This window comes from Falco biarmicus, chromosome 19 (genome assembly GCF_023638135.1).
Source record: "Falco biarmicus isolate bFalBia1 chromosome 19, bFalBia1.pri, whole genome shotgun sequence".
Lineage (NCBI taxonomy): Eukaryota > Metazoa > Chordata > Aves > Falconiformes > Falconidae > Falco > Falco biarmicus.
Window position 1 is genome coordinate 5,875,303 of NC_079306.1, and position 136,019 is coordinate 6,011,321.

Here is a 136,019-nt window from a genome sequence, read left to right on the forward strand (position 1 = left end):
TTTTGTAGTTGATTGTGGTTTCTGTAGCTCCAGATAGGTTAGGTTCTACGGGAGCAAATTGCAAAGGCAGCTGGCCCAGAGCATGACATGATCCTTCTGCTCTGGGCGGGGGGAGCATCACATGCGGAGCCATGCTGCAGATGTGAGCTCACGCTGCAGGCAGTGATGGCTCCCAGTGTTTCCAGTGTGGAAACACGGGGCTTGAGCACTGTTGGATGTTTTATCTCATACCCGAGAGCAGCCATTCTGAGGTGCCTGTGTCCGAGTGCCAGGAGGCTGAGCCGTTGGGGTGAACAACAGCCATGTGCTGCGAGAGGAGCCCCCTCTGTGGGTCCTCGGGGCAGATGGTGGCCAGCCAGCAGTGCTGCCAGTGCTCGTTATCTGCTTGTTAAGCACCTGCCCTCAGATGAGATCTTGGAGCATGGGGCTTGTAGCTGGCTGAGCCCTGCTCGCTCACGGAGATGCTGTTGGGCGAAGGGAGCAGCCATAAGCGGCTGCTGGTTCAGAGCGTCGTGAGTTGAATGCGTGCTGAAGTCTCTGACTGCACGTATATAACAGGATGCCAATTAAACTGTCTGAGCAGGAAACCTGCGGCGTTGGCCCTCAGCTGCACGCGGCAGCACAACCTGTTGATGACAGAAGGGCAGTCAGCAGGGAGCAAGTTTGTTTTAGTGCCTCTGCCCCAGGTGCTTCATGCTTAGAGCCCTGGGGGCTTGTTGGCAGGCTGGGAGGAGGTGTGCATCCCCCAGGCTGCCCTCAGCCACCCCACTTTCACTTGGCCAGTCAGGTGGGAGGTCCAAACCCGCCTACGATACCTGGGAACCAAGGACACCCAGCTCCAGAGTGCTGTTCCAGCATCCCTCCCTGCCATCCGGGCTCAGTCTGGGCTCCACGGCTCACAGTGTACCCAGGCCCATATGCAGAGGTGTTGGGGGGCTGAGGCTCATCCCCACCCGCTCGGATGTTAGCACTGCCTTAGATCTGCAGCTCGCGCCGTGCTTTATAACCTATTTCTGTCAGCAGGAGAGAAGCAAGAGGAGAGCAGCTGCCACTTTTGAAGTGAACATGGTGTGCTGTGGCTGCTGGGGATTAAGGAGAGCTCATGGGTGGCTTTCCTGATAGATGCTGGGGTTTGGTAGCGAGAAAGCTTCATCTGGCACAGTGCACACATGCCTGCACCCAGGGAGACCCATGCCCGCCTGTTGACCCGCAGCAACGGATGCTTGTAGTTCCCTTCAGTCTGTACCTGGTGATCTAATGGCTGGTTTTAGGGTAGTCTCGCATGCGTCTGACACATCCCCATCAGGGACCGTCCCAGCCCTCTTGAAATTAACCCTGCTGTGTCTCTTCTCTCCTGCAGGCATGGGACATGGGGAAGGGGTTCAAGATCCCCCAGGTCAACCAGTCTGGGGTGCTGGTCCTGATCTTGACCCTGCTCTCCTCTGCGGGCCTCGCGGCGATGTGAAGGTACCTCCCCGTTGATGGCCTCCCTGTTTTTTGGAAGATTTGCTCCATCCTGGCCCACCTCAAGATGTGTGTGGAGAGGGAGGCGGGAGGACAGGTTCTCTAGTAACTACAAATCTTTGGGGAAGGTGGTGCTTCCCCTCCTCACAAATCTCATGGATGATCAAGAGCTGCTTTACATTAGCCCGGGTGATGTGCTAACCTCTGAGTGGTGGGGGGACAGGCTGGGCTGTCTCCTGCCATGCCAACATGCCCCAGCAGCCACAGAAAGCCAGGCACAAATTAACAGCCGATCCTGGCATGTTCAGTTGCTCGCAGAGAGCTGCCTGGCTTCTTCCAGGCAAACTCCAGGGCATTTCTTTTCTCTGCTCTGTCCCCAGGCTTGAGACAATGCTGAATCTGTGTCCCTGCAGGTCCGAGTGGGCTTGGGGATGGCTGGTTGTGTATGTGTAGGCCCAGCGCAGGACAAGCATCTCCATTGAGGCAGCCTGTGCCAGGGCAGGGAGAGCAGGCGGTGCTGCCAACGCTGGCACCCATGAGGGGAATGGGTGATTGGTGCCCTCCAAGTGCCACACTGGCCGCAGGACTCTGCACTTTCTGAGCCCAGCAGTAAGCAACCAGCTGGGGTGGGGTGCTCAGACCTGCAGAGGTTCAATCTCTACTCGTTATCCTTGAAGATGATGACAGTCAGCTTTGGGGCCCTGGAGCCCCTGCCAGTGAAAAACATCCGATTTTCCCGTTAGGCAGTTGCTCTGTCCCTGGGGCAATGGGAGGGACGTGGTTTTCTAGTCGCATGTTGCCACCAGCTCATTGCAGCACTTGCCACTTGTCCACCTTTGCAATAAAGCAGCCTTCATCCTTCACACTGAGCCACTGAGTTTGGCGTCTGTGCTCAATGCATCACCGAGGCGAGGTCGGCCAGGAAGGGGTGTTTTGCTCTGAGATCCAGGGAGCTGCCACTTCCCAGAGTATCCCAGCAATGGAAAAACAAACTGTTTCCAGCCTTTAGAGGCAGGTGTAGTGCCTGACCTTTGGAGCTAGCAGGTATGGGGTTGACTTCTCTGAAATGCTGCCAGCCTGGCAGAAAGGCATTTCCTACCTGGAGTGTGATTGGTTGTGCTGGTACAAACACCTGAGCGAGGTCCAGGAGTTTTTTGCTCCAATTGGCCAATTTTTTGCATTTGCCACTGGGAGCAAAGCTTTGCAAGAGGATGCTCCCCGTCAGGAGCTTTGTCCTGCATTTCCGTCCCAGCAAAGGTCTTGGCTCTGTTTCAGGAAAGATCCTCCTTCCCATTCATATCACCAACCAGCAAAATGTCGGCTTTATGGGGAACGTCTGCTCTCCTCATCAGGCTTTGATGGAGACCCGAAGTGACAGGAGGGGAGCCAGTCCAATTACATGCTCCAAGCTCCCTTGCACAGGCCAGGCTTGTTTCCATGCGACTGCTTTTACTTCCACCACCAATCTGAGCCCCATCCCTCCTGCTCGCTCAGCTCCTCTCCCTGCCTGCTGTACCTAGCAAATCTGCCACTCCTTTAATTAGCAGAAGGCATCACAACCCTGAGGGGACATGCAACCTCAGAGATGAGAAATCATGAAGGAGGAAAAACTGTCTGCTGTCAGCGTGGCAGAGGGAGACGACTTACTGCTGAATCCTGTTCGGTGCAGCCGCATGCCCCAGCAGGATTGAGCTGCTCCTGGGCGAAAAAAAATACGTTTTAGCTTTAAACCAATTACTTCCTACAGTTGCTAAAATGGCTTTTATTTAGAACCCACTTCTGCTTGCTAATGAGCTATTCTGTTGTGTGTGCCAGCTGCTAACGAAGTTAGACTTCACTGCGTCTCTTGGCTGCGCTTTGCAGACTTTACTGCTTATCTCTACGTGGCTCACCTTCTGTGAGCCAGCAGCATGGCCCTGTGGCTGGGGCAGATGGGGCGCGAAGCCAGGACTGCTGCTCTTCCCCTGATGACAGCGGTTAAGGAATGGATGAGACCAGCCCGTAGCGGTGGGCTTTCTGCTGCTCAGCGCGGGGGGAGGCCCGCTGAGCTGTGAGCAGCTCCAGGCCTGTGGCTGGTCCCACATTTCCAGCACGAGACCCTGCTAAACAGGGTGGGCTGAGATACAAGCCAGGGAGGGCACCGTGCCTGACACTGAAGCACCGCCCCGCCCGGACCTACCTGGGGCTCTGCCCTGATCTCCTGAAACCAAACACCGGGATTGATTTTTGTTTATTATTTTTTATTTTTAAGCCTGTATTTTTCCAGTTGCCATGAAAACACAAGCATGGGCCACAGGGTGCTGTCCCACTCTTGGCCTCACTCTGGGGTCTTTCACGTGTTCCCCTTCCTGACCCTTAGGGGTGAAAACCTGCAGTGCTTCCTCTGGGACCAGCTTCTCCCCATCCTGCAGGAGGTGATGCCCTGAGCCTGGGGGATCTGCCCCGCTCCCCCCCGGGCTCAGCAGAGCCCCCCTGCCGGCAGCGGAGCCCTGCGGTGGGGTGGCTTGCCGAGGACTAGCCTCCCTTGGAGCAGGGTGGATCAAGGCTGGGATTTTGGGCGAGCTGGCATCCCTGCATCAGAGGTCTGTCACAGCAAGCTGGTGGGAACACGGGGTTTGTCCCTCAGGCTTGGCCTGCTGGCAGCAAGGCTACCACACAGCTTGGGGCTCCAGGGACATGTCCGTCTTCAGCCAGACCTCTGTGCAGCCGGGAGAGCGGTGCCGTGGCTCCTGCTCCAGGGCCAGACAGCTCCTGCGGTGTCCAAAGAGGCCCAGCAGGCTGGACGCCCAGCCTCCCTTGGGAGTGCTCCTTGGCGGTTCGCTTGCCTGACCGAGGCTCTTGGGGCTGCGCAAGGCAGAAGTGTGCTGTGCTCGTGGTGCAAAGAAGGGGACGGGGGGCAGTGGGGGAAGGGGGGCGAACGGACCGGGCAGAAATGCTGGATCAGGGCGGGGGGGGGTGGTGTGTCTGGAGCAGCCCCCTCTGCTGTGGAGGGGTTTGCTGCAGGGCTGGGCTTTGTGCTGGGCTCACCGCAGCACTTGGGGCTGGTCACCCTGGGGACGAGGCACCGTTGCTGCAGACCCTAGGGAAAAGCAGGGAGTGGAAAAGGGGTGTTGGGGCGTCCGGGAATCCCTCTGCATCAGGACAGCCCGTGTTCTGGGATGCTTTTCTCTGGGAGTGGCGGCTTGTGAGCTCCTCCTGCCGGCACGGCGGCGGTGGCCCCGGCACCTTCCCGCAGCAGGGGGACGAGCCCGGGTATGGGGGGAAGCGGGGGGGTCCCGTCCCGAGAACAAGGGCAAACGGCGGCCCAAGCACTGGACGCTGCCTCTTTGTACAAAACACCCCCGAAATCTGCACATGGCCGGTCCCCAGCCCTGGAAACCCTCTCCCAGCGTTTGCTTCCTGCAGCGCAGGGACCACCGTGACTTGCTTGTGACAGACCCCACCGGGGGTGGGCATAGGAGCCCCAGTGGGCACCATGCCAGTCCCCCGGGAAGGGGCACCTACCTGCTCCCGTGATCTCCGTCCCGATGCTGCTGCGGCGCAGTCAGGGCCGTGGGTCCTGGAGCTGCTGTAGCCGAGTGGGAGGTCAGGTCAGCCTGGCCGGGGAGGCCTCGGTGGCACGTCCCAGGTGCCCACGATGTGCCCCACGGGGAGGCCTGGGAGGAAGAGGAGGGGCAGAGTGGGCCCTGGTGAGGGTGTTGGGGCCTCCAGGGAGCCCCCACTGCTACCCCCGTAGCACCTCTCCACCTGAGAGCGGGGCACGGGGGGGAGCAGGTGCCCCTGGTCATCGGTGACAGCGCGGAGCCCTCCCACAGCAAGGGCGGCTGGGGAGGGTGGGGTGGGTGTATGGCCGGGTGTCCTGGGGAGGGGTCTAGGCCACAGCTGAGGGGGGTCCCAGGGGGTGACGGAGGTGCAGGCTGGGGTTGGGGGGGTCCCAGGGGTCCCGGGTGGTTGGGGCCAGGGCTGAGGGGTGGTCGCAGGGGGTCTCAGGCGTGCAGGCTGGAGTTGGGGGGGGTCCCGGTGGCCCAAGCCAGGGCTGAGGGGGGTCCCTGGTGGTCGGGGCTGGGGCTGAGCGGGGTCCCAGGGGGTCCCGGAGGTGCAGGCTGGGGTTGGAGGGGTCCCAGGGGCCGGGCCCGGGGCGGGCAGCCCGGGGGTCTCCGCCGGCTGGGCTGGGCCGGGCCCGCCACGGTTCCGCAGGGGGAGGGGCCGCCGCGGGCCGCGCGCGCCGTCTCATGGCAACCCCAACTCGTGACCTGGGGCCGCGCGCGCCCCCTGGCGGCCGCGACGGGCGCTGCCGGGGCCCGGGCCCGGGGGCGGGACCCGTGACGTCACGGCACCTGCCCTGCGGCGGGTGCCGGTGCCGGTGCCGGTGCCGGTGCACGGCGGGCGGGAGGGGCCCGGGCTGGGGCCGGAGGGGCGGCGGGGCCAGGGCAGGGGCCGGTCAGGGGGCTCAGGCCGCGCCGGCTCTGGCCGAGGTGGGGCTGGGGTCGGGCTTAGGGGTCAAGGTCAGAGACGGGGGTTGGAGCTGTGGCGGGCCAGGACTGCCGGCGGGGCAGAGGACCAGGCTCGGCCAGGGCAGCCCCCCGCCCACGGGCCCTCCCCCACTAGCAGCTCTGGGGCAGGTGTGGGGGTCGAGTCAGCGGTAGCGATGGGGGCGAGCACCCGCGGGAGGGTTACCATGGGGGTCAGAACTGACGCGAGGCTTGGGGTCATCGCTAGGTAAGGTGAGGGTTAGTGTGGGGTGTCGGGGTCACTGTGGAGGTCGCGGCAGCCTCTGGGTGAGTCAGGCTGGGGTCAGGTTCAGGCTTATGGGCTGCACTGGCACAGGGTCAGGGTTAAGGCTGGGGTGCAGGCACCCTGGTATGGGCACCTGTGCTGTTTGGGACCACCCTCGCCCCCTGCTCGAAGCTCTGACCCCCACCTGCTGGGGGGGGCCGGGGGCTGCGGCAGCTGCATCCTGGCTCCTGCCAGACCTGCCAGCAGCCATGGCTCCCCAGCATGTACCAGCTTGTCCGGCATGGGGCACTCGTGGCCACGTGGCAGCGTGCCCTGGCAGCAGCCCCAGAAAGCACCCATGGGTGCTGCGGGGTTGTGTCAGCAGCATCCGCACAGGGACACCAGGATAGGTACTGCTGGGAACGTGCCAGGTGCCACCACTGTGGCGTTACAGGACCCATCCCGGGATGAGCTTCCCTCCGTCACGCCGGTGAATCGGTGCTGACGATTCCCTCGGACCTTCCCCAAACATGATGCTGGTGCCAGCAGCTGCCTCCTCCCCGGGCTGCCCAGCTGGGGATGGGTGAGACATGACAGGACAGCACTGTATTCACTTTAATTTATTTCTTTTCGTTTTTTCTTGTTCCAAACTGCAAATCCTGGTGCCAATGGCATCTCATCTCGAATAACACCCAATTGCTGAAGCCAATGTGGGGGCGCTGGCAGCGCCGGGCCAGAGGCAGGAGGCTGCTGGGCAGCCAGTTTGGGCGATTCGGGGCTGCCGCGTCCCTGCTTGACACCGAGGGGACGGGCTGGAGAGAAATAAATATTGCTGCGCTAGCAAGGGATGCCTCCGGGAGCAGGGCTGGGAGCTGCCCTGAAAGCCGGGCTGTGGCTGGTGGGGGTGGGGGACACATACAAAAAAAGGGGCCAAAAAAAAAAAAGAAAACCAACAAGACTGATGAACCCAAACGAAGTTTGCTTGAAGCCGGGGCTGTTTCAGGGGGGGAGGAGAGAGCTGGATTCCTGACTTCAATTTGCACGGCGAGCCCTGGCGGCACAGCCCTGCGCCGCTTGGTGCCGGACCCCGGCGGTGCTGCTGGCTCTGGGCTGGTGGTCGCTCCCCCAGTGGAGCCGAATCGGGGGTGGACACGGGGCCGGTGTGGGGGTTACAATGCTGGGCAGGTGACTTGGTGCCGCATGCCTTCATTGCACATGAGAGCGGCCGCCCGCTCATCACCGTCGCTGTGCTGGCACTGCATGTAGCTGATGCCATGGGGCGAGTAGCTGTGGTGAGTGCAGACGTTGCAGGCGCGGGTCATGGTGCCACCTGTGCTGCTCCTGCAGGCAGAGGGGAACCCCAGCAGCTCCCATCAGTGCTCAGCAGTGCCTGGTGGCACCCCTCGGTGCTCATGGATGCTCAGCAGTGCCCCATTGTCACCCTGCTGGTTTCTATCACTGCCATCCAGTGCCTGGTGGCACTCACCAGCATCTGTTGGTGCCCATCAGCTCCCTATGGCACCCATCAGTACCTGATGGCACCTACCAGTGCTCACTGGGTCCATGAGTACCTTGCAGTTCCTAGTGGTACCTATCAGCACCCAGTGCCGCCCATTGGTGCCCATCCGTGCCTGTTAGTTCCCAGCATTTTCTGGTGGTACCCATAGGTGACCCGCAGTGGCCATTAGCGCCAGCAGTGCCCACAGGTGCCCATAGGTCCCCAGTAATGCCCAGTGATGCCCATCAGTGGCCCATGGCACCCACCAGTGCCCACTGGCCCTGTGTCCATCCTGTGCCCCTCACCTGCAGTCACTGCAGGTCCGCTGGCACTCCTTCCGACGGTAGCGGCAGATCAGCGCCCAGATGAGGAGCCCAAGCAGGCTGAGGAGCAGGAGGGAACCCAGGATGGAGCCCACGATGATGCCTGCCTGCCTTCCTCCTGCCGCGGGAGCACAGCCTGTCACTGCCGGCTTCCCTGCCGGCTGCCCACTGGTCACCATGCCCCTGGTGGCACCCTGGCATGCAAAGCCAGTCCCCAGTGGCACCCTGGCACGCAGAGCCAGCCCCTGCCTGTGCAGACCCCCTCAGCTGTGGCACTTACTTGGTGAAGGGCTGAGGTTGAGCTGGCACACAGAGTAGCCCACACGGTTGGTGACGCGGCACTGGTAGATGCCGGCATGCACCTCCGACAGGCTGCGGATTAACAGGTCGCCAGGAGCTCGTCCTGCAGCATGGAGAGACAGCCCGGTCAGCCCAACCCTATCGGCACCCGCACTCTGGACACGGGTGCACAGCGACATGGGTGCGTACAGACATGGACACCCACCAACACATGCACTCACACCTCACCCAGGAGCATCCCCCACACCCAGCAGAGCCCCCCCCCCCCCAGGTAAGCACCAGCACCCACCTTGGATGGTGCCTGAGGGCAGGCGTCCCCCGCCGTAGCCATCAGCCAGCTTGGCCCACTGGTAGGCAAGCGGGGAGGTGCCCCCCCGGCTGTAGCACCGCAGCAGGATGCTGCTCCCTTCTATCAGCTCCCCCTCGGTCCAGCACTGTGGGGTGACTGGCTTCTCTGCAGGGAGAGGGACATCTTCACTGCTAGGGCCACTGGGGGGGGGTCACCTGGGGTGCCCAGAAGGGGGCACATGGGAGCAGGGTGGGTGGGTGGCGGGGGGGACTCACCTTGCACAGTGACGATGACCTCGTGCACAGCCACGGTGTTTTTCTTCACCCGGCACTGGTAGGTGCCAGTGTCGGAGACCTGCAGGTCAGCCAGGCGGATGGAGGCGTCGTACTGGCTGGGGTCATTTTGCACAAAAGCCACCCGGTCCTGGAGCCCCGAGCCACTGCCGTAGTTGACGTGGTGGTCCTGGTAGGACAGGAACTGGGGGGGGCAAGCAGAGAGACTGGGCAGGGCTGGTCCGGGCGGGGGGACCCGGGGCTGTCAGCTTGGGAGGGAAATGCACCGCCCGGCACCCGCCTCTGCCTGTTCCTTCCCTGCCCTACCAGACCCTGCTTAGTCCTTCCCTGACCCGCCTGGTCCTTCCCAGCCCAGCACGCCCAGACCCTGCTGGCTCTGCCTGCCCTGCCCAGACCTTCCCCTCCCCTGCCAGACTTTGCCTGTCCTGCCTGCTCTGCTGGGCTTTGGTCCTTCCAAACCCTGGCTGCTCTGCCAGCTCCTTCCTTGCCCTGCCAGACCTTGCCTGTCCTGCCTGCTCAGCTGGGCTCCATCTGGTCCATCCCAGCCATGCCTGCCCTGCCTGCATGGTGGGACAGCAGTTGCTGGGGCAAGTGACACTCACCACATTCTCGGGGCCAGTCCGCTCGGGTGTGATCTGGATCCACTCGATGCCCACACCCTGGGGACCGTTGTCTTCAGGCTCGAGGACATAGGGGCAGCCCAGTTTCACTGAGTCGCCCTTGGCCAGGTACAGCACCTCCCGGCCCTTGCTGTTGATCCTGACGGCCAGGAGCAGAGCTGGGGAGAGAACAGCACCCATTGCACCAGCTAGGGAGCACACAGGCACCCCAAACCTGTGCCCCAGTGCACCCTGACCCCACACCTGACAGCACCCAGCCTGTGGGGAGCAGGAATAGGGCAGGGACCTGTCTGTCAGGATCAGGCACCCACAGGGGCTGGGCATCCTGGTGGGCTTGAGCACCCATCAGGGCTGGCACCGTCTGGGTCCTGTGAAGCTGTGTTGGGGACAAAGGGACATGGCAGGGTCAATGCCACCTGCCTGGCTCTGGCCAACAGGGGTGGGTGTTGGGGCAGGAGCAGTCCTGGCTGCAGGTGCTCTGCTGACCATGGGGTGCATCCAGCACCCTGGGGTGCCCCGTGGCTGGGCAGGGACTCCCTCCATCCTCGGTGACATTGCTGCAGGAGTGGGTCCAAGTGCAGGGATCCATCAACGCCTACCTGGCATGAGACCCAGGAGCAGGAGCAGGCTGGCGCCGTGCCCTGCCATGACGCTGCAGCCGTGCCGTGCCAGTGAGGAGGAGCGGGAGCGGAGGCTCCGAGGCGACAAGGCAGCCAGCCCGTGCGGGGCTGCTTTTACATGCTGGGCTGGGGCGCTCCTCCCTGTGGGGTGGATGCCTTTGGGATGACTGAGTGGCTCCAAGCTGTGCGTGAGTGATGCCGCCCTGCTCCACTCCCTACCCGGTAATTAAGCATCGCCATGGTATGGGCTACCATCGAGCCAGACCCAGGCTGGGGGCCACTGCAGGCAGTGCAGGCAGGGAGCACCAGCACACCCAGGGGCATCTGGAGCAGCGATCCAGGGGGCCGTGGACACCACAGCACCCAGTGGCTGGTACGCTAGTGTGGGTACTGATGGGATGAGTGTGCCTGGTGGGACTCTGCAGTCCTGGGTGCCTGGGACTCTGCGGGAGCAGCCCAAGCATGGCTGAGCACCACAGCTACATGGAAGTGCCAGCTTCGCCCCATGCAGGTCCCAAAAAGATTTTGGTCTTGGAGCAGGACTTGGGGCATTTGGAAGAGCTTAAAGGTGTGGTTTGACCATGAGCTTAAGCTCTTGCAGATCCCTCCTCTGGTCCTGCCCCCTCAGCAAACGAGCATGTGGGAACTGCAGCACCCACCAAGCCTGTGCCGGTGGCACTGCTGAAATGCAGTGCAGAGACCTGGCTGGTGCTCCAGGCCATGGCACACTGCACAGGGACACTGTGGCATGGCAACAAGAGGGGCAGCACATCCTGGACCACGCTCAGCACAGCGCAGGGGACAAGCAGTGTGGCTGGAGGAGCCTGGGACAGACAAAGGGGAGGAACAGAGTGGCTGAAACCGGCTGGAATCTGAGGGCAAGAGTTGGGGACAGGGATGCTCAGCAGGGATGCAGGAGTTTGGGATGGGGATGTTTAGCTGTGGGTGCTGGGTGCCACACCGGGGATGCTCAGCTGGTAGACAGCCCTAGCTATGGGCACTCTTCATGCCTGCATCCATTGGAGGGGGTGAGCCCCCACACCGGGCTGCTCTGGTGCTGTGGGCCAGGTCAGGGCCCATGTCCAGCTCACCTGTGCCCTGCCCTGCAGCACTGCTTGGCCATGCTAGTGCTTTCCACACCTTTCCACACCACGACTGCCCCAGCCGGCTGGGCAACACCACCCAGCCGGTCCCAAACAGTACCCGGGGCCAAGAGCTGCTCCATTTACTGGCCCCAAGCTGAGCTCACTGCTGCCAGTTAACCCTTACTGGCCCTGTGCTGGGAACTGGGGCCGAGTCTGGCACGTGTTTTGCCGCGTCTGTGATTTCAGGGCCCCCTGTGCACGGTCTGGCCCCAGGGCAGCACCGAGGCGTTGAGGGATGCCGCCTGCCGGGGCTGCTCCCGCGTGGCAGGGTCTGTTCCTGCCATGACGGGGCTGTGGCTCACTGTGGCTCGGGGCTCCTTCCTGGCGTGGTGCTGGCTCCCCAGCCTGACTCCTGCATTCCTTGGTGCAAGGAGGTCTAACTCATGCACAAAGGGTGGGGAAGCCACTCCACCCTGGCTGGTGGCCCACCGGTGGTCACAGCGCCCTGCAGCTGGTGTGGTGGCTTTGAAACCCTCCAGGCTGAGCCTGGCCTAGAACAAGGCTGTGGCTGCCTGGCCAAGGTGGTGACCGAGAGCAGCACGGCCGGCGCGTGGCCGCTGGGGACTGGGGATGGACAGCCCAGCCTAGCAGAGAGCACTGCACATGCTTTGTGGGCCAGGCACCAGTGCCGAGGCCCCAGGGGCCCCGGAGAGCTTGGCAGCCCTGGGGGCTTCCTCAGGGTTGGGGTCAGGTCTGAGGTGGCAGATGCAGGCAGAGCCGGTGACACGATTCAGCCCCTGCCCCAGAAGGGACAGCGCAGCCCCACAGCACCTGGCTCCATCACACCACGGGGACGAGGACAAGGAAGGGATAACAAAAGGCTATGGCATTTTTTCCTCGCTATTTACCCAACCCAAGAGACTCAGTGTTCACAGCAGAGTCCTCCGAGCTGTCCCCCTCCCCTGGGCAGTCTCACCTTTGCCAGCTCTCCTTATTTTTCAGCTGCTCTGACAATTAATCAGAGCCACTCCTACAGGATCCCAGCCCTCTGAAACTGCCAGTCTCTATCCAAATGGATTTTAAATGTTTGCATCATGCTTCGGTCTCTTTGCTTTGCCCCTGAAGAAGGCCACTGCCGCAGGGCCTGGAGGTGACACCTCGGTGAGAAGGTGGCACTGCCACGGCTGATGCAGCTGTGGGCAGCCAGGGCTGTGCGTGTAGAAAAGAGCTTGCCTGGCTCATGGGGACCCCACCTGAGCCACCCCGCGCAGGCTGAGAGCACCCCTGCCGGTTCGGTGATACCAAGCTGCACTGAGGCCTGGGGATGCTCCTGGCCCCTCTAAGGACATGGGCCACCTCTGACAGCTTTCTGCCAGTGGATGTGGGGAGGTGGGCAAGGGGCAACCTCCATCCCAGGAGTGGACAGTGAGCCTTTGGGCTACTCCACTCCCAAGGGCAGCTCCTGGCCCGCAAACCTGAGACGAGAGAAGGTCGAAAGATACCATCTGCTCCACAAACATCTTTGTTCCTCTGTAGAAAATTTAGCCTAAGAAAATGGGAACCCCTAAGTTGCTGGGGAACATGAGCTCTGCTCCTTGTGGGACTGAGCCTGGCCAGGGGCTGCGCTTGCTCGGCTCAGGGCCCTTCGCTCCACCTGGGCGCAGTACTTCTCAGGGATGCCAGAGGCTCTGTGGAGGAAAAAAAATCATCAGGCACCCTGTGCTACACCGGAGCCAAGCTTTAGGACTGTGGCCCCGGAGTGGATCTTGTTTGATGAGGATGCAAAGGAACCTGTGAGGTGGGAAGTCAGGAAGGACTTTGGGACATGCAGTGAACCAGGGAAGTAAATGGCTGCTGGCAGCACATCACCTGAGCTCCCGCATCTTCTGCTGCTTGAACTGGGTGATACGCTGGCTGCGCTGGTGGGCCTCCTCCTCAAGCCGCTGGCACTCCTCAAAGGCAGCCACCCGCTCCTGTGCCAGCTGCTGCTGACGCTCCCGCATCTGGCGCTGGATATCACTAGCATAGGCAAGCTGCAGACCTGCCCTCCGTGCTTCCTCTGCCTTCTCCTTCTCCATCTGCTCCTTCTGGGCCCTGCAAGAGAGCTCAGGGCAGATGAAAGGCCCCACTCCAGCCCTGGCACGTGCCAATACCTGCCTGCAGGGCCTTGGCCAGCACCAGACCCACCGGCTGCGCTGACTTGTTGCTGGGAGCCCCCACGGCAGCCCCCCTACCGCCATGTCACCCATCCTTTGGCCCTATTTTGCAAGGCAGGGCCCAGCCGTCTCGCCAGCGAGCTCCTAGCACCATCCTCCTCACCTGAGGAACTTCTCAAACTCGTGGCGGTCCCGCTGCACGTGCATGGCCATGCTGTGCTCCCGCTGGGCAATCTGCTCCAGGCGGCTCTGCTTCAGCATCTGGTTCATCTCAGCCCTTCTCTGTGCCACCTCCTTCTCCTTGCGCCGCCACTCTCGCTCAGCAGCCTCTTGGCTGCGCTTGGCCCTCAGTGCGTCCTGCCAAAGGGGGACAGTGGTGACCCGGAGGGGTTGTGGAGGATTTAACCTCAGGGGGAGCTATGGGAGCACTTGACTGGGGTTTTGCCTCTCTCCCCTTGCCATGGCCAGCATTGCTTTAGAACCTCACCTAGCTCCAGGTGCTGGTCCAGACCTGCAACACCCCAGTAGACCTATCACATCCAGGGGAGCTTCCACTTTGCTGGGGCGGTGGCAAGTGAGCCAGCATGGGAGCACGTGGCATGTCAACAAGCCGCTCACCTGCTCTGCCTGATGGTCCCGGGCCCTCTCGTGCATGGCTCTCAATTGTGCCATCTCCTTCTCCTTCTCCCAACGGATCCTCTCCTGCTCAGCTTCAACCTCAGCCTCACGCTCCTGCAATGGACAGAGCCTTGTGGCTGCTCCCTGTGGCACCTCTGCTGCCTGATGAACCTATGCCAGTGCCACATGCACTCAATCCCATTACCATTTTCTGCCTCTGGTACTCGAGCACCCGCTTGTCTGCCATCCTCTCCAGCTCCCGCTGCTCCTCCTTGCATCTCTGGTTCTCATCGTTGATGCGTTTAATCTCAGCCTGGATCTTCTTCTGTTGCTCCTGTCTTCGCTCCAAGTCCTGAAAGAGGGTCAGAGGGTGACAGGGTAAAGCGCTGCAGCACAAAGCTCTCCCGCTGCTCCTCCCCATGTGCCTTTCTGAGGGCCCAGAAGCACACTTGGGGCAAGGGAAGGCTCAGCAGCTCAGGTCACTTTCTGAGGATGGCTTAGCTTCTGCCCCAGAGCTTTAATTCTGCCAGGTGTTGTCTCCACACACCAAGCCTGACTTAGCCAGCACTGGGTCGCCCTTCCGACAACGTGAAAACCTAACTCCAGTCTCCCCTGCTCCCTGGCACCTCGCTGGTCGCACCTGCAGGTCCTCCGTCTTCAGCTTCTCCAGGTACTCCAGCAGCTGCTGTGCCTCCTGCTCCCGTTGCTTGGCTCTCAGAGCCCGCTCCTCTGCATTCTGCTCCATCTGTTTCACAAGCTCCTGCCTCCCTCTGGAAAGAAGAAAGCAGAAGGGTTCCCTCTGGCTCTGTCACACTCCCAGAAGCAGAAATGCTGGCACAGACATCAGGTGGTGTGTCTGCTGCCTCATGCTGCCCAGTCCATCCGCAGTGACCGGGAGCTGCGGAGTGAAGCCAGCAGCCAGAGGATACCCTAGCTTTGGCACAAGGCCTGGGAAGGGGACAGATGCCTCTGCAGGGAAGAGGGGCCCTTCTGCAAACCTGACCAGCTCCTGCTTCCTCTTGCGCTCCAGTTCCTCCTGCATCTCATCAGCCTTTTTCCTCTCCACCTCCATCATCTTGGCCAGGCGCTTGTCTTCTTCCTCCAGCTCTTTTGTGATGAGCTGCTTCTCGAGGATCTGCGTGTCACGGATCATGTGGCACTTGGCACCAAGGATCAGCTGTGGGGACAGCAGGTCTCCCTGGTCTCTGAGCCAGAGCTGGCAGCAGCAGCAGGGACAGACACACAGATGAGGAGGGGGGAAAGGGGAGAAGAGGAAGACCCTGGGTAGCAGCAAGTGGAGCGGGGTTTAGGTCTAGAGTAGCTAGGTGAAGTTCACGGGGGCTCTCAGCAGTCTGTCCACACAGGCAGCTCAGGCAGGTCTTGATGCAGGCAGGAGGGCCTGTGGTGCTGGGTGATGTATGGGAGCCTCTGGTCCTACCTCATTGAACTCCTTGATCTCATCTTCCTGCTCCATGCGCATCCTGCTTGCCCGCTGCAGCAGGTGCTGGGCCCGCTCCCGTGCTGCTTCCTCCAGCTCACTCGGCTTCCCTGTCTGCTGCTGCAGGATGGCCTTCTGCTTCGCCGCACTTTTGCGTGCGCTCACCGCCTCCTGAAGGGACAGGTAGGGCTGCTGAAAGCCAGACACCCTCCTGGGGCAGCCCTGCAAGGCTGAGCCTGCCCGAGGGTGCTGTGGGGCTGTCTGACTCACGAGGGGCACACTCCAGCACTGCCAGGGTCACCATGGGCTGGGGGAACAATCAGTGTGGGACTGCTGGATGCAACCAGCGTGGGATTTCTTCCCCATCCACAGACCAGTCAAACCCAAGGGAACCTGCACGGCCATTCCTGGGCTGTGGATCAGTGGAGACCCAAGAAGCGCAGCCATGCTGCCTCCCCTGCACGCTGCCCTGGCGGCAATGGGCACACCAAAATGAGGGCAAAGAAGGGATGAAGGTGGTGGCCCCTGAGCAGAGCTCCAGGGACAGCCCCAGCTGTCGCATCTCTGACCTACAAAGTTGGCTCTACCTGGATGCATCCACCTCCACCCACAGCCCGAGACCTGTCGGCAAGCAGGGAAAGAAGGAACAGGAGGGGAAATGCCTACGAGAACGGCTTCCTTCTCCGCTTTGAGGGCTGCCAGCTTGGCCTCACGCTGCTCCGTGGTCAGGACTCGAGCTGCTGCTTTAATGCGCTGGAAATCCTCCTGACCGATAATAAGGGATGCTACTGGCTTCTCTGCAGGGATGCTGTTGGTATGGGGAAGAGGGCACAGAGAGAAAGCAGTCAGTGGCATGGAGTCTCCAACAGCTCCCTCCATTCCCTGCCCTCCCTGGGCTGCCCACACTGGGGGCAGCAGGAGCGGCTCCACAACCAGGAGTCACCTGAGAGCAATGCAGGAAGCACCTGAGCTGTGGGGACCTGACTCTCCTGGACAGAGGGGAGGAAGAAACAGAAAGTGCAGTGAAAGTGGCATTGTGCTGTGATGCAGGGGGAGAGGATCTTCAGCAGGGTAGCCAGGGACCTCCCAGGAAAACCCCAAAATATTCAGCATGGCCCTGGTCAGCCCCAATAAAAAATGCTGAAAGTATTTCAGTCCGACTTGGCCTTCCCAGCACTCATTTGGGGAAAATTCTGACCACTGCCCTCACTCCTTTTCCAGCGGGACATGATTCTCATCCCTGGCCCCCCAGACTGACTATCGCTGCTCTTGCTTGTCCAGACAAAATGTTCTGTCTGGACAGATTTTGGGGAGCAGGAGCTGCCTTTTCACTCTGTTTAATGACACTCAACTTGCTTAGGCTCCAGATCTGCACAGCACAGCTTGACTTTGGCTCTGCTGCCCCAGGAATCCACCCGGCACGAGACAATGAAACACCACACTGCCCCAAACATGGAGCACCGTCTCCCCTCCCAGCACTGGCAGGTGTCCCTCCAGCCATCACCCTGGCTTTGTGGACACTGCAGAGCCACAAACTCTGCCCGTGACTCATGCTGTGGTTTAGAGGAAATCACCAAAGCTCTTGGTGCCCCCATTTCCCCACTTGTAAAAATGTGGATAATAATACAGGGCTGTTTTCCAGAGGAGTTGTAAGGAGTTAATTACTCTTTGTATTACTCAGATACCATGGTGACGCGTGTGGTGTAGGAGCGTATATTAACAAAATGCATAGAGCACTTTGAAGATGTTCAGGGCTAAGAATTTACTCATTACTATTGTGTGTCACCTTTCATCCACCCTTGTGAATATGAACAGATACCTGCATAATGATCGTTCAAGAGCTGCATCACAGCATCGGATTCCAGGACGCTTTAAAGAATGGTTAATGGTCACAACGGCACTAGTAAATGTAATGATACAGTGGCCACTGCTTTAGTCGCCCCAGTGTTTGGGTGACCAGCCTGGGATGTCTAGGGCCTGATTTTCAGGAATTAAACCAGCATGAATGGTTTCCATCAGCTTCAGCTGGAGCTGCAGCCACGCGACACATCTGCAAATTGGCCCTCAGCTTCAGCAGCAGGGGCAAATAAGAACATGAACATATAAAACCAGGTACCAGCGTCAAAAGCCTGAACCAGTGCCGCTGTGCCATTTCACTCTCCACAAAACCCAAACTCAAGCCATCCGCAGGGCGGGTGTCACGTTTTACGGGGTGTAAGAGCATTACACAGAGGTTGAAAACAGGAAGCAAAGATGAATCTTGCACCAAACGACAACTACAAGGAAAATTTAGGGAGGTTAAAATGAAGCTAAATTGGAGCTGGCCAGGATAATGGCCCTATTGTCTATGTGCTGGAGGCTTTTAATGAAGTGTAGTAATTAGGGCCAGAGTTCTTGCAGTTCAGTCTTGTTTATAAAACTTCCCTGTAGAGAAACACACAGCTGCCAGTGTGCAGGGGCTGTGGGTGATGCTCCACTACCTTTCTCACACGGGGCTTTTGGGTAACAGGGCACAGGAGGCAGCATCTGATATGTGACGGAGGCAGGTGCCACCCTGTGGGGCTGTTCAGCCCAGAAGGAGCTTTTCTGTCTTCTGAGAAGGTTTTATTTTGCTAATTACTGGTTCTTACAATGATTCAGTGCCTCTTGTCAAATGCCTAGTGCTTGCTGGCTTCATTGCTGCCCAAGCCAGGCATATCAGAGCACTGCTGCCCGTCCCTCCTCCTCTAAGATGTCCTGGCTAGTGGCAGGACAAGCTCTGTGCACTGGGATGGTGCTGTGGCAGACACACAGGACCCCAAAATCTCTTCAGAGCTGCTACTCAGGCACAGACTTACATGAGGTCACGGATTAAGTCCTTGGTGATGAGACGGGTGGTCTCAGGCTTGTGCCCACCAGTGGGTGACACTTTTGGGGCAGTCTGCACATCCTGAAGGATCACAACAGGGCTGCTGAAGCACGGCTGCTGCAGGCTCTGCAAGAAAGGATGGCGTTTACTCTGGCTTTCCTGCCACCAGCCCATGCCTGGCTCTCTGCCCCCGGCTCCTAGACACAGAAGTGCTCTGGCACGAGAGGCCGCAGGTTCCCCTGAGCTCTGACAAAGCCTCTCACACCACCAAGACCACTGACATCAGGGCATGGGAAGGGTTTTTCCCTGGCAGCCCCAGTTCTGAAGGCCTGATGAGGACAGCAGGAAAACCAAAAATACCCCTGCAGCACTGGTTTTACTATAAAAATCTGGGTGTTAGTCTCTCACCCGGATGTGAAGCAAACATGAGCTGCCAGCTGCTTGCTCAGGGCGAGACTTCACAAATGCTCAAGCATCACCTCAGCTACCTTGAGCTGATGGCAGCTGGCCCCTGCCCCACTCCTCACCATGGCCACTGGCACCTCTGTCCTGCTGAGCCCCACGGACTCAGGAAAAACTGGGTGGAAACCAACACAGGCTGATCCAAACTCAGTGGGAGCTGGGAGGGGGGTCCTGGGGAAGGAGAAGCAGGGGCAGCTTGAGGGCTGGCCTTGCAGGACGATCAACCCACAGACAGCACTGGGCAAAAACCAGTCCTCCCAGTACAGCCTGAACTGGTTCGGGTCCCTTTGCCTGAGCCGTGGCTGCCACCTAGTGAAGTGTCACCTAGCTGTGGGGTGACTTGGGACGCTCTGCATCCCCCAGGCAGGGTGGGCACTGGCTGCCCCCAGAGGGGTGGGAGCAGGTGAGGGGTGTCCCAAACACGCATGGTGCCCCCTCCACCCCCACCCACCCCCCCCCCCCCCGCCTCTGATCAGGCCACAGAGTCTTTGATAACAGGGGCGGGCATCCTGTCCACCCCAGGGTGAAGGTGGACAACCCGAAGCGTTTCGGAGCAACTCTGCAGAACAAACCTCCAGCAGCTGAGCAGGACAGTCCCCAGCCAGGAGATGGGAGCCCAGCAGGGCAGTTTGGCTTCCCAAGCCCAGGGGCGCTTCCCCGAGCCCAACCACAGTGTAGGCGTTCCCAGCGAAATCCTCACCCGGGTCGGGGAACCACAAGAGCTAATCTAAGGTACACACAGATGTGTGGTTTCCCTTGGACTTCTATTTACTAGTTCAGCTTTAAAATCTTAAGCGACTGCTGAAACAGATCCTACAGCTGGCCAGGCACGGAGCAGCTCCCTGGGAACTTGCTGCAGGCAATATTTCCATTTCACAGGTCTGCATTATTTCTATTTTACAGGTCTGAGGGCCCTGAAGTACAGGGTCTCTCGCAGCCCAGCATGGCAGATGCTGGAGCAGCTTCTGAATCACTGTGGGCCCAAAGCGTGAGCTGTTGAATTAAAAGCTTTAGCACTGAAACACCCAAGCAAACAAAGGTGATAGTGTTACTCACTGCAGCAAGGCCACACATCCCCAAAGCCAGGAGAACTCCTTGGACTAGACTTGGATTAGGCTCAGGGAATTCAATTAACACCCAGGTGAGCGTCATGACATTTTTATCTAACTGCCTTGAAGGCCTCCAAGGAAATGGATCATAAACCTGCCCAGGGCTCCTTGGCTCGCAGGGCGTCCGAGGCACACGGACCCGGCAGTCCCAGGGCAGGCTGCTTGCTGGGAGTGCTCCCGACCGCCTGCCCCACGAGGCAAACCATCCGCACAGCCTCCAGTTGGGAGCGGAGGTAATCTTCGTTACACATTTCCTTCCTCTCCTCTGAAAAGCCAAAGGGATTTGGCAAGTCTCTTTGAACATATTTGTTTCAAGTGAACAGGCCCAGGAGAGGAAACGACAGCCACAAACGCCCCCTGCCACAGAGGAACAAGCCCCTTGAACACAGCGCGGCTCCCTCATGGCAGCCCCAGCAGAGACCCCCAGTGTTTCATCAGCCCAAGAGACAGTGAGCGTGAGATAGGCCAGAGTCCAGCGGTGTCTAACCTGGCCCGTATGTCATAACCTGTGTCAAAGACGACACGAAGGGTGGGGAGAGCCAACAGCTGGAGCCACGAACTCAGCCTGCCACAGGGAGAGCACCTGGGAGTCGATAAAGGAGGTGGAGGAAGCAGCAGCAGGGGAAAGACACACAAAACATCACCCTTCCCTGGAAAATACCATCACCCGCCTCAGTGACAGTGGCTGTGGCTCTCCTGTGGGAGCTGGGGACAGCTGAGGGACGAGCATGGAGGAAGCGAGTCTTTTCCTTACAAGACCGGAGAGGAAAGAGCTGTTGCTCTCTGTTTATCCCCTCTCTCAGTGGCCAGGGCATCCAGCCAGAAGGTCAGAGACCTGCTGCAATTCTGCCTCGTCTCCAAGGGGACTGATTTCGTAGCTCACTGATGAAAGCCTAAATATGCTGGCAATGATCTCTCTGGAAGCTTCCAGCCCCTGCTCCAAGGGCTCTCTGTCCCACATGAAATAACCACTGTCTAATGCACAGACCCCGTAAGGCCGGCTCCTCTCCTTTACCAGGGCGTCTCACCTCCCAAGCTTCTTTTGTCTCACTAATTAACTAATTGCTCCGTGAAAAGTGGATGCCTGTGGCATCAAGGAGGACAGTTACGCACAGCCCCCGGTCTGGTGGCCCTGGCACGCTCCCAGGAGGCACGGGTGGGGGTGGCACGCTCCCAGAAGGAACCGCATGTTGGGAACCCGCAGTGGGGCAAGGAATTCAGGGCGCAGAGGTGGCAGGGCCCAGGCAGGGCTGGCCAAGGGTGTGACAGCATCCCTCACCCGGCAGGTATGGAAAACAGAACATGGAGGCAACGTGGTGGAGAAGCGCCTCCAGTGAGCAAGCCAGCATGAGCTGGGGGGCTGAGGCCCTGGGAGCCCCCTGCCTGGGGCGTGCCTGGGGAGCACCGGGCAGGGCCCCAGCGCCACGGTGCGCTGGGTGGGACAGAGCTGGCTCCGGCCTGGTGAGGTCCCGGGCACCCCGACCCCCTCCGTGGCCCTGCGCAGTGCAGGGGGTCGGGCAGCCGGCGGTGGCCCCACGGTATCCCGGCCGCCTTACCTGGCGCTCCCTGAGCAGCATCCCACCCGCCGCGGTGCTCCGGGCCGTCCCGTCCCGGCGGCGCGGCTGGCTGGGGGCCCGGCGGGGCAGGGGGGCCGGGCCCGGTGCACCGGAGCTGGCCGTGCTCACCATCCCGCTCCGCTCGTCAACCGCCGCTCGTCGCCATGGCAACCGCGCCCCCCCCCCCCCCCCCGCGCTCCCCTGGAAACGGGGGCGGGGCGCTCCCGAGCGCGCGCAGGGGGCGGGGCCGAAGGCCGCGCTCGGCTGCGGAGGGGGCGCTCTATGGTGCGGGGCGCGTGCCCGGGCACGCCCCGCACGCACACCCGCGGCCTCATGCGCGTTCACGCCGGCCCCGCCCTTCCCCGCCGGCCCCGCCCCTCCCCGGGGCACGGCTGCCGCCATGCCGTGATGCAACGCAGGGGGGGTCCCCACCCCGGGGTGCCCCCTCGCCCAGAGGCCCTGTACCCTGGCGGGAGCCCCCGGCTTAGCCCAGCCCCCTCCCCGCATCAGGACCCTCCAGGCGTAGAAAGAAGAGCCGTTTATTGTGGCACGGGGGGGTGCCCCCCCCCCGGCAGCAGGGCTGGGGGGGCACCACGGCCCCAAGGCACTGGGGGTGTGTGGGTGCAGTGTCATGGGGGGGCAGCGCAGCAGCTCCCCGCCTGCACCCAGCCAAATAATAATAAAAAGAAGACTTTGGTCCCGGAAATACTGGCAGGGGGGCAAGTGCCCAGGCCAGGGGGCACCCGGCTGGTCCCCGTGGCAGGTGTTAAGGCAGTTTGGGGGCCAGCCCTGGGGTGCCCCTGGCAGGCAGGGCCCGGGGGAGCTGCGCCGGGGGCAGCTGGGGGGTCGGCGCAGGCGCTTAGAGGATCTGGCGGGGCATGCCGTAGCCCGTCATGCCGGCCTGCGAGGCGCCCCGGTTGGTGCCCATCTGCAGCCCGATGACGCTCTGCCCCTCCTTCAGCTTGTCCTCAGAGAAGACGCGACGGTTCTCCTGCGACTTCCTGCAGGCACGACAGGTGTCAGCGTCCCTGTGGGACCCCGCTGCCCAGCACACCCCCACAGCACCCATGACCTACTTGGGGAACCAGTTGGGGTCTCCCACGAAGAGCCCGTCGCCCTTGGCCACAGCCAGGCTGCCCAGGTTCATCAGGGTCCTTTGCACGCACGCCATGTTCTTCCCTGCAAGGCCCCAGGCAGGCTCAGCTCCATCCCCGTCCCGCCCCTACCCTGACCCCGCTGCGCCCACCCAACCACTCACCTTCCCAGAGGTCCACGGTCTGGAAGATGTCTGTGGCAGCAATGCCGTAGCGCTCAGCCGCCTGCAGAAACTGCGAGATCTGCTCCATCTGCTTGAAGGCCATGGCGGATGCCTGGATCTTGGCCACTGGCCCCTGGCCCCGTGGGTGCAGGCTGTTGATGAGCCGACACAGCACCTGGCCATGGGGGGAGCCGCGGGTCAGGGGGTGCAGAGCAGCCCCCTGCCCCAGCCGGCCCCGGGGGTACTCACGGTGCCGTCCTTCAGCCACTGCTGGAAGCCATCCCTGCCAGGTGCCGGCTGCGCGACATCCCCGCCACACTGCGCCACGATCCACCGCACCAGAATCTGCTCCAGCTCGGGGTCGTACTGCCGGTCGATCTTCTGCTGCACCTCCCGGCTGAGGCCGTATGATGGTCCCCGGTTTGCCATGCTGACGGTGTGCGGGGGTGTCTGCAGAGATCGGACCCCTGTCAGCAGCTCCACACTGGGGTGTCCAGCACAGGACCACAGTGTGACAGAGCCCCTCGAAACAGTGGGTTCCACCGTGTCCACAGCGGGTGACACTGTGGCTGCTCCCCAGCAGCGTGGCAAAGCCCCATCCTGCCTAGCCAGGCTGCCTGGATGTCCGGCTCACAGCCTTATCACCCGTGCCAGGCACTGCCTGGGCTCTGCCCTGCCCTGCCTGCTTCCTGCCCAGCCAGCCAGGAGCGGGCGCTGGGCCTGTGCCCACCCAAGGGTGACAGGGAAATTTGGCCCTGGACAGGGTGGGCAGAATGGTGGCTCTTCCATGCCAGGCCAGGGCCAGACCCCTGCCCCGAGCATCCCTGTCCCCTCAGGCTCAGCCCCACCAAGCGCATGTACATTTGGCAGGCACTCGGTGCCAGTCGAAGCTTGTTGCAAAGCTCACCCGTTTGCTCGGGCTGCGTGCCAGACCTGGGACTGGCTCGGGAGCACAGGGCCTGGGGTTGCCATCAGCAGCACCTCTACCCAGGCAGGAGAGCTGGACCTCGCGGGCCTGGTGGCCAGGCACTGCCCTGGGCCAAGGTACCACAGGAGCGGTGCCATCTGCACTGGGGAGGATGGGGGTTGTGCAAGGTGCCCATGTGGGGCACAAGCAGAGCAGCACTGCCCTGCCCACACAGCTGGGGTGCTCCAAGCTCTGGGGCAGTCTGGACCCCCTCTGACACGGAGGGTACACTGTGCTGCCCGGGCCGTGCATCATCTCCCGCACACAGTCCTGCACCCCCAGAGTTTGGGGGGGCACCCTGGCACGTAGAAACAGGAGCGTGTGCTGCTCGCCCCAGGGATCCAGGGGCCCTTACCAGCCACGGCTCCCGCGTCCCAGCTGGGGACATGCTGCAGCTGCTGGCCTGGGGCAGCCCAGCCCGAACCTGGGGGGACCAAGGTCAGTTTGGGACAGAGCTCAACCCTGTCACACACCTGCCTTCAAGCCCCGGGGCTCCTGTCACCGGGAACCTGGCTCACCAGGACGGGAGGAAAATCAGCCCCAAGCCCCTGGGGAAGCTGGTGGCAGCCGCTGGCAGCGGTTTGAAGCCTCAGCACCAGAGCCACCCCCCAACCGCAGGCTGTCCAGGGCCAGCCAGGCATCCCCCCCGAAAGCCGAGGGGCTCCCTGGGGCAAGGGCTAGGGTGTAGGCAGCCCCCGCAGGGCGGGAGCCGCTTCCCCGGGGTGTGGGGAGCTCCCGGCCGGGGGCCAAGCCGGTTGGGAAACAAAGAGGAGCTGAAATTGGTGCAGACAGGGCTGATTCCCCGACACAGCTGGGGCTTGCCCAGACGGGAGGGGAGGGCCGGCCCCAGCCCAGCTGTGACACTGCCAGGCTGGGGACCGAACCAGAGGGGGCCGCACGCAGCCCGGCTGAGGCACGGCCACCGCGGCCAGCCCACGGCAGCCCCGGGGACGGGACCATGCCCCGGCCAGCTGGGAGGGGATCCCAGCTGGAATGGTGCCACCCTGGTGTCCCCAGAGACAGCCTGGGGAACCATAGGTCTCCTGGGGCCAGCAGGGAGGGGGCTATAACCAGCCTAAGCTGGGACCAAGCCACCCTGGAGACCCCATAGACCCCCTCAGTGCAGCGGGGGGGGGACCCCAGCCAGCCAAGGGCCACCCTGGGGACCCCCGAGACGCTCCGAAGGCAGCAGGGAGGGGACTGTTCCCCAGGCACAGCCACTCTGGGGCCCCCATAGACCCCCGGGGCCAGCGAAGGGGGGGACCCCTGCCTGGGACACAGCTGCCCAGGGGACCCCACAACCAGCCCCGGATCAGCGGGGAGGTGACCATACAGAGACCAGGGCAACCGTGGGGACCACGCGGGCAGCGGGGGGGCAGCGGGGAGGGGACCGGACGCAGCCTGGCCGGGACGCGGCCACCCCGGGGTCAGCGAGGAGGGGACCGGGGTTCGGACGAGGCACAGCCCCGGCGCCGGGGACCGCCGCGCCAGCTCCGACGGATCCGCAGCCCCGGGACGGACGCGCCCCCAGGGCGCCGGGAGCGGCGCGGACGGAAGCCGCACCCGGATCCCGCTTCCCGGGCGCGGCCGCGTGTGCCGGTGGCTCCGCGGGCGCGGCGCCCGGCACTGCCCGGAGCCGTTACCCCGGCCTGGCGGGGCAGGGGGCACCTCGGGGGACCGGTCCCGCGCCGTGCCCCCGGGTCAGCGCGGCCTCGGCCATTTTAGTGCAGAGTGGCCGGTCCCGTCTCGGTCCCCACCCCGATCCCGATCCCCACCTGCCGCGCGTGCCCGCGGGCGCTGCCCGGTGCCCGCCGCCCGCGCCCCGCCCTACCTGCGGCGCCGATCCCGCGGTCCCGGGGCGGCAGTGGCGGATGCCGCCGCCCGCGCCCTTTTCACGGCTGATGTCAGCGCGGCCGGGGGCGGCCCGGTACCGCCCGCTCCCGGGGCGGGTCCGCTGGGCCGGGGCTAGGGCCGTGCCGCCACCGCGTCCCGGGCAGCCCCGCCCGGCAGCTCCGCGGGGAGAGGGGGGAGCGGGGCAGGGGGCTGTGTTGGAGCCAAGGCAGCGGCGGTGGCAGGGGGACACGAGGGGTTTGGTAGGCGCAAGGCTGCCGTGGTGGCAGGACAAGGGTTGTGGTGGGGCCAGGATGGCTGAGGTGAGGACAGGGTGGCTGTGGCAGGGCCAGGGTGGCTGTGGTGAGGACAGGGTGGCTGTTGTGTTTGAGGGACATGCAGGTTTTGGTGAGGATGGGGTCACTGTAGTGGCAGGGGGACATGGGCGGTGTGGTGACCATGGTGGAGACAGAGCCTGGCATGGTGGCAGCAGGGGACAAGGCTGTGATGGGGACAGGGCCCAGCTGTGGTAGCAGGGGCCCCAGTCCCCACAGTGGAAGGGGATGTGGGGGGTGTCAGGGCCTTGCTGTGGTGGTGGGGACCATCAGGGCCTGGCCATAGTGGCAGAAGGGGCTGCAGGCTCCACAGGGACGCAGCCTCCCCAGCACCCATGGCATCTCCAGTGGCGCAGGGAGGGACAATGGTGCTTGCACAAGTCCCATCTCCATGGGAAGTGCAACCAAAACAACAAACAAAAACCTCGGCCTGAAGTCACCATTCGCCTCCGGAATGGGTGGCAGAGCCACTGCTGTGGCATCCCCACAACTCCACCCACCCCTCAGCACCCAAAATCTATCCTGGGCTCAGCACATGCCCTTCTGAGCCAGCTGAGTCTTCTGGAGCTTGGCTGCAAGGACACCATCACGGTGGGGACCAGCCTTAGCGTTGTCAAACCCCGTCCCCCCCCCCCTCCCCCCCGCGGTAGCCACAGCCCCTCCTGCAGCCATGGGTGCCACGCAGCGGGTTGCGCACTGTCTGCTGCACCCCCCTCCAGGTCACAAGTGTCCTTCGGGGATTTCTAGTGGCTTCAGTGACATGGGCGCACGGCTGGGGGACACGCAGATGAGCTTGAGAGAGCGGGCGGCACATGACATGGGGAACCAGGGCAACCCATGGGACAGAGGTGACAAGCTCAGGTGGTGACATGAAGGTAGGGTTAGGATGACAGGATGAGGGTGACAGAGTGGCAAGACCTGGGATAACAGCTTTAAGAGTGACACAGAGAGGTAGGGAAATGGTGACAGGACCCTGGAGAGACTCAGCCAGGGAACATGGGGGCTGGGGGTGGGCAACAGGTTGGTTTGAGGACAGGGGCCCTGGGGGCAGCCTCAGGTGATAATGGGGGAAGGCCCCCAGGGGCGGCACAAGGCAGGACCTGGGAGGGGCACGTCTGGGGACAATACGGAGGTGAGGAGGTGGTACAGGGCAGCATGCTCGGAGGATGGAGCCAGGGCGACAGTGTGGTGGGTGACACAGGGGAGGACACGACATGTGGGACAGGGGTGGGATGGATGCAGGGGACATGGGGGACCCTGGCGACACAGGGCAGGATGAGGGGGACGCCGCAAGATCAGACCAGAGGCCACGATGTGATGTGGTGCAGGTCTGGGGGCACAGAGCCGGGGGTGACCCTAGAGGGCAGGATGGGGCAGGGGGAGGTGGCAGGACAGACCGGGGCAACACACAGGCAGGACCCGCGGGGAGATGGGCGAGGTCCGGGACACAGCCCGGGGGTGACCCGGTGTGACCCGTAACAGAGCCCCCGGTCGACCCCCGGAACACCCCGGGGCGGGGGGTGACGTAGTGCGCTTTGGGCCCCACCCCATGACGCGCTCCCTCGGCGTGACCATATAAGGGAACGAGGCGCGCAGGCCCCGCCCCGCAGGGAACCGCCGCCAGACCCCGCCCCGCCCGCGGCCCGGGGAGACGATGACACCGTGCGGGGAGGGCTGGGGCGGGCGAGGCACACACCAGGGCGACAGAGCAAGGACCGTCCGGGGGGGCCACCGGGAACGAAAGCACGAGGGCAGGGCAGACGGCGGGGGGGGGGGCAGCAGGTGGGGGGGGGAATGGAGCAGGATTAAGGGGAGATGGGACGCGGCGGGGGGGGCTCCCCCGGGGGGGTAGGGAGCACGAGGACGGGAGGAGCTGCGAGGGGAAGCTGCAGGACCCTGGAGGGGCTGGGGGCTTGGGTGCGGCGAGTCAGGGGGTGGTGGGTGCCCCGGGGTGGGAGGGATGGTGGGCACCGTCGCCCCTCCCAAACAGGAGCTGGGTGCTGCTCTCACGCGGCTTTATTCCACCCCAACATCCTTCTCTCCCGGCCCGGGTGGTCTCAGGGGGTCCCTAGAGCAGCGTGGCCAGCTCGAAGCGCTCGGCACCGCACCCTCGGGCACCCAGCTGCTGCTGTCGCTGCTGGGCCGCCTCCCTGCGACGCCGGAACGCTGCCAGCTCCTGGCACAGGGCCGTTCCATACTCCACGGGGCTGCCCGCCGACACCAGCGCCTCCGCCGACACCGAGCTCACCGGGGAGGAGCCGCCGCCAGGCTCTGCAAGGAGACAGGCACCATCCAACCCGGCTACACCACGCGCCTGCAGTGCCCAGGGAACACGGGTGCCAAAGGGCCCTGCCACCCCTCTCTCCCAGTCACCTCACCCCAGAAAGGGTAGGGGACAGCCCCACGAGCCCATGGTGGTCAGGGGGTGCCGCACTCACTCTGCCGCTCCAAGTCACGCAGAGCGATGGTGGAGACGGGCCGTGCTGGGTTCCCACCGCGGTAGAGCTGCAGTGCCTCCAGAATGTCCGACTCCAGGGCAAACTCCGCATCCCACTCGTAGTTCTCATCCACCGAGGTGTTCCTCCTGCGGGTACGGGTGTCAGGACAGCCCCCCCACTAGCATCCAGAGGGGGGAAAACAGGCAGCAGGGGCGAGGGCAGGCAGGGATGCTGTGGGGAGAGCTGGGGTGGTGGTGCCCAGGGGCAGGGACAGGGGGATCCCGTAACGGGCCAGCCCCAGGGAGAAGCAGCTGGGGCATGGCCAGGGGCCGGGAGGCAGTCAGGTGGCTCCATACTGGAACACCCTGGCCGAGCCCCATGGGACAGGCCGAGAGCTGCCCTGGCATGAGCCAGCTCGTCCCCAGCCTCCTGTCTGCAGCTCACCTCTTTCCAGCGCCGCCAAGGGCTGGATCCATCCTTGCCCTGCCCTCCTCTGGTGCTGAGCCTCCACTGTGCCAACTGCCCCTGTCCCCCATGGGGGTGCCCAGGCAGTTGCCCCCCAGCGATGGTGCCAGCGAGGGGGGCCTCAGGAAGGAGGCACTGCCCCGGCCACTGCTCTGGCTGGTCAAACTGCCCCGCACCAACTTCTCCAGGGCAGCAGTATCTGGTGGCCTGCCTGGTGCCCAGCCGGGCTCTGCAGTGCTGGCCAAGGGCATGGCCTCAGTCCTGCCACTGCCAGAGGGGAGGTGGTGAGCCAGCTGGGGCGGGGGTCGCAGGCTGGCCCCAGGGCTGGGGGAGCCAGGCCAAGCAGCAGTGCCGGGCAGCGAGGCCTTGGCAGGACCCACGGGCAGCCTAGGGGGCTGGAGGAAAGCAGTGGCTGCGGGGGAGGTGGCGTTGGCACACATGTCAGTGCAGTCCGGGCACAGTGTCTGTCTCATGTGCTGCGGGGAGCCCCCAGCCCCTGGCAGGGCAGGTGGCAGGCTGCTGGCAGGCTCCTGGGGGCTGCTGGCATGGCCAGGCTCTGCTGGCTCCTCTGGGGGCGTCCAGTCGCCATCGACGCACATTTCCTTGAAGAAGGGCAGGCTTAGGTACTGGAGGATCCCGCTCTGGGCCAGGGAGCCGGCTGACGGCTGGCTGCACCCGAGGCTGGGGGGGGCTGGGGTGTTGAGGGGCAGTCGGGGTGAACCCTCGAGGGGTAGAGAGTCCCACAGGGCGCTGGCAGTGCTCTGGCAGGGCCCGGTGCTGTCGGAGCTGTCACGCAGCTCCTCCATGGTGCTGTAAGGCAGAGTTGAGGCAGAGGCCACAGGGCTGATGTTGATGATGCACAGTGCTGCAGCCTCATCCACTGGGCTGCTGCTGCCATAGCCAAAGTAGCGGCCTTGGCGGTAGCTGGCAGCCCAGGCTCCTTGGCGGGCCTGCCCCGTGGGCCGGGGGCGCAGTGAGACCCCCTTACAGCAGATGGGCTCCTTTTCCTCCACTGTGGGCAGCTGGAGGTAGGGCTCGGGCTGTGGCCCTGCGGGGTCCTGCTGGGGGTATGGCTCTGGCTCGGCATAGGGCAGCTCCCCAATGCCACTCTCCTGTGGCTGTGCGTTGGTCTCCACCACGAAGCGCCCATCGGGGCCACGGCAAATCCGCTCCAGGGGCATGTGCTCCCTGACGTGGCTCTCATACACAGTGTACTGGGAGCCAGACCCAGCGATGCTGAGACCCAGGCTGGTGCCAGCCTTCTCACCCCACAGCAGCATCCGGTGCAGGCTCCGGTAGGATGATGAGTGCAGCTTCAGCTTCATGGTGCTGTCTGGGCTACCAGAGCCAGGAGAATTACTGTAAGGAAGAAGGGAGCTGCTGCAGTATTCCCATCCCATCTCCAGGCTTGTCCAGCTGCTCCCCGTGCCGGGAGAGCTTGTGCCAGGCATCTGGCAGCAGGTTCCATGACCCTGCACCACTGCTGTGGGCTTGACAGACCTGCTCCTGCTCCTTCTGCTCCTTTCTTCAGCCAAAACTCCCTGGAGGAAGCATGCCGGGGAGCCCCACTACACAGCACGCCCTGACCGCAGCACCCCGCTCCTAATGCCTCTCTGCAGCCAGCCCTCAGCCAGTGGCAATGGGGGATGCCCCCCAGCCTGTCCCTCCACCCCCAGCCAGCAGTGAATGAACAATGGGGAGGACAGCCAGACAGGGAGGGAGTGGGAGGGGGAAGGAGTGTGGCATGGCATGGCATGACTTACTGTGGAGGTGGAAGCTTCTTGCTGGGGGAGAAGACGAGTGGTGGATCTGGAAGGTCATGAGAACACAAGGGGATCACACAGCGAGCAACTCAAGTGATGGTGAGATGGCAGCACCCACTCAGCCCTACTACCGTCCCTGGTGAGCCCCCCAGCCCTGGGCTGGCCTGTCCCTGCCCTGGGCACTGGCTTCTGCTGCCCTGCACCCTGGCACTTTGAGCTCTCCGGGAGTCCCGGGATCCAGGCACCTGCACCCAGCCAGCTGGCTCCTACCTTGCCTTCGCTTCTGGATGCGGGCGGCACGCCGGCGGTTCATGATGCAGGCAGCCATGGTGCTGAAGATGACAGCCACGCTAAGGAAGCAGATCCCCCCGATGACCCCAGCCAGCACCGGCTGTGGCAGGAGCTCTGGCAGCTGGGTGCGAGACGGATACACCTCCATGCCTGGGTCAAACAGGAGACGCCATCAGAAGCTTGGCTACCTGCAGAGCACGCCAGCATAGGGGGCACAGCCTCTCTTGTGTCGCTGGCACCACAGGGATAAACAGCAAAGCCTCGGCTCTCCCACCCCTCAGGGCAGACCTGCCTTTGGGCAGACCCGTGCCCTCTGCTGTGCTGGGCACCAGGAGCAGGGGTGCTCCACACAGAGCTCTCCTGCTACCTGGTCCAGGAGACTGAAGTCACAGCACATCCACATGTGGAGTTGGGTGTTCCCACAGCATTAGCTTTGGGGGTCCTGCTCTGGGTTCTGCATCCCCTGATCTAGCAGCAGGGACACTTGGGAGTGGGAGCAGCATGAAGGGGTTTCCGTTCAGGAAGATCCTAGCCATGCCGAGCACTTTACCCCCCTGGTTTCTGTCCCCAGTGCAAGAAGAATGAGCAGGTAGCAGCCCAGGCCTCACCTGCTGTGGAGATGTTCACCGTGTTGCTGGGATTGCTGATGTAGCTGCCAGCAAAGGCCACCAGTCGGAACTCATAGAAGGCGTCCTGGGGGAGCAGAGGACCATTAGCCTTGATGGCAGTGGCCAGCCAAGCCTCAGCTCACACAGCTGCAGAGCTAAGTGGCTCTGCAGCATTGCAGAGTGCTCTGGCTCTGGGTAACAGGCTCACAGCCAGGGTCAGATTCTCACCTTGATAAGTCCTGGCACCAGGACCTGGGTCTTCGTGCTGGGGATGGAGCGGTCCAGCACCTCCCAGCCACCCTTGTCCTGCCGCAGCTCCAGTGCATAGCCGCTTAGCGCCACCGAGAACTGAGCCGGGGGCTCCCACTGCAGCAGGACCCCACGCACAGTCTCGTTGGCGGTCAGAGCCTGCGGCGGGGACAGGAAGACGCGCATGGTCATGGCTGGTGGGTCTGGAGGCACTGTGGTCACTGGGAAGCCTGAGGAGAAAGGGGGATGCTGGCGTGGGGGGACAGCAGGGCCAAACCAGGAGCCTCCCAGGTGCTTAAGGCCTTTGGGGGGCCAGGGCTGCTCTAGGGAGTGCACAGGCCCCCTCTCACCTCTGGGCACGGAGGTGACAATCTGGCTGAAGGGACCGCTGCCCAGCTTGTTCTGAGCCAGGACGCTGAACTGGTAGCTCATGTCTGGCTGCAGATGCTCCACCAACAGGTGCTGAGCCCCCACTGGCACTGAGAGCGACACCCAGTCATGATGAGCCCGGGGCGGATGCTTCACCCTGAGGAGATGTGGGACCCATGAGTCCAGAGCCAAGGGCCCCAGGTAGAGTGGAGGCTGTGTGGGACACCAGACTCTGCCTGTGGGCACTCACAGTGGTGTGTACCAGACGCTGAACCTCTGGAAATAGCCTCCATCAAACCCTGGCTCCCAGGAGATGTTGGCTGCCAGCAGAAGCGGGAGCACAGAGACATTGGTGACAGCATGAGGACTGGTACCTAGTGGGGGAAGCAGAGAGATGTGTCAGACTGGGTGGCTTGGACAAGTTGTGCAGGGGCATTTCCACCCCTTCCAGCACAGCAGGGGCCAGTGTTGTCCACCCCAGGGCAGCCCAGCACCTACGGACTGGCGACTCACCCAGTACATGGACAGAGGTGGCAGTGCTGACGCTGGCCACCTGGTTGGTGGCCGTGCACTCCCAGACCCCGTGCTGCTCCTTGACAAGTGGGCGGAAGACGAGGCTGTTGTTCCCATCCACCTGGGCACCACTCTTCCCCATGCTGCCCATCTGCATGGCAAAGCACCAACACACTGACAGTGGGTGACCACCCAGCCTACCCCATCGCAGGGCCAGGATGGCTGCTCTGCAGTGACCCTGCAACACCAGGGCCCTGGGAAAAATGGGACTTGATGTGATACACCACCCTGAGGCTGGTTTAGAAACCAAGGGGCAGGATTTTGCCCTGTTTTCTTAGAAGGCAAAGACAAAACAAGCAAAGTGCCCTGGGACCCTTCTCCTGCAGGAACCAGGAGAGACGTGACCCTGCAGCATCGGTGAGGGACACAGGGACTGCCCTAGGAGGGATGCCCCAGAGCTCAAAGCAGTATCTGCCTCCCAGGAGGGTGCAGCTGGTTCCCCCAAGCGGTGGATCCTACCTTCAGCCAGGTGATGGTGGGTGGGGGATCCCCATGGGCTGTACAGGGGATCACCAGCTCCCGGCCCACCTCCTGGAAGTATTCCTCCTTGGGGCGCACCGTGAAGGTGGGGGGGTCCTGGAAGACAGGGATGCACAGTGTAGGGCTTGGCAGCAGGCGGGACATGGCACAGACCCGCAGCAGGGCAGGCTGACAGGCACACAATGCAGGCAGGCTGCTCGGCATGGCAGGGTGGGAGCAGCCTGGGCTCGGGCAGCATGCACACCCCCACAGCCGCACCTTGAGCAAGACACGCATCGGCTGGGACTCGCCGGCTGTGCCGTAGCTGTTGTATGGGGTACATGTGTACACTCCCAGCACGTCGTCGTTCCCCGTTGCAATGACAATGGAGCCGTCTGATCTTGCAGACCAGCCAGGGAGCTGGGAGAAGGGGACGTGGGGTCAGGATGAGGGGCTTGAGAGGGTGGGAAGGCAGGGGCAGGTGCAAACAGCGGTACCTTGTCCAGCTCCAGTGGCTGCCCGTCCCTTGTCCAGCTGACAGAGAGCAGCGGGGGGTTGGCCCTGGTGGGGCAGCGGATCACACCCTGCATCCCCTTGGGCAAGTAGGTCTCTGGGAGCATGGTGGTCACCTGTGCTGGATCTGTGAGGACAAGCAGGGTGCCAGGGCCTGCATGGGGGCGGCTGGGAGCCCGGGTCCCTGTGGCAGCTGAAGAGGCAATCCCTTCCCACCATGGCCATCAGGGACCCCCGTGGGCTGGCCCAGCAGGGCCTTTCTGAGGTGATAGCACGGCCCAGGCTAGTGAGGGGCTGCAGGGCTCTTACACAGCACTGTGACAAAGGCTGAGGCAGAAGGCGGCTTCCACAGCCCATTGCTGGGGATGCAGGTGTATTTGCCAGCATCGTCTGGGGTCGTTTGCTGGAGCAAGAGACTCCCGTCCACCAGGATGCGGACCCGAGCCTGGAGATGACTGCAAGGGAATCAGGGGGTGGTGGTGAGTGGTGCAGCTGGGACCATCCCCACTGCCCTGAGATGAGCAAACACCCCCGCCATGCACCCAGCTGGTCCATGTGCGCCAATCCAGGCTTTGCAGGGCCACATCAGCCCTTTCCAGCCCCAGCACTGCTGGTAGGAGCCTGCAGCCGCCTCGGTGCCATCCCCATCCTTGAAGTACCTGAGGTGGAAGACGTTGCTGCTGCCCTGGAACCAGGTGTAGGTGAGGTTTCCTGGGTATGCCTCAGCCTGGCACGCCAGAAAGGCATCTTGGGAGATGTTGACGGTGATGTTCTGGGGTGGCACCACAATGACGGGTGGACCTGTGGAGCAGAGGGGATGGTGAGGGCTGGGGACAGGGGACAGCCCCCATTGCTCCCAGAGCCCATCATACCCGCACCTGCCCCAAAATCAACCTGTAATGCGGCTTCCTCCGTGTCCTGCAACACCCAGTGGGGTGGCCCACAGGGCCATGGCTGGGTGAGCACCTGCTCTTACCCTGCACAAGAACGCGGGTGGTGTGGGTGATGGTACCCTCCTTGCTGGAAGCATGGCAGGTGTAGGTGCCTGCGCTGGCGCGCTCCACAATGGCGATGCTCAGCGTCCCATTCCTTACCTGCAACAGCACCAAGCACATGGCACGGCCACCAAGGGACATGACACTCTCAGGAAATGATGCTGTGACCAGGGTTGGTGGAGGTGCCACCATGGTGGGGATGGCTGCCTGCTCTCCAGCCAAGCAGAGCTGTATCGCTCTGCATGCCTGGCTGCCCCACAAGACCTGGCCGAGGGGGGGGACACACCACAGTGGGGATAACTGGTGGTTTGCTGTCCTCACCTGCACTGTGTCCTCGCTCTGGACAGCCAGGTCGCTCCTCTTCCAGATGACAACAGGCTGGGGGTTGCCAACAGCTCTGCAGGTAAGGCTCAGTGTGTCCCGGTCCCGCACCTCCACAAATGCCGGGGGGGTCTCCAGGAAGGTGGGAGGTGCTGTAAAGACAAGGCCAGACCCTTACACCCAGGTCCAGCTCAACTGGTCTTGGAAGACCAGTGGATCTAGCACCAGCCCTGAGAGATCTTGGAGGGTGTCAGGCAGAGAGAAGCAACAGAGGGTGGGATCAACAGTACCATTGACGGTGAGATGGATCCAGGTGCCGTTCTGGAAGTCTGCGTCGGTGCTGTGCCGGTCGAGGAAGAGCACACGGCACTCATACCAGCCTTGGTCCTCGGCACGCAGGAGGTCAATGCGCAGCGAGGCGCCTTCCTCGATCCGCACACGACCTGCACACCCAGGAATGACTGTCACAGCCAGCACTGCTGGTTCAGGGAGAGCCACCCACCCCCGCAGCATCCGCCCCTGCTGTGGGCTCAGAGGCTTCCATGCGGAGCGGGGCCGACTGCCCCACTTGGCAACAGCAGGGTCTGCCTGGGCTTCTTCCACCTCAGCTGGCGCCACAGGGGGCTGAGAATGGCTGTGGGGCAAAAGCTGGGGCAGCCATGCTGTGGTGGAGCTTGGTCACACCGACATTTAGTGCTACATGCGCTGCCGCTGCTGGGGAAACAGGAGAGGAGAGACTTGGTGGCAGCCTCTGCACCTGCCCCCCATGCAGGGTGGCCTTGGCAGGGACCCCTCAGCAAGGCAGATCAGTGCACCTTGAGCATCATTCTAATCAGCTGGGCAAGAGAGCTGGTCCCACTCCTACCTCTGCCTCCCCCTGGAGCTGCCAGCCTGTCTGCAAAATCCTTCCCCCTCACCTTTCAGGGACCCTCCCCCCCCAGCCTCGGCCGCCCTTTCCCCCAGGACCTCCCCCAGCAGCCTCACCGTTAGGAGCCCTGCTAAGCCCTGGGCACCTCTGCACTGTCCCCCGTCCCTGCAGCACAGGGCAGGGGTAAGGCTGAACCCCTTGCCTGCCTCACAGGGATGAGCCTTACAGACCCCTTCGTGGGGCACGGCGGTGGGGGACTCTCCTGGGCTGTGGGGCCATCACCCCAAGCAGGCAGCAGCCCTGTGCCCCATGGCCTCTTTGATGAGGAGGAGGATAACGGCGCAAAGCCACAGTGAGCACTGCTCTTTAATCCCCTGGGCTATTATCAGAGCCATAATCGGCTCAGGCGTGCCGCAGGCAATTGGCTCAGCCCCGGTCAGGGTGCGCAGCCAGCGGCGCCCACTGCCATGGCATCCCCGGGGCTACGTGCCCCCAACCCTGTTACAGGTACTGATGGCCCAGAGAGCTGCGCCAGGCCAGAGATGTGGGATTAGCCCCAGGTGTCCCATTGCTCGGGGTGGCTTTGCTTCCAGCATGCCACAGCGCTGGCAGCACCACAGGCAGCCCTTGGCACTGCTGCAGCCCGCAACACTCCCACCGACATCCCAGAGCTCCCCGGGACCAGCAGCTTCCTGAAGCACTTCCAGCAAAGTAAGTTTTGCCAAACCTTGCCATCAGCTCTACCCAGGAGCTCAGTGCCACAGGCAGTCCCCACACGCCGCCCAACCCACTGGAGCCCAGGCCAGGCCCTGCAGAGGTGTGACTGGCAGCAGGAGGCTGCATCCTGCCGAATGAGCCTGGCAAGGAGGAAGAGCAGCAGCGACGGGACCCGGGCAGGCTGGTTTGGGCACAGAGGCTGGGCAGTTGAGGGACAGGATCACATACGATCCTGTGCAACCCTTTAAAACCCAGCATACAAACAGGTGCAAACCCTTCCCAACAATGCCCAGAGCTTCTTCCGACCACCTGCTGCATCTCCCAGCCCTCCTGCTTCTCCCCATGGCCAGCCCAGACCCACCGCATATCCTGTGGCAGGAGGTGCGGGGACGGATGGACATATCTGGGTGCCTCCAGCAACATCCCTCACTCAGAGCACAAAGCAACACTCCAGACAAACCCCCGACCACGCGGGGGGTGTGGCATGAGCAGCGACAGGGGTGGGAGCAACGGCAAAACACCCGACAAGGGGTCCTTCCACTCCTCACCCCAGAGCCAGCTCCCACGTCAAGCCCTGGGAAACCCCATCCCTGCCTGCAGCCACCAGCTCACAGCCCCAGGATCCAGAGAGGAGGAGCAGGATGCTGAACAAAGGTCCCTTTGGAAGGGATCAGAGTGCCCTGGGGACGATCCCCAGCCTCCCCCTAATCCCCTGTGCTGGCCCCAGCCCCCTCCTCCTCTTCCACCACCCTGCTGATAACAAAACCTCCACTGCCCTCCAGACCAGCATCCCTCAGTGCCTGGCAACCATCATTCAGAGGGACACAAAGGGGGCTGCAGCCCCAGTTGCTGTGCTTGTTGCCACCAGGGACATGGTGACCAAGCAGGCAGCCAGGCCAGGGACCACCAGCCCTGCTCCAGCCCAGCTGATGGCACTGGACAGCCGCCTATACCACCACAGGGAACAGTGGTATCTGGGGGAGAGCTGACCCCATTCCCCACCGAGTGACCTGAGGGCTCCCAAAGAGGCAGCTTCAGCCCACCCCATCCCCAGGATGCTCCAAATTGCCCCACAAGGGACGCCGGTGACAGTGGGGGCTCCCTGGTCCCTCTGGGTGACAGTTCATCAGCCCCACCTGGGAAGGGCTGGAAGCAGAGGCAGCCCTCACCCTTACGCTGTGCCCACAGCCCCTGCCCTTTCCTCCATCCCTTCCCAGAGGATTGTAAACAAGCCATCCTGCTGCTATGGCGACAGCCACTAGCCCCCCCTGCCCACCCACCTCAGCCTCATTACAGCAACCAGACTCCTCAGCACACCCCTTCCCCCACAGGCACTGATCCTGGAGCAGCCCATCCTGCTCCCACATCCCGGAGGGCTGTGCTGGCAGCAGGGACAAGGGGGAGGGCTGAGGGTAGTGCAGGCAGGATGCTGCCAGCCCCTTTCTGGGTCATCTGAGCTCCGGCGGCTGAGGGGCCCCAGGATGCCGGGCTCAGGTAACAAGAAAAGCAGGTGCCTTGCCATCACCGGCTGGTTTGTTGTCACCAACGGTCCCACAGAGCCAGCTCAGGGCTGGCTGCAAAGGTGTCCCCTGGGCAAGGCTGGCAGCAGGGAGAGACCCAAGTGTGCCCCAAAATCGATCTCCCCCTGCCCAGCCTGGGAGGAGGCAGCACAGCTCTGCTTGTGGCCAGGCAGTATAGGGGCTGGCTCAAACCTCAGCCTGCTGTGTGTTTTTTAGGCAAGGGCCAGTTTCAGCAGCGAGGGCAGGCATGATCCAGCACTCCAGCCATTCTCGTGCCATCCCATGGGAGGTCTGGAGGGAGGATTTCAGTGCGTTGCTGCCACAGGCTGTCAGGGCCGGGCTCAGCCCAAAATGCTGGCCAGCTGCCAGCCCTTCACCTCCGCCCTGGCTTCCTTGTCCTCGAGGAACGCTCCTGTTGTCTTCATCTCTGTGCTTGCAGGGATCCCTCTCACAGGGATCCCTCAACGTCTGCCACCGCTTCACTTTAAATATCCTGTAAAGAGGAGAATATCCCCCTCCCACGCCGCAGCCCTTCACCCAGCACAGCTTTGCTCCAATTAGCAGCTTCACCAAAATCCCCTCCCCAGGCTCAATCTTCAAGCAACCTGCATGAGCCACAGCAGTGCCTGGGTCCCTGCAGCCTCTGGCACAGGGCGCTCCACCATCACCAGCCCTGGTCCAGAACAGCAGAGCAGGCAGGAGAGCCAGGGCAGCGTGGCAGGGCAGTGTCTTGATGGCACAGCCCAGGCAGGTGGGCTCTCAGCTATCCTGTTCCCAAGCAGGTGGTGCTGCGGGAGGCCCCAGCAGCCAGAGGCCACAGTGATGGAAGTGATGGCTGGCGTGCCGGGAGCTGCCTGTCTGGGGAGCTTCTCCCACTCTCCACCACAGTAGCGATCCCTCCTGCCGTTGAGGTGGGCCAGGGGCTGTGTTTCCCCATCCCTACTGGCCCCCACTCCAGCCACGCCTGCAGGCAGCCTCCCTGGCCCCACTGCATTCCCTCCTGGCGCCTGGGGCCGGCGGGGGAGCCCTGTGCTTCCCCACTGCCCCAGGAGCGTGATTAATGCAGTCTGACAGCAGCAGCCCTCGGCTGGGGCCCGGCCAAGGAAAGCGGGGTTGGGGGACACCAGAGGGGGTGGGGGCACCAGAGCCAGCCCAGCCGGCCTCGCCCGCTGCCGCCCGCGCACCCCAGCCCCCAGTCTGGGGCCGGGGGGACCCTCGGGACCCTGCAACCACCCACCGCCGCGGGACTCACCGACGTACTCCGGGTCCACCCGCGGCGAGTAGAGCCCGAACTTGATGAAGATGGGGAGGACGAAGCCGAAGCGGACCCACTCGATCACGTAGAGCGGGGGACGGGCCGCGTGGGCGTCCAGGAGGTCGCAGCCCAGCACTGTGCTCTCCCCAACCCGCCCCACCGCGGCCCGCGACTCGCTCTGGCCGCTGCCTGCCGGGACCAAGGCGGGAGGGGTGAGCCTCGCCGGCGGGACGGAACCGCCACCGGCCCCACGTGCGCTGGCCCCGCCGCCACCCGCCCTCACGGGGACTCGGCCCCGGCCGGACCGGTCCCGCTGGCAGTGCGGCCGCCCCCGCCCCGCCTCAACCACTCCGCCGCGGGCGGCACGGCGGCCCCTTACCCTCAGAGCCGGCGCCGGCGAGCAGGCTGAGGACAGCGGCGCGCAGCCACCACCGCATAGCCCAGGTCTCCCCTCAGACGGCTCCCGCGGGACGGGGCGGGCAGGCAGCGTCGTAACCGAGCGGCGACGGGTCGCCGGGGGCCAGCCGCTGGTCACTGGCGCCTCAGGGCCCGCGAACCGGCGGGCTCCGCCGGGCTGCCCACGGCGCACCGGCCCCGGGCGGGGGGCGCTGGCGGCTCCGCGTCCCGCCGCTCCTCATGCCCGTCCCGCGGAGGCTCGGCTCGGCCCGGCTCTCCCCGGCGCTCCGTCCGCCACCGTCGGGCGGCCGCAAACAAACCCTCTGCGCCGGGAGGGGCCACCCCGGGCCACGCCCTCCGCCGCGCCCCCGCCGCGCGTTGCCACGGGAACAGCCAATCGGAAGCCCGGTGCCGGGCGCCCTGGCCGCGGCCAATGGCGGAGCGGGACCGCCGGGGCCACGGGGGCTGCTGGGAGATGTCGTTCTGGCGGGAGCGCAGGGAGGCACGAGTGGGACAGGGAGGCGGCAGGCGCGCGGGACATCGCCGCGGGGCACGGGGGCGCGATCCCCCGGGACACGGGACGTGTGCGGGACACGGGGATCTGTGACCCCAGCGTGCCCGCACACTGCCTGGCTGGGAGAATCGGAAATGAGGGGCGCCCACCCAGGGCTGCTGCAGGCTGAGCCCCGTGCCAAGCGTGCCAAGCCCGTTCCAGCCATAGCGCGCCATGTCACACCGTGCCGTGCCGAGGTGTGCGGTGCCATGCACACAGCCGTGTAGCAGGGAGGCAGCACACGTGTGGGTCTGGGGTAGCCCCGTGACTGCCGTCGTGCCAGGGCTCCCCACCTGCCCTTCCCTATCCCAGCCATCTCCTCTCTAATCCCATCCTAAATGTGTCCGTAGCACGGGGACGGCCACCGCTGTGGTGTCCCCATCCCACCAGGCTGAGCCGGAGCTGGGCTGCCCGCCAGGCTGGGGGCTCTGGAAGGCCTCCTGGGACAGAGACTGATCAGGGAGGGGACATCCCCCGCGCCCTGTTGCCATGATGGAACCTGGCATTGAGGGTCAAGTGTGGCTGTGCGGGATCATGTGTGCGGTGCTGGGCCCTGCACTGCGGCACTGCTGAGTCTCAGGAGCAGCGCTGAGCACTGGGTTGGGGATACTGGGGCAAAGCCTCCTGTTCCAGCCCCCCTTCCCTGGGGCAGGGCGATCCACAGTCCCCACCGTCAGCCCAGCCTGGCCTGGCCCGGCCCGGCCCCCTGAGCCTGCGAGACTATTAAGGACAGAGCTAAAGTAAGAGGAGTTAAAGTAAATAATTCTGTGGTTAAGCTGCTTTCCTGCATCTCATGGTCTCATGTGAGTCCTGTGGCTCCCATGGGCTTACGCACTGTGGCTGGATGGTGCTGCCCCATCTGAATCATGCCTGTGCCCCTTGTCCCTGTCCTGCCACACAGGGCTGTGCCCCCCTCAGCCACTTGTGCCCCATGCAAGGGGTACAGGTAGAGTCAAGCATCCCCAGATGGCCCTGCATCCTGACGAGGTGTCACAGCCCACTGGAGTCATGGCATCACTCATGGGACATGGGTGCTTCTTGAATCCCCACTAGGGAAGGGCCGTGAGGCACTGGGCAGAGCTGCGGGCTGCTTTCTACCCCCTGGTTTTTGGGGTGCCCTGCACTCTGGGATGAAGACGCCCCCTGGTCACCTCCTTCATCCCCACTGGTCACACCCAGGCCCTGCAGGAGAAGTCGGGTCCAGGAGAGGTGGACACTGGGGTGCTACAGCTGCCCCGAGACAGTCAGTTGCCCCCAGCCACAGCTCTGAGTGGGGCACAGCGGTTTTGCCAGCCAGTGGTGCCCAGTGCCACCACCCTGATGCTTTGTTTCCAAGGGAAGATGACAACATTTTGGTGTTTCAGAGCGGTGTTTGGGGGCTGTGGAGCTGCCTTGGCAGAAATGATAGCCCCGCCAGCCCAGGCGCTTGTGCCCAGTGAGCGCCAGGCACTGGCCATGTGCCACACACCCAGGAACAGGGACGGTGACACTTCTTGCACTTAGGATTTAAATGCCACCAAGGTTAGGAACAGCTGAGAAGAGATTTTCAGGATTGGGCTTTTGGACAGAGATGCCTAAATTCCATCTAAGCTACCCTTTAAGCATCAACGTCCCGGGCCGGCCCTCATGCACTGACACGGCTGCCACCCTCCACGTGGCATCACCGCTTTGGCGGGTGAGCAGCTCTAGGACATGCCTGCCAGCACCCAAAGTGCAGCCACTTGTGCTCCCCAAGGGCTGAGGCTGGGCAGAGACCCAAGAGCCAGGACCCCCACTCCCTGGGGTGTGGCTGCTGCTGGAGCTGGGCAGTGCAGCAGGGTCTCAGGGGGCCTGGCAGAACCGTGAGTGTGTGTGCTGACCGCTGGTTCCCCACACACAGACCTAGAGAGAAGCCACAGGAGAGTTGTTTAATGCGAGAGGGGACAGATGGCAGCACCTCAGGGCTGGGAAAGGCCCCCCACCATTTCTGAGCAACCGTCTCCATCAACGACCACCTCATCCATGCTGCCCCCAGGGAGAGAGATGGTCATGCTCACACCTTGCTGTCCTCTTCAGTGCTGTGGTGGGGCAGATGCCACAGGTAAGCTGGGCTTTGGGAGCCGCAGCTCTCCTCCCGCTCACTGCACCTGGCACACCACTGGCTGTGGCCCCAGTGCGGCACGGGGAGCCGCTCTGTGCAGGAGAGTGACATGGAGACAGGACTCCCGGCTGCAGCGCTGCACCTACCGAATGTGCTGGTAGAACTGGATCACGGCTTGCTCCTGCTCCCGCGTCTCGATGGAGCCAGGTCGCAGTCGCCGGATCTCCCGGATGGCGTCGCTGCCATTCATCTTCTGTGCCTTCACCAGGTAGCAGGCCAGCATGGTGCCCGTCCGGCCATGCCCCAGCATGCAGTGCACTGCCACAGCCTGGCCACCAGCACCGCACCATCAGGAGGGATGCAGGTGTCGCTGCTGCAGCCCCTGGCACTGCCCCTTGGCACTACAGGCACCGTCTCCCTTGGCAGTAGCCCCTTGGTGTAACCACTTCCTGGGTGCCACCTCCTCCCCGCTGCGGTGCCACCCCCCGCAGCGCTGCCTCCCTGGTGTGATGCGTCCCCACCATACCTCACGTCCCCACCATACCTCACCGCAGGCATTGGCCTCCTCCACCAGCTGCAGGAAGCTCTGGATCTGCCTGGGCGTCGGGGGGCTGAAGTCGGGCACACGGAGCCGGTGGAGCTGGATGTCAGGACAGCAGCCGTGGTGCGGGGGCGCCCGCTCTGACAGCGACACCAGGTGCCGCACGCCCTGGCCCAGCAGGAACCGGTAGTGCCCCGGCTGCCGTGGCATGGCCAGGCCTGCCAGCCGCCCCTCCGCCACCCACGAGAAGTTGGGGGGCTCGGACGCCCCCATCACCTGCGGAGACAGGCACCGTGGGCCTCTGCTGCCACATTCCCTGGGGACAGGGCGGCTCTGGGGACGCCAGCTGGGCCACGCCCCTGGCGGATCACTGCCAGGACACCGGGGACACCCGGGTCAGCTCCCCCCCACCCCCCCCCGGACCTCCCTGACCAGGCCTCTGGACCCCTCAACAGCCGCCCCCAGAAGAACGTGGCGCCCAGAACCGCCCGTTCAGGCCCCCCGAGATCCCCGGGCAGCCCTTGCAACCAGGCCCGCCCCCACCGCGGCACCAGCCAGACTCCCCCGTAAGCCGCACTGCCCGCGCCCGGCCCCCGTGGCCTGTCCCAGGCAAGGCCCCGGCCCGGCCCGGTCGAGCCCCGCAGACCGCTCGCCCCGGGCCCGCCCGCCCCGCCGTACCGGGGAGGCCGCGCGGCGGCAGCGCGGAGCGTGGCCGGGGCCGGGAAGCGGCTGCAGGGGGCGGAGGCGCGGGCGGGCGCAGAGCGTCAGACCCGAGCGGGGCTGCACCCCCGGGGGATCCGGGACACGGGGCTGCCCCTCTCGGCCCCCCAGGCCTTGCCCCTGCCCAGGCCCCCTCCCCGCAGCGGGACTGGCGGCAGCGCGTGCCCCCCAGCGCTGGGCGGCCGGGCTCTGTCCCCCGACTGTGGGCCCCAGTGTCCCCGGGACGGAGCAGGGCCCCCGTGCTGGCGGGAGCTTTCCCCTGCTCCCACTCCCCCCACCCCGGCAAGTTTCCTGCGCCCGCATTAATTACCTGAGCCATGCCGAGCTTTGGTGGGCCTCGGGCTGCCCACCATTGCTGCATTTCAAACCCATTTCTTCATTTATGTGATGCCAGGTGGCGGGGGGTGGGTGGGGGTGGTGTTTACACAGCAGGGAAGGTGGGGGGCACACAGCCCCCGTGGCAATCACGGCTCGGCCAGCGCTTGCCAGCCAGCAGGAGCGAGAGCGCGGGGAGGCACCAGCGCCGTGCCCAGTACCAGGTGCCAGGGCCTTGGGCACACCTGGCCCACGACTGCGCAGGGGAAGTGTCTCCAGCCAAAGATGGGGGTTTTGCTGGGGCCATTCTGCATGGCACCGTCACCCCTGAGGTGGGAGATTCCTGCGTTCCGTGTACACATCCTGCATTTCCCCCATGGAAGGCTGCTGGGCATCAAAGCTGCCCCTGAAGGCATCCTGCTCCTGCTCCTGCCCCAGCATGATGGCCACCGCTGTCCCCACTTCTGCAGCCCCTCACAGGTCCAGGGCCTCCCACTGAGCCAAAACCCAGCGATGCTGGTGGCTGACCCCACCAGCTGGTGCAGATATGCTCGCTCACCATGATCCCCATGGGGACACGGAAGGTAACAAACTTGCCCCCACGTAGAATTGGTACTCTTTGAGCTTGGGCTTGAGGAGGAGGATCCCGTCCTGCGCCTTGGTGGTGCAGAAGAGGCTGTAGGGCTGGGTTAGGTCGGTGTAGGACCACAGGTGCACAGTGACGTTCTGCAGCGGCTGCTTGGGCTTTGCCCTCACCAGCACGTGGGAGTCATTGGTCTCTTGGGGAAACACGAACACTTTGTGCTCCAGGTCTGGGAGAGGTGAGAAAGAAGTGGCTGCTCCTGCCATGGCAAAGGCATCTGGCCAAATCCCCCAAGGGGAAACAGGGCTGCAGCCTGCCGGTGAGGAAGCCACCACCAACCTGGAGGTGGCCTCCAGCATCACACCCAGAGGTGGATTCCACCTCCAAGACCGGCCGCGTGTGGGCTGTGATACGGTGAGGATGAGCTGCAGGAAGGAGGGGGAGAGTCCTTGTCCCCAGCCACCCCCTTGGCCCCTTCCCTAACATCTGTCCTTAGGTTGTAGGTGACCACGGCAGTGGGTCTTGTTGGAGGAGGGGAAGAGGAGGATGTTGCTGGGGCCTTTCTACAGGGAGTCATGAATTCCTTCCTTCTCCCACAGGAACACCTTGGGGCTGAGCCAGCCGGGTGTCACTCAGGTAGGTGGACACCCTGGGGCGGCCATGTCATTGGGTGGGGGGACACAGAGGAACCATGGCGCTCCCTCCCAGCCCCTTCTCCTCCCATTGCCTACGGGGCCAGAGATGCAGCAACTGCCTGTCCAATGCTGGTGCTGTGCCAGAAGCTGCAGGAGGGTGGGGAGTGCCTTACCTGGGGTCCCTGTGACCTTGCAGAAGAGCATCAGCTGCTGGTAGAGAGTGGGTGCTGACAGGTGAGCCTGGATCTAGGCAGTCACTTTTTCTGCAGCACCCAGATGAGAGTGCCAGGCTGGACAGCGGGGTCTCCCTGTTCCCACCTCTGTGGCCTGGCTGTTCCAGGCTGTGGGAGCCCCACATCCCTGCTGCCACCCCTGACACAGCTGTGCGACATTCCTCGTGGTGCCTGGCATTGTGTCCCTGCTGTCCCCCACTGCTGCCCCGACTTAGGGTGCCCCTTTTAGCCCTTTTGCTACACTGCCATCGCACCTCCTCAGCCCACCCCTATGCACCCTGCTGCACCCCCAGCACACGGTGCTGTGCTCATTGCACCCCTCTGCAGAGTTCTGGGTGCCTTCTCCATCCATGGCTACTGCATGACGCCCAGGCCTCCTCCTTGCACCTCCTGTACCCCTCACTGCACCCACTGCACCCCTCTGCAGTGCTCAGGGTGCCCCGCTGCTCCCGACTGCCACCACCACCGCGTGTCCCCCTATGCCCACTGCGCCCATTGCTCCCCACTGTACCTTCTGCTCTCCCTGTGAGACCCAGAGCGGGTCACGGCACAACCCCCCTGCACCTACCTCACAGGGTAGCAAGGTCAGAAAGCACCACAAGGGCGAGGAGGCAGAGCCATGGCTGCCCCTTCGCACTGCTGAGCCTGGCCGCTGGCCCCTCTGTGGCGAGAGGGAACTGCAGAGCCACTGTGCTGCGGCCCTGGGGCTGCCCAGCCTCTGTGCCGGTGTAAGCATGGCTATGCAATGGTGATGTTTCCCCGTGACCTTCGTCCCCAAGTGCCTGGGGACACTGACCTATGGGGCTGTTTGGCAGTCTGGTGAGGGGCTCAGAGCCAGCTCTGCCCGGGAGCCTGCAGACCTGGCAGGGAGCCTGGGGATGGTGGGTGTGCATGGGGACAGGCGTCAGGGATGGGTCCTGCATCCCCTGGGGCCTGCCCAGCCCTGATCACTTCTGCTGTTCTACGTGTGGTTGGGCAGTGCTGGAGCCAGTGGATCTGCACCCTGCCCGTGCAGGAGCCAGCCAGAGGGCAGCTCGGGGAGGGTGTGGGAAGGGAAAGGGTGCCCCAGGCATCAGTGATGGGTCAGTGGCAGCTGCTGGTACTCAGGGGGACCCTGTCAGGCTGAATGGTGTCCCCAGCCTTCCACAGCTCCATCTGACCCCAGCTCTGACCGGAACTCCATGGCTGGGGCATGCAGACGGCATCTTCTTGGCAGGCTGTAGAGGTGAAAGGTTGATGGGATGGGGAGGGGAGTGTCGGGGCTGAGGCCGCCCCAGCCCCGGATCCAGCCGGTTCTCATGGCCCCAGTGCCTCCCGGAGCCGGGGTTTCACCACCACATCGCCCTTCACTTCGTAGCTCAGGCTCCTCCAGCCTAAGATGGAGGGTGGCAGGCGCAGGGACTGGTAGGCAGCTCGCATCTTGTCTGGGGACAGCCCCACGTCCCACAAGTAGACATCGGCCAGCTCACCCGAGAAGGAGTTGTAGACGTCGAAGCCACCCCCGAAGGCATCCTGCTCCTGCCCCAGTAAGATGGCCGCCTCTGCCCCCACCGTGTAGCCCCGCTGCAGCCCCTTGCGGGGCCAGGGCTTCCCGTTGAGCCAAAACTCAGCAATGCCGGTGGCTGATTCCCAGCTGGTGCAGATGTGCTCCCAGTCCCTGTGGCCCTCGGGGACACGGAAGGTGACAAACTTGCCCCCCACGTAGAACCGGTACTCACTGGGCTTGGGCTTGAGGACGAGGATCTCATTGTCCTGTGCCTTGGTGGCGTAGGAGAAGAGGCTGTAGGGCCGGGTTAGATCGGTGTAGGACCGCAGGCACACCGTGAAGTTCTGCAGTGGCTGCCCGAGCTTGGGCCTCAGCACCACATAGGCGTCACTGGGGTCCTTCCGGAAGATGAACACCTTCCGATACAGGTCTGGGGGACGAGAGAGGGGATGCGGTGGGAGTTTGGATTGTCCTGCAGTCCCCTCTGAATGCCTCTGAGACTTCCTCCAGCCCCCCTGGGTGACCCCACCACCCTGATGTCCCCTTTGCTGACCCCAGCTTTGCTCCAGCCTCCTCCAGACCTGCTGACTGGGCTCTGGCATGGAGCAGAGGGCTTGGAGAGCTGCTGCCAGATCCTCCCCCGACCTGCCCTGCCCTGTGCCCCAGTGCTGCCCCTACCTTCCTGGGCCACGATCCCTGAGAGTCCGGCCAGGATGGCAAGCCAGAGCTGCAGCTGGCCCATGGTCCCGGGCGCTGTGGTCAGTGCCGAAAGAGATGTCGCCTTGGTGCAGGGCTGCTGCCCACTGGGTTTATGAGCTGGAGGGTGGGAGGGGAAATGCTTCCCCCCAGTCCTGTCCCTCGCAGCCTGGCATGCCTGGGAGGAGCGATTTCATGCTGTCACATGGCGGTGCCGCAAGGCCCTGGGTCACCCGCCTGCACAGGCCTCCGCTTGGGGCTGTGCCCCGGCCACGTGCCCACTCGGGCGGTGGGGGCACCCCGACCATGTGGCTTAACCTTGGTCTTCTTGTCTCACCCCCATGGGCAAATCCCTGGTGGGAGCCAGCCGGTGTGATCCTAGCTCACCCAAGAGGCACAGGGGAAGCTGTGCTGGCTCCCTCACCCCGACCCATGGCTTGGGCATGTCCCCAGGCTCTGTTCACCCAGTCCTGGGCAAAGGGATGGGGCCCTAAGCCGGAGCCGTGGGCACCAGGTGGCAGAAGAAACGGCAGCAAAGCCGAATGGCTGAGGGTCTTGCATTGCCCGTGGGTGTCTGTGCTCTGGGCATCCCCTGAGGGTGTCCATGTGTCCTGCAGGCAGATGGGGCCTCTGCACCCGTGCGCTGTGCACCCTGCCCGGGTGCAGCCTGGTTGGGAAGGAGGAGGATTTCGGCTGCTCTGCGCTCAGTGGTGATGGCACTGGGTTGGGCTGTTGGGCTGCTGGGCAAGGGGTCTGGGCTGGGGGTGTGGGGCTGTTGCAAGGATACACTGTGGGGGTCGTGGATGGCAGGGCAACAGCAGGGTGCTCTTGGCCGCAGGTGGCCACCCCCTTTTTGCGGGACAACGTGGGCTCACTCCCTACCAAGTCAGTCCCTCAGTTTTCCAGGGATGAATCCCCAGGTCCCGCAGGACTTGGCTCAGCCAGGGCAGCTCCTTGTGTGCTGCTGTGCCATGCCCTGGACCCTGCGGGTAGGCAGATTCTGGCCCGGCCGTGGGCTTGTGCCCCTACATTGCCCCCACTCCAGCTCTCCATCCACACCCATTCTGCATCACATGTGCCTTGTGACCACACGTGTCTGTTCCTCGTGGACCATGGCTCAGATGCCTCCAGCGCTGGATGTAAATTACCCCACTTCCCACTAATAGACTGCAGAGCTCTGTTATGAACTTTTCCTGTTAATTTGGAGGCCGGAGGAGCATGTGCCTCCCACTTCCCATCCCTTGGCCCATGAGAGCCTGGCCAGAGACAATGGATGTCATGCCCCATGCCCCCTGCACCTCCCAGCTCCTGCCATTAAACAAGCTTGGCAAGTGGCTCTGAGATGTATATATTGTATATAATTCCCACTGCCTGATCTTGAATGTGACGCTTCTCTTGGCTTGTCAGGAGGGAGTGAAAAATCCCCTGTTGCTTCACATTGTTGCTGATTTTCCCATCTGCTGGAATTGCCCTGTGGAGCTGGGGAGCCCAGGACTGAGCCTCGGGGATCCCCACAGGCATGCGGAAGCCTGAGTCTGCTGTCATTGTAGGAGAGGTTGCCCATGATCTCCAGCAGGCCCAGGGAGTTACTACTCCCCAGGGCACTGGGGCTCTGCAAATGAGGCAGGTGGGCATCAGGCGGTGATGCATCTGCCTGACTGCGGGTGCCTGCATCCCACGGCATCGCTTGAGACATTCCCTCTGATGGGCTGCTGCTCCCTGCCACAGAGCTGCTGCCCTGCTGGTGATTCACACACAGACTCGGTGCAGGTTGAGCAGGGCAATTTATCAGGGTGGGCCATGCTGTGGGGAGAAGGGAGGCTGCCTGCAGCTGATCCATTGGTGCAGGATTGTCCCTGGGCTGGCCCCGCTGTGCATGAAAAGCACAGATTTTCTCACAGCCTCCAAGGAGGGTTGCAGGCCCGCACTGGGTGCAAATCCCACCAAGCCACCTGCAAATGAGCCTGTGAGCTGTGGACCTGCTCACCACCCCATGGTCCTAGCCCTCACGGCCAGCAGGATGGGAAACTGCTGGGGAGAAGCAGCCAGGGAGGGGTGAGGTACTCACCACTGGGATGCAGTTGCCCGTGATGTGTGTCCCAGGATGGCACCTGCTCCTCTGTCTTTGGCGTTTCCACTAGTGCTGTGCGTGGCAGCCAATGCCCAGCCATGCATGCTCACTGCTGGGTGCTGTGCCCAGTGGTCCACGCTCTCCGATCAGTGCCACACACTGCAATGCACGCTCTCCAAGAGCTACGTTGCATGGTAGCACCCACTCCACTTGCTCTTCCTCAGGCTCTGCTCTTCCCAGTCAAAACAGAGGCGAAGGACTGCAGCAAAGTGGTAAGAGCTGCTTCATTAACAGCAGCCTTCTGGCCTGGCAACCCCCTTCACCCAAAGGAAACAAGTGGGCCACTGCTGCTGGTAAAGCCAGTGAGCTGCCCGTGCAAGCCTGCCATTTCTTGAGCAGGAAACAATCATTTCTTGGCAGAACACCTTAAATTAACGAGGAATTGTATTTACTAGCACCCCAGCTGTGTGGATGTTCCTGTTGCTGGCCCAGGCATGCGTGGCTTTTCATCCCAGGGGTGTCAGCTGTGGGCAAGCGTGGCTCCAGGGTGTGGGGTGCATGTCGTGGGTGCAGAATGTGGGCGGCCGGCAAGGGGTCCCTGCAGCAGCACAGCCTGGGCACGTGGTACTTCCCAGCTCCCACACAGCAAAGAAATCCACAGCTCTTCCTTGGGATGCCCTGTTGGAGGCCAAATCCTGTGGGGTCACCCTGCAGCACTGGGGCAGGGCCATGGGCTCCCTGGGCTGCAGCAGGCAGCAAGGCCAGCTTGGCAGGGGACTGGGGGGCTGATGTGCCTGGTGGGAGCATCCCTGGAAGGCAGTGGTGCTGAGGGACAGGGCTCAGGGGGTTTGAACTGAGTGTTACTGTTGTCATTTGGGCGGTGGTTGGGGGGAGAAGCTGGTCGTTTGGGAGGAGCGAAGGGTCAGAGGCTGGGTGTCTGTGATGGGGGTCTGGGCAGCTATGCGGCAAGGGGATTTGGGGGTGAAAGGCCTGAGAGTCTGCATGCGGGATCCAGGGACAGGTGGCTGACAGACTGTGGTTTGAGGGGCTGAGGGGGGGCAGGAGTCAAGGGTGTGAGGGGGCTGAGCTATGCCTCTGTGGGCTGCACGGTAGGCTCAGCTGCATCCCTGCCATGCTGTGCAGCAGGGCGAGCTGCATCCCACCGCCTGTCCCCTCCCCTGGCCTCAGTGCCCCTCACCCTGGCGAGGGTCACGGCCACAACATCTCCCAGGCCAAGGCAGCGCCTGGCATGTGCAGCCAGAAGCAGAGACACGCAGGCAGGTAATGTGTGTAATCCAGATATATTTATAGGATTATTTTCCGAGATTAGCACAGGATATTAGAAAGGTTATAAAGTCACATCGACGTTCGTTGTCTCCCTTTTATGTACATACAAGAACACAGCACAACAACACAGACCATCCTCTGCCCTGCCCCGCTGCCGCCCCATGGCGTCTCCAGAGCTCCCTACAAATATGGCTTTCGTGTCTATTGAGAGTTCAGTGCCAGCTGGGAAGTGGCCGGAGCCTTGCTGGGGCTGGTGAGTGGGAGTGAACGAGCCTTGCTGCAAATGAGGGCCACAGGGTCCTGGATCCTCCCTGCTCTCCCTCATGCTGGCCCTGGCTGTGTCCCAGTCTGGATGCTGCGGGCCCAGCACAGGTGACTGTGGTAGCACAGGGTGGACATGCGGGCAGGGGACCTCCAGCTCCCTGGCCAACAAGGACTGCCCTCCTGCTCTCAAAGGGGCCACCAAGGCCTCACCTCTCCTAGCCACATGGTGACACTGCCCAGCTTTGCTGGGCACCAGCAGAGAGGGACAGGAGCCTAGTGGCTGGCCCCTCTCCTCTGTGACAGCATGTCCCTCATGTCACCGCCCCAGCAGCACCACCTGTCCCACTGCTTCTTCCCTCTGCAGTGCAGCGCATCCATCATCAGCCGCAGCAGGGATGCCATGTACCCTGCTGCCTCCCCGTGTTGCTGACGGTGTAGGGTATCACCCCACGTGAACATCAAGGTGGAGCTTCTCACCCCTTCACACAACCCGCACCACCTAGTGTACTGAGGTGGGGTACCCCACCCTTCTTGACAGGCCTGACCCCGCGTACCACAGCGCTGCGCACACGTACAGCAGGACACGGCCCAGAGCCAGCACCCACGGTGTACCCAGTCACCTCCACCTCACAGCGCCCTAATGCACCTACATTGGTGCAGCTCATGACTGACACCTGCCATGTCCCTGCTCACGGCTGTGTACCTGTTCCTCTGCACACCCGTGGCATGGTGTATTCACCACCCCAAAAGGCACAACACACAGCATACCCCACCATGCTCCTGGACTCCCAAAACGTCATTTCCTACCCCACCTCACACCCATGACGTGACCTATTCGTCAGGGCCTCAAACTCACAAAGTGGTTTCTCCATCACGCTCGTGACACGGTGTGTCCCATCCCACCTTCCACTGGCAGCACAGCGGGTGCACCATCACTGCACCCTTCCCATGCTGTGACGTGCCCCATCGTAGCCTCATGGCTGTGTCCCCCATGCTCATCCCACAGCACCTCTCTCTTCACACATGTGACATGGTGCATCTGTCATGCACCTGTGCTGCATCCAAAGGTCCACGGCCCTTGTGCCCATGGCAGCAGGCCCACTGCTCCCTTGCATCTGCCCTTTGATGAGCCCTTTGGTTCTTGCTTACAGACGCAGCCTCACGTTCATGCTCCCACTGCTTCCAGGACCTGCGGCCGTAACTCAGCCTCTCATCATGGCTGCCGCAGGACAATAGGCCCCCCCAGGGTGAGACCTTGCCCATCCTTTGCTGACAGCTGCCACAGGCAACAGGTCTTGCCCTGATGCCCTGCCTGTGCCTGGTCCTCCCCATGCTGCATCCTGCCGTGTCCCATAGCATGCAGCATCTCAAAAAGGCCCAATCCAGACTTCTCTCACCAGGGCCAAGCAGCGACCACCTGCACCAGCCCCTGAAGCAGCAGTGCTGGGGAGAAACCAGCCACGGCCGTGCCCACGCTGCCTCGAAGGGGCACAAACTGCCCTGTCTGACCTCGGCTCCCACTTGCCTTTCCCTAGGGACCAGTTAATCCCCTTTCCTCCCAGACCCTGGGTCAGGGCTTTCTTTGTAATGCAGACTTACAATGAGATTAAACCGTACGTGAGAAGACATCCTTGCATTTTTATTTGAAGGAATTAAGTCTATTTGATAGTGGATGTTAAAGATCTTCAGCAAAGCATCAGGTCACACGTTCATACACGCTCAGTGTGCAGCAGAGCAGTTAACAGCACTGACATCTGCAGTGTTATCTCCGGCAGCAATGCTTGCATCCATTGAAACAAGCTCAGACCTACTGTTGGGGCTCCAGGCCAACATCCTCCTCCAAAAAGATGGGAAAGGAAGCATGACATTGAGAATACTGCAGGTTTTCTTCACCATGCATGACAAAGGCTCTTTCAAGGCGCTAACACCATGTTGCCTGCTTGCTCCTGACACCTGATTTAGCCATGGTGAACCTAGTCACATCTGTGCACATGCCACAAACGCACTGCTCGCTCACAGCCTGTGTCTGCCACCGAACCATGCCTCTTCTTCCTTGCCTGTTTGACCCCAGCCCCCTTTAGCCCTGCTCACTCTGCGATGGCTTCCCTGTGGGCATCCTCCATAGGGTTGCAGGGTCTGAACAGGAGCGACACTGCCTCTACCAGCCCCATAGGCACAGGACACAAGCTCTTCCTCTACCTCCACAATGAGCCTACCCATGCCACCAAGGGCTTTTGTTCTTTTCCGAAAGGCTCTGCTTCCTCCCAAAAGGTTCTCCTCCTCTAGACAACCCAAAATTGAAGGGGTGCCCAGATGAAGGGTGGCTCTTGCAAATCCCTTGTGTCCAGACCAAGAGATGCCGGGATCCTGGGAAGCTGAAAAACCTCATCCCAAGGGTGGCAGATGTGGCCCAGCTCCTTGCGGGGGGTGTGGGGTGTCCCACAGATGCTGAAACGCATAGCCCCCTGCACCACACCCTGTGGGTGTGTGGTTGGGGTGGGCCAAGCAGATCCTGGAGACTATTTGGGAAGCTGGGAAAAGCTTCTTGTTTTTGTCTTGGAAGAAAGAGCGAAACAGTAGGGGGTAGGGCAAGCCCCCCCAAAGCTTCTTGGTGACCCCTGAAGTACCGAGACACTAAATGCAGGCATTTGTTGGCCTGCTTGACCCCATACTTGGAGCCAAGGGAGAAATGGCCTTTTCCAAGCCCACACCTGCCCTGGGAAGGCGGACAGACAGCTCCCAGCAGTAGACCCCGGTGGAGCCCCGCTCCTTGGCCAGAGGAATCCCAGGCCTTGTTGTCGCTCTGGGCTGCTTGCACTGGGGAGGTTCTCTCCAGCTCAGCTCCCATGCTGCCACCAGCTGCATCAGCTCTGGTTGAAGCCACCCTCAGGTCTAAAACACCTTTCCAGAGGCTCCACCGGCCCCAGAGCTAGCCTGGCAAAAAGGGCAGTGGCAATGGCCACAGGGCCCACCGGTTCTCCCAGGCGCTCCTAACACAGGCGGCCTCCTGCACTGAACATCTCAATAGATGGTTTAAATCAACATTTCCAATCTGAAAATTTGTAAAGTTGGGGCTTTTTCTCTGGACTTTCCCCCAGACCTCTGCCCTCCCCCCTCCCGCTGGGGTGGGACCAGGGAGCTGCAGTGCTTGGCAGCTCCCAGTCTCTCTGGGGGCCTCAGTTGTTCCCACCCTGGAAGCTCACCCCTGCTTCACACATCTACTGTACGAGGACAGTTCTCCTCCTGACGGACACTGTTCGACAAGAACCACCAAGGATAAAATCAGGGCAGGGGCCTGGGGTCCCTCCCTGCTCGACCCCAGCTGCATGCCAAGACCTTGGAGGCAGAGATGCTGCCCACTGGCATCCTGCTCCTGTCCCACCAGCTGCACTCCCCACCCCAGCTGGAGCTGGGGCCATCACACAGCAGCCAAGGCTGAGGGGAGCAACACGAATATGGGTCCCAGCTCTCAGTGGGAGGCACAGGGCGAGCGTTCATGACAGAGGGGCCACCCAGCTGCCCCGAGCTTGCACCAGAGCCTGGAGCTGATTTTATCCTTGGATATCAAAGAAACCAAAATGGAGAGAAACAAAGGAAAGAGCTACATCAACCCCAGCCCAACATCCCAACCAAGGGCCCAAAGCAAAGAGCAGCCACAAAACCAAAGCAAAGGTCCAAAGGAAGAAGGAAAGTCGCTCACTCACTGGTTGGTCTGTGTTTTGCGCGAGCGCCGGTTGCAGGGATGGAGGTGCAAGCAAGCAAACGGGGCCGGGGCTTTTGCTGTTCATAGTAATAATGTTTTGTACAAGTTCAAGAAGAAGCATCATGTCTCAGGCCGGTCGCTCTCTGCTCTCTGTCCTGCCATCCCTCTGTCCGTCCATCTGCTCGTGCTGGGCACGAGAAAAATCTGTTGGGTTGAGTGGGGTTTGTGGTCTGGTTTCTGTTTCCATTGGGGTCTGTTAGCTCCATTTATCACTCTCTCCGATGCCCCTAGATGAAATACTCCTTCTTGTCATCGCCACCAGCTTGGCCACCCTCTGCATTGATGATGGCTGTGTCAGCGTCTGGGGCATCGTCTGACCCCTTGGCCTCGTGGGTCAGGTAGGTACCTGGGTGGGGAGAGGGGATCAGCATCACGCAGGGGTCTGCCAGCACCCTGCTCCCACACAAGCAGGGGGATTTGGCCTGCCTGGAGGGGCCCCAGTGGCAGAGCCTGAAGGCTGGCTGGAAAACACAGGTGAGGCAAGTCCTTTGGGTTTGGCCTGAAATGGAAAAGTCACTGGTTTCCCCGGGACAAGCCTTGCCTGGACTGCTGGAGGCTTTTGCAGTCATCTCTAGCCAGAGGATGAAACTGCCTCCCCCTCTGCAGGCAGCAGCCCTTGCCTGCGTTTCCAGGTACACGTCATGCCCTCCCCACTGTCGGCTCCTTCCCTCCCTGCATTCGCATCCTTGTTCCCCCCTCATAAAACTGGAGGGTTTCTCTGCAAAACTGCCATCTGCAAGGAGGCTTCAGCTCATGGCTGCCCCTGGAGCCAGCACGGCACGGGGCAGAGGCAGCAGCTCTGCTGGACTCGGAGGGCAGGGGCAGGGGGCTCTTACTCACACATCACCTTTGCTGAGTTTTGCCGATGTCTGGATGTGACCATCTCCCCGTGTCTTATGCACATACCTGTCGGGCGGATGAAAAGTCCAGGGATGGGGAGATGGAAATGGTGGAGGGCAAGGAGGAAGAGGAAGGCAGAGGGCTGGAGGGCTGGTGAGGAGGGGAGGGAAAGGGAAGAGGTGGGGTCAGGCACAGACAGGGGCAGTGGCATGGGCAATCCTGGGGCACTGGGTACCAAACCATGAAGGAGAGATGGAGATAAGGGGTAGGAGCTGCTTCCACCTGGTGCTGTCCGTCTCCAAGGACTCACAGGGACATCTCCAACGCAGGGTAGGTGCCAGCACAGCATCCCCCAACCCAAGACAGCTGACACTGGCTGCGCTGGGTTTCTCTGGACACAAAGCAGGTCTGCAGGATAGGGAGCTGCCTCTCTTCCCCATGCTACCCACTCTCTTTGGGTACACAGCCCTGCTCCCAGAGACCCACCAAGGGGGGGAGCAGACCCTGCGCTGCCTGCTCCAATACAGCACAGGGGTCTTGGCTCCATACAGGTCCCCTACCCCGTACCTTTGTGTCTGATCAGGTAGTGTCCCAAAACGATGAGAAGACTGAGCAGTAGGAAGACAATAACAGCAACCACCCCGCCAATCACCGCATGGTATGTGCTGGAGGTCGAGGGCACCGGGCTGGCATCTGCCCAGATGGCAAAAGGAGAGAAAAGAGAGAGAAGATGACACTGCAGACCCTGCTGCATGGCAGAGGCTGCCAGCTGTTCCATGGACTGCTCAGGGCTGCTGGTGGGTGCCTTGGCAGGCCTGATCCTGCTTGGCTCTGTGCAGTCAGCTTGATCCTGCTGCAGACGACAGCTGTTGAGGTGGGAGCAAGAAAAAGGCAGGCAGCAGGGCAAGCAAGGAGGGGAAAGCAACATCCATCAGTGCTGGCCCCTGGGGGGAGCAAGCTGAGAGAAGCCCCAATGGCTGTGCTGGGCACCCTGCCTAGGTGAGAAGGCAGCCAAGAAGAGCTGTGACAAGGCAAACCCATCTCTTTGCCTGGCTGCCTGTGATGTGTCCCAGGGAGCAGCACTGGCAACACGCTCTGTTGCAGCTTGCGGTACCTCTGCCTTCAGGCACAGCCACAATCCCACCACCCCATCCCTCACGGCAGGATTTTTGCCCCTGAATGGGTGGCTGAGCACACAGCACAGGCAGGCTTGGCTCACTCTTCCCCTACGCCGTGCCAGCAGGAAAGTGATGTGCAGGCTGGCATGGCCACATACTGCACCCCAAGGCCAGTCCCAAATCAGTCACATCTTGTACAGTCTGTGCTGGGATCCCACATTAGGCCTGGTACACAGGGACAAATCCTACTTCCACTCCACTCTCACTGTGCCCCATCAGCTCAGGGAGCACAGCATCAGAGAAATGTTCAGAGCAAGTGTCTAGACAGGGTGGGGAGGGAAAGACAACAGGGGAGGCAACAGGACAGTGGCGACATCTCATGTGGACACAAGGCACAGGCTGCAGCCACAGCCTGCCAGGGAGAGTTGGAAGGAGCATTATGCAGCCCAGGTTCCGGGACCTCGGCTCTTTCTGTTGCGTACCACCACTGCAAATTGCTGAGACGGCAGCTGCCGAGTCCAAACATGCCAACAAGCAGCTGCACAGGAACTGGAAACTGGCTGAGCACCTGGGGTACGCCAAGGGTGTCCCTGGCCAAGGGCTGGACCACCATCTGCCTGTGGAGCTTCTTCTGCTGGGCTGGGGAGCAGTGGGTCCATAAAGAGAGAGAAAAGGAGCTTACAGTACCTTGGATGGGAGCTGGAGTGAAGGATGAAGCGGTGGCCATGGAAGCATGAGAGATGGACTGGGAAGGGCCTGGCGGAGGGGCTGGAGTGGAGTGAACATGTGGGGTGGGGAGCTGGGAAAAATCTGGGGAGGACAACAAAAACACAGGGACACAAATCAACCCTAGGAGGTGTCAGTGAGGCATGACGTAGCCCATCGGAGGGGACCCCAGCTCCCCCCAGCCTGGTGGGATCTATTCTCAGCAGCTCCTTCCACAACTCCCTTTCCTTGGCTGTGGGCCCTCCTCCTGCCACCATCCTCTGGGACACATTGCTGTGAACATCTGCCCCCACCTCCTACCTTGCCAGCACTCCTTGTCACCCCTTCCTCTGGTGAGGGACTCCACTGGGCCCCTCCTGCTTGGGAGCCCTGGCAATGCAGTGGCCACAGCATCACCCACCGTGAGGTGCCACCTATGCTTTCTTATGCACACCCTCGAGGACTGCTCCGTCCCTGCTCTCCCCCACTGCTGAACAAAGTGGCCACTGTGGCAGACAGGCTTGAGGGATCCACCAGGCAAAACAGCTGCTCCAGTGATGGTGCCCAACACCCGAGTGGCTCCGGGGGAAAAAAAGGAGGGGGAATTTGACAAGGGGAACCAAGCCTAGATGTGGAGCTCATCTGCCAGGGGCTGTGACATTAAGCATGTGAGGGACACCGGTGTTCCGGGTGCCATGTGCTTGTGGACCGTATCAAGCACCCCAGATGCTGTTGTGAGCTTCTGGATGGGCGCTGAGCACCCTGGGGACTGCTGTGCTCCTGGATAGGTGTGGAGGGCTCTGGGTGCTGCCGTTTGCTCACTGCCAGGCTCAGAAAGCAACTCCCTGTGCAGACAGACCCCACAACCAGGTGGACAGCAGGGACAAAAGGGGTGACGAAGGAACAACTGCACAGTGGGTTAGGCATTTAGGGGCTTACCCTGGGCAGGCAGAGGGGGCCGACTCAGGGGAACAGGGTGCCCAAGGTGCCATTGCTACCATGCACTCCCTTCTACCCTCAGCCACACTGGAGGGGAAGGATGCTAAGAGTGCCCAAAACGGGAGGGCAGGGAAAGGGGATGGGGAAAGGAAGAGCTGGAGCATGAAGTGCTGGAAGATGTAAAGTCCAAGGCTGGAAGAGAAAAATGGCAAGGTATTTGGCAGAGGAGGATAACCCCAAACTGAAAGGCAAAAATGCAGGGTAAGACTCCTATGGACACAGGAAAGCTGCCAGGCAAGGGGCCGGTCGCTGAGCACAGGAGCTGGAGCAGCACCGCCACTGGGCTGGAGAAGCACTTGCAGCCCCACACCACACACAGCTCTGCTCCATGTGCGACATGGTGCTGGGACATAGCAGGGCACAAGGACAGCAAACACGCAGCAGAGCGCAGCTGGGGCAGGGAAGGCAGCGAGGGGATTGAACGATGTGGAGAGGTGGCGGGTGCTGCCCTCTCCCACACGATGATGGGTGTTGCGTGGGGATATGCTCTGAGGACACAGGATGCAACGCAAGCCCGTAGCTCCAGTGGCTCAGGGCAAGCCATGGGGCCCATCTCCAGAAGCTTGGGGCAAGGCTGCCAGGGCACCTCGTGGTTCAGAGGGGTCAGCAGCACCATCTGGAAATCCCTCTTTGGCTTGTGGTGGTGACATGCAGACACTTCCTACCTGTGGCAGGGCCAGAAGCACTGGCCTTTCCTCCAGTCCCAGCGAGTCCACCAGAGTCCTGCCTGCAGCCCCTGCAGTTCCCCCAGCATAGCCATTGGAAGCAACAGGGACTGAGCTCAGCCTGGGCCATGCCACATCCCTGCCCCAACACCCCCAAACTGCTCTTTGCGCTTCTCAGCCCAGGCAGCAGCCCTGCACAGTGTAGGGAAGGACACAAGCACTGGATGTGGCTGGAGGACCTGGGGATGCAACACTCCGTCAGTGAGTGTGCCAGGACCCAGCTGCATGCACGCACCCACCCTGCACCACAAAGCCCTCATCCCACCACAGCCCTCCCTGCACCCATGCACTTATTCACAAGGAGACACAGCTGGGCTGGAGGCAGGTTTGCCAACCAGAAGCTGCCAGGAGAAGCTAGGTGATGCTGGGTGCCCTGCAGCCCTGCTTACCGCTAACATCGAGGTTGTACTTGGCCACAACACTGCCCATGGAGCTGGTGGCTGTGCAGACGTAAGTGCCACTGTCGCTCTTGTTGAGGAAGGGGAAGATGAGGACACTGTCGGAGCTCAGCTGCAGGGGCACGTCACTGCCCTCCTTCTCCCACAGGAACTCCCGGGGGCTGCAGAGCAGGATGGTGGTGAGGTGCTGCTGCCCTGCCCAGCACCCTGGGTGGGCTGGGGCAGAGCAGAGTCTGTGGCTGGCCAGTGGAGAGGGGCAATGAAGGTGTGGGAGTATGGAGGCAGGAGGGACATACCCCATTTAGAGATAAGCTGGGATGGATATGTTGCTCCAGGGAGAGGACAGGGGCTTTATCTGCTCTCCATGGGGTGCCCAACCCTGCCTGGCATCAACACAAGGCCAGTGCCTGGCCCTGAGCCCACACAGTGCTACCTCAATGCTCTGCCCAGGCTCTGGGGAGGGCTAAGTGGTGGTTTTGGGAGCGTGGCAACAGGAGGACAAGTTAGCCAGGGCCTGGCAGGGCTGAGCAGGAGGAAGGCAAGAGAGGGCCTTACATGGGGTTGCCCTGCCCATCGCACTGCAGCTGGAGCTTCTCGCCTTCCCGTGGGTACTGGGGATGCGGCTCGATCTTCGCTGTTGGCTTGTCTGAAAAAGGAGGAGAGGCAGAGTTGGGTGACTGCCTGTCCCTGCCCCACACTGTGCCGGGGCCTGCTGGCACCACAAAACCCTGCCGCTGCACCCTGCCTTGGCCCCAGCTCTGCATGTGCAGAGGTGCAGTGTGATCATCGTATCTGCGGGTGGCAGGGTGCACTGGGGTGGGAGTCAGCACTCTGGGGGTGCACAGTGCAGCTCCCCCAGCCCTCCCCCTGTCATCGTGGAGGACATGCAAGACAAGGGGAATGGGGACAGGCAGGACATGGGAGATGGTGCACACAGGTAGCAGCAGATGGCATAGACAGCTCTCAAGGAGATGGGGTCGGGCAGGGGACAGGAACAGGCAGAGGAAACCAAGGCCATGCATGAGGGGAAGTGTCACTGTGCCGTGGCCCTACGCGTGACAGGACTGCTGGGCATGCAGGCTGATGAGCTCGTATGCATGTATGAGTGACAGCTGTATGGACGTGTAAGTGTAGGGCCACGCGTGGGATGTCTGCTGAACTGCAGTGATGTTGAAAACGCCTCCATCTCTCCCACACCTCCATCGCCCTGTCCCCTTCACTATGTGGCCCTGTCCAATCATCCCCACATGCCACGTACAGTGAACCTGCAGCTTCTGCGTGGTCGACCTCTCAGAGTTCTGCAGGGACTCATGGTCCACAGTGCAAGTCACCTCAGCTTCATTGTCCTCCTTGGTGACACGGAACTCCACCCGACTGCTCACTGTGAAGGTCTTTCCATTGGGGTCCTCCACCACCTCGGTGCCTTCATCTGTGGGAACAAGGGACCATTAAGAGCTGATGGACACAGCACCCCAGCAGAGGCATAAGGCTGACACACATGCTGAGCAGGGGACACCCTGTCCCCCTCCCTTTGTTGGCAGTAGCATAGCATGCCAGGGTGGTCCAGCACTGGACACATCTGCAGCCTCTGGTGCCCCACCTGCCTCCATGGTGTTCCCCAGCCACCCTAGTCCCTCAGGGCAGAGCCCCACTGCTTGAGCACGCACCCTTCAGCTCCTTGTTGCCCTTCTTCCACCGGAGCTGGGCTGCGGGCTTGCTGCCAGAGGACCGGCAGGTCAGCCGGGCTATCTTCTCCTCATCAATGGGCTGCTCATGGCCGAAGATTTGGGGTTTCTGGGGGATTCCTGGTAGAGGAGGCGGCAAGAAATACAACAGCCTATTAGCTGTGTGTGTGCTGCCACCCACAGACAGATGTACATGCAGAAACATGTCAATAAACACAGCATGTACGAGTTAACAGGTAGGGATACGGGACTAGCAGAGATGAACAGCTATATGGACAGCATCTAGCAGGCAGGGCAGTAGCAGGCAGATCGGGAGCAGGCTGCCACTGATGACTTACCCAGCACAGTGACCAGAGCCTTTGCAGTCCGTACAGGCATGGTGAAGATGGAGCAGGTGTATTCCCCCTCATCCGACAGCACTACATCACTGATGCTGATGGTCAGTTCATTGGGTGTGGACCTCTCCAGCTGGATCCTGTTATCGCGCAGGGCTGGGGGAAAAGGGACAACAGGGTGACTGACAGGCTCAGTACCACCCACCACTCTCCTCCGCTAACTCGTATTTTGCCTGGTGGCATCAGTATAGGGGCACCACTGGCCCTGGTCCACTTTCTCTCTGCCCCGCCATCACTCCAGTCCTGGAGCTAGCTCCTCTCCCCAAGGAAGCCTTCTCCTGTGCATGTACCTCGTTTCTCCCCGAAGTAGAGGGTCTGCTGGGCAGGGTTGGACCACTGCAACGAGGAGTCATCAGGATCCTCCACCTGGCACTTTAGCACCACTGTACCACCGGCCACCACAGTCTCATCTGACGTTGTGGGCTGGCTCTCTGGACACAGACAGGAGAGGTTAGCAGAGGTCCTGGGCATCGCTTCTCCCCAGGTGTGCACAAACATCACTGAGCAAGCAAGGGAAGGGAAGGAGGAACACAGTGGATTCCCCAAAACCCTTGGAACAAATAGGGCTCCAGTGCTGGGCTGAATCCAGCTTGCCTGGGAAAACCACATTTTTTCCAGCTGACCCCAAGCCCCAGATGGCCAGGCTACACAGACTGGGGTAGGGGGAGTGGGTCACGCTGGCGCAGCTGCTCTGGGTGGCAGCATGGAGGAGCATGGGGAGGAGGAGGAGATGTTGCCAGATGTCTGGCTGGATCCAGGGAGACCATCAGTGCAAGCATATGTCAACATACTTGTGTGTCTGTCTGGGAGCATCTGTACAGCCCCTTGAGCATGGATGTGTGCTCACACACACGTGCTTGTGGGTGTGTGTCTCTAGGGACAAGGAGTTTCTATTGCACAGGCAGCACACTTGGAGCAGAGCCATCCTACACACCCTGGGGACAACAGGGTCCTGCCCACAGGCACAGGTGTCAGCCTGGATCTCCCACTGCTATCCCATTCCCCAGCAGGGAACATCCCCCTACAGTTGCAGAAGCAAGGTTCAGCAGGCAGGATCTGTCCTGCTGCCCAACCTGCAGCACCTGCTGGGACAGGAGCTCCGGGGATGCTGCTGTCCCTACGCAGTAGCTCCGTGCCAACCTGCAGAGACATCAGTGTCAGGCCTGGCTCCAGCCACAGCCCCTGGAAGAGCCAAGCAAGCTGCTGCCCATCAGGCATGAGCAGATCCAGGCAGGGGTATACCAGGAGGCAGCAGGAGAGCCTGATAGCACAGACACCAGCTGAAGTCACCTGGGGAGGCAGCAAGCTCTGCTTCACCACCCTGGCAGTGCCAGCAAGCTGGGGCTTGCACCAATGGTGCCTCTGTGCCAAGCACACCATGCAATGGGATGCTCCACTGGCCATCTCCACAGCTGCCTCCAGCAAAAACATCCATGGTCCATTGAGTGCAGCCTGTGGGGTGCAATCAGTGGCCTTCTCTCCATGTCATTCCTTAAGGGGATTTTCTCTTGCTCACACTTCTCCTGCACTACACAGGGAAAAGGGGGATGCTGGCTCTCCCAGTGCACCCTCCTCACCCAGCTGGGTCCACAGGCAGCCACACAGACAAGAGGGAGGAACACAGATGCTGCTACTATTTGCACTTTGCTCACGTGCTGGATGTGGGGCTCCACAAGGTGTCATTTTTTTATGCCACCCCAAGTTACTCATGTTTAGGCAGGGAGCTGGCCTCAGGACCCCCAAGCCTTGGGTGACACTGCTTGTGTACCCACACAGTCCTGATTTCACAGGCTTGTTTTCCTGTGTGATATTCACTGCCTGGAAGAAGCTCTAGTTATTGGAAAGAGAGGGGTGGAAGCAGCTGTGGCTGGATTTCCCCTTTTTCCACTCCAAATGGTGAAGGGAAATATCTCCTCTTGCTCACACTGCAAATTCCCCAAAGCTATTGCAGGGTGCAGGAAGCAGTGAAGAGGTTTTGGAGGAGGACAGGAGGATGAGGCTGCCAGGCATCCTAGGGACCACTTGGCTCCTGTTAAACTCCAGGAAAGCAAGCCCAGGCTGCAAAGTGTAAATCCCTGCCCACTTCCAACAGCCACGATTACCACAGATGCACCAAGTTGCGATTAAAAAGATTCCCAGCATAAACACTCTCTCTCTCCAGCCCCTGGAAACTCCCCATCACTTACACTAAAGTTTCATGCTTGCTATTGAAGTTTTACTCCTCTCCATCTGCCTGGGTTTGATGGCTGGTCCTCAGCTGTCGCTAGACCCCTGTCCAGCGAGCTGAAGGGCCTCTGGTTCACATCTTCCCTGCAGACATTTACAGGTGGTGACCAAACCTTCCCTATGCACCAGCCAGCCAGAGCTCTCGAGCCTGGCTCTACAGCCTGTTCCCAGCTGCTGATCACAACCCAGGTCCTTCACTGACATGTCTCCAGCTTGCTCAATACCCAGGTACAGTGGGAGCTCTGGTGAGGACCACCAAGACCTCTGATGCTGGGGAGGGCACTGGGGAAGCAGAGACATCCTCCCTTCTACTGTGAGGGGCACACCTCTGCCACTTCACACGCTGCGGTCTGCAGCTCAGCCAGGAATCAAGGCCACAGCTCTCTGTCTGCTTCTCCTGACTAGGAGATCTGCTTGTCGGCTTGTTTTAATTTGGTTAATGATGCCTTTGTCCTGCCAGTACCATAATTAGGGGATTAGGCAGTTGCAAGCCACTGTTGTCCAAACTCAAAACCACTCCAACTCAGATACAGTTGAGGACAGGGTCTAAAACCTACACAGAACAGACCCAATCTCTTAATTAACACAATTACCATCACCTGCCACAGCACTGGCCTCATTAAGGTATTAGTGTGGGGAGAGGTTAAACAGAGCAAGGTGTGTTTCCCCTGGGTAGAGGCCAGGCAATACCACCACCCCCACCCCCCTGCCAGGTGACACAGGGCACCACACAGACCCATTGAAGCTTTAGCTTGGCCTCTCTGAAGACCTCCCTCCTCCCTCCCTGGCTCACAGCTGTACAGCCAAGGACCACCAAGATGGGTCTCCAACCCCACCAAAGGCCACGCTTCTGTGAGAGCTGCCGAGCAATGCCTGGCTCTCCTGCCAGCGTTCGTGTCAGCATCTCGCGTGGGGCTGTGTCCATGCTGGCCCCCGTAGCAGAGCCTCTCTGGGCTGCCATACTGCACCCTCCAGCACGACCTAGATACTGGGCTCGCCTCCGCACTGTGCGCCCGACAGCTTGGAGGAACAGATGGGCACGGCTGGGCCCCTGCGCCAGTGCAGCTTGATTTAATTAAAAACTGCCATGGCTGTAACCTGCTGGCCCTTGACAGAATAGGGGCAGAGCCACCACAGGAGCTGCCCGTGGGACAGAAGAGGAGGCAGCAGGGCCCTAGGAGCAGCAAGTGTCACCACAGGGAGCTCCACCTGCTCCTGCCACGGCCCGCAAGGAACAAGGCATGGTCTGTGGGGTCCCTGTCCCCCGGCAGCCTCACTGCCACCCTCACGGGCAATACCGCTCTGGCAGGTGGGCACAAGGGACAGAGCTGCCATCCCGCGGCTGGGGACAGCAGCACTCCGAGCAGGAAGATGCCTCACGCACCATGACTACTTCCAAATCCAGCAGCTCCAGCCTCGGCGGGGCCCAGTGCATCCTTCTGATCAGATCCTGGGGGTTCTCAACGAAGATGAAGGGCAGCTTAGACCACCCTGCAACAGCCCTTGAACAACATCGTGGGGGGTGCAAGCACATGAGAAAGCCCATGGCCCCGGGGGCCCAGCCCCCTGTGAGGCCCTGGGCAGCATCCCAGGTGCTTGGAGGCACAAGGGGGAACAGAGTGAGGATGGCAAGCTGGCTGCAGCAAAAGCTGTCCTGTCCTCCTGGAGTGCTGGTTACAACAGCCCCCACGAGCCCAGGGACAGGTGCTGGACACTGAGGGAAGCATCCGCCCTCGCTGCGCTAGTGACTGTTGCCAGCACGGAGTCACCACCACCTGACAGCCCGGGCTGGCACAGTCCCCTCATTCTCCTTCTGCAACACTGCACAACAGTCAAAGCAGCCCCTGGGGCTGCCCCTGCCGGAGGGGCTGCGCAGCCCAAGTCCCAGCATGCTGGCAGGGCTCGACACTGGGCTGCACTGGAGGACAGCTTCTGCTCTCCTGCTGGGGTAAAGGAGGTGAATGCACGGCCCCAGGGATGCCAGCATTGCTCTGCAGGGATAAGGCACCTGAATCCAGCTCTCCCCACGCTCTGCTGGGCTTGAGCAGGTACAGCCAGCCCAGGACCACATCTGCCTGCATGGCCAACAGCCCTCCCATGCTCAGTGCTCTCCTCTCCAGGAGGTAGATCTCCTCTCCAGATCTACCCCTCCCCAGGGGCCACTCAAGCTTCACCGGCCACCTCAGGCCCCTGCCATCATCCTGCAAAAAGATGAAAAGTTATTTTGCAGATGACAGGCCAGCAGCAAGGTCTCCTGGCAGGCAGAGGACCCAGTTCTCCCTCCACAGGATCCTCCTGGAGAAGGCCATCCATACACACCACAGGCAGGGATGGCAATGCCTTAGTTACTGCCTCTGACCCGGGGACAGGCTGAGCAACCTCAGCCACCCCAGGAAACACCATAGCAAAGGCTTCACCAGGCCCCATTTTTGGCCAAGAGCTGCCACCCGTGTTTGTTTCTGATCCCACATGGCACAGTGAAATTAGACTCTAGAAAATTCAATGTTTCATTAATTAAACCTGTGCACTTTTGCAGGGGTGCTACATTCATTATTTGTGAAGGGGAAAATTATGCACACTTCTCCCCCCCCCCCCCCGGTTCCCCAAGCCCAGCAGCAGGACCTGCTGGCACACACATCCCTTTCTCAAAGGTCTGCAGCTAAGCTGCTGCCAGCCCCAGAACACTCCCGTGCACAGACACATGAATCCTCTGCAGCACCACATCTCTGGGGGCTTTTGCAACAAAATGCCATGCCATGCCACCTGCCTTCCCAGAGCTATTTCACCTGGAGCAGCCTGGACCCTCTCATAGGCACACCCACCACAGATGAACCTGAGCCTGCCCCCCCAGGCTGTGAAAGCCTTGCTGTTTCAGCAGAAGCAGCCCCTCAGGAAAACACCCACTGCTCAAATCCCTCAAACACCTCCAGTCTGCAGCCACTGCCCAAAACCCAACACTTGTCATTTTCCTCATTCTTTTCTATTTAGTCTAGTTTCATCATCATAAAGATCCAATTTATCTCTGTTGACACAGACATTTTCTAAGGCAAGTTATCTCCTCTCCAAGGACTGTATTTTAATAATTCACTCAGCAGTCATGAACTGCAAAGCTCCATTTCCAGCCGCAGGCACCCTTCCCGTGCAGTGACACTGGAGCAGCCTGGCCAAGGTGGCAGTTTTGAACTCTGTGCATTGCAAACCCAGCCAAGCGGGCTCAGACATCTGCTGTGCAAGCTTGCTTGCAAGCTGATTTGAGCAGTGTGTGAATCCACAGTCTGGGATACCCAAAGCTCAACTTCCAGGCTCCTCCTCACTGGCAGCCGACTTGCTCCAGATTGTTAGAGGGGGAAACCTGCTCTTGTTTCAGTGCATCTGCTCAACACCACCCTGTGCTCCTCTTCCCTGCATGCCTGCCCATAGAAGCCAGCCTCACCAGCATGCTTCAGCCCTCAGACAGAGGATGCATCCCTCCAGGAGCCACAGGGTAAGGGGCCCTTCATGCAACACCTCCAAGGCCGGCTCCTTTTCCAGTCCTGCGGCATTTAGACACCTCTCATGGCTGCAAGGCTTTACACCAAGTGCTGTCACCAAGAAGCAAACTAGCAAGATGGGATGGCTCTGTGCCAGACAAGCAAGTGTGATGCAGAGGAGAATAGGGGCAGCAGGAAGTAAAGGGAGCAGACAGAGCCAGGCTGACAGTCAAAAAGTGGTGGTGGAAGGGATGCAAGAGGCCAGGCTGACCTAGGAGAGGACATCCCTGCATACCGTCACCCAGCTGCTGTCTCAGCAAGCAGAAGTATCCCACTCTCAGGCTGGGCAGGTGACTCTCCCCAGCACAGCAAGGTCAGAGGGGCTGTAGCATCCAGGCACTTCAGGAAGTTTCCCAGGTTTTCCTCACCCTCATAGGGAAAAATCCATCCAGTATCCCCACTCGCACTCTCTGGAGCCGAAACCTCCCTCTGGCCCCTGTCAGCTCCCATCCTTGTATCTCTAGTCCACAGCAGCCATCCTCTGACCCTTCCTTCCCACAAAGGAAAGATTTGATCTCAGGGTGACAAACGACTGTCTCATTAACACAAATGCTCACTGGAAGTGGGACACACAACCACTATGAGTCTGCTCTGAACTCCAGATTTCCTTAGACAGGGATGCTGTGATGATACATCACTCTTCAACAGCTGGCTCTTCAACAGCCAAGCCCTCTGCTTTGGGGGCTTGTGATGTGGGGTGAAAGATCCAGAGATTAATGGGGGGAGTGACAAGGGAACCTGCCATCCAAGCTCCCAATGTGATAGGACCTTGATCCTTGTGCACCAGGTGGTCAGTTGAGTCCAGGGGCTTCATGCCTTCAGGCACGGTCCACATGAAAAACATTGACTTCCCACCTTAAACACCAAGCTCTGTACTATTTCTCTGAAAGCAGATGTGTACATGAGCATTCTCTGGGCAGCGGCAAAGCAAGGGAACTCAGCTCCTCACCACAGTCTGCTCTGAACCCTGGATCTTTGCCAGCTTCTCCAAAGACCATGCTAGAGACTTTGGTCACAGGCTGCAGGACCCCGTCAATGGTCTCCAGCAGCCCTGAGCAGCAGGGTCCTGGTCCAAGGGGCACCAACACTTGGCCCCCGAGTACCGCCAGCAAACTGCAGAGCTGCATCCTCCTCCCAGGGTGGGGGACCGCAGTCACCTCCCTGACAGACTCTGCCCAGGGGTGCAGTGAAAACTGACAGCTGCCTGTGACACCTGACCAGGGTTAAGCAACTGAAACGTGGCCAGCAATTAGCAATCAAGCAGCAGCCAAGACAGAGAAGCAACTGAAGAGAGACTGGTTGCATGCAGGTGCTGCTGAAGCTCTCTGCTCACAGGATGCCCTCCTCCTCCAGCCCTGGCTGACGCCTTTTAGAGCAAGCTGACTGAACCCCTCCTGCATGCCTTTGCGTACATCCTCACCACACTCCTTCCTCTGATGCCACATATCAGAGCAGAGCTGGAGAGCAGCCTCTCCTCTGGGACCAGCAGGACCCTGCTTTCTGCCCTATCAAACGACACAGCCTGGTCCCTGCCAGGCATCCGCTGCTCCTCCAGTTGCCCCAGGGCTGGACGAGCCCCCCCAGAGAGCTGGGATGGGGGTCGGGGGACAAGGGAGCTGGGGAGCCCCTCTGATGGCAGCAGCAGCTCCTGCCTGCAGCTTTGGCAGCCGCACAAATGCAGGCCACTGCTGGCGGCTCACTGTCATGTTTGCACATTCACACCAGTGTGGTGGCCAATTAGCTCAGCAAAAGGCATCATCATCATCAGGGAATCCCAGCACCAAGCACCGTGATCACCTCCTTCTGAGGCCACAGGCAGCCAGCTCCAGGGCTAAGAGGATCTGTTGACATCACAGCCTGCAAGTCACTGGCCAAAGCCCAAAGCTTCAGCCTGCCCATGGAGAGCAGAGACCCCAGCTCAGGCACCTGCAAGCCTGCTGAGGACAGGCAAGTCCTTGGAGGAGGCGGGGCAGAGACAAAGAGGGGAAAATCCCCATTCTGGGCCACCACAAATCACCCAAGCACTGTGACAGCCAATCTCAGCATCAGACCTTCCCTGGGACCCTCCAAAACAGGACTAATTCCCTTGCAAACAAGCAGCAAGCCCCCCCAGGACCTTCCCATCCCAGGCCTCTCTCCAGCACAGAGCAGCAGGGAGCAGAGCCAGGCAGGGTGACCCCTCTCCCAGGGCCCTCCTCCAGTTTGACAGCAAACAGCTGATAACTACTTTTTTGAGCATGTTTCTTAGCTCCTACCCTAAGGCCAATCTCCAACATGACTGTTGCCAAGGGAACAAGCTCTTTGCTTTGACAGTTCTGTTTTAAGGATCTCCTGCCTGCCCAGTGAGATGTCTCAGAAATGGTTGCTTTGGATGCCCTGGTACATTTCTCATTGCTTTGCAGGCATCCAAGCACTTTCAGTAGAGCTCTGCCCAAGCTGGCATGAGAAATTGTCATTCCCAACTGTCCGAGGATCAAACATACAAGCTTGTGCAAGAGAATATTTGTAATGTAAGAAATGGGGAAACCCCTTCTAGGGGACAGCGTGCCTGCCAATGAGCACCACGCACTAACACCTCCTCCTGACTTCCCAGAAAGACAGGAGAGAAGAGTAATTTCAGAAGATTAAAATGCAGGTTCAAACCCAGTGGTCTTTCAGGTGACTGTGGTGGATACTCTGTTGTGCCCAGCTGTAGCAGAGGGTCCCCACACCCCAATGGATGCCCAGGGAGAACAGAGCACTCGGCTCTGGCTGCGACCAGGTCATCTCCACTGCTGCATGGTCTGTCCCTTTCAGAGATGAAGTCCCAAGACAAAAAAAACCCAAAAGCCAGAAACCAGAGCTGGTGAGGTGTTGAGAGGCAAAACAAAGCCGCCCAGGAAAGTGCCATGATGGTGACCTGCTCCTGTGTTCATCTGCTCAGGGTGAGGGTGCTTAAAGACAAGCTCAGAGCAGAGCCCTGCAGCACACAGCCAAGGTAGGAGCACCATCGCCAGCATGCTGCACCACTCAGCCCATCTTCCCATGGCTTCCACCGCACATCAGACCAGCAGACTGCAAGCCTGATAGCAGCAGAAAGGAGCACAAGGAACTGTTGCCCTGGGCACAGTGCCAGCACAGGCACCAAACACATCCCACCTCTGGAAAACAGGTCCCCAAGGTACATGGGGCAACAGGGTCCCAACGAGTCCTGTCTTCTGGCAGTCAGCCCTGCACTTGTCTCCAGACTGAGAAAGCGAACCCAGCTCCTGTGCAGCAGCAGGTAGCCCAAGAAGTCTGCTGGTCTCTGTGCTGCTGGCCACTCCGACCATAAGTGTCGGAACTAGCTTTCCCTGGAAACAACAAACTGAAAGCAGCAGCAAAAGCAGTGGTGTGGAAAAGCTAGTGCTCCACATTGGGCTTGCCAATAAATACATCTGAAGCATTGTAAGGTGAGGAAGAGCATCTGTAGATGGAGTGCTGCCTGGAGCGTTACCTGAGGAAGGGGCAAGTCCCCTTGAGCAGGGCTCCGCAGTAGCAAGGGGAAGCTCACAGCTCTGCTGCTCCACAGCCACAGGCAAACTCCAGGGTCACTTGGAAAGATGCTGCCATCTGGTTCCACAGCAAGCACTGCTGCCCTCCAGCATGTCTGTGTGACACCGGGGAGCATCCGCAATCCCTGAGCGGTGGGAGCTGCAGTGTCCGATGCCTGCCCATGTGTACACCAGTCCCTGTGCCCTCAGCCTGCATTACAGCAGAGGCAGAGCTTGACGCCAGGCAGGTGACTGGAATGGTTAAGTACATTCCTGCCCAGCCCTCATCACACATCTCAGCTTCTCCACCTCCCTCCGCTGCTACTGACTGCTTGGTTTAGGTAGCCTTGTCTGGGTTAGTGCTTCTGGCTGCAGGGCTGCCCAAACACAACACATGGCATTACTGCATCCAGCTCCTCTCCTTCCCCCTCAGCCAGCGCAGCCCACCCTCTGCCACAGCGACCGCACAGCCCAGCCCCGGCTGTGACTGCAGCAGAGGGGCTGAGACTGCCCTGGGTGAAAGCAGAACCTCTTTCAGAGCAGGATGGAGAGCCTTGTCCCCGAACTGCCCTCACAGGTGGAGAGAGGAGCCGGGGCACCAGGGAGATCACTTACACCTCACCATCACTGCATGATGAAGGCCCTGCTGCTGCATTGCTTCATGGCTGCAGGTGCCTGGCCAAGAGCAGAGGGGAGAGAACTGGACCAGATGGTTCAAGCTGAGCTGACCCAGTAATTCAGAGGAGGAGGATCAGATCTGGCTACGTGGGTGTTACAGCACTGGCATCACCTTTCAAGGTCCCATGGAGTCACTGAAGAGCCAAGCAACAAGGAGGCAATTCAATCTGTGCAGACACAGCATCAGACAACCTGCATGACCAAGCCATTGCCTGGGCTGTAAAAGGAGCCCTGAGAGCACTTCAGGTGGACACAAGGCTGGGCACTAGGGGTACCACACCAAATGCTGATGCGGGGAGCAAAGCACTTCCCAGCAGGCATCTGCACAAGCAGACCATGCTTTGCAGCGGCTTTAACACAGCAGCAAACTGGTGGAACCCAGGAGAACACGCCCAGCAGCACGCAAGCAGAGCCCATCAAGCTCCAAGACCACCATGCTGCCACCAGCAAAGGCACTTTGAACACATGTTCACATCCTGAACCACCTCCTCCCTCATGCTGCTCCTCTCCTTCAAGGATCTGAATGGTCATGCAACACCCTGGATTGGGGTAAAGCTATGTTAATACGAACCTAGTGGAAACAAACAAGAACATTAGCTTTAATGCCGATTCCTCCATCTGGCTAGGTGCCTGGCTATGCCAGCACCAGGGTGACTACCCAGATGTAGACACCTCCAGTTACTCCAGCAATTCCAACACCCCGGCAAGGCAAGAATATCAAGCAGAGAAAGAAGAGGCAGTGCCTAGCATGCAGGAGACCTCACAAGTGGGGAACCCTGGGCAAGTAGGGTGCTTCCCTCCATTTCCTTCCAGAGGTCAGGGTACCCACTCTTGGGAGGCACTGAACTCATGCTTCAGCAGCAACACCCCAGTCTGTTGAGGATTCCTCCTCTGGCCAGCAGACGAAACTACCATGCTCCCAGTGAACACCCCAGCCTCAGTGTTGCAGATCATGCCAAAACCTAAGCCATTATCAGGACAGTGGCAAAATTCCTGTCCCACAGCAGCAGTGCCAGCATGTCCTCTCACCGTCTGGGTATGCGGCAGGGCAGCTCTGCAGCACTTGATCCCATGTATTGTCTTAAAATCCAGCACTGCCTGTTGAGCCTAACACATTGTGCCAGACAGCTGAGTGGTGGCTTTCGTGCTCCCCGTCCGGCTCCCTCCGCCCAGCTGCTCGCACAGGGATGCTCTCTTCTGGCTGACATGCTGATCCCAGCTGCATCGTTGCTGTGAGAACAGCTCGCTTCCCCCAGGCAGCGGATCAGAGTCATCCAAAATCAGGCCATCCAGGTATCGAGTGATGCAGATTAGTTGTACTCCCTCTTCTCATGCTCTTCTCATGCCTGCACACCACCACTGCCTCATCAGGGATGTCACTGCTTCCTCTACTCTAGTGCCAAGGGCTTGTGCTGGCACAGAAAGAGACTTGTAGCATATGGTGAGCCCTAATGACATGTGAGAACAGGGCATTTGCACACATTAGTTGGGTAAAAGCACTGCTGTAAGCAGCAATCAAAGGATTATGTTAGATTCAGACAACTGCCCGGCTTCTACCATCCCACTTCTGCACACCAGGGCTCCCTGCCACCTGCCTGGAGCTGATGCTACAGGCTGGAGGTCACGCACAGCCTCCCACAACCTGGATCCCAACCAGTGCTGACACCTCTCCAAAGGTTCTCCTGAGGGAGCAGGACTACAGGACCCGCAACCATCATCTGCTCCAAGGCTAGAGATGGCAAGAGCCCAAACCTCTCCCCCAGCCCTGTGCTCCTACCACTAGACACCATTCCCACACAGACAGGGCAGGTGACTTGTTACAGAAGGGACACCAGCTGGAAGCACAGGGCATTCCCCCAAGACAGAGAGCTCCTCCCACATGGCCTGGCTGAGCAGACACCTCCACCAGCTTCAGAAAGATGAAGCCAACTCCCAGGAAGGGGATAGCTTCCTGAACCTGCCTCTCTGCAAGCACCAGGCAGGCTTCAGACACATCAAGATGGTCTCCAGGCTCTCCTCAGCCAACAGGGATGCATGGGCTCAAGCCATCTAACCAGCCTCGGCATCTACAGGAGGTGACAGAGCAGCCCTGGCCTCTATACCTGGTCAGGCAGACACAGCCCTAAGACCCTCAACACTGAAGCTTCTCCTGGCAAAAGAAGCACACACAATGAGTGGACTGGTACAGCAGGAGGTAACTGGATGAGAGACCTGAGCTCAGGTCCCTGCTGCACCACAGAAGCTGCCCAGCCTCCCCCCTCACTGCCACAGGATGGTGGCGCTCCTTGTGCAATGCCAGTGCCACAGCAGGATGAGGTTGCTACCAAGCACAGGCAAAAAAAAGCCCCTAGAAGTCTGGTTTTGGCATGTTGTGGCTTCCTACGGGACAACAGTAGGGTACTGTTCAAACAAAAAGGGTTACACAACTCCCGAGTGGAATAATTCTCACAGCAAGGACAACCACGCATCCAGCCCAAACACTTAGAAATCTGCCGACAGCAGCACAACACCAGCCAAGCGCACTGACACAGTGCCTAGGTGGCTTCAAGGGGCTCTGCTGGGCCCCACCGCAGCTGGAGCTTCGAAATCCAGAGTGCTGGAGGAGCATTTCTTCAAGGAGAGGAGACAACTACTCCATCCCTGCCCGAAGAAGGGTGCTGCAGAGGGGCTCACCTGGCTGGAGAGCCACAAGGATAAGGCAGCAACTGTGAAGACATGCCAGCAGCTTCTTTTCAAGCATCTTCCAGCCATCTGTCTCCTCTGCTCCCAAAGGTTTTTTGAGGGTCTGTTTGTCTCGCTGCATCAGACAGACAATGGCAAGCCTGGCAGCTCATGGCCAGTGCTGGGTCACAGAAGCAGGCCAGCCTTGGAAGAAATCTTGCAGTGTCATCATCCACGCTATATCCAGCCCTAGGACTACACACAACTTCAGGTCACTGCCACCCCTCCTCACGTGAGTGCTTGCTGGACTGCTCAGCCACCCTCTCCTGCCCAGCTCCAACCCACATGCTGAGCATTGCCATGCACAGGATGCCAGGACATCTGTGTGCCGTAGGACTGAGCATCACCCACACCCAAGTGACTCTTTCAGGCTCCTGTAGGAGGACCATGGCTGTAACCAGAATAAATCCTGGGATTCGTGGACGGGAATGCAGCCACCAACCTGCACCACCCCCGGACAGGCCATGGGGGAGGCGGGTGGGAGGCTGGCTCCTTGTTCCAGCACAGGCAGCCCAAGCTGTGGGCAGGAGGCTGCTGGCTTCACATCTCTCACCCTCTGTACCATGCTTCTTCTGCCACGCCACCCTTGGGACCCTCGATCCAGGGTCACGTACTGATGTCAGAATCACCTCCCTGCTTCCAATGAGCCATGGGCCAGGGATTCAGACAGCAATTGGACCCTCTCTGGCTGCCAATCTCTGCAACACCCCCCCTTCCGAACGAGAACGTGCAGCATGGGGACAGAGGCCCAGCCCCAGACAGCTGCTGCATCTCCCCATCCAAATGCACACAGCAATTTTATCACAACCAGCGACACCCGACACGGCAGACACAGCTGCCAGTAGCCCACTGGGAATTACAGGCCCTAAGCAGCAAGCGCTGGCAATCCAGCAAGGACTCCGCAGCCGAAGGGTTATGGAAAACAAGGTACTGCCACTGACGAGCCCTTAACAAAATGACAATTGCTTCGTGGCACCCCACCAGCAGCTGCCTGGCACAGGATGGGCTGTCCACCGCGGGGGCGCGGGTCGGGTAAGCCCCTTTGTCTGCAGGGCTGCCGCTCCATCCCAGTGCCATGCCTCCACACGGAGGACCCTCCCGCCGCCATGCCAGCGGCACAGGGTGGGCAGCGGCCACCCCTCCCAAGCCCACCGCCCGCGGGAAGGGAGGGCCGACCGGGCAGCTCCCACCCAGGGCTCCAGCTCCGCCGGGGGACAGGGGGGACTCGCCCCACCCTGAGGGGGTCACCCCCACCCCCCGGGGGCTTCATTGCCCTTCCCCCCCCACCCCAGGATCGCCACCAACGCCCGCCATCCCGCTGGGGGGAGGGGGCGGCTCTGCCCCACCGGGGACTCTCCATCCGCCGGGGCCCCCTCCCCGCGGCTCCACCCGCCCCGCCGCGGGCAGCGCCGGGAGGGGCCGGGCTCCGCCACCGCCCGCCGGGGCCTGTCTGGAACCTTCCGCCGCCCCGGCCCCGCCCCGGGCGGTACGCGGCGACAGGGGGACACAGGGGGACACAGCGGGCAACACCGGCGCCGCTGTGACCTTGAGCCCCGCCGGCCGCCCGGGGCCGCATCCACCCGGGGCCAGCGGCGGCGCGGGCGGGCCCCGAGGGCAGGGCCGGGGCGGGCGGCACCTGTCGGTCCCCGCCGCGCCTGACCCACATAACGGCGCAGCCCGGTCCCGCCGCCCCCCGCACCTGTCGCGCGCGGCCGGTGTCCCCCCCCTCCCCCCAGGGAGGGGCGCGCCACGCCGGTCCCCGCCGCGAGGGGCTGAGTGATGGTGGGGAGCGGGCTCGCCCGGCCCCGGTACCGCCACTCACCGTCACGGGAGAGGTTTCCCCGGGCGGCGCTGAGGCAGGCGAGGAGCAGCAGGAAGCCGAGGGGCAGCATGGTGGCAGCAAGCGCCCGCGGGGCCGGGGCGAGCCGAGCCGCAGCGCGGAGGCAGCAGCACCGGGCGCAGCGCTGCTCTCCGGTCTGGAGCCGGCGGTGCGGCAGCGCCGGGGATTAAATAGAGCGCGAGGAACAGACCATTCGGGCGGGAGGGGGGGCGGGGGGGCCGCGCCGATGCCGCCCCGCTCAGCCCCCCTGTAAACATGCCCGCTCCGGCCGCCGCCCCCCCCCGCGTCCCGAGGCGCGGTGGTGCGCTCCACACGCGCGGCTCCCCGCGGGAGGCAGGTGGGCGCGGGCGGTGGCGGTCCCCGTGGGCCCCGTCCCGCCCCCAAGGCTGCAGGCGCCCGGTCCGAGCGGAGCCGCGGTTTGTCGGTGTGGCGGTGGCGGTCTCGGTCCTGGGCTGAGGGGTCCCACCCTGCGGGGCGGTCCCGCTCCCGGCCCTGCCGCGAAGCGCTTCGCAGCCCCGTGCTTCGCAGCCTTGCCCGGCTCAGAGAGGAGCCCTCCCCGGGCTCGGCGGGCCCGAGCGCGCCGTCGGGGCCGAGCTCTGGCCCCGCCGGAGTCCACCGCATCTTGCGTGCCTCAGCGAGGTGCCCGGTGCGGGCCTGGGACAGCCGCTGTGCTGCCATGGCTCTACCCCACGGCTGGGGAGCACCGCCACCCGGGCGGTGTGCCCAGGGCTGTGTGCCCAGGGCTGTGTCCCCAGGCTGGGCCAGGGTGCACGCCTGGCTGGGACCCCCCGTGTGGTGACTCTTCCAGTGGGGCTGGGATCTGTGGTCTGCAAAGCAGGCGGCAGAGCTCCGGGCTGAGTGATGGGTGGCTGGCGCTGGCCGCGGGCTGGAGGCGAGGTTGCCTGCCACCAGGTATTACTGCTTGCTGGGGTAGCTGGCCTTGCCCAGGTTGGGATCGCTCTCCTCTGGGCCACGTGCTCAGCATATGTCAATTCGCAAAGCAACTCCCGTGGCTCCTGCAGCTGAAGGCCTGGCCTTGGCTTTCCTCTCACTCCCGCGGCCAGCCTGTTGAGCGCGGATGAGCAGGCAGCATGCAGCTTGATCCGTGGAGGACAATCTCAGTGGTTTGTGGGATCAGAAGGGCTACAGCTGAAATGCTGGTGTGTGACCCATGCTCATCAGGGTGGCTCGGCCTGTCTCTGGTCTTCAGGGTTTAAGAACTTTGTTTCTGTCTCTGCAGCAGCCCACATACAGCCTGGACTCATGACTGGTCCCCGCTCAGACTTGTGGCTGAATCGCATTGGGATGAAGTCTGCATTTGTTCCAGTCCTTGGCTGCCAGTCCCCAGAAGTCAGTGTCCAGTCCTTGCTATCCCATGGCATCTCCCAGGCAACTCCTTTATCTGCTGTTACCCATCCATGTTATCATCCATTAGAAGATAACACCAGAGTGCTTCCTCATGCCAGCCCAAATATTTCTAGCTTGGACTCCCCCCTGCAGCCCTGGAGGAGAAATTAACCCCTTTTGCTTTAGTAGGTCTGAAACAAATGTGTACATTAATTTCACACATCACTGTAAACTCCTCCTCACGTGCTTTTATGCTGAGCTTTTCCGCACCCTGATGCTCTCCTGCACAAATGCTGTGCAAGAGGGATGTCTCCATTAGTCATAATTTCTGTGGGAAGGGGCTGTGGGAGGAACAGCTTTCTGGTGGTCAGATTGGATTGCTGCTCTGCCTCAGTTTTCACCCTGTGTTTGCATGTGGCCCTAAAGGTGATGCTGCTTGTGTTATGGCCTCACCCAGCTGACCTTAGAGGAGCTGCAGCTGGCACCAGCTGTGACTTCAGTGCTCAGGATCCAAGGGCACAGCCCGTGGGGCAGATCTGGGGACAGTGTGGGCCAAGTGAGGCCATGGGAGGCCTCTCTTTAGCTGGAGAAGGGGCTGCCTTTGGAAAATAGCTCTGGCAAGCTGGAGGATGTGAGAGCAGCTTGCCCAAGGTCTTCCCCCAGGAGCAGAGTGTGTGCAGGCACGGCTTCTCTCTGAGGCATGAGCGTGGCCTCGTGCATGAGGGAGGCTCCAGTGGGAGGGTGAGATGGGGTGGGGAAGCTGGAGAGGGTCTCGTAGGATGGCTTATGGAAGGCGATGACACTGGGTTGGGCCCTGGGAAGGTGTGGGTGGCTCCTGGCACTGCACGTGGCAGTCGGGGGTGGGGGGGGGGGTGGGAAGTTTCCTCTGGAGAGGAGGTACTTGGGTGACACTGCAAGTCTCTCAGGGCCTTTTGTCATCCCCCAGCCTCTCCTCAGATGTCTTTGCTGGAGGAGGATGTTCAGGAGTGTAGTGTCCCTCAGGGCTGTGCTTCGATTCCCTCCTTGGTTGAGGAGGGGGGCTGGGAGGGCATGCCGCCTGCCTGTTGCAGCACTGGCTACAGCGTGGCAGGGCTTCATCAGGGGAGATAATCGCAGTGCATGGAGTCCTTCTCCCCCTCCCAGAGCCCCTCCCTTCCCCAGCCTGTGGCCCCCATCTGTCCCCTCTCCCTGCCGAATTAGTAGCTCCAGGTGGTACTTTTAAACTTTTTTTTGTCTCCTGAAAGGCAGGTGTGTTGCAGAGAGCCTGGCTGCCAGCAGACGGCTGTCCCCTGCCTCTGCGGGTGCAGCGCCCACGCTTTCCATCACACAGGCAGCTCCTGAGAGGTGATGGCCGGTGAAGGGCAGGGCGGATGGGTGCAGAGGAAGAGGGGGCATTCAGTGTGCAGCAGGTGCTTGCCATAACAAATTCCTGTGATTCAGCCCCAGAGCATCTGCCACTGCCAGGGACCGAATGTAAACAGGGAGCCGAGGGGGCTGATGTCATGCAGCCACCTCTGCCAGGGTGTCCTGGTGCTCCTGGGAACTGGAGTTGCTCTGCACAGATTCACTCTGCCATGCCCGGGAAGGATGGTACTCCTCAGCTTCGCTTTGCCTGAGATCCCCTCCGAAGTCCCTGCTGGCCTAAATCTTTCTGGTTCTCTCTTGCTGATGATGACACAGGGCTGCAAAGGGGGGTGTTACATTCAAAGCAGTGTTGGCCTCCAGGTCTCCTTGTTCTCTGGGAGTATGTGCCTTTCTTGAACTGGGTTATTTGAGTCCTCCAAACCCTCCTACATGTGCCAGCAGTGGTCTGGCAGCATCCTTCAGTGAAGTGTAAAGGACCGTGCAAAGTATGAGCATACAGGCAGCGGGTGCGGGACTGGGTTTTTTTTTCAGTTATGCCACTTAGGTATAGCACTGGGCAGAAGCAACCAAATCTCACTCACTTCCCACTGATATCAGTTTAAGAGCTGCCAGCCTTGGTCATCTGTGAAAACATTCCAGCCCCGTGTCCTGGCTGCAGCTAATATTAATGTACAGAGGAAGAATAAACCACCCTGGTGTAAACTTTCCACCCAGGACCAGCAGGAATGTAGAGCTAAAACACTTTCCAAAATACCTTAGCAATGTCAGTTATAACTTCTGCCCTTGCCCCCCCCCCAATCTAAAAAAAATCCATTCTGTCTGACCACTCTCTTATCACTCTTATTACATCTCTGGAGATTATCCTTTCTGATTAGCTGAATTTGGCCTTTTCTGGTGTCTTGCCACCTGCCTCCTGACTTTTAGGGTCAGACCAGAAGCTCCTGCCTTTCCTTGGTAGTCCCTCTAAAGGATACTGCCTCTGGAAGTGAGGTTGGAGAATGGAGTGAGAATGATGCCTTCTAAATCATCAAATGGACTTGAAAATGGTAATGTTTCCTAGCCGGTGTTTGCCCAAGCCATGGACAATATCACCTTGGAGGTTCTGCAAAGGCACAGAAATCTCCAGGGAAGGTGGAGAGGAAGATGGAAGGAGAAGAGTCATTTCACATCTCTGTGATATCCTCATCTACCATAATTGCTTCCTTTAACCTCTGACAGTCTAATGGCCCCATGTTTTCCTGATGGCTTTTTGACATGTTTGTTTTTATACCTTTACTGATTTGCTCCTCAAAACCCCTTTAGGCTTTGCTTAATTAGCCTCACACTGATTTTTAGCATTTGCTTCTATTTAGTGTCACTTGCTGCTGTTTGGTCCTGGCTTCCCCGTGCAATGCTGAATTGAACAGCACTAGGGCTGCTATAATGCAGCATCTCAGCTACTATTGCTTTATGAAGTCACCCCTGTGTGCCACTTAAAACTAAGTCAAGAACAGCCTCCCCACTTCTTCCTGCTCCTCTCCTTGCTCCAAGTGAATGATTGCACAGAGCAGTGTGTCGAACGTGGAGATAGTCTGTCTCTGAACTGTGACCCATTGTGCCGCATGTTTGTATGTGGGTGGTTCAAGTCGCTTACTATCATCCGCTGTCACCGTGCCTTTGCTGGAGTCTCATGCCATTTTGATCCGTCTCATCAAAGAAGTGAGCCTGCCACTTCTCTGCAGCCATCTGGGCAGGGAGATAGAGTCTTGCAGGGATGTGGTTGCATCTGGGCATTCAACTGCTTCTCTTTGCAGCTTGCTTGAGCTATCCTGCAGAGCTTGCAGCCAGATGTTTTGGTATTTCTTTGACTTCTGTAACTCATTTTATATCAAGATCAAGGTCCAGGCAATTCACCTGCATTTGTGTACTGCCTGGATATTTGTAATGCTTGTTACAGACCAGTGCAAGCTTTTATCAAACTCATTAACCTGCAACCAAGCTGATTTTACAGAAATACCCTGTACAGAAATATCTTGTCCTTGATTTGCTTCTGTTAAGGCTTCGGTTGTTACTCCCGAGTCACAGTGCTGTGAGTCAGATCACAGCTCTCCTGTGCAGCAGGAACCAGAACCTGACGGCCATGCTTGGGGATTCCTCCCAGAGCTTGTGTTTCGTATGTTTGGGGGCTATCTCATTTGAAATAATTTTCATCAAAACAGGATTTATTCATGGTTGACTGCAGCGAGCCCAGAGCAGCAGAGAAGAGAGGAGTGGGGAGTGAATACAAGACCCCAGATGTGACAGGGTTGTAGGGTGGGTTCAACCTGCCTTCCACCAGCTGTTGTGTTGCAGCAAGCCCTCAACATCTCATTTATCCAACTCTCAGATGTTTCAGCATTGACCTTTGTTTCTCTAACTTCTAGACCTCATGCTTTATTCAAAGTGCAAAGTCTTAGAATGACCTGTATCGTGGTCTGGCTACATTCAGAATTTGTACCAAAAGCAGAAGTGCCTCTGATGTGCTGTGCAGATGACAAAATGTTTGGAGGGTAGGGCTGGTGATTTGCTAAGCTGGAACAAAATATGTACTTTAATAAGGCTGAATGTAGCCTTAGCTGTTGAGGAACAAAGGATGGATGGCACTGTTCTGAGACACAGTGACCGGAGAAGACTTGGAGGTCACTGGAGTATCAGATAACCTTTATCTACTTTAACTGTTGAATTTCTAAGAGCATTAAGGGCTTACTTAGCCATGGTACCTAAGTGTCTCAGCAAAAAATCCTGCTCTGTTAACAGGTCTTCCAGTCTGGAGGACAGCAGTAACTGGAGCAGGATCCAGTGGCCGGCAGCTGGCAGAGGACAGCTGGGATTTGGAATAAGGTCCTGACCATTGGAGTGACTTCCTGAGGCAGATTAACCCACTCAGGTAATTTTTAAATTACAGGTGGACTTTTCCCACAGTCTATTCACGTTCAGCAGGAATTCAGAGAGCTATCATGGCTGCGCTGCACAGGCTGATGGCCAAAATCCAAATGGCCGTTTCTAATCTACTCTGTGCGGGCTTGGTGACATTTATTAGCTTCTGGCTTGCAGCACAGCTCTGAGCTGACTTCAAATCCTGGCTGGTGGTTTGTGCTTCGTGGGTTGTGCCTGCTACTTCTGCAAGCACTGGTAGGACAGGTACAGCACAGCCTTGAGTCTTCTCTGAGATCTCCCTGTATTCTCTGTTATGGTTTGAACAGTGGCTTTGCCTAGCTTTGGTGTAGAAAATGTTGCATATAGTGTACGAATTTATTCTGGAGGATTTTGTTTTTGCAGTGGAATGAAATTCTCCCCAATTAATGATGTATTGAGTATAAATGGACATGATGTCAAAACAATGCATTTAAATAGCTACAAACAAAACAATACAAAATGCCAGTCACAAAGAAAATGTTCTTTGAAAAACTGGCATAAAAATTAACAGGAAAAGACAAATGCAACAGAACTTTCTTCTTGGTAACTTCAGAGCAGAATTCAAAAACTCACTTATAAGAAGGTAACACCAGCTCCAGAAACTCCTCTGTTACTGAGAACTAGTCAGTCATCTGAGCATGTAATAAGTGAAATTAATTGTTGGTTACAGTGGTTTAATCCATGAAACATTGACATGTTATAGATCCAGGTTTGCAATCCTTTGCTACTGAAAATGAGATTTTTATTATTGCAGGGAAATGCCTTGAACAACTGGACACAGTTTGAGGCTGGAGAAGCTGCTTCTGTTTGGGGGAGAAAATGAGTTTTAGACACCATAAATGACAATCTATGCAGCAACCTGTGAAAGACCTTACAAGGGAAGAAGTAACTTGATTTATTCCAGAGTAATACACAGAACCTGGATCAATATATCACTATCAAAGATATGCTTTTTTTAATACTAACTGTAATGCACTAAAATTCAACATCCTTGTGACGGGAAAGAGCCAGAAAAGTTGACTGCAGCAGCAGGAATTTGAAAAAGTCTTTAAATGACATAAAAAGAGGAAGCCATTTAAAGGAAATTAAAGGGAACACCTAAATAGGTAAAATCCTTGGCTTTGCCATAGGCAATATTTAAAGCCACTGTGTGAAGGTCTTGAGTCAATGGTCCTCATTCCCTGCTGTCACAGATGTACTGCATGGTGTTGAGGGGTGGGGGGGTGGGTCGGGGGGAACATCTGGAGCAGCTGTTGGGGCTGTGGGAGCGGGTGGACAACCTGAATGGGCAGAACTTGCTCTGTGGCGAGGGACCAGGAGATTCTGAGGGGACTGGGGAGCCAACACACAGCCAGGCTTTGGCAGCAAAGAACCTTTGCGGAGCTGCAGGAGGGTCCCAAGTTCCTTGGAAACCAGGAAGCCACCCAAAGTTGCTGAATGGAAGTTGAAGGACAAGTTGACTCTGCAGGGACACTGGTCTGAGTTTCCCCTGTTTCAAGAGACATTTTGTTCTCATTTGTATTCTGATGCTATATATATTTAGAGGTTAAAAGTCTTCATATGAGGCGAATTTTCAGGAAGACATCCAGGCAGCTTTGTCCTGGGGTGTGCACATGAGGAGCAGTAAGGATGCACAAAGAAAACAGAGCCATTGTGCAGCAGCGAGTTCCTTGTGTTGCTGCTCGCTGCAGTGGTGTCCCACGAAGGTTCCCTTATCTGCTGTGCAGAGAGAGACAGGGCTGAGGGACTCTGTCAAACTGAAGTGTTGGCAAAGAAGAGGTTTTGGAGCAGATCAATACATTTCCCAGGCTGACTGCAGTCACCCAGTGGTGCTGGAGGCGTGCAGTAGTGAAACTGTTTAGCTACTGACGGGCTTGTGCTTTAAGGCCTAAACCAGTCTTTGAGGGATGCAGGAATGTGATGTCCATGAGTGAAGGGAGTCCTGGACTCGTTTAGGAAGCAGAGTTAGTGTTGAAACAGCCTCAAATTGTTAAAACCAACATAGAATAATTTTATTAGATGGTTGAATTAATACAGTGTAATGGGGGCAAGAGTTTTATTTGGCTCTTAGAGAAGAAATTCAAAGCTCAGAAGTGTATCCAAGCTCTCTGAAGGTGTGAGCAAGCTGGTGGGCTAGGGCGATGTATGGTTGGTACACTTGTACGCAGAGGTTTGCATCTTTCGAGTGAGTTCCCACATCAGTGACCTACAAGAAAACTAACTTTTCAAGGGGTGAAGAGGCAGGCCCATAGATTAATAGCTGTTTACAGGAGTATTGAGCCCATTTTCACAGCAGTGGTGGATGCCAGTGGCAGTGTACAGAGGTCCATGCTGGTATTTATGCTGATCAGTGCATTCATAGAGGATGCAGAGAAGACTGTGAATAGTGAGCTGGCGAATTTGTAGGGAAAAAAATGATTCAGGAGAGCCAAATCTAGGGCTGAATGCAAGGAGCTGAAGAGGGTCCCATGGTGCTCATGCATAAAATGGCAGATTACGTTCAATTCAAGAACATGTGAAGCTGAATTCAGAGGAAAGAGAGTGGTATGTACAGGGTGTCAATAGTATCTGTGGCAGATGGCAGTAGAGCTGACTGGAGGAGGTACAGAAATTCCGGCAAGGAGGCCAGAGCTGGCTTCTCTATAAAGGGTGGTTTACAGGGCAGCACCCAGCTTGGGGTGGAGCGAATTGAAGGGAATGTAGCAGACATCTGTGGTAGAAAGAGAGAGAGAGAGAAATGCTTTGCCATTTCCCACTGTGTAAGAAGTGGGTGCATGAATGGATGTGATCCGTTCACATCTCTTTATGAATCCACCTTCACATGATGCTGAGGCTTGAAAGCAGAGTGTGTTCAAAATGGGATTAGATGAGTCTGCAGCAAAAATCATGGTCCAGAAAGTTCAGTTTGGGATGGAGACTTCTACATTTCCAGTGATGAGTGAGTTGAAACAGCCTGGTGTGTCCTGTCTGTGGGTGAAGGACTGGCACAAATTCAGTTACATGAAATCATCGTCATGAATCCAGGCATGGATGGGGCACAGTAGCTGGTGGGACTGGAGCGAATGCAGAAAGGTTGCTCAGCATGTCTGTATGGAAGGCCTCTCTACTTGCTGCTGCCAGTGCAAGTGGTCCCCAAAGCCGTATCTCATTGGGATTGGGAATAATGCTGGTTGCTCTGCTTGGTTTTCTGTGTTTCACAGCTTCTCTTGGCTCTGGCCCCTGAAGGCTATGGTGGCATTTCCTACATGAGTAGAGAATCAGTCCTTGAGTGTGAGGGCAGGAACCCTCTCCACGGGGCCTGGGCTCATGCCTCTAGTCTAGTGACAAAGGGGAAAGTAACAAGAATATGACATGTTTTTTCTTGAATGACTGAGTCTGTGACACAAGACAAACGTCAAGCCACTGAACAGGCAAATCCATATCTCAGTTTTGCTTTCCTGTGAAATGAGATGTTTTTTTTTTTACATGTCAGCTCTGCTTGTTATAACATCTTCTGCATGGTTAAAGCAGCTACGTCCCCAGCAGTGTGGTTACAGTGTCCTCAGCAAACTTGCCAGAAAAGTAAGACAACAGGGAACTGTCTGGGGACAAAGGTTCTCAGACTTCTCCACTTTTATGAGTCGAAATGACCAAGTGCCCCAGTCCTGGTGATGCTGGTGGCCAGGGTGCTGCCTTGCCAGAGGACAGTACTGTCTCACACTGCAGAGAAATGGCATGTGTGCAAGCTCTGCCCTGTATCTGAGCTGTTGACTCAAGGTTGCCTCCTGCCCAAGTTACAGGCTGGAGCTCTGGAAACAGTAGATCGTAGCATATTACAGATCATCAGCATGATGAACGTCTGCCAGTTTTGCTCTGTGGAAAGTAAGTTCTGCCCTGCAAACCAGAGTGGTATCTCTTGGCCGGATTATAATCTGGGCTGTTGAAAATATAGAAATGTATTAATGCTGTATGTTAAAGCTTCTGTAGGGCATTTGAATTCCTTTGCTGCACAGTCTGATTAAGAGCTAGGCTCAGTCGCACAGCCTGGGAGAAAGTTATGCAGCAGATTGTAGTTCAGGTATATTCTAGATCTCCAAGAACCTTTGGAAATGGGGGAGTGGATTGGCAGGTCTAAATGGCATGTTGGAATCCCAGGCAAGGCAGAAATTCCCTGGGGCACCCTAAGCTGAGTGATGATGTTTGACAGAGGGCTGTAAACTGAAGGAAGTGTGCAGGCTAACCATCCCAGGAAAAACTAGAGAAACCCTGTGGAAAGAAAGGCTGGACCGACAGGCCAATGGTGGTACTGCATCCCTGTGTTGGGTATGCATCACTGAGTTCCTGGCCCCAGTGACAGGCTGGAAGAATATGAGAAACAGCTAAAAAAGAAGACAGTAGAATTTCCTCAAATATATCAGAAACAAGAAGTGTGCCAAGGAGTTGACAGAGCCGGCACACGATCAGAGTATAAAAGGAGCAATTTTTAAAGATGAGCCCATTGCAGAGAAGCTGAAGCCATTATTTGCATTATTGTTGAATACAGAAGAAAACATGGAGATTACCATGCTGTAATTAACCTTTTTGGGGACTTATCAGAGGATATGTTCAAAACTGGAGTGGAGATTATGGATCCAGTTGATGAAATGGGCAGTGATAAACCATCTGGGCTGGTTGTCTTGCTTCAGACATCTTAAGAAAGCCAAGAATGAGACTGCTGAGTTAGAAATGGTGATGTGCAAGTGCTTTCTCAAACCATCTTTGCATCTAAAAGCTGAAGTATGGAAAATTTGAAAAGGAGCTCCAGAAAAGATCTGATTGATTTTCCTTTACCCCATAATACCACAGAATGGTATTTGTAGGTGAATCATGGGGGTAGAGGCAGCGGGGTTCTGGTATGGCAGATGGACAAGAACAATTTATTTAAGAGACTGTACTGGGATTCCCAAAATGCTTTCAACAGCATCCTTCACTAAAGGCTATGAGGAAAATAAGCAGCCATAGGATAAGAAGAAATGCGCTGGAAAGTATAAATAATTGGTTGAAAGGTCAGAAATAAAGTGGGAGTAAAGTCTGTCCTTCTCAGTGGTGGAGACCTGCAGAGACTGTGGGCTCAAGGAGAGACTGGGCAAGTTAATGCAGGAGAGATGAGCTGAGGGTTGCAAATACATAGAAAACACATCTGGCTCAAGGTACTGGGGAGGCATTGTGAAAGGTATCACACATGCCTGCCTCATTCTCACTGTTTCTGTGCATTTGCCTGTGACCACAGCTGGAATGAGACTAGCAAGTCAGAGAGACTTCTGATCTGATGCAGTACAGCTACTCCTGCCTTGTTTTGGTGCCCTAATTATCAATGACCACAAGTGTTAGTGGGTGGGTAGGGGGGTGGAATTGCTGCAGGACTATTTTCTCATGTATCATACAGAGAAAAAACAGTGGATCAGTAAAAGGGAAATGGTAGCAACTGTTCAGTTGTATGGAGTCTGGTTGGTGAATTGGACTTGCTAAGAACAATGTGTTCATTTTAGCATGGGTAATTGTAAAACAACATTCGGAAAAACAGCACTCACATTTCCACAGCAGGTACTATTGTTTGGAAGAAGACACAGAAGAAAGCTAAGGATCCTGAAGTATAAATGACAAGCACGAGCTTGAGGTGTGAGCTGGTGGCTGAGGATAGAAGGATATTTATGCAAGGAAACCCTGAGTAAGAGCAGAAAGAGGAATTGTCTTTTTGTTCATCCCTATCATACGAATGCTGCATACAGGTAAAGTACTTCCGCGTTTAAAAAGTCTGTTTAGAAACGGCAGAGAAAACAGCCACAAGTAAAATTTAGAGGCTAAAAAGTCTGCTTTTGAGAGAAAGTTCCAAGAGCTCAAAGTGCATTATAAAAGAGACCAAAAAATGATCTGATTTTCATCCGCAGTTCACTGCAAGTGTGGAAGATTTCTTACAGTGGAAGAGAGAATAATCTCAGCTAGATACTGAGGTCAAGCAGCTGAAGTGAAGCATAGATTCAAACAAGAAAGAGGGTGCAAAATAAGAGCTGTGCAGAGGATTAACCATTGGGATATTGTGAAGGCTTCTCTGCCATTTAGGATCTTTGCTCCTAAAAAATGTGTAGCCTTCCAGCTGGGAGGGGTGGGCTGTGCTTGGGTGGTCCCTGGCTCAAGTCATTGAGGGTCTGGACTTGGGGCTAAATTATGAGCTTGGTCCTTTGGAGCTCTAGTACCCAGGAATGTGTCAGTAATTCTTGCTGGTGGTCTCAATTTTACTCTGCTATCATGAATGCAGGCTTAGCAGATACCCAGCTGTCCTGAAATTGGTGGGATTAGGGTGGTTCTCTCTCCCTTAGCCTTGGGCTGATCTCATCCTTAGCCATCAGGAATCGCTCTGTGAGTGATAAATGCCAAACAGTTTGCAGAAAAGGCATTTCTTGGAATAGAAACCCCCTCTCCTCTCTCTCATCCCTCCTCTCTGCTCCTTTCAGCTCACATTTTGCCAAAATTCTGCTCTGGCCACAGTTAATGTGTGTGAAATTCAAATGCAAAGAATTTTTTTGAGGAATATAGGCTGTGAAATCAGGCTTATAAATGAGCGCAAACTACACCCTTAACTGTGGAGTCCTTAGATTGGCTTAGAAGGCTGCTAATCCCCATCTGCCATAGAGGTGAATGGCCTGAGGAGGCTTGGAGTGTTCCCATTACAGCTGAGTTTTGTGCTGTCATGTGTTGTAGCGCTGAAATAATTTGCTTCTCCTGTATTAATTACTCGTGCGTCTACCCAACATGTCTAATCCGCTCCTTCACATGAAAAATCCCCCTTGTCCTTGACCATCCCATGTCTTTCTGGAAATATCTGGGCTCACCTAGAACCAGGCTGAGGTCCAGGGTGGTAGACTTCAGCCTGGTCAGTAAGGTGCTTTTCTCTTACCCCTACTGCTTGCTGGTTCCTTGACTCAGGAAGCCAGAGACCTGCAGGGCAGGGGGCTGCGTCAGGAGCATGTTCTGTTTTCAGTGGTTTCACGGTTCTCTACTGCAGTGTATGACTCCTGTGTGAGGTCTCTGCTCCAGGAGGCAGCCACAGCAGGTTGCACCAACCATTCCTGTGTTTAACTCCCTCCAAACTTCTCTGCATGATGCTGAATTTGAAACTGGCATGTACAGCTCAGGAAAGAGCCCCCAGAGCCATTGGTGGTTCTCTGCAATCATCAGCTCTGTATGCAGCAGCAGCTGCCAAAAAACCAACAGCTTATTGGGCATCCTCATGGAGACACCAGGCATAATTTTGCATCTCTCTTTGTGTAGCTCTGCTCTCTGCACCTCAAGTTAGAGGTGCAGAGAAGCAGCTAAAATGGTCAAGGGGATGAAACAGCCGCCTTACGAGACCAAAAAGACCTGGACTCCAGTTTGCAGAGTAGAAGGTGGTAGGGGGGATGTGGCTGAGGTTCATAAAATCATGGAGTTGGTGAGTAAGATGAAGGCAGAGCTGTTATTCATCAAATCCCACAGTACTAGAACTATGTGCACTTGATGAACCTAGGAGTGCAGTTTAAGGCAGATAAGAGAAAGTTCATCTTTACACAGCAGCAGCTAAAAGTGAGGAAGTTGCTGCTGAAGGAGGCAGTAACAGCAGGCTCAGAAAACTTCAGAGGCAACAGGTCCATCAGCAGAGACTGAAGGCAGCAGTCAGGGACATCTCCTCTAACATCCCTGATACAACAGCTGTGGATACTGGGGAAGAGCAAGGAGGATGCCTACAGAGTGGCCAGGCTTGTGTGCATCCTAAAGAGCAAATCCTTTTACTTCTGCCAGAGGCAGAGTCCTAGGCTAGGTGAACATCTCTGATGGACATGGAGGAGCTCCGAAGGTTGGAGCTGTAAGGCACAGAAGGGCTGGCGCAGCCACTCTGTTTAGTTTGCTTTCAGGGTTGTGCTAGCCTCAGCTGAGGGATCAGGCAGAGTATGTGCCTCTCAGAGGGTGTTGTGAGCAGAGTTGCAACTGGCAGCCCGAGAAAGGGGAACTCTGCAGCTGCTGTGGCACTGCCCTGGAAAGCCATTTCTCCTTTTGTACCAAAGGACTTGCAAGTATTTCTGTCATGGGACTGCTCAGACACTGTCACGGAGGAAAAGCAAGATTTGTTTGAAATACTGTGCTTTTAACAAAATACCCTGGCCCCAAGATGAGGACAAACATTGTTTTCTTGTTGGAGCAGACACAGCTGGGAAGCTAGAACCAAAATACTCACCAGTGAATACAACTTCGGATTCTTGCTTTTTGAAAGTTGATTTTAAGGCTACCTTTTTAGATGTTAAACTTCTGTGGGGAAATAAAATCGTTTGGGAGAGCTACGGCAGTTTCCCGTACTGTGTTTCAGTGTGAGCTGCTCTGTGCTGGAGGGAAAGACTTACCCGCTCAGCCCCGAGCAGCATCCTCGCTCTGGTCTTCTGGGACCTCACAGCACTGTGAGGATTTGGCCTGTCTCCAGAGCTGAAATCAGCTATGTAGGCAGCAAGTGTGCATGTGTGTGCATTTGAGTGGGATGTTCTTCGGCTCCCACATTTGGCTTCTCTGGGTAGATTTATGCTGCAAAATGTTTCTTTAATACATTTGCCAAGCATGTCCCAGGATGGTAGACCATTACCTGTAGCCTTCCCCTGTGCACGCAACAACAGCCAGCAAAAAAAGGCCTTTTCACCACAGCTCATGGTGTTTGAGATGGCTCCTTCACTGTGCTGGCAGCAGCTCTCTGCTGCTAGTATAATGGCCTTTTCTGGGATTTTGCTGGGATAACCCATCACTCCTCTGTGGGCAACACTACAGAGGGAGGCTGAAAGCAAAGAGAGAGGACACAGAGAGGAGGGAGTACATCAGGAACTGCATTTGCTTTGTAGATTTTACTGCTTTTTAATGTGTCCCTGCAAGCAGGAGTCTCTGCCCCTCCTTCAGACCCCACGGACCTGCTGTCCTCAGGAGCTGGCCAGAGTGGGTTTGTGGTTGTAAGGTGACATGGTCTGAGAAATTACTCCTGCAATTACTGCAAAATCACTATTTTTTGCCACTTATTTTTCATATTTGCCAGTTCCCCACAGGGGAGGGTCTTTGTGGCATATCTACCGCTGTTCCAAGGGCAGTGCAGGACCAGCTCTTCCATTCACAGCACTGTTCTGGCCCAGCTTGAGCACCAGTGCCTACAGCATTTGCTCGCTCCATCTTTGTCCGTATCACCATTGCCTACCCAGTTCTTCCCGGTAAGATGCTCTCTAAAGCATGTGGTATGAATCAGCCTTTACAGCTTGCTACCACCTGGCAGACTGCAAGGGGTGCAGGGTCTAGGGAGAGGACTGGGCTCTCTGTCGGCTCGTTCTCTGACACTGGTGAGTGCAAGAGCTTTTTATTCTGTATGGTGGTCCCCACAGTCTATGTGGCCCACAACAGCAAGTTTGGCCATTGTTAATGATGCTATTGTCACTACCTGAACTATGTATAACTCACACTTTAAATTGCATCTCGTATCTGCTACATTCTGCATTGAACTGCACATCAGGGATTGCATAAAACCAAGGGAGAACAGCACATGTGCGTGTGCATACGTGTGCCTGTGCACACTGCAGAAACCTGAGGTGGAAATGTGATGCAGAATCCTGTCGCGATAACTTGCCCTCTATACGGGAGGGAGCAAGAGGGGGTGTGTTTGATTGCCTAAGTAGAAAGGCTGCACGGGCAGCCTTTGTTTCGGAAGTTATGTAAGGAGATTTTGCGTGCTGCTTAAGTGTTTGGCTGACTGCTTTGTCCTAATAGAAGTGCTTGCACATTCTCCCATTGCACAAGCTCTCAGGAGACGCCTGGGAGTTCGGGATGCAGTGCCGAGCTGGAGAGTGTAGGCCTGCTATTGACTGATGATGGTGGAAAGACAGGGTTCCCATCTGCGTGTTGACTCTGGCTGGGTGAGCCTGCTAGCCCAGCACTGGGAGCTCCTGGGGATGGACCTTTCTTCTTGAAGATAAGACCTTCCTGGGATAACTCAGGTCTGGTCCATAGCTATAGCTGACATGATGAACATGTCAGGACACGTTCATCAAAGATTGTGCTTTTACTCAATACCCACCTCTGGAGCTCCTGAGGCTTTGGACAAGTGCCCCTCCTCCCTGGAGGATGCCTGGTAACTGCTTTTCTTTCCTGAACTGTCATCCCTGCACTGTCCAAAATCTAACCATTGCTGCTGAACACATCAAGGACAAAAGGCAGAGTTATGAATCCGCTCTAGCACAGAGATAAGACTCAGTATAATTAGAAACTTTTTATGTGGAGAAATTAATCAAAGCCTCTTCTACTCTTGGGACATTTTAACTCTTCACAGCTTCTATTATTAGTTGTAGAACCATTTTTTCCTCAGTTTTTCAAGCTAGAGAACCTGCAATAAGAAAGAAGTCTACACTGAACTGATGCCGCTGAGCTCCTTGACCCCATCAATAAGTGAGTGATGGTGGAGCATGGCACACATCTAGGGACATCTCTGGGCTGTCATGTGGAGCACTGGAAAGCAACTCTAAGACTGCAAAGCAAATATGTCATTTGGCCTTGTGGGTGGTCAGGGCTTTCAGTCCTGATAACCAGCTACAGCATTTTGACAGTCAAGGAACCAAACTGGGAGCACTGGATTTTATTAGTTTCCCAATAATATTCCTGTTGTCTTTATTGCAGAAGGCCAGGGGTTTGCATTGACCAGACAGCGTGGAGTCTCAGGTCTTTGGGCTTCAGCTGGTTTTAGCTGCATTTAACAGTTGCCTGTTGGTCAGTAACTGTTGCCCAACCTGTCGCAGATTGAGCTCTGTGAACACATGTTAAAGGACTGGTGAACCAAGGCATTGCTGTGTAGCAAACAACAGTCCCTTAAGTTAAGTGAAGCTGGAGGAGGCTACTGGGCAACTTCCAAACTTCAGCTGGGAACCAGCAAGAAGGCAGCGTTAGCAAAACACATGAAAATGAATCCAAGTGTGTGCAAGACTGAGGAAGAAGAAATCGCTACTGTGAATGGCAGACTCTTCTTGGCAATGACTTCAGGGTGCTGATGACTTGTCGTAACCCTGTTCTGCTTGAGGAAGACTTGACCTTTCCCCTGTGTGGAGTTACCAGTGGCAAATTGTGCCTGACCAATTTGATTGCCTTGTGTGACGAGACAACGGACAAGAGCAATGGATAGTGCATGCCTTGGCTTTAGCAAGGTTTTTAACATGGTCTCTCAATTTACAAGATATAGGACTCCAGTGGAAAACTGGCTAGACTAGCAACTCACAGAGTTGCAGTCAGCAATACGAAGTCCAACTGGTGGCCAGCTACTAGTGGTTTCCTTTTGGGACCCTGCATCCCCTCTACTCCAGCACTGGTGAGGCCACATCTAGTGTTCCATTTTGGGCTCCCCAGTTGAAGAGATAGATCAGCATACTGGAGAAAGTCCTGAGGAGGGCCACAAAGATAGCTGGGGGTTTAAGCATACAGCAGATGAGGAGAGGCTACGAGAAGGCGAAGGGGGATCTCACTGCTGTTTCCTGCTACCTAATAGATAGTCACAGAGAGGAAACCAGAATCTTGAAAGACAACAGGTAACAATCATAATTTGGAACAGCAGAACTTCTGGTTGGTCATAAGGGAACAGTCTTCCCCATGAGGGTGGTGGAACAGTGGGGCAGGGGCCAAAGAGGTGGTAGGATCTCCATCTGAGGAGGTATTCCACACTTGATTGCAGAAGGCCTTGAGTGATGTAATTCAGCCAGGAGGGCAGCTCTGATCAGTGGTTGAATAAGAGACCTCCAGGGTCCACACCAACCAAAACCTTTTTGTGATTATTGTATTGGCACACTTCAGTGGAGAGTATAGCAGAACATGACACATCCCTCTTGTTTTTGAAAGCTCAGATACTCGATAAAAACCTTACCCTGTTATGACCATCTTGGGAGGGTTAAGACAAGAACAGAGATCTTAGGAAATACCAGAAATAAGATAACTTTGTCTTTGCCTGTGGCAAACAAACTGTACTATTCATGCTCTGATTTCCTGGACAACTTGGTTTTCTTCTGAGAACACCTGCTGCACTCAGAGCACCATATAGTGAGTGACGGGGGTCTAGCTGGGCAGGACCACAGCTGCATGAGCAGCATGAGTGCTGAACAAAGTTCAGTGCTGCTGCATGTCCAAGGAATGTCTTCAAGAAAGGCATGTCTGGGAGCCAGGCTGAAAGGGGAGAATACGTCTCATGTCGTAGGGCACTGTGAGAATTCATAACCTCCCTGATATTTCTGAGAATTACTTCTCTGGCTGATGAGTGCAACAGATAAATGCAAGAGGAAGCAAAAGATTCCCTATTCAGAGTAGGGTTTGATGTGTTGTAAACAAGCCCTGAGGCTGTACACTGACTGATGAAGATACAAACTGCACTGAACAGTGCAGGAACGCAGCACAAAACAATGTAATGTGTAGCTGTCCGGAAAAGGCTAGTTAATCTGCCTGGAAATAAAGATGTGGAGCACAGACAGTGCACCATGTCAGCGTGAAATTGGTGAGGACTGCAGGTGCTGAGCTCCACGAAGGAGCCAGTGCAGCTGAATGAAAGGTGCATGGGGCAGAATGGACAGAGACCGCTCAGAGCAAACTGGCTGCAAAGTCCTGGCCTGGGAGGCAGGCTTGGGACCTGGGAAAGAGTGGGGTCAGTGAGACAGACCCACCCAGGAACTGCAACTGCTGAGCACTTCATTGGCACAAGGGTACTCAGAAATGCTGCAAATGGAGGCATCATGCAGGAGTGGTTCCTCCAATCTGAGCTGCAAGCATCAGGGAGTTTTGACGCATTATCAAAAGAATCTGTCGTGCCTGGGAAATGCAGCAGTGGTGGTTTGGGTGTGACCCTGCCTTGAAAGAAGTCTGGGAGGGATGGTCATCCTTTATATGCTGTATTCAAACCTAGAAAAATAAGGGAACAAATACTGATACAAGCACATGGGCCCCGTCTGGCTGTTGCGACAGAGGTTATACCTGTCCAGGGCTCATCCTTCTCCACAGGACCATGGGAGACTGCTGTGCTCCAGGGCTGACTGGAGAGCACTGACTCTCCTTGGAAAGTGGAAATCACCGTTGTTTTTTCTATGTTTTGTCAGGTTGTGGAAAGATGCTTCAAGTTTATGCCAGGCCACTGTGTGAGTTGCTCTCTGTATCTGTGCTGCCTGCCGCCGCCACCCCCCCCTCCCCGTTCCCCTTCTGCATCAGGGAATAACACAGAAATGTGTTAGACCGAGGACAGACCCACTGAGTTTCCTTATTCATTTGGTAAGGCCTGGTAGTACACCTGTACTGAATGAGATTAATTAGCTGTTAATCTTTCCTAGTTCTTCTGTATCAGCCCTCCTAGGACTTCTGGATATGGTCTCGGATGCCAGGACTGTCTGCTGCCGGTGCTGCACAGCTCCGCTGGTACTCTGAACAGTGCTGAAGGTTCATACCAGCAGCAGATGCTGACCATCCAGGCGCAGGTTATTGTTTATATCAGCTAAATTACCCAGTGACCCAGGCCTGCTCCCTGCTGCACTGCCCAGCAGTCCTACCTATTTACCATTTAACTCTGAAACTGCAATAACGAGATTACTTGATATAAAGCAAAGCTTCACCAGCTTTCCTGCTCTGGCTCTCCTCCTCATGTTCTACACAGAGGGCTCTCTCCCAGGAGGAGTCAGCAGTGGATTTGCTGCTAGAGATTGCGCTTGCTCTGGCTTTACCTCTATCCTTCAAAGAGAATCACTGCAAGGAAGGAAGAGCTGTTAGTTTAATCAGACTGTTTATCCCTTCAAAGTGAGCAGTTCACTTGGAATAAGTAGGGGAGCTCAGTGGGCTCAGCTAACAGCAGCTTATCCTGCCAATTTGTGCTTCCAGAGACAGCTGCTTCCTTCTCCTGAAGGTGCAGGGCATGTGGTGGATGAGAGGTACTCTTGGTCCAAACAAACAGGACAGGGGTGTAGCTGTTGTCAGTGCAAAAATGCAGTTATAGAGGAGCCTGGAGCTGTGAGAGCATGTGGGAGAAATGTATTAACAGGCTGGGCTAGGCAATGAGCATCTGTGGGATTGACATCCATCAGGTTTTATGGACTGGGACTCGTGGGCTCTCACGGGGAAGGGGCTGTAAGGGGCTGCAGCAGTGAGATCAGCTGCAGTGGGCAAGCTGTGTCTGGTGCCTCTGGTCTGACAGCAGTGGGTTTTGGAGAAGGGCTCGTGGCTCTGTCATGCACAAGGACAGATTACACTCATATTTACTCTCCCAACAAGAGATCAACTCTTTCTGCTTGGGAACATGGTGTGAGTGGTGGGCTAAGCAGGAGTGAGTGAGTGAGTGATGTGGCCAGCCTTGTTCACAACAGCACCTGTACTTTGTCCTGTACTAGCAGAGCCCTGATCATCCCCTCCCTAATTCCTGTCTGTGTGACTGAGCAAAAAACCCCAAAAAACTCTTGGTGGATGGTGATTTGGCTGCAGCTGGATTTACCCAGGGTTTTGAGAATATGAAAAGGGGCCAGTATGCCAACCTCACCCTGCTCCAAGTGCTCCTGAGTGCAAAGATGGCAGATCTTGCTAGAGCAGAAGTGTATAATACAGCCTGTGCCATCTTGTGCTGCTCTTTGACCCATAGCCCCAAAGACTGGGTCAGCTTTCTCTGGATGTGTCCTAATGCGTGGATAAAACAGGATTTTAACTCTTACCTGCTACCAGTTACTCAAGGCCTGTGAGGGAGGTTATTCTGCTGGATTAGAGCAAATGGACTGAGTAGCTAGGGATACATCCAGACAACAGCTGCTACCTGGTAGAGGAGAAAAATGTGGAAGTTTGATAATCAAGGGTAAGGTTGGGGAAGGCAGTAGGACCTGCCTCAAGGGAGGCACTTGGTCAGCCTGTCTTCCTTGCCCTGTAGTGATGGAGTCAAGGTGCTGCAGTTAAGTTGCTGATGCTGGCACCTGCACAGGTTCTTGTATATTAACTGCACTGTTGTTCTGTTGCAGGCATGTGTGAAAAATTACCCTGCTGAAACTACACTAATCACAGCATATATACTTGCAAGCACAGGATGCAAACTGTGACCCTGCCAGGTATGGGCATGCTGCAATTCTCTCACACTTGATTATGACTATCTAGTGTATGCACAATAGCACCACCAGTGAACCCCATTTATATTATGCTGGCACTTTAGTGTATTAGGTGCTGCACAAAGAAGCAAAAATGCTCCTTTCCCAAAAGCAGCAGCTCAGAGGCCAAGTGTGGGACTGGGGCTCTGGGCGCATCTGTAACTTGCTCTCTGTGTCTCTTTGGATTTTATGCAATTTGTGCTATACAGAACATTAACGCAAATGTGTTGATCAAATCTCTGTGACTAACTAGAAATTGAGATTTTATTTCTCCCTTCTATCCAGTAAGAGGTAATAGACACCATGCCCAAAGCTTATTAGGGATCCAGATTGCACCTGTATAACCCTTGGTGTGTTCCTGAAGAGTGTGTGTTGATGATGAACTTCTGATTTTTTATAAACCTCCTATTTACAAACTAATTCTTGAGCACAGACACAGGCTGATCTGAGAAAGCAGCACTGACACATACCTTTAAAATCCATTATATTTTTGGTAAATCTACTGCTCTCTCTGGCCTCGGTATTAGGAAAGACTCCATGTCAGAAAGCCTATCAATGGTAAAATTAAGAAATGAAACCATTATCCCTTTTATTATCTGAGATTGTTTGCAGTTACTACCATCCTTTTAACTTGAGGTCTGAACTAGTGGGCAGGTATTTACCCCTAGGCAGGGTGCCACCACCTTCCTCACCAGATATCTTATTGCATGCTTGTGGAAGAGTTGTGACAGAAACAAGGCATGTCCTGCGGGAGGGTCACCCGGTGAGTGCTGGGTATAGCTCTTGGGGCAGACTCTGGATGGGGAGAGCTTTGCTGGTGGCTGTTGGATTTGTCATTCATCTGTCATTAACCAACAGCTTTTGAAGGCCATAGCAAGAACCTGGGCAGGGGACAGTGTGGTAATCTAGCACCTGCTCTTGCTAGCAGTGATGTCCTTGTGTTTTCTTTGCTCTGCCTGGGCTTGCTGAGAAGCCTGGACAGGGTCTCATCTAGCAAAGCAGTTGTCCATTTGTTGATGTTTCCATGTGAATTACCCACTGCCTGTGGTCGCAAGATCCTGGAGTTTCATCTGGCCATATTCCCTGGCACCTTTTTTTGTTCCAGGAGAATAAATTTCCACCGGTGCCTGTAACTGCATTAATTACTGAGCATACCTGGAGGAGCTTGTGTGAGCTGACCAGTTCTTCCCTGAGGCCATCTGGGAATCAGAAACAAGGCTGCCTGGAGTCCCTGTGCCCTGAAAAGCTGGATTCCCTAGGAGCGTGCCTAATCAGAGCAACAGGAAGGTGAGATAAACGTGTGCAATATCCCAGAGCTTTGATATTTGCCCAGGAAATGGGATACCTGCAGGCCTCTTTCTGCCTATGGGAGATGTGAACATCCATCTGGCACTGCATCATGCCATGTGAACATGCCCACAGGTAACTCTGAAGTTTGTTCAGTCCCCGCTGAGAACATGCTTGGCCCAGACATGGATACCATTCAGCGCTGAATGCTCTAGCATCAAGTCAAGCTCGTGTACTAATGTATACAGATGGAGAAACCCATGGCTGGCTCTGCTAAATGACACTGCGGGGCTGTTAGCAACTGCTTCTTCCTGTAAAACTCAGAGCCTGAAAGACTAGGGGTACCTGGTTGCAGTGCTGGAAGCAGCAGCTGTGTATCACATTCTCACAGGCCCCTGCCAGTCCCTACTTGTGAAGGTGACACAAGAAAACACTTCAAAGCTACCCTGGTGGAGCTCCCAGTAACCTGGTGTGGTATGCCTGTATGGGGTGAGGTGGGGTTTGCTTGCCTAGACAGAGATGTCCAGGGATGTGAGAGATTCTGGAGTACATAAGAATTCACTCCAGGGGTGGAGGTTGTGACACAGGACCTACTGGAGTCCCATGCCCTTCTGGAATGACAGCTGGAGACAAAGGTGGGTCTCCAGGGCATCTCAAATGGCACCAGAGACCTGCGTGGGCAACTGAATCCTTATTCTGGTTGTAAAGCAGACACTAGCTTCACTTGAATCTCTCTCCAGACCTTGCCCTGTTTGCTCACCTTAATACCAGTCTCTAAGTACTATCTTGGATTCCCCAAGGTGCCCCACCTGGACAAGTCTCCCATGGACCCTGTGTTTGATCTGTCAGCATTGTGTGGATGTCTGGAATACCTCGAGGTATCCAAAGCAGCACTGTGAGTCAACATGTACAGTTGAATCCTGTTCCATTGACTGTGGTAGGAAGCTGTACATCCTGCTCCCTTGTAGGCAAACAGACTGGAGCTGAACCTCCCAATGGGCTCTCCCTGGCTGGATGTGATCTCTGGTTCTAAATGGAGTCTGAGGTGGCAGCTGAGATGGTGGTGCTGGCACTGGGTATGTCCGTGATCAGGCGAGATGTATCTTAGAGATGAGATTTAGGACTGTGTCTGTTTTACTTGCTTGTATCCATTCGAGAGCTGTGTCTTGCAGGGTGCTTTGGTCACCTCCTGGTGCTAGCATGTTTTCAGTGCAAGTTGAGACCTGTGGGTTGTGATGCTTCCAGTTCATTTTACAGGGGTGATGTTGATTTTACCATTTGAGTTTCCTGGTCATAATGTCATGTGGGACAAATGATACACTCTTCACATTCAATTATAATTAAATTATTAATTTATCTATCACCCAGATTCATCATTCTATCAAGATAAAAAGGTTATGCTGATAAAGTATATTTTCTGTGAACTCCTGTAAAGCAGCCAGCTATTCCCTGCCCGACTGACAGGCCTGTAATTACTCAAGTCTTCTCATTTACCTTTCTAAATGTACAAAGAATTACCATTTTTTTCCTGTCTGCTGGACCTCCTGGCTCTGTTCTCGCTTCCTTACTTCTAGCCATAGGTCTGCCTTGGCCAACTCTCATACTAGCAGACCCAGGCGGTCTGCACAGCTTTTTGTCTTTGGTCAGGGCAGGAGCTCTTGGTTATCTCCAAGATTTCTTCCTGTAAGGGAGTCATGTTTCTGCCTGTCCTGAAAGGTGGGAAGCCACCCCTGGGTTTGTTCTTCCTTTTCTGTGAAGCAAGGTGTGACCTCCTTACTGATAGCAGTATTTGCAAGGAGATCTGGGTCACTAGATCAGTCTAAAGGGAGCTTGCAATGATTTTGTGGCATCTTTTGTTGAGGAGAAAACAGGTCTTTGATCTCACAATGATCTTGTGAAGTCTGAGAAGTTTTCCAACCCTGCACACAGGCAGAGTGTGGTGTCCATCCATGCTAATGAGGTGATACTCCCTGGCTGGTGCTCACACATCAGTCCTTCTGGCAAGCCTACCTCAGTTTCTCTTGTGCATTGTGCATGGCCACTCCTCATGTTTTGGTCTGGCCAGCTCCTTGGGTGTTTTCTCGGTTATGATCTGGGGAAGCAAGAAGCCTGGAATGGGAAATCTGGGAATCCAGCTCACAGTCTCAGGCTCTCTTGGATCAAATTTTTCTCCCTGCAAGCTTAGTGAACCCTTTGCTAGGATTAACAAGCAAACCCAGGTCCGTGCCCAAGTCCCAACCCACGTGTATCTTTGGCTGCTGACTCTTCTCACCTCACTTACTGTGTGTGTGATCCTTGATCCTCTGACCTGCCTCTTTCCCAAGTAGCTCCATGGAGATCTGCTGCTGAATGGAGACCCTCTCTGCGCTTGCCACTAGTGGACATGCAACCAAGGAATCAGAGCAGCACAAATGGCAAGTTTAACCAACTCATTACCCTTCAGTATACCACAAATAGAACAATTGGCTTTAGACCCCTCTCAAAACCTCTGCTGTCTTCCTGACAGAAGGGTCACAGCGTTTAATGCTGTGTGCATAAGCATTAGGCAGCACTGGGGAACTGGAAACCACAAATACTTTCTCCTCAGGCAAACACGATAAATGTGTTTTTACATAAAAATGGAATTGGGGAAAAGATAATGAGTGTAAAATACCAACTCTAGAGGCTCTGATATGAAGGGAAGCACGGAGTATCGGGAACAGATGGATTTGAAAGCTTGAAAGACTCATCAGAGCAGTTCCAGCTGCCTGAACTCATAAGGCAAAAAGGAAAAGATGGCCAGAAAACATCACCAGCCTTAAGACATGGGCAGTTGTGGTGTTGGCAGGAGTTTTACCCGACATGCTTCTGCAGCATCCTAGAAGGAATTAGCAGCTATTTGACTAATGGGGTCTGGTTGATAGTGGATATTTGGATTTACAAAAAGTGTGGGAAAAGCCCTTCTATGACAGCTCTGAAAGGAATTTAGTGGTCAGAGCTTAAGGGGACAGTACTTGCAGGGACTAATGGCCTGTTAAAGGGTGGAGACCAAAGACTAGAACACGTGTTTGGCTTTCATGGAGAAGGGGAAATAAGTGTTCAGTGGTGTGAAGATCCGTGTTGGAGCTGGCAGTGCTCAACATATTCACAAGAAAAGGAGATAATTGTGAGTGGCAGTATTTTTCATTAGTGCAATATTGTTTAGGATAGTAAAATCTAAAGCTGTCTGTGCAGCCCTGTGCCAGCTCCGATGTCCTTGGCTACTCTAAAAAGAGACCCTGCAGGTCTTATGGCTGTTTGTTGTTCTTGGCCTCACTCGATGCCCTGGCATCCAGTGCCCCAAATTTAGCATCACAGAACAAAAAGTCACTGTAAGGAGATCTGTAAGGAGACAAGGACCTGTAGGAAACAGAGTCCTCGCCACGTGTATTTGGCTTTGCTAGGGTGCCTCACGTTTGCTCCAGAGAAAATTTGCCAGGACCGATATTCAGCAGTAGCTGCAGAATTGGCTCAGGGTGTCTTTAAATACACTGATATGCACCAGATGCTCAATTAAAAAAAATAAAAGTCTTTAAGGCTATTTAAATTTGTGCTGAGGGTAGCATGCAGCATCTGGGTCTACTGGTCTGTGAACAGATCCAGAGCTGGCCCTGTAGCCTTCGATAGGCCTCTTGCACTGCCACCATAACCATAAATGTTAACAATTCTCTCTCTCTAGGGGATAGAGTAATTTTTTTTTGTATTGCATTTCATATTTAATACACCTTAAAGGCTAAGAAGTATGTCAGCACCTTAATACTGCAATGTACTCTAGGACTAAATGTGATAGATACCATGAATGATACTTGGACTGCATCCCAGTCCGCACCCTGCACCTTTTCCCTGTGTGTTTTAGGGAATTTATTCCCAGGATCTTAAAGATGAAGAATGCCTCTTAAACAAGAGGCACAAGAATGTCTTTGAAATGGGTTGCAGGTTTAACGTTTGGGAGGAATGCTTAATTTGGACTCCCTAAGATATCTGTGATCAGATAAATGGTGAGGGGCTGAAGCAAGAAGGGACACAAATGCTTGACCAAAAGTTTGAGAAAGCTTAAAAAAAAAATCTCCTCAAACCAGCAAAATAGACAAATTTGAGAGGGGAAAAAAAAAGTCAAGAAACCAAACAAGAGGGTCCCATTCAGTGACATATGAATTTGCCAAAACTGCAATAAATAGACAGGCAGATCTGAAGTGTGAAGTGTGGAGGTGTACTCCCGCTTGTAATTATACAGAAACAAACACACGTTGTCATCTTTGTGGGGGAAAGGGTCCTTACAAAATGCCTAGCATCCACCTTGTTGCTGAGATTAATACAATGGATATTTACATGTTAATGCAACACATCTTTTCTCAGACCATTGTAATGTCATTAAAAATAAGTAAATGCATTCAAAGGATTATTGAAAGGAAAATTACTAGTAGTGGATAAAAAGAAGCCCTGAAAAAAATATCCAGGAAAATGGAGGTGAGAGGTGATGGGCACGAGTAGCATTAAGGGAAGGTTGAACTAGAAATAAGAAAAAAAGTTTCTATGCAGAGGAGCAGTCAGGAGATCATTCTTTCCAGATGTTTGTTCAACCCCATCTTATAAACATGTCTATATGCTCCAGTGCAGCATGGTTGTATTGGTATGGTATCTACCTTCGTTCATACTATTTTAGAAGTGTTATCAAGCTATTTGCTCCCTAATCTGTGTTTCTGAAATGGACTGTTCTTACATAGGCTCTGGGCACGTGTCCTCCCTAAATTGCAGCCTGTTGTTTTCAGACTGTTTCTCCCAACTTGTCAAGGTTATTTCGAATTCTAATCCTGGCTTGATCTAAGTTGATCCACCTGCAGATTTAATAAGAAAAGTCTTTAGGCTGTCATGAAAGTCAGGTATGAAACACTGAATAACACTGGGCCACGGTCAGAATTCATCTTGATATCTTTTCCTGTTTTAAGCTAAAAACATCTCCCAAGTGATTTTTTTGTAATAGTAGATGGTTTTGCACTTGTCCTAGAGAAGCTTAACTTAAATGACTTTCTCTACCTCATCTATAGGAATGTCATACAAGATGGTGTCAAAAGCTGTGTAGAAATCTCTGGACATGGCATCTTCTCTGGGATGTTGGGAGGATTCTTGGAGAAAACTGCTGAATGCTCTGGACTTGCAAGTCTGGAAGCCTTCTGTGATGAAAATCGTCAAACCCAGCGAATATGACAATTAACTTCCTAATCTGTTACTTCCTTTCCTTCTATCACTGAAGACGTCACACTTCTTCCACCAGGCTCCCTTTTGAGTAAAGGCTGTAGCAAAGAGCCACGTGCTTGTGACTGCTGCCTCTCGACACCATTTGTGCATGTTGGGGTGCTGGAGCACCCCTTGCCATCACCCTCTGTGTGCTGCCAGTCCTTTACAGAGCAGCTGGGGGTGCCTCTCAAGTCCTCTGAGGTGGTGGTCTCCTTTGGAGCCCAGACCCTCTGACTTTGTGCTTAATTCCCTGTGTTGTTCTTAACTGTCCATCCCAAGTAACCTGATGTATTTTTCCTTTCTTTTCCCTTCTGTCCTATGCTTGATGTCAGTGCAAAGTTTCTAGTTTTGAAAAGCTGGTCTTTTACTAAATTCCTCCTGCTGCCTCCTCATCAGAATATTTTTCAGTTGTTGTTATTTCTTTAGGTAACCATGAGTTCTCTTCAGTATCTGTGTAGATTTCTGTTCCATGGGCTCTTCCTCACCAATTTTTAGCAGTTTATAAAGCAGCTGTTTGGGTTGCTTTTTTTCTTGTTTTTCGTCCCTTTTGGCCAGAACCATCTAGAAAAACTTCAACGTTAGGGTTTTTGTTTGTCTGCTTTACCTTTTGGGTAAGAACTGTTCTGCCAATGCAGTCATAAAACTTGCCAGGCAATGAGTGATTTACAAGATCCCTGTCAAGCAATTCTGAGTAGCTAAAATCCCTTGCTACCACCAAATACTGGGTTTTGGATGATATTGTGAACCACTCATTAAAATGGCTGGTCTATTTTCTCTTCCTAGCTGAATTTCTGTATGCCTCTGCTCTAGTAGCACATGTTTTTCCTTCTTTAAGTCTTACCCAGAGACTATTTCCTCCTGCAGTTTCATACTCGGTGAATATAGCTATGCTCTTGAGATCCTCCTTTTTCTCCTAGTTCACCCTTCCTGAACAAGCTATACAGTTGGATATTAATATTCCAGACATAAGTTATCCCAACAAGCCTGTTAGGCCAATTAAATCAGAATTTTGCTTTGTATGAAGAATTTGAGCTCCTCCTGTTTGTTCTGTTTCTAATGTTTATATACACAGATTTCTAAGACATTAAACACATTGTCCACTATTGGCCTTGTCCTCTTATGAACTATAAATTGTTCAAAAGCCATCCTGAAATCAGTGTGGTTTCTTGCTTGTCAAAGGTTATTTCAGAACATTACTTCTCTGGTAATTCAACACTGCAGGGCTGCAGCTTGGGGATGGGATGTGGGTACCATGCTTGTGCTCACTTGTAGCTCCCTGGGGCAGGAGCTCAGCTGGGCTTGGCCTGTTCCTGGGACAGTGGCTTGAAGTGGCTGAAACCAAGCTGTAATTCCAGAAGAGGATTCTGTTACATAAGACAATTTTAGCTTAAACTGTAAAACTCAGCAGATGCTGAAGCTGAGAAGTCTGGCTTGTCCAAACACAAATGTTTACTGCTGTCATCCCAGGGCTGCTCTAACAACCAGTAGGAGTGTTAGAAATGAGCAGGCTGAAACTGCATCAGAAACTAACCAAAGTGTATGAGCGTGGTGATGAATGGGCAGGCTGCTCTCCTGTCTCGGCAAAGCATACCTCAGACAGTGCAGACTGGTCCTGCTGGTGTGATGGGCATGTCAGGCTTGGGCTGCACTGCAGCATCACTCCCTGCCCTCCTGCCTCCAGCCCCATGCACTGTGGCCACTGCTGTGGGCTGTTCCAGGGATGTGGAACAGGTGGTCTTGTGTCCATCCTCCAGCGATGGGTCTCGAGTGGCCCTGGGTGCTGGTGTGAAGCACTGCAGCCACCCAGAAGATCTGATCTGTGACTGGTCAGCTTTGGGTTAAGCTGCCTGTTCACAGGTATGCAGGGATTGGCATCTCCGTGGGTGCTGGATGCGATGCCTTGACTTCTTTTACAGTCACTGGAGACTGAAAAGTATTTCAGCTTGCTCTGGGCACCTCTTATTTGACAGGTGAATTGCTCTGGTTGAAAGAAATGTGAAGGAAGAGCTGGCCAGAGCTTTGTGGTGATCTATTTTGATCTGCTCTTGCAGCGAGCTTTCTAAAGGAACAAAATGCTTTTAAACTGTAAATAAGCCAGGGTTTATTATAATATGAGCTAAAATACTTAACAGAGATCTCAGAGACAAATCAGATCAAACAGGACTAAAAAAGGGTTTATTTAACTCTCCCCTGCCCATTCGCAGAAGGGAGTATTGCCTCCAGGCTTGTGTTTCATCATTTTACTTTCCGAGGTGCAGAAAACTCTGTGTGGTCTCCTTTGAGGCTGGGGGCATTTCTTCCTCTTCCAAGAGTGTCTGCTCCCCACATGCTCTCGTGGTGCAGATGTCCCAGCACATCCTGCCGCATCTGCTGAGCCTAGCCAGCTCTGAATTCCCTGTGTCACTATGGACAGAACCTCAATGAAGATTTGTCTGTGAGGATGGTGGGAAAGGATGTTTCATCCCTGCATCTTAACAGGCTGCTGCAAAATGTTCCTGGTTCCCAAAGGGAGAGACCAGAGATGCTCCAAAAAAAAGGTCTTAGACTTCTTTGAGGTACCCGTGCATGGAGAAGAGGAGAAGGAGCTTTCACAGGCCTTCAGCGAGGTTCAGTGGCTCTCCCTTGTGCCTATTGTGCATGCAGGGTGTTTGCTTCCCCTAGATGATCCAGCTAGACACTGCTTTCCCAGATCCATATCCAAGAAGGGCAAGGAGGGTCTGGGGAGCTGCAGGCTGGTCAGCTTCACCTCCTGGTGGACCTTTTCAGGCACATAAAGGACAAGAAATGTCTGGGAACAGCCAGGAGGGATTTACCAAACATGCCTGACCAACCCAGTTGCCTCCTATGATGTGCTGTCTGGCTGCATGGAAAAAGGCGAAGCAGTGTGTAGAGGAATTATAGAGGAATTAAAGCAGGTTAATTAACATTGATAATATACAGCTGTGGGCTTGCTTCAGGGGCAGTGGGGTGGATAATGTGCAGCTGTGGCTGGTTCCTGCTAAGTAGTTAAATAGCTGTAAGGGGTATGGAAGGGGAGCTTTGGATGAAGAGAGACCCAGAAGAAACAGAGGGAGGAATGAGAGTGCCCTGGATGTAGGAGAGGCAAGAAGAGGTGCCTGGAGAAGGAAGAGGCTGAATGCAGCAGAGAGAAGCAGCAGGGTGGACTGGGCTGAAGAGGATGGAGAAACAGCATGGACAGTAGGTGAACTTTTGAAACCTTGTGGGGGATCAGTGGCTGTGCTGGGCAAGGCGTGGGAGCCACTTATTGAAGTTAACCTGGTATGTGATGGTAAAAGCCTTGTTGCAGCCAGCTTTTAGTGTTGTGACAGCAGTGGATATTGTTTATATTTATTTTTAGCAAGGCTTCTGATGTCACAAACTATCCTTATAGCCATACTGGGTAGGTATGGGCAGGTTGAATGTACGGTAAGATGGGTGGAAAGTTTGTCTAGCTGTTGTGCTTAAGGAATACTAGTCCACACTGCTTCTCCTGTCTGTCCCAGCACAGGTACCTGCAAGCTGCCTGCTGATGCTGGCATTTCCTCTTTCCAAAAAATGACTTGGGCCCTCATGAGAGGGCTGCCTTTGCCAGACAGCTCAGACTCACCAGCATCCATGCCAGCCTGCTGGGAGTCCCTTTAAGAGACCCAGCCCTGCCTCAGGTGCCTCTTCTCCATGGCTGTTCTCAGAGCTGCTGGTGGTACTTTGCTAAGGACACTTGGGTATCCCACCTCCAGGCCATGCCCAGCTCCTCCTCATGGTGAGCTCCAGCCTCTTATTTCCTCTGTGGGCTTTTCCCTTTCACCACAGAAAATGGTGCATCTCTCCAGAGTCTGTGGTGTTTCTGCCAAGGGTATGCAGATTAACTCGCTCATGGATGCAGCTTCCCCAGAAAACCATGGCAGAGCAGCCTCCACTGTACCTGAGGTCTGGTCCTGCTGCCTGGAGAGCCCAGGAGCACCCTTGGCTGTCTTCTCAGCACCACAGCTTGGCTTTTCCTTGATGCCTCTGCCAGATGATGGAAAGAGGATGACTGGAAGCAGGGAAGACCTAGAGGAAGAGGCCCTCCAGGAGTGTGCAGAAGATCCAGGGGCTATGGTAACTCAAGGTGACCAAGGCATCACTGTGAATGCGTTTGCATTGTGCCAAGTTGTCTATGCAAATAAGGTCCCCTCATGCTGGGAGGGAGAAGCCCTGTGGTGTTTGGTGGATGGTGAGCCAGCAGTGAAGAGGCTGTGCGGTCCTCTGCTGTGTGAGGAGTTTTATGTAAGCTCTGAATAATAACAGAGCTGTTAAATGACTTCTCAGGGTTGAATGCAAAAAAAAAAAACCAAACCCAACAAAAAACCCAAAGCAATCATCCTGGCAGACACAACACAAACTTGAGTGAGGCAAAGGCAAAGTGCTGTGAAGGAAGGACCTTTTTGGTGACTCGAGCTCTTGTCTTCCCCGCCAGTGGTCAGAGGCACAGCTGTGACGAGAGTCTGTGAGCACCAACCTCTCTCAAAGGCTGGAGCTCATGCCTGGCCTCTGCTCTGCTTTAGGGACTTGTAAATTGTCACTACAAAAGTGCTGTTGGAAGGGGGAGCTCACAATGGCCCTGTCTTCCTTTCAGTGTGTGCAATGGGGTGGGGGGCAAATGATGGCCTGCAAGGCACCAGGGCCACTGTGGGGATGGGAAGAGTTAAGCCAAGGGCACTGGTGCTCCTTGTGGTATGCTCCTCTAGGACAGAGCGAGCCTTTTTCCCATGAATGTGTGATATGTAAAAGCACAACTCCTCCCTGAGAAGAACCTGCTTAAGACTTCTGTGGGTGTGCAACTTTTGCCCAACAAGGTGGTAAACACAATTTTCATGCTTCCAACTCGCTGAGCCACCAGTCACGGCACCCTGGGTGCACCCCCTTGTCCCTGGAGGTATGTAGGCAGTCTGCCTCCCCTGCCAGGCTGTGCTGAAGGAGGCATGGCTGAGGCTCACCAGGTCACCAAGCTCAGAGCTCTCCCTTCCATCCTGTGGGAAAACTCTGCTGTCTCCCTGCAGGTATAGAGGCCAAATGCCAGCTCTAGTGAGCTAAGCATTGTGAAGGTATTGTCACTGGATGGCCATCATCTCTAGATGGGTTTGGTTTAGGCGAAATCATGCTCTCCCAAACTGTTCCTGGATGGGCACAGGGAGGTTTTGCTGGGTGGGGACTGTGCTCAGGAGCAATTTGTGTGTTGAGCTCACGTGTAGAGGCTGAAGACAGTTTGATAGTCTGGGTATGGGCTGGATGACGCCAGCTGACATTAGTGCTGGAGAACAGTCCTGGGCACATTTAATTTACTAGTATACAGAGACATCCTGGCTGGACAAGCTGTAGAGCTGGGCTGGTGAAGGGCTTGGTGCCAGGTGTGGGAATGGTGCCTGCTGTAAAGAACAAGATGTGCTCACAGCTGGAGGACTCACGGGAGAATTGTGTGGTCAGCACTGGTCCCTTAGACATGGGCTCCGCCATATGTAGGCAAGCAGCTGACAGATTCACAGGGATGGTTTGTGCACAGGGACACACAAAGGAGTAGGCTCTTGTTGTATATGTGGCTTCAAGCATTTGTGTCCTTTAGGACACAAGTTCAGTGTCCTTGGCTGTGCCTGATGGAGCATGCAATCTTGTGCTTGGCTCAGCTCTGGGTCTGAACATGCCATGGAGATGCTGCTTGAAGAGTGCTGCTGTCTCCAAGCTGAGCAGAGACAAGCAGGGGACTGGTTTGGTCCAGGGATGGTCCCATGAGCTCAGCATTGCTGGCTCGAGGGCAGCTTCTGGTGCTTGGCTGCTTCTCTGCGATGGGTTGAAGCCATGTGAGCTCCTCCCTGATTCCGGGAAGAGGATGGTGCCGTTGCAGCTGTTTGTTCTTGGGAACTGACAGTCCCAGGAAAGCTGCCAAATCTCCAGCTGATGGATGAGCCCCTCTCAGAGGCTGAAAACATTTCAGACAAATAGTGGAGCTCTTTAGGGAGCTGCATGTGAGGATAATTCAGAGTGAGGGGGCAGAATTGAAAATGGGGGTGCTGTAAAGTGTGGTTACAAAAATGGGGACTTCCATGCACATGAAGAGGCAAAGCTGTGTTGGGGAGAGAGTCCAGGAAACTTGAATTACTGGCCTGAGACAAGGAAAATATGGAAGGAGTTAACACACAGTGAAGATGTGAGCTCTTGATATGATGGGGAGCCAATGTGCCTTAAGAATAGGTGTTAAAATGAGCACATTCAGAATGATCAGAATGAAATGATTCCTGTCACAGATGAAGATCTAGGGAACTCCTAGCTGCAGTGTGCCATTAAACTCAGTGACTTGGAAGTTAAACATCATCTTCTTTTGGCACTGTTTGTGGGTCGCTGCTTCCAGCAAACCCTTCTCAGCTGAAAGGTGCTTTAAAGGGAAGCCAAATTACCCTGGGTCCTATGTGGATTGGCCTTTCTTGGGTATCATGCTTAGAGAGAGAGCGACAGGAGAGCACAAAACAAATGGCAAAAACAGATTGCAAAGGCTGCTGGCCAAGATTACCAAATGCAGGCAAGTCAATCTCTGCCTCATAGTGCTCATGTGGGTCTCTTGTAGTCTTTGGAGATGTTTCCTGGCCATCTCCAGCCATCAGCAATGCAAGCAGCTCTTGGTGACTTGTTGGTCTCTCAATCAGGCTGATGCTCTGGTGTGTTATCCAATGTGTGTGCTCAGTCAGTTATCCCACTTGCAGGGAAGCATCACCATCCAGCACCATCAAACAAAATGATATCCATCCAGGAATGGAAGCACAAGCTGCACAAGCTATTAGAATACATGTCAAGGGCTCCAGTGTGAGGCACAGGGGCTCTTCCAAGCCCTCTGGACTGCAGGCTCCTGCAGACAAAGGAGATGTGCCTTTTTTGAAAGTCTGTGTATCATGTGTGGGATATTTTGGGCTTTTTATCTGGATCGATCTAGGATTTTATCTGGATTTATCTAGGGCCGAGTCCTTTGCTGTAGCCAACAAAGTGGTCCACAGGCTGCTTAGCACAGGAAATTTTTTTAGCTTCTACACAAGTTTGCTGACAGTTTACTGGAGGAGCAGTACAGCATGGCTTTTTCTTTGTGTCCTTACCTGTGCTGCTACTTTAGCCCACCATGCAATCAACCTGCATCTGGTTGCATGTCCCTGTGAGGTGGTCCTCTAACAAAGTCTCTGTGCTGGTGAGGGGCCTGCTCTCCTCCAGCTGAAGTTTCCATCTCTCTCTTCCCCTGCAGTGGTCCCTGCAGGGTGGGGAGCAGCCTGGCATGATGTCCGGCAGATGTTTGGCCCAGGTTAGCTCTACCCATGCTCAGCCAGCTCGCATGCAAACTGCTTAGCTGAGCCTGATGTTCCCTCGCTTATTCCGCAAAGTAGCGTGCATCTCCAGGGAGCAAATCATGCCTGCTTGCCTGAGCAGGTTGAACGTGTCCTGGGTTTTTTTGATGACCATAACTGTGCTTATGAAAATGTGCATAGAAAGCAAGACACAAACATGTCTATCCCCTGTCATTTATGCCCTGATGGCCTCAAGACCCTGAAGTGCCCATGTTGAAAGAACAAGCTGGGGTGCTGTGCAGCTGAGCTGGCTGGGGAGCGCAATGGGATGCTGCTAATGGCATCAGGAGGTCTTTGGGCTGGGGCCATGTCCCTCCCAGAGAGGAGTCGGAGTCACACAAGAAGCCAGTTTTGCTGCCGGTCTGGTAGGCAAATGGGTCCATCTACTGCAGCCCAGCAAAGCAAGTGCAGTGGCCCAGGCACAGCCAGGCTCTGTGTCCTGCCTGCCTAGGGCTGGCACATGCAGGCTGAGGTGTGGGTGACTGCTTATGGGGCTGCTCCTGCCTCCCAGGCAGGTCTTCTCAGCTTCAGAGCAACCTTAAAACTCCTCCAGTTGCTCCTGCCTCCCTGTGCTGTGCTAAGGTGTGACATATCGTTCTTTTTCAGGCATCACCTAAGGACGAGATGAAGGCATGAGGGATGCGAAAGCTGTGGGATGGATTCAGCCCTTGTGTATGGACAGCAATGGGTAAGTGTGGATAGCAATTGTGTCTACATGAGACCTGAGCTCCCCTAGAACTTACTGGGGCTGGAGAGCAAATCACTCCCTAGGGTCTGTACTGTCCTCGCTGGAGACACCTGCTCAGTTGTAGGCACCTCCTTGTAGATACCTAAAAGGAGATGTCTGCAACCTGGGGCTGAGCAGATGAAGCAGGTGTGGACAGTCTTGTACTCTGTGGCTGGGAGCAGGCATGGGTTGTGGCTGTGGGGCAACATAGCAAGGTGGGGGTGGCAGCCCCTGGCAAGGAGCGAACTGTTGGTCCCAGCTGGTACTAGCTGTGTGTCCCATCCTGACAACAGTGCTGCAGGGCATAGGATGTGCTGCTTCCTGGTCACAGCAGGGCAGATGGCTTTTTAGCTGGAAATGATGCATGGGTCAAAAACTGACAAGCAAAATGGCCCTTCATCCATGGAGATGGATGGAGATGTGGTGAAAGTGGACCTAATCTAACATCTAGTCAGAGGTAAGTATTCAAGGTCTTTACACTATGTTCCTCCTTGTGTGCTCTACCTTGGGATCCACTGGGGACGCAAGGCTTGTTCTCACTCCCTGGCAGTACTCTAAAACTGTTCAGAGCTTGTGGCCTTGTGGGACATGGACTATGGCTTGGATATCTCATCCCTAGTATTTTCAGTCCTTGTTTATGTGCTTCCTATTTAACAAGTAGTTCTGCAGCTAATTACTGATGGGACTATTTATAGCAGCTCAGTTCTCCCTAATAGGTCTGTTTGCTCCTCCTGGCCCGTATGCTCCTTTGATATAAATCGAGAGTCAGAGAGGTTTTAAAGCTGGAAGATACAGTATGCAATACAAGATACCAGGGAAGGGGATGAATCCTTCTTGACCCAGGGTTTTGCTGTCCTCTGCTACATTACACCTTCTTTTGCAGATTCTGCCAAGGTTATGGGAGGCAGCGTAACTTCAGAGCCATGCCAGACCTGACTGTGCCTTGCTATGGGGCAAGATATGGGACTGGAGAGACAATTATCTCAGGGCCCTAGCGTGGCCAGAAGAGGAGTCTGGATCATTGCCAGCAGCGAAACCAAGAGCTCCAGGGATGCATGTGAGCGTAGTAATGAGACCTGCACGGAATATAGGGAAGTCTGTGTGGATTGGAGAAGGGGGAGGTGAGTGGATGAGCTGTGCAAGAGGCCAGCACACCTCCAGACATGCAGTGTGAGCAGCATTGCTGGAGGCCTGGGCAATCTCACCTCTGAGGGAGCTCTGTAGCAGCAAGGGACCGAAGCTGAGGACAGGGGCCACAGTGAGTATTTCTGCAATCACTTTGCATTTCTCTGGCTGTTAAAGCAGCAGCATTTCCTTACACTACCTCTGCTTAGGCAGGGGCTGGTTCCCATCACTTGTGCATCCCTTTTGCTATCAAACTGGAAGCCAGAGCTGCACTGTGGTTCTGCTGTAGGCTAACGAGAGATGCGAGCTTTGGTTTCCAAAGTTTTCCTGGTTTTGTAAACAACCAGAAGGGAATACTTGACTTAGCATGGGGGTTAGCTGAGGACACTGTGGATGCTACCAGTCTGCATGAATTTGAAAAGCAGCTGAGCAAATTAATGGATAAAAAATGCATCAAGGACCATTAAACCTGAAGATACCATCTTAGGCTTGGGAAATCCCCGAGCCACAGGTCACTGGGGGATGAGAAAACATGCCAAAGATGCTTACCCTGTTCTTGCAGCCTTTCCTTGCTGTCTGCTGTTGGAAATGGTGATAGGCATACCAGAGATGGCTGTCTTTAAATTCTTCAAGTCAGTTACTAATCCCCATGAGCCACTACTGCTTCAAGACCAGAATTTTGTCTCTGCAGGAGCCCCTGTTGTGCTCGGTTTGCCTCTAGCCTGCTTTTTCCACTGTTGCTGTGAACCCCCTTCTCCCCTATCAGATTGAAAACAAGAATAAGCCTGAGTGTTTGAGAGAAGAGAGCATGTTATCTGGGCTTGGCTTCCAACAAGGGGCACAAATTCCAACAGACTGGAGTGGGTTTCCGGAGAGTTTGTCTCTGTTCCCACTGCCTCCTGTAAGTTGATCCCTTCTGCACAGTACGTGCAAACTTATACCCCACTTTGCTGGAGGTGGGCAACCAAAATTATTGACCCCGTTTGAAAACAGCAAAGTTATCAAAGGAAGTGTGACTCAAATGATGCACTTTAACATATTCTAGCATGTTCATCTTTACCACATTTAAAGAGCTGGAATAGCAGATTTGTTTCATCCCTGAAGAAGATGCTTGTTTCTGAAGTTATTTCCACAAATTAGGAGCATATGATGCTCTATCAGTAATGATAATTAAGTGTTCTTATACTGAATTGCAAACTTAGCTGTTCTGTGGAACTACTTGCAGGAGAAAGAATTACAGAGCACACTAAAAGTTAGTGGCTTTGGCTCATTAGTGACAGAAGATTAAATAGTGAATGTACTTGAAACATTTGGTACTGTTTCCTGAAAGATAAATCATTAGCATAATCTGGTTCAGCTTGAAAATAACAGCAGGTCTGGTTGAGGTCTGTCGGCAGGCTGCAAACCCATGTGCAATGAGCTGGAGCTGTGCAGGGACAAAGCTTGTTGCAGCTCGGGAAAGTGAGAGCGGTGCACGGTGGTGTTGGCTGGGGGATGTCCCTGAGCACTGAAGGCAATGGGAGGCAGAGTCCTGGAAATCTTCATGCAAACAGCTCACTGTTGCCTGCAGTATCTGTTGGTTAACCAGGTTTGCTCAGATCGCTGTTTCCCAGATTGCTCTGAGTGCACAGAGACTTTTTGCCTCTCCACCTTCCCTTGGCTAGGAAGGATGCCTTCATATGCCAAGAGTCAGGAAGATTACTGCTGAAAGATAAATGCTGTTGGTCCTGTGGCAGCCAGTGCTGAGAATAAGGCTGTTCAAATAGCGATGAAAACAAACCTCTCTTCACCCCCAAAATGGCAAAGCTTTTGAAACTTGACTCTGGGTTTGATGCTAAGGTCTGTGGTTGCTGAAGATGGTGTTGGACAGAGCCCTGGGGAAAAAGCGCTGCTTTTCACACTGCTCTGGTTTCTGAACACAGGCTCTACAGCAATCCAGTGTTGATAAAATAGCAGCCAGATCATTAAGGATCTCGGCTGGTGTTACCTGCCTCTCTCCAGTTGTCTTGCGTGTTTCTTCCTTGTTCTGTATTCCCATGCTGAGTTTTTAAAAGCTCTGTGAAGATGGGGTGATGCTTTCAAGTCCATTATCATTAGCACTGGAGTAAATGAGCAGGCAGGAGCTGTAAAAGTTGCCAGAGAGAAGTGTGGTGGTGCAGGGACTGTGCAGCCCTTTTGGACTGGACAGTAATCCAAGCAACTGAATTGCTTTGGTGCAGGCCGTCACAGCCCCGAGAGCAGTCCTGGAGCTGGGCATCTGTTGCATGCACAGCAGTGAATCCCCAGTTTGTGACTGCTGCCCCTTTCCCCTACTTTCACCTCCTTACCCTGAGCATCCCCCATGGTCCGGGTCTGGATGGTACTGAACTGGGCAACCTCTTCGCCCCCTCCTTGGGGTTGGGCCATCCATACTAGCTGGGTCTGACTGCAGGGAAAACAGATCAGTTGTGAGAAAAGGCTGCAAGAAACTTCTGGTAGGTAGCTTTCCCTCCATACACCCGTTGCACCTGCATTTAAGCTCAAGCCCTTGACTGATCTATACTGCAGGTTTTCCTGTGTCTAGCCCCATACTCAGCCAGCCCTGACCCTAACCTTCTTGGTTTGCTGTTCTTGCTTGGGCTGTTGTGAGAGCATGCCCCTTGCTAGTGTTGCTGCTGCCCTCGCTTGCCTTGTCTTCACCCCTGGCTCCTGGGTTGCCTCCTGTTGAGAAGCCACCCAGACCTGCTGCTTGCCCATAGCCCACGTCATGCAGGCTCAACAGTCACGGTCCAGCCCCCGGCAGATGACTGTGCAGCTCTGCTCTGGACCTCTGGGTGTTCAAAGTATCAGATGAGCTCACACAGACTTTTGAGAGAATTGTCTATTCTGTGGGTTGCTTCCCCCCACCCTTACCATGGCACATCTTAAGGGGCAAGGAGAAGCGTGGGCTTATGAGTGCTCCTCAAGGGGTGGTGGGCTGAAGGTGACCAGGACAGCGGTGGGGAAGGAAGTAGGGCTGGTGTGAGCGTGGCAGGGTGAGAGAGGGATGTGCTTCCCCCACGTTTCTGGTGTTTCCCTTTGAGGAAAGGGATGCTGCTCTAGCTAGCTGTGAGCTTGCCGCATCCCTTCCCCCTGGCTCCTGCCCAGTCCCTGCTCCTCCATCATCTCTAATTCCTCTGCCTGGCTGCAGGCAATCTGCAGTATTTCTGCTGGATGTGTGCAGGGCCAGTGGCTGGGCTTGTGCCAGCAGCCTCACCCTGCTCAGACCAGACAGCATCAAGGCTTTGCACTGTCATTTAAGTCAGGGTCTGATGGCAATGTGACTCAGCTGGCATCAGAGCCGCAGCATCAGGCAAAGCCATAAAGACCAGGGTGAACTGCAGCTCTGCTGCCTCCAAGGTGTGATGCTGGGGTGAGATGGGAGCATTGTCCTCCCCTGCTCTTCCCAGGAGCCTGTGAAAAGAACTGATTTGTCCTGCAGTGATAAAGTATCTCATCTTTTCTGCATGTCTAGGGAAAAGGCTGAGGATAATCTCCTGCTCTGTGCAGGTCCTCTTGGCCCAACTCTAGCAGCTGTTTGCAGTGCTTGTGGTGTGGCAGCATGAAGGAGAGACCAAAGGCATGCTTCCTGGGATGAGCTTGCTCTGCTGCTCAATCCTCTCATTAAGCAGTGTCTCATATACTGCCCTGCTTTTCCACAGCTCTCCAGGGAACAGCTCAGGGCAGAGCCTTGCCTTGGCTCCAGGCTCCTGCACATGCAGTTCTAGTTAGACACAGAGTCACTGGAATGAGCTCTGTGAAAACAGAATCTGCTCTCGATTCAAGTCCCAACTTTGTTTCAGGACAAGCCTTGGTTTCATAACTGACCTTGTGCCCTTGCTGCTGTGCAAAGAAAACTGAATGCCGCAAACTTGCGGAGCACCCCAGTGTGCTTCAGCTTACCCCATGGCATGGGCAACCTCTGCTGGGTGCATGGCCCCTTGGGGCCTCGCTTGCACCAGGCAATGCTGCTGGAGTGGGGCTGATGCTTCTTGAAGTGTCATCACCTGTGTCTGCACCTCCTGCTTGTGGCAGGAGGGAAGCCAGAGCATCTGGGGACAGGGTGAGAGAGGTAGAGACATCAGTGGAGAAGCAGCAGGACACTAGATGATGCTGTGATGGCATAGAGGTGTGCTGATCCTGCTGCCGCCCAACACTCAGTGTTGCTCTGCTCCACTGGAGCCTTGCTGTCCTTGTCTGTCCATCTTGGGTGGGAAATGAAATGGGTTTGCATGATGAACGTTGCCACATCATCAAATCATCCCAGCCTAAAATTAGCCCTTAATGCAGGAAGGGGAAGGGCTTTGCAATGTGGAGCTGAATCAATAACAGCTTTTCTCAATCTTGCCATACTCCCCGTGGCTGTCCTCAGCAGAAGGAGTGACACACTGTGCCTGCACCCCCCCCTTTGTTTAAGCAATGTTACTATTTGGCTGATGATGTTGAACCTGAGATCAATACTTACCAGGTTTCATAGTCTTTTGTATGACAGGGAAAAGAATGCCATTCCTGCTGTCCAGAAACAGACAAAGATTTGGTGGTGAAGGAGAGAAGATATAGTTCTGGCTCAGGTGCTAATAAACCAATGATAACTGTGAGATAAGGGAAGAGGAGGAGGCACAGGCTCTGGCTCACTTCAGTGCCCCTCGTGCCTTCTGGACTCCTGTCCCAGCACTTTGAACAACAGCCCCCCCCTGTAGGATGGGGCTGAGGAAATAATCATCCTGCAGCCTTGCTGCCCATTGAACTCTCACTTGGCTGGGTGTTGCTCAGTGTGTTTGTGAGTCCTCATGAAAGATTTATGCTCCTCTTTAGAAGCGCTCTCCTTAAGCAACTCCTAGTAAGACAAGAGGTAAAGCCCTTCAAGGAGTGTGAGCTTTCTCCTATAAGTGGGAGAGGAATTACTATTGTAGCCTGCAAAGAAATGATTTCTACAACGCGAGTGCTGGGACAGGGCTCTCTCCCTTGCAGCCTGACTCCTGTCTGAGAGAGCTCTAGCTTCTCCTCGCACTGGCATGAGGTCTTCAGGGCTGGGGAGACATGCCAGAGCCTTGCGCTCCAGGAGGGAAATGTATGAAATAGCAAATGGAGAAGGATAAGCAGATGGTGATGGTGGGGAGGAGACCCTAGGCTGAAATCACTAGCTCAGCCATAGAACAGCTCACTGGGCCAGGGGGTGCAATCTTTTCCCAGGTCTCCCCTGCCAAGACTGTATCTGGAGGCAGCAAAGGAAAGAGATGCTAATCCTGGAGAAGTGCCAAGCCCTGGTTCATGGTGCCCTCACTTGCCTTGCAGCCATCATTTGAAGCACAGAGGTTTGCTATTTGTAATGAAATACAACATGTACAGGAGGGTTTTTCTCACCTTCTTCCTTCTCCCTGTGCAGGTTTGTGAGGCCTGGACTTCAGCCAGAACGTCCTGGAGACAGACACAAGACTTCCTGCATCCTTTCTGGTACATAGCAATTGCAGAGAGCAGGAGGGGCAGCTAAGCAGGTAGGTCACCAGGGCCTGTGGGGTCGGGAGGCCCAGTGTTGGGAAGTCTGGGGGTCTTGCCAGCATGCTTGGGAATGAATGTTGGATATGATGTCTGTCCTCAGCTGTGTGTGTCCTGGGCAAGCAGCTCTGCTTTAGTCCTGTCCAATTTATTCCTGTACAAGACATGTAAACGCACAGCCTGTGCTATTTAAATGGTGGGAAGAGGGAAAGTCTCTTTGAATATTTATGTTAGAGACTATGAAATTTAATCAGCAATATTAACAAGTGAGGAACCCTGCTGAGATTCCCAGTGAATAAGAAGGTTTTGACAGAGAAAACGAATAACCTGACAGTAACCAAGAGGGAATCTAGAGTAAAATTGCTTCAAAGGCAGTTAGCTCTCTGCCACATCTTTTTAGACTTTTACTTTACGGTGCCTTTAAATGAAAGACTCCTGGGAACAGCGGTAGCTGGTTTCACAGTCCTGACTTCCCTGTATGGAGAGTGCACACATGAAGGTGCATACTGTGTGTATGTTGCCGTGTTCTGGGTGTGCAGAGTGCCTCTGCCTCATGGCTTGCATGCCAGTGTGTTTTGCTGGATGCTGTACTTCAGGCTCTGCACCGCAGGTGTCAGGATTTTCAGAGCAGTGCAGCAAGTCACTGTACCACTTGCTGCCACGTTTGACTTTCTCCACACGCGCTGTGTGCTTCAGGTGTGCATAGGGTATTAGTAGGTGCCACTTTTCATGAGCCACATGGAGGATGAAGAGTATGTGTGGCTTGAGTATTGCACAACTGGGTGTTACAGTACGGAGCTGGGTGCATCGCCTGCAGACCTAAACCTGCTGTTAGCTTTGAGGTGGAGGAGCAGCAGCACAGGTTGGGAGTTGTTCACTTCTGGTATGCTTTTACCATGGTGAAACAGTAGATAAGGCTGGACTGTGCCAGCATACGTGAGTACCAGACAAACTAAGGCTCACAGTGCAAACATCAGAGAACTGATGGTGTCTGCCACAGTTTCAGCAGCAAAGGTACTAACTTCCTGGGTAAGCATGCAGATTTTCAGATGCATGTTGTCCATCACTGCCAGAGCTTGAGGGAACAGCACAGCACATCTATAAGCTATGCCTCCAGGCCTATGAGGAATTAATTTTCCTAGGTGCTTTCCAATGGTAGCCACAGAAAGGTTACAAAACAGGTGATGCAGGTTGACATGCTGGAGAAGCAGACATCTCCAAACTCATGTGAATGGAGCTGCCTCCTGGCTAGAAGATTGCTTTTTGTATAGTTACCAGGACAAGTACATAATAGCTCCTGACATCTCCATTTAACCAAGGGAATTGCATCCTGTGCAAGAGACCAAGCAGAAATTTTCTTCTCAGATCTGGCAAGATGAAACCTGAGCCGAGGCTTTCCCTGTGCATAATGATCAGCGTAGGGAAGAATCACCCTTCACTGTTGCTCATCCCATTCTCAATGTCTCCGTAAAATGTTTCTTCTTCAGCAGAACAGCAGGTTTGCCTGAATTTTCACAGCATTAACACTGCCATGATGATGTTTTTACCCTTGTGCAGGATACATGCTTGCTCTGCATGTCAGAGTATCTTAGCAATGACAGCATAATCCAGGAGTACCAAATGGCTTCATCTCCAAGAAGTGAACCGTGGGCTTCACCTTTACCCTGGAGAGGCTTATTAACAAATATGTAAAAGAATAAAAATTGGGCTGAATGCTTGTCTGCATCATAGACTTTTAAATAGCCTTTAACTCAATCTGCTACTCGGAGCCGAACATCAAATGGCTACAAATGGAACTGGTGGGAAAACACAACCTCATTAAATCTATGCACCATCCATCTCAGGCTGGATGCAAACAAACCACATGCAGATAGGACTTCAAGCAAAATAAAAAAGGAATAACAAAGAGATGCAGTCTCAGCCCAGCAAAGGTCATCATCTCTGGTACATCAATTACTCCTTATCCCTACTGGAGCAGTCTGACTCAACCACATGGGATTCTTGGGTCACCATCATTTTTGTTTTTTCCAGGTTATTTCAGGAAAAGCCCCAAAACAACCAAACCAGTATATTTTTTTATTACAGAGGCAGAGAGATTAAACATATCCTAAATTATACATACATGGGGCTCATTACAAACACATCAGGGAGCTTTGGGCTGGCTATAAAAACATTGCAAGGGAAAGCTTTGCAAGTTTGTATGCAGTAAAGAAACCATTGGATAGATTAAAAAAAAAACAAAACAGTAAAGCTGCTGCTAAAACTACTTTAGTGGTAGAACCCTAGTCCTTCCCCTATTTGGAACTGAAGGCTGCTGTCTAACTTTAGTAGTAGCCAGACTGAGTGAACTAAAACCAGAGAGAAACATTGCTTATACCAGCTTGTGAGAAGTCCCTCTCTGGGCTTAGAAGCTGGGTTCGAGTGGAAGCTCAGTAGTCCAAACTCCTCCGTACCTCCTACTGTTGAATTCAGCCAGCAAAGCAAACAGCTCTGTATAAAAGGATGAAAAATCTTTGATATATTAAAATGTGGATAAAAGAGGGTACTGGAAAAGGCAGTCCCACAGTGCCCTGACATAGAACGGTCTCAGATACCTGCCTAGATTTGGCTAGCAGACACTGAGTCACCACAACTTGCAAAACTAGAGCAGATCACCAAATATAGACAGATATGATTTTAACATCAAAAAGTATCCTTTTTTACACTCTTTCATTATGGTTTTACTATTTTATGCAATCTGGTGTGATTTCATGTCTGGATACTTGTTTAGCAAAAGGTGAATACCTACAGGCATCTGTTATTTGTTACATCCCAAACAATATACAAAATTTCTGCACAGATGTAACTGAGGATTGGGAATACAGGTGAGACACTTTGATCCTTGGAAGGGCTGAATGTATGGAAAGCCTGATAAAGGTATCAGTAAGTAAATCCCAAATAGCTGAGAGCTGTTTTCGGCAATCACAGAGGATAACTCTGCAGAAAGAAAGAATTGCTAGCTCTGGGGCAGAAGGATGATCCAGCAGAGGATGCTGTAGAGGTTCATCCATGAATCTTTGCTGGGTGAAGCTTAAATAGCTTTGACACTGGCTTGTGTAGTTGGATGCATTTTTTTTTTTTTGACTTTGGCATGCCAGTAACCAGGCTGAATGATGTACATCTCCCTGCTCATGTATTACTGTTACAGGAAGAAGTTTCTTCATGACTCGTTCCTATTTTATTCCTCTGACTGCTTGTGAAAAAACACAGCAGAGAGGTGAAGGCTCTTGCATTTTGCATTGGAGGAGGGATCCATCTTGCTAAAAGTAGACGATGTAAATGTAGATGCCTTAAATTTCCTTCAGAATTGGAAGCTCTGCAGAGGCATTCTGTTTACAAATGGGGAAACCTGTGATCACTCACCCAGATGAGGTTGTCTTATGTGTGTGCTGGGTGTTCGAACACCCTGCTGCAGCCAACAGAGATGTAATCAGTGCAGCCGCTGCAATCTGAAGGGTGGTTCAGCCCAACAAATGCAACGTCTGGTTTGGCTTAACCTGATTTTTGCCCACTGCTGAGGGGTGAGGATTCAGGGCCTGACTGAGTTTCATTAGCTAAAGCATTTAGAGCCATTTGAAATAATCTAGAGTATCCAAGACATCCCCAAAAACTGTATGGACAGGACTTCCCAGAGACCTTCTGGACAAGCTGCTGGAAGGAGGTATCATTGCTCACAGTGCCAGACACTAGACAGACAGGTCTTCTTTTGTACCTATGTTATGTGCAATGATCCATGTTCCACACTGTCTTGGGCCTTGATTCAGTTGAGCAGTCCACTCGGTGGAAGGCTCTGGAGTCTGCAGCTGATGTCCACCCCTTGTCAATACTGTGAATAGACCTTGGGGTGCGATTTGTTCATAGTAATGTTGATGTTTGGGACTCAGCTGCCCCTGCTGAAGCTTTTGGTGATGAGATGTTCTGGAGTATTCTGTCTGGTCTACAGCGATCTCAGAAGGTGCACAGTGCATCTCCTGTGGTATGCCAGCACTTCTAACAACAGACCAACTGTTGTTAGAACACAGTGTGTTCTGCTGAAACCCTGGTGGCAGATCAATAACCACAACAACTTGCCTTACTGACTTGAATCTCATGCTTCAGAGCCCAATAGAAATTCTGGAGAACATGGACTTGTGGTACTGCAACAGCACCAGCAACGAACTGTGTCCAAAATGAAAAAAAGAGGTTTATTTCAAAATTCATGCTCCAAGCAAGTGCATGCTCTGTCATGGTACATCTGAGCTTGAGATACTGTAAAAGATAAGGATTGATTCCTCCTTTCAGAATGTCTGTCAGTCACAACTGCCACCAGCCTCTGAAGTGGAGCACACCATCTCTTTCTGCTTTCTCAGCAGTGCAGCTCCCACCCTTGGATGGGAGTCAATCCATCCAGAAAGGTTTTTTTCTGTCTTGGTGGTGGTTTCCCTTGTCATTTGAAAGAGGCTGGATTAGTATGAGCTGCACGTTTCCCTAGTCCACAGGACCAGTAAACTCTCCGCTTAAACCCCAGAGCTAATGAGTTACTAATTCCTCCTCATGAGTCACTTTTTGGAGCCTGTTTCCTTTCTCTTTTCTGAAGCTGCTTTCTAATGGACAGCTGTGGAAAATCCACTAGACCTGATGTCTGACCCCATTCAGATCACACATTGGAGCGGACATGGGGCTGACATGTGCATTGCCCCAGGAGTGTGCTGGTTACTATGCTCTCTGAGCAGTGCGTGGGACCTGGGCTTCATTGCATTAGCAATCCAGCTCAGTTGTAGAGTGAATGCTGACTCTGCTGCCTTATAAAACATCTGAGTATGTGTGTACATATTGCTGGGAGTGATCCTGCTGCAGAGTGTCCCCCGTGCTTTTTTTCTCCAATGTGTTAAACACTGTCTTGTTTCCTAATAGCCTGGAGCCTTGGGTTGATGGATGCTACTGTTCTGCTCCCCTCCCTGCTTTTCATTAAGTTCCCCAAAAGCATTGCAAAGAGATGCCAAGGTGCAAAGTCTATTAACAGAGGATCATGCAAGGTGGACTGAGACATATAGTTTGACTATTTATGACTCTTCCTGAGGTCAAGTGCTTCTTGAATGCATGTTCTGTAGTGCATCAACACAAACACATACATACCGCTCCACAAGTTCCTACTGTCATGGTGCAGTAAAGGTGTGGAGTTATGATGGGTGCATGGGAAAGAGGTCAATGCATGTTCCATGTAGGCTCCAGTTCTCACCATGAACCGTCTTCCTGCACAGACTTTCCTCTATCACATGTTACTAACATAATTTAAGCCCAGGGCTGCAGAAAGGACAAAGGATTTACGTGGGGAGCATCCCTGTCTCTGGCCTGGGAGCCCAGGCTGGCTGGCCAAACAGTGCTGTTTGGCCTCAAAAATGTGTCAGGGGATGCATGTAGCCACTTGACTTTGTCCCTTTTGGAAACCTCTGCTGAGATTGACAGCCTGACGGTTGAGCGAAGTAGTTGTCTGTTTGGAGGAATTATAGGAGATTATTTATTTATTTATTTCTACCAGGAATATGAGCACTGGCACAGACTTGCTCCCACACGGAAGTGGTTAACTTGGCAGTATCAGTGGAGGAAACCCAAGCACTGTAATAGGTATTCCTGTTCTGCATTTTAAAAACAGCAGGAAGATGTTTCTTGCTAACAGAGATAATGAAATACTTTTTCCTCCACAAGTAAGGAGGCAGGATGTGAAGTGGCAATTGTTGAAGATGAACTTCTTTCACCTCCCCTCTTCATTAGATAGCTTAAACCCAGCACTAGTAAAAGGATCAGCTGGGGAGTTCTCCCAGCAATTAACACTGAACTGCTTTAAAGATCTGTCCCAGTCCATCTGCATTCCTGCACACTTCCAGTCCTCCTCACCTTCCTTGTACTCGTCAGCCGTTAGCAGTCTCTCTGGTGTATAGATGTGATTACATTTCTGTAACTAATCTGGCAGTATGTGTTCAAACTCAGTCTGCTGGAGCTCTGAGAGCACCACAGTCACACCTTCACACAGCAGCAGATGGCATGGATTCATGGCCACTGTGGTGACACAGGGACCTCCACGTTGGTCTCAGCCCCAAGCAGTCCAAGCAATTTTCCTTCTGGATGGTGGCATAGGTCCAGGTATCCAGATGAACCGAGGATTTAAGGTTTAGATACTTGCTGCCATCAGCTCTGACCCCATTTCATACCACAAGATGTGGCAGGGAATTACATTCAATGAGACATCCCCATGAGACTTGTGAAGACTGGAAAGGGATCCTTGTGACTCCATCTGGGCTCCTTTTACTGGATCTATTCCTGAGTGGCCTCTGCCTAGCACAGCACTGCTCAAATAATGTGAGAGTTGGACCCTCCTGAAAACGCTGGGTGACACCATGGGTGTGGGCAGCAGCTATCCTGCCTCTGGGGATGAGCTGGGAGAGCAGTCATACAGCCCTCTTCAGAGGAACTGTTCTAGCCCTGAAGGATCAATACCCAAGTTTTCTGCTGGTCTCTAAAATGGGGGATACATTGCAGGAAGGGATGCTGAAGTGTTGATACATTGCACATATGAAGCATTTTTATTTGGAAACAAGTTAAAAGGAGCCCTGAAGGCTGTGTGATGCTGCCTGGCTATGATCTGTGTCAGGACAGTGCAGGACCTTGGTGTCAGATTGGGGCTGCTGGTTTGCAGAGTGGGTTTGAAAATGCATGTGGTAGCAATGCACTAATTTCATTTTCACATACAGATCTAGCCACAGCATCAGTGCCCTAAGCACACTGAAGCCTCTACAACACTCTCACACCCCCCCACAGGGGCTGGGCTGCCAGGGTTTAAGACAAACTCTAATATGACACAGGTGTGTAACCTGGGATCAGCTTGCTGGGAAAATAGATAAGCTGTGGGAAGGAGCTCCTACCTTTTGCTGAGGAGCTGCAGTGAGGTTCAGATGCTTGCCCTTGGTCCCTGCCTGAGCTCTGCTGCAGGTATACCTGTGCCTGGCCATGCACCTTGCTGGTTTGCTTCACTTCTTGGACTGAGCTGGACTTGTCTGATGATCCCTGGGGCTGTGGCTGACCCTGGAAACTTGCTCCAGGTCTGATCTGATGTTCTTGTTTAGAATTACACCTGTTTGTGAGGATGCCGTCCTGGCGGCCCCCTCTGACTGTGGAGGCAGCATCTGTGGGCAAAGGGCTGGGCACATCTTTCCTTGTGGGTGGGCTGACCTGTGAGCAGTGCCCTGCCTACACGGGAGGAGGTGCGGGGAGAGAGGCCATGAGCATCCCTCCTGCATTACAGTTTTCCTGGTTGAGCTTTGCATGGATGTCCCTTAGCAACCCCATTGATTCCTAAGTGTGCCTATATTCTAACTTCCTTCGCTGAAGCTCTTCAGGAGAGGTCTGTTACTGAGAGATTGTCTCTTATAACCAGGTGACTGTGCTTCTCCAGCTGGCTCTTGTGTCCCGGATGGAGAAGTGTGTAGTGGGGCAAGGTCTCCAGGATGTGACTCTGGGAGAGGGGGAAGCCAGCTCGTGTGAGGAGCCTGGTAGAATGCCCCAGTGCTCATGGGTGAGGTGTGCAGGACTGAACCCAGCCCAGGGTACCTGAGGTACTAAAGCGAGCTGGTAACCTCATGATGCTGTGGCCAAGTCGTGTCCAAGGGATGTTTGTTCTGGCAGGTCGCTGCAGGTGTCCGCCTGCCTAGTGCTGACAGCCTTACAATAACTTTTCTGTATGTAATGGCCTCTGAGGATTGCTCTATAGGTAACACTCATCAATCAATGATGTCCCTTTAAAAACATTAAAACCTCCTGTGGTTTTGGTGCCTGGGGCAATAGCCTGTTTCCCTAAGCAGTGTGAATCCTCTGTGTTGTGGGGGATCTTTGAATTTTCTACACTGGGTCACTTAGTAAAAAACAAACAAACAAACTCCCCATCTGCCTATCTATTTGAGATTGTTTGAACCCTGTTACTTGAAAAGTATGGAATTCCCCAGCCCAAAGATGTTTTAGAAAATTTAAATGGATTTATGTTTATCATTTCAATCTCTGAAAATATATTCAGTGTGGCACAGAAATGAACAATTGTCACGATTCCTTGCAAGGCAGTCCCAGGGCTGCTGTAACATTGTCACCTCTGTGATGCTGCATGGCATTAACATCTTACCGACAATGCAAACCACACTGATACCGCGACTTTTGTTATAGCCAAGGGGAAACGAGCCACAGCAACCTCACCAGTTGACTCCTGGTACCCCATGCTTTCAGAGCAATGCTGAGGTCAGGTTAGCGTTAAAGTTTTCTGAAACATCGGGGAGAGATTTTCACCAGTCTGAGAGAGGAAAAGGCCTTGGATTAAGCTCATCTAGTGCACCTGTGGGGAAGCACAACTGCCTCTAGGCACTGCATTTCTTATTTGTTGATCTGAGCCTTGCATTTACTCACCATTATTTGTTTAGATAAGTGTAGCTGTGCCCAGAGGGAGCAGGTTTTGGAAAACTGTGAGATGTTGACAACTGATTATTCGTCCTTCATCAATAGATATTCTTAGACTAATTCCAAAATTACCCAATTTGCTAATTAATTAATGTACTGTGCTTTGCTGGACATATGGCAGAGAGCACTTGGAGAACTGCTTTTGGCCTCTTTTTCACCATTTACCTCTCAAAGGACTCCCCTGCTTTTTGCTTTGTTGAAGTTGTCTCAGAGCACTCAGCCCTTCGATGGTGGTGGTTTTCAACAGTTTCCACCATGGAAAGCAGCTCTCCTTACTTCTGGTTGCTTTTCTCCCCCCTGTCCACGCTCTTCTGCTTTCTAGAGGTGGTGGCTGCTCTGTGGGTACCTGATGTGGTCTGGCTGGTGCAAACCCTTGGAGCAGGACACCTGAATCACAGCTGCTTGTCAGGACCTGAAAGATGTGCCTGGCCCAAGCAGCAGTCTAAGTCTAACAGCTCTGGGGGTGCTGTCACCAGAGGCTGGTCAAAATAAAATGGTTGTCTACAGACAGGGGTTTTTTTTTCTGTTTGTTTCAATCTTAAGGGTTGAGGAAATACAGCAAAGAGCCTTCAGTCTCCTCACCAGTACTGTTCAGCTTATCCAGGCCAGGAGACTGTTGCATTTTATATACAGTGTTTTTCTGAATCAAATTGTACACTCATCAGAAAATGGACCTTGCTGTTTGATGTATGTTGAAAAGTGCCATGTACGTTTGTTGTGCTGTATAAATAGAATATAATAATGCTGAGACTCAAGGACTCCCATGGAGTCATTCAGAAGAGAGGCAGAGGGCCAGTGAATGAATTTGGACAAGATTCAGAAAAGGGAAAGATACTTTTTTTTTTAACAGAAAAAACAAGAAAAAGCCTTTCGTGCCACAGAAACAGGTCCTGAGCTGCCAAAAGACTGGACTAAGCAATAAACCAGATCCTGCAGTTGGTGCATGGGGAGAGGTATGTACTGGGTGGGATTTTTCTGCCTTAAAATGTTTGTGTGTCTGTGTGTGTGGCTCAGGGCTGCTTTTGGGGTGGAGGGTGCAGGTTTGTTTCTACCTGAAACTGACATCTGTGTTGGGGGAGAAGGAGGACTGGCTCACATGGGCATCAGCCACTAACTCAGTGAGCTGTTTCCAGTTAGTGATGGTTTAAAGGTGTTGAGAGCTCAGCTCACTGGGATCTGTGTGCTTTCATCCAAGAATACAGTATCCCCTCATGCCATCTGGCCATCAACAGAGGGACAGAGACCATAAAAAGCAGTGAGGTGCTCTGGTGATCCTCCCACTCTGGCACTGGAAACAGTCCAACCATGCCTGAACCTGTAGCACGGCACCTTCTGCCATGGGTAGCTGTGTGCTCTCTGAGGGAACTGGTGACATGCTGGGAGCAAGAACAGCTCCACTTGCTCCAGCTGACCCTGCTTCGAGCAGGGAGGCTGGACTAGGTGGTCCTCAGTAGAGACCTGCTAACCTTTGCTTTTCTGGCTTTGTGTGTTGCTGTAGGGATTAGAGCAAAAACAAGTATGAGGGTCAACAAGAGACAGGAGAGGAGGGGATGAGCAGATGGCAGCTCTAACCCTTGCATGGGGAGCACACCTTCAGATGGAAGCCATGTGCTAGGGAGGAGGGGGACAGTGGTAACCTGTAAGACTGACAGTGACCCTGCTATAGGAGGGAAAGCTGTCAAAGTCATGCCCCTAAGGACCAGGCTTTCAATAGGGCACTGCATAGTTCTTGCGTGCCTGGTGATGTCTTCTGAGAGTCTGACATTAGTTCTCTGTGCTGAAGACTTGCATTTTCAGCACTGAGCTGTTTGCACACTTGGGCTCTAGGTGCCCTCTCACTTCACATGAGCCCCTTTCTGTGGCTTAGATGCAGCAACAGTGAAATCTATGCCGATGGGGCATGTTAATGCAAAAATTCCCTTCCTGTTTGCACCTCTTCCTGGAGCAAATCCAAGGCTGCTGCAAACACAAAGGAATTCATTGCTCTCTGGCTGTCTGCAGACAGCAAACCAAGAGCAATGTTTGACAGTGAGGAATAATTACCTTGCCAGCTTTGCTTTATCCACATTTCAAATTCAGAAGGGAGATAAAGTCACATTATGAATGGCTCAGGCAAGGAGCCCATCAAGAAAGGCATCTAGTGCAACTGGAAGCTCTGTCATCCTAGGAGAGTTGTGCCTGTGGCAGCCAGGTGGAGGGATGAGAGGCACTGCAAACGCCATCTCCCCCTAGCCCCCCAGGGTGTCCTCTGCATCTGGTCCTCTCTCTCTAGGGGCCTGATTTGGTGACAAATAGCCCTGTGATGCTTGAGATGCCCAACCAAAGCCTGGCATCATGAATCCTGCCCAGCCTAAGGAACAGCATCCTGAAGTGAAGCCTGTGCCAATTTATTTTGCTCATCCTTCCCGCCTCTTTAATTAAATTAGCTTGAACATGAAGGGTTGCCTGACCCTTATTGGGTTAAATGAGCCAGTCTCCATGGTAACCTCCTTCTCATAAGGTCTGATGCCTTGCTGTCTCTCCTCCAAACCCTTCCACATTCCTCATATCTGATCCCTCTTTGTACATGGTTTTTAGGGGCACAAAGTTAGGTTTGCATCTGGGCTGGGCCACTATTTCAGTGCTATTTCCCAATGCTGCAGGAGCTGTACCACACTTTGGAGCGAGGCAGCTTTTCTCAGGCTGATGGGACGACGACTTGAGATGGCTAATCTTGTAGCGACCTCAGGGTCTGCTTCCTCTAAAGCTGCACAATGGTTTCCATTCAGATAATTTTTTAGTGTGGATCAAAATTTACAGAAAGTATTGCTCTGTGGTAATCCTCTGCCGGGGGGTGGGGGGGGTGGGGTAGGGGGTGGGATGGGGGGCAAGGAAGCCATCTAGAACCTTGAAAAGGAACAGTCTGTCTGTTTCCAGGTGTCATAAATAAACAGCATAATTTGTTTCTGAGTGCACATGCCTTGGAGTTGAAATTTAAAGTGCTGATCCAGACCAAGCCAAGGACAGAGACCATAAACCTGAAAGTGTCACCAGACTGATGGGCATGCAAAGTGCCTGGAGATGCTGAGGTGAGATGGGACAAAAGACTTGGTGCTTGCTTAGAGTGTAGACCCGTGCTTGTGCAAGAAGTCCCCTTATGCCTCCGCTGCTTCGTGTCCACTATCACATCGTTTTCTTACACAAAGAAAGTTGCCTCTGGCCTTCTGCCTCTACGCTGTAAGGTTTGGGACAGGTTTTTTCTTTTGGTGGCCAATCAATTCAAATGCTAGTGTAGTGGCTAGCAAAATTTTCAAGTAGTGGAGGCCAGAGCTCCTTCCTTTGTGTCCAAAGTTGGCTTTCTCAAAGAAAGCAAATAAAAAGCTAAGAAACATCGTAGTAGAACAGCTTCCAGGCACTGTTGCATCTGTAGGATTTAGCATGAAAAGGAAAGGAGGCAATGCAAGGAAAAGGTTGGGGAGTTACTTGACTGCGTGCACTATTTATGTACCTAGCAAAGAATATGAGTGGAGGAATATTTAATATAACAGGCAGAGATGTACTAAGACTCGGGGATGAAAGATTTTAAGCAATTTCAAGCTCAAAATATGGTTCAGACATTTAACAAGGAGGGGAATCTATCAGGAGAACATATCCTAAAGGAAGCAATACATTTGCTATCTTTTTGCATCTTTAAATTACATTTGGGAATGGAGTTAATTTAAGATTCATTTAAGCTATTTTAGATGCCTACTTCAGGATGACATGACCTGCACCCATTACCTCCACTGACAGTAAAAGGAGCTATGGGTGCCTGGATAAAATGCAGGTGGCTGTATTTTAAGCATCTATAAACAGCCAATTGAATCCCTCCCTGGGGTGTCTCTCTAAAATAACTGCTTCAGAGGAACCATGATAAATGCCTGATTTAAGAGTGACTTGGGAAGCTTCTCTAGGCCTGGATTATGCAGCCAGTCCCAGAGCAGGGATGAGAGTTGTCTGGGTTTAAAATTACAAATTCAACAGCAAAATGAAGTGTGCACACCCAGCCTCAGTTTCAGTCATGTCATACCCACAGGCATAGATATCTGACCATTTTCTCCAGTTACCGTACTGTTCCTCAGATGAGCCAATCTGTGATTAAGTGTTTCAGTAGTATTAGGCAGATACACCCTGTCTTTCATTACACTGAATGCCAGACAGGGCTTTTGAAAATTGTCTACATGTAAAGTGTTTGATGAGCTATGCTTTCACAATACATTGCAAAAAAAAAAAAAAGATATAACGATGTAGAAAAACAGGGACATGCATGATTGCCGTTGCCTTCCTTTGATCAGCATTTATGTGCAACCATCCTTTTTGAAAAGCATGTGTCTGGCCAGCCTCACCTAGGGCTGCCCCAAACCCTGCACCTGGGCTTGGGAGCCTGTTTCACCTCAATATTGCAAGTTGTTAAGGGGACAAAATGAGTTTGTACATTGGGGTGTTGCTGAAAAATGGTGTCTATAAAAAGCATGATCGCACCCTCTTACACCAGTGAGGACATTTGAAGTCATTGTGTGGTCAGCAAGGTCAGGAAGGCAATCTCTACATTAGCTCATGTCCTATTTAGTGTGTAAATTGTGGCATGGTGTCTCTGTTCCAGAACATTGGGAGTCTTATGTCATTTTTCCAGAATAGAGAGGGGAGACCTCTCTCTTTCCCCATCAAAGCCAGAGTGGGCCGCAACTGCTTTTTTTAGTCTGGATGGATGAAGCCATCTTACAAGGCTTAGAGCAGCAAAGGTCCACAATAAATCCAGTCTCATTTGCACCATGTGGGAAAACTTCACAAAGGCTGTACGCTCTGTGGTTCACCTCTGATGATAGCGTAGTTGTCCTTCGACATCCACAGTGTATTCTCTTTTCTTGTTGAAATTGCAGTCTTGAATGATAAAAGCTTTAGTGTGATTTGATGAATTTCCATAGGCACTTGCCTGGGCATCACATGACTGAGCAACTGGAACACCAGCAGTACTACTGTAAGCCCAGTGAACTGCTAGGTCTCAGTGTAATTATGAATGAGGAATCACCATGAGATGAATACATTTCTAGTGGGATGACTTCAGTGGGATCTCCAGTTCTGAGCTCTCATGCTCCAGCCCCCCTCTCGCTGCATTTCTCCCACCTGTTGTTGCTGCAAAAAAAAGCCTTGTGCTGTGTCCCACCTTTGTGCTTGAGGAAAGGCACAGCCCGGCTCAAGCTGCAATGCTCTTGTCTTCCAGTTTTCAGGGCTATCTGGCAGCAAGCATCTCAGCCACAGAGCTGAAGGAGGAGTGGCTGGTGAAGAGAGGTGCTAGTGAGAGGGTAAAAGAGCCACTTTCTTCAGCTTTCCCCTACTTCTGCACAGAGAAAGGCTGGTATGTGTCCCATGGGGGTAAGCATCTTGGGGACATCTCAGGAAGGATGTAGGGTGGCAGACACATGGGGTCTGAGGAGACACGGCAAGAGGAGAGAGGAAGAAATGCATATGAGAGAGTGGGAAGAGCAACGAGACTGCAGAAAAGGATGGTGGAAACTGGGTGAACCTGGCAAAGGAGGGTGGGTGTGTGGGAAGGTGAGAAGCTTGAGGAAGTGCCCCTTAAAGCGAGCATGGGTGCAGCAAGGGAAGAAGAGATGGGCTGGTGGATAACACAGCAGCAGTAAGAGGTGGAGGCTGGACTCCCCCCAGCCCCTTCTGAAGCCCTGTATTAGGATGCAAGGGTGAACTCACCTCCAGGCTGGGGGAGATGGGCTGTTGCATGTCTGGGATGCTAGCATGGGGATGGCTTAATCATCTTCCCTGTGAGAGATGCAGAAACCCTGGCAGGAGATGTTGTCTTCCTCTGCACCAGCGCAGCTATTCTTACACTCTTTCATGTGGGGTTTCATTATGCCCTGCTCTTGCTGCAAAGGGTGAACAGGTGAGAATGAGGAATATATTGCTGCTAAAACATGCCCCAGCCATCTGGCAGCATCCTGGCCTGGCCCCCCTTCTTTCCGCTTAAGAATGAGTTAGTTGCCACCCACTCCCCGCTACCCAGGGCCAGCCCTCAGTGCTTGGAATGCTCTTTCCACCTCTGCTGCCGAAGAGGAAATCTCTGCCTTTGCTCATAATCTAGACAGGTGTTTGAAGGAGATGGGCAAAAGCAACATTGGGTGTGACGAGGCAAAAATTAGAGGAAAAAACTGAAGAAATGTAAGGCAAAGAAAGCACTGATGATGCAATTTAACAGAAATAGAGATGATGAAACTGCCAGTGAAGAGAAGATACCGTCCATACAGGCTCTTATCCAGCTGCTGCAATACAGAAAGCAGCCTGAGGAAGCAGGGCATGAAGAGCACTGGACTCAATGAAGGTCAGTATTTCTCAGTTCTGTATTTCCACATATTACTTCTGAGCCCAGCCCACACTTTTGTTTGGCCACAGCTGTTCAAATACAGGATTCCCTTTATGCAAATCTTCAAGATGCATTGAAGAGAGCTTTCATCTTTCTCCCACCCACCCCCTTTCCCCCCAACTCCCCAGAGAAGAGCACAAGAAATGGGACACACAGAAAGTGGTCCTGCCTGGCTGTCATCACCTTCTAGCACTCTCTTGTGGTGTCACAGTTATTTATTTGCACACTACGACTTTGAGCTGGCCTCACACGAAGGTACTGGTGATGGTAGCGTGCTCCTTTTATTATTGCTATGCGTGTGTTCCTCCAGTATCCTTGTGTCAGGTGGAAGCACCCCATGCCATGGCTGTGCAAAGAACATGGTGCTTGTGGCCTTCAGAAGGCATCTACGTGGTTTCTATCTGCTGCGGGACTCTGAAACTGGGAAACTGCCTTAGCACTTGCACTTCTGTCTTGGGTTTTAATTAGTTCCTGTCATAGAAATACAGCTCTGTGGCTGTTTCTCCAGACCTGTTCTGGGGCTGACATCTAAACCAACTCAAGCTTCTTATCTTCATCATGGGTTTTGGTCCCCTGAAGACTGCCTCCTTGGTTCTCCAAACAAAACGCCCACAACTCCCCCTTTTTCTTTGACTCACAGCTTTTGCCATCCTGGGGTTTTTAATTTTATTTTTTTTTTGTATTGTCAGTGTGGCTGAGTCACAAGTGAGAAATACCAGCCTTGTTCACCCCTGCCACTGGAGGCTGGAGTCCTTCTCTGATCCTTTCCCAGGCAAGACTTTCCCTTGTTGTCCCTGTCCACAGCTGGGGAAGATGCCCTGGTAAATCCCCCTCAATACATGCCTCCATTTTCATACTATATATGTACTTCTTCATTTCAATTAATTATTATAGACTAGGATAATTAGAAGCTGCTGGTCACTGTCTCTGGATATTTTGCTGGTGTCTTGCAGCAGAGCTATTTCTTGCATTCCTAAGGGACATGACAGATTTCTTATATTTCTGTTAATCTTTGATGAGCAGCTGCAGTTTGTGTCACGGATCTTAACAGAAGAGCAGAGCTGATGCCACTGAACTTACCCTGACAGGTTAACTGTGCTACAAGCATCCAGAAGACCTCATAAAATGGTGTTGCCTTTGGCTGGATCTTGTTCCTTTAGTTTGCTTACAAGGACATCTTGTGTGGCAGTGACAGAGACCTCACTGAAGTGGTGATTTATCACAGCAGTGTCTCTCCCTCTATCTATATTTTTTGTCAGAAGAGAAATTAGACTGGGAGTTTTGGCCCATGTGTCCAGAGGGCACAAGATGCTGTTTGAGGGAGTTACAGGTGTGTCAGAAACTTCTCTAAAAGACATTTCTCTCCAAGTACAGGGCCTGTTCTCAGGTGTTTAATCAGCATGCCTGGCCTCTGGTAAGTGCACAGCTGCCCACACAGCGAGCTTCTGTCTCATATCAGTGCAAAAGGGTATTTCTTGATTTCCTGAAGGCAGCAAAATGTTCTCCTTCCCTTGGGACTCTTCTGAGGTAGGCTAAATTAAAACTTTTGGTACACAAATAAGAGACATACTGTCCTCTTACTAGAAGATATCCGGTTGCACAGATTCTCATCCTCAAAAGATGCTGCAGGTAGCTACCCAAAATTAGGTCCTTCGCATATGCTAAGTACAGTGCTTTGTTAGTCATGTTGTTATATACTGTTAGTTCCCTCAAAAGCCATTCCTGAAGCCTGAACTTGAGGCTTAAACAGCTCATAATTATGCTAAAGCTCTGGCTAGTGATCAAGTTAGGCTTATCTTTGCATAGATGACTTGCAGGTGTCTGCATGCAGAAAAAGTGGGTTTATGCCTTCACTTGCACTCATCCATTGAAGAGTCATCCCCACCTGTGCCCTGCACATCTGTAACAGTCAAGAGAGATATGCAGGGGGTGTTGAGTCCTGCCATCCCGAGGTGAAGTACAATACAATGAAAGGATCCCAGCACTGGGGGCAGATATGCATATCTGCTCTGTTGATGATTGATGTTAGGTTGTGTGAGCCCCACGCTGGTAACCACATGTACTGCCTGATAGTTAGAAAAGATAGTGGTGACTTACAGTATTCGGTCTTGGGCTGTGCATAGAGGTAATGATCCAATGGTTAAACTTAATGGTTAAACTTTTTAACAGTCTGTGTATGAGCAGTGTGGCTGTGCTTCATCTCTGATGTAACTTCTGGCAGAAGTACTGATGGGTTCTTCTCAAGACTTCTCCAGAGGGCTGTGGTCTTTCTGTCTCATCCTTTTTCTGAGTTCAATGCTTAGGAAAAGCCAGTTGCCACTTGGGCTGCAGGGATGCTGTTATTTCAATGACACTCAGGTTTACTTCTGAGTAAGGAGAGAGAGAGAGAGTGGGGGTGTGTGTGTGGGGGCGTGTTGGAGGTTGTTCAGAGGATGGGGAGGGTTGGTGAGGTTCCCTGGATCCCAGTGACTCCAGTCAGAGGCATGTGTCCCTTGATCTGCATGCATCTTATCATCCCTCTACCTCTTCCAGTTGCCTCTTTCCCAAGACAGACATTGTCACGTTGGTGTTCTCTGCTCCCAAATGCTCATCCATCTCTCCTTTTTTTTTGTTTTATTTTTTTTTACATTTATTTGCCTTCACAAAAGATGTAAGAAGAAATATGGGTAAAAATGAGCAAACTCAAGGTGAAAGCTGGAAACTATGCATTGAATTTCCAGCACATCCTCACTCCATAGCTCAGAGAGCCCTGAGGTTATGCGAGTGTGGTGGGTACATTTTTGTGGTGTCCCCTGTGAGCGTGGGAGAGACTACCCTGTTCTGTCTGTCAGCTGCATGTTCCCTCTGAGCTTGCAGTACCAATTGAATAGCAGCAGT

At 55.4% G+C, this 136,019-nt stretch overlaps 10 protein-coding genes and 1 long non-coding RNA gene across 27 annotated transcripts in view; 2 read left to right on the forward strand and 9 right to left on the reverse strand.

Annotated features, from left to right (window-relative positions):
- Positions 1-2,333, forward strand: part of SDHC (succinate dehydrogenase complex subunit C) — an 11,170-nt gene extending 8,837 nt beyond the window's left edge. The window contains exon 6 of the mRNA XM_056322127.1: positions 1,361-2,333. Coding sequence (XP_056178102.1) covers positions 1,361-1,465 — 105 coding nt within the window. The 3' untranslated portion in view covers positions 1,466-2,333. The remainder of the gene's footprint in view (positions 1-1,360) is intronic.
- The window catches only part of MPZ (myelin protein zero), a 26,059-nt gene extending 12,570 nt beyond the window's left edge, over positions 1-13,489 (reverse strand). Inside the window, exon 1 of the mRNA XM_056322117.1 lies at positions 13,479-13,489. The gene's annotated coding sequence lies outside the window, so the exon portion shown is untranslated. The remainder of the gene's footprint in view (positions 1-13,478) is intronic.
- Positions 6,768-10,208, reverse strand: VSIG8 (V-set and immunoglobulin domain containing 8). 4 transcript variants are annotated; one of them, XM_056322103.1, is made up of 7 exons: positions 10,103-10,208; positions 9,486-9,661; positions 8,866-9,067; positions 8,591-8,755; positions 8,282-8,404; positions 7,984-8,119; positions 6,768-7,521 (listed from the first exon to the last, which is right to left on the reverse strand). In XM_056322103.1, exons 1-7 carry the CDS (start codon positions 10,149-10,151, stop codon positions 7,350-7,352), a joined length of 1,023 nt encoding a protein of 340 aa, XP_056178078.1. In that variant the 5' UTR covers positions 10,152-10,208; the 3' UTR covers positions 6,768-7,349. The 4 variants fall into 4 exon arrangements, with proteins under 4 accessions (XP_056178078.1, XP_056178077.1, XP_056178076.1 ...); XM_056322102.1 differs by having other exon boundaries at positions 7,984-8,137; XM_056322101.1 differs by lacking the exon at positions 10,103-10,208 and having other exon boundaries at positions 9,486-9,827.
- CFAP45 (cilia and flagella associated protein 45) lies at positions 12,763-21,717 on the reverse strand. Of its 2 annotated transcripts, none has more exons than XM_056322072.1 (11): positions 21,396-21,717; positions 18,258-18,394; positions 16,087-16,228; positions 15,421-15,591; positions 14,981-15,159; positions 14,623-14,752; positions 14,188-14,334; positions 13,983-14,096; positions 13,528-13,721; positions 13,078-13,302; positions 12,763-12,896 (listed from the first exon to the last, which is right to left on the reverse strand). In XM_056322072.1, the coding sequence occupies exons 1-11, from the start codon at positions 21,525-21,527 to the stop codon at positions 12,773-12,775; spliced, it is 1,695 nt and encodes a 564-aa protein (XP_056178047.1). In that variant the 5' UTR covers positions 21,528-21,717; the 3' UTR covers positions 12,763-12,772. The 2 variants fall into 2 exon arrangements, with proteins under 2 accessions (XP_056178047.1, XP_056178048.1); XM_056322073.1 differs by lacking the exon at positions 21,396-21,717 and adding an exon at positions 20,501-21,366.
- A 201-nt stretch (positions 21,718-21,918) lies between these two features.
- On the reverse strand, positions 21,919-25,610 carry TAGLN2 (transgelin 2). Its single transcript, XM_056322125.1, has 5 exons — positions 25,452-25,610; positions 22,903-23,103; positions 22,654-22,828; positions 22,472-22,574; positions 21,919-22,396 (listed from the first exon to the last, which is right to left on the reverse strand). Exons 2-5 carry the CDS (start codon positions 23,080-23,082, stop codon positions 22,255-22,257), a joined length of 600 nt encoding a protein of 199 aa, XP_056178100.1. The 5' UTR covers positions 23,083-23,103; positions 25,452-25,610; the 3' UTR covers positions 21,919-22,254.
- Positions 25,611-27,783: 2,173 nt separating this feature from the next.
- On the reverse strand, positions 27,784-39,882 carry IGSF9 (immunoglobulin superfamily member 9). 3 transcript variants are annotated; one of them, XM_056322047.1, is made up of 20 exons: positions 39,569-39,882; positions 39,187-39,378; positions 35,120-35,272; positions 34,830-34,981; positions 34,490-34,607; positions 34,173-34,314; positions 33,823-33,968; positions 33,498-33,640; positions 33,280-33,420; positions 33,001-33,117; positions 32,482-32,560; positions 32,219-32,342; positions 31,950-32,125; positions 31,579-31,829; positions 31,351-31,435; positions 30,722-30,892; positions 30,452-30,497; positions 28,668-30,047; positions 28,224-28,369; positions 27,784-28,056 (listed from the first exon to the last, which is right to left on the reverse strand). In XM_056322047.1, exons 1-20 carry the CDS (start codon positions 39,624-39,626, stop codon positions 27,854-27,856), a joined length of 4,023 nt encoding a protein of 1,340 aa, XP_056178022.1. In that variant the 5' UTR covers positions 39,627-39,882; the 3' UTR covers positions 27,784-27,853. The 3 variants fall into 3 exon arrangements, with proteins under 3 accessions (XP_056178022.1, XP_056178021.1, XP_056178023.1); XM_056322046.1 differs by having other exon boundaries at positions 32,482-32,632; positions 39,569-39,881; XM_056322048.1 differs by lacking the exon at positions 28,668-30,047 and having other exon boundaries at positions 32,482-32,632; positions 39,569-39,880.
- Positions 39,883-42,020: 2,138 nt separating this feature from the next.
- DUSP23 (dual specificity phosphatase 23) lies at positions 42,021-43,527 on the reverse strand. Of its 3 annotated transcripts, none has more exons than XM_056322128.1 (4): positions 43,438-43,527; positions 42,763-43,035; positions 42,365-42,546; positions 42,021-42,195 (listed from the first exon to the last, which is right to left on the reverse strand). In XM_056322128.1, exons 2-4 carry the CDS (start codon positions 43,030-43,032, stop codon positions 42,171-42,173), a joined length of 477 nt encoding a protein of 158 aa, XP_056178103.1. In that variant the 5' UTR covers positions 43,033-43,035; positions 43,438-43,527; the 3' UTR covers positions 42,021-42,170. The 3 variants fall into 3 exon arrangements, with proteins under 3 accessions (XP_056178103.1, XP_056178104.1, XP_056178105.1); XM_056322129.1 differs by lacking the exon at positions 43,438-43,527 and adding an exon at positions 43,337-43,361; XM_056322130.1 differs by lacking the exon at positions 42,021-42,195 and having other exon boundaries at positions 42,361-42,546.
- Positions 43,528-43,804: 277 nt separating this feature from the next.
- Positions 43,805-46,142, reverse strand: LOC130141278 (serum amyloid P-component-like). The gene is given in 6 exon segments (XM_056322124.1): positions 43,805-44,145; positions 44,147-44,255; positions 44,258-44,324; positions 44,327-44,379; positions 44,382-44,606; positions 45,186-46,142. Coding segments are annotated over 6 exon segments (687 nt in total). The 5' UTR covers positions 45,217-46,142; the 3' UTR covers positions 43,805-43,943.
- Positions 46,143-46,422: 280 nt separating this feature from the next.
- LOC130141420 (serum amyloid P-component-like) lies at positions 46,423-47,473 on the reverse strand. The gene is made up of 2 exons (XM_056322373.1): positions 47,410-47,473; positions 46,423-47,161 (listed from the first exon to the last, which is right to left on the reverse strand). The coding sequence occupies exons 1-2, from the start codon at positions 47,471-47,473 to the stop codon at positions 46,542-46,544; spliced, it is 684 nt and encodes a 227-aa protein (XP_056178348.1). The 3' UTR covers positions 46,423-46,541.
- A 3,307-nt stretch (positions 47,474-50,780) lies between these two features.
- On the reverse strand, positions 50,781-76,384 carry CADM3 (cell adhesion molecule 3). Of its 9 annotated transcripts, none has more exons than XM_056322369.1 (12): positions 76,167-76,276; positions 74,297-74,539; positions 61,968-62,108; positions 61,621-61,773; positions 61,265-61,402; positions 60,856-61,026; positions 60,153-60,243; positions 59,589-59,758; positions 57,458-57,580; positions 56,220-56,345; positions 55,660-55,718; positions 50,781-55,158 (listed from the first exon to the last, which is right to left on the reverse strand). In XM_056322369.1, the coding sequence occupies exons 2-12, from the start codon at positions 74,424-74,426 to the stop codon at positions 55,147-55,149; spliced, it is 1,314 nt and encodes a 437-aa protein (XP_056178344.1). In that variant the 5' UTR covers positions 74,427-74,539; positions 76,167-76,276; the 3' UTR covers positions 50,781-55,146. The 9 variants fall into 9 exon arrangements, 8 of the variants coding, with proteins under 8 accessions (XP_056178344.1, XP_056178340.1, XP_056178342.1 ...); XM_056322365.1 differs by having other exon boundaries at positions 55,653-55,718; XR_008819064.1 differs by having other exon boundaries at positions 55,076-55,158; positions 55,653-56,043; positions 76,167-76,280.
- A 5,291-nt stretch (positions 76,385-81,675) lies between these two features.
- LOC130141610 (uncharacterized) lies at positions 81,676-100,677 on the forward strand. The gene is made up of 4 exons (XR_008819100.1): positions 81,676-81,801; positions 96,848-96,934; positions 98,076-98,257; positions 100,585-100,677. It is a non-coding gene; the product is annotated as an uncharacterized LOC130141610 (long non-coding RNA).
- Positions 100,678-136,019: the final 35,342 nt, after the last annotated feature.

Excerpts from the sequence above, each read along its gene's own strand:
- VSIG8 (XM_056322100.1), bottom strand. The coding sequence starts at position 9,827 with ATGCCCAGCCCCTGTGGGTGCCTGATCCTGACAGACAGGTCCCTGCCC. Across the intron at positions 8,405-8,590 it reads GCCCTCAGGCACCATCCAAG|GACGAGCTCCTGGCGACCTG; the intron begins GTGGGTGCTGGT and ends TCCATGCTGCAG. Across the intron at positions 7,522-7,983 it reads CGGACCTGCAGTGACTGCAG|GAGCAGCACAGGTGGCACCA; the intron begins GTGAGGGGCACA and ends CTCTGCCTGCAG.
- CFAP45 (XM_056322072.1), bottom strand. The coding sequence starts at position 21,527 with ATGGTGAGCACGGCCAGCTCCGGTGCACCGGGCCCGGCCCCCCTGCCC. Across the intron at positions 16,229-18,257 it reads GACTTAATCCGTGACCTCAT|CATCCCTGCAGAGAAGCCAG; the intron begins GTAAGTCTGTGC and ends CCATACCAACAG. Across the intron at positions 13,722-13,982 it reads GGGACCATCAGGCAGAGCAG|GACGCACTGAGGGCCAAGCG; the intron begins GTGAGCGGCTTG and ends CCCCTTTGGCAG.
- LOC130141420 (XM_056322373.1), bottom strand. The coding sequence starts at position 47,473 with ATGGGCCAGCTGCAGCTCTGGCTTGCCATCCTGGCCGGACTCTCAGGG. Across the intron at positions 47,162-47,409 it reads AGGGATCGTGGCCCAGGAAG|ACCTGTATCGGAAGGTGTTC; the intron begins GTAGGGGCAGCA and ends CTCGTCCCCCAG.
- IGSF9 (XM_056322046.1), bottom strand. The coding sequence starts at position 39,626 with ATGCGGTGGTGGCTGCGCGCCGCTGTCCTCAGCCTGCTCGCCGGCGCC. Across the intron at positions 34,315-34,489 it reads CACCCGCGTTCTTGTGCAGG|GTCCACCCGTCATTGTGGTG; the intron begins GTAAGAGCAGGT and ends TCTGCTCCACAG. Across the intron at positions 30,893-31,350 it reads GGTGAACATCTCCACAGCAG|GCATGGAGGTGTATCCGTCT; the intron begins GTGAGGCCTGGG and ends TGTTTGACCCAG.
- CADM3 (XM_056322364.1), bottom strand. The coding sequence starts at position 74,426 with ATGCAGCGAGACAAACAGACCCTCAAAAAACCTTTGGGAGCAGAGGAG. Across the intron at positions 61,774-61,967 it reads CTACTTCGGGGAGAAACGAG|CCCTGCGCGATAACAGGATC; the intron begins GTACATGCACAG and ends CTTTTCCCCCAG. Across the intron at positions 57,581-59,588 it reads GTACAACCTCGATGTTAGCG|ATTTTTCCCAGCTCCCCACC; the intron begins GTAAGCAGGGCT and ends TGTCCTCCCCAG.
- DUSP23 (XM_056322128.1), bottom strand. The coding sequence starts at position 43,032 with ATGGGGGCGTCCGAGCCCCCCAACTTCTCGTGGGTGGCGGAGGGGCGG. Across the intron at positions 42,547-42,762 it reads AGGCCAATGCCTGCGGTGAG|GCTGTGGCAGTGCACTGCAT; the intron begins GTATGGTGGGGA and ends GCTGGTGGCCAG. Across the intron at positions 42,196-42,364 it reads CAGTTCTACCAGCACATTCG|CACTGAAGAGGACAGCAAGG; the intron begins GTAGGTGCAGCG and ends GCCCCACCACAG.
- TAGLN2 (XM_056322125.1), bottom strand. The coding sequence starts at position 23,082 with ATGGCAAACCGGGGACCATCATACGGCCTCAGCCGGGAGGTGCAGCAG. Across the intron at positions 22,829-22,902 it reads AGTGGCTGAAGGACGGCACC|GTGCTGTGTCGGCTCATCAA; the intron begins GTGAGTACCCCC and ends CCCCATGGCCAG. Across the intron at positions 22,397-22,471 it reads GACCCCAACTGGTTCCCCAA|GAAGTCGCAGGAGAACCGTC; the intron begins GTAGGTCATGGG and ends TCGTGCCTGCAG.